Below are 144179 nucleotides of genomic sequence, written 5' to 3'. Positions count from 1 at the left end.
GTCTACATGCGCTTGTTAATGAATTAGAAGAGCAATTTAGGTCTTCTTGGCTCCCAAAGGAGTTGATTTCATCTGCTTAACGACTGGACCTCGTGAACCCAGCTCAGCATTGCAGCATTTCATTGTAAGTCATACTACCAGAGAAGCTTATTAAGAATGACTTGAGCTGAAAGGTGTTAGCAGGTGAAGAAGAAAATTCCTGAGGTTAGAATTAGCCTAATTGTTCAAAGGAAACTCCCGACTAATGTTTTAAAAGCAAATTGATATGTTGTCATTGACCTCTGCCCCTTTTTTTGCCTTTTTTATGTGCTACTGCAGAAGCTCTCGACAGCGCCTACACATGCACAGCAGTTGTGTTTATGATATAGAGCAATAGTGTGGGCACAAAGTGTAAATTAACTATCACTACATATATTTAGATCTTGTAATGATTGCTCAGTTCCGTTTTGGTCCATGTATGTTTCTCCCAAGCTTCCCCAGGTCTTTGCATTGTGGTTCAACTTCCCAGAAAATGGCCTTTTTCCAACCAGCTCCAGATGCCACTGGACTTTCCCATCAATCCCAGTCACCTGAGCTTCCCCACCCACTCATACACCTGTTCCCTGCTTCCCCACTTTACAAGTTCGTATTTAAAACTGCCCATCCCACCTGCTCCCTGCAAGATCAATGTGTGTCATTCATGCCAAACATGAAATTGACTCCAGTGCTTCTCTGTCTGGCTCTAGTTCCTGAACCAGAACATATATCCAAACCTGCCTTATTGTTTCTAAGTCTTTCTCACCATTTCATCAAAGTCTCTTCACTCTGTCTGCGTACTTGCTTTGTCATGTTGCCTACACCAATATCTATAGCTGATTCAGGTGCAAATATATGCTCGTGTTCAAAAAATACATTGCGGGAACCTAAAATTATCTTTAATAGAGATGAAAACACAACGCTTTGGAGCGGGTAATTGGATAAAACTTTGCTGCACATAGAGTTTCTCAGGCCTCACTTCATTTTATGATAATGATAATTGAAAGACGGGGGAGGAACAACTAAATTACAGAGCTGGATTAACAAAATGCCAACAGTGGGTGCTAAATTCACTCTCGTTACACTTACACGTCCGCAGCACCAGCCTCTGGTTCAAGCACACTGACTCAATTACCACCCTCTTAATCAAATTCTTCTTCCTCAATTGCATTTGTAGCAGTTTAAAATGTGTTTCTCTTCTCACACTATTAAAACTCTTCCCTTAGGTCAGGCTACGCTTCAGCTCCAGAACAAAGTACCTTTAGTGTTTGAGGCCAAAGGAAATTTCTAAATATCCTCATGTTTATGAGCTCAAAAAATGTCTTTTTCAGTATCATACCACATAAAGTTTTTTTCATTCATTTAAACTAATGGTATGTAGCTTTCACTCTGACTCCACTGTGAGGCTTCAGTGTGATAACTGGCACATGTTTAGACATTACAGTGATGGGGTTCAGCCTGAAAAGGTCACCAGTGTGAAATGTAACTTTGTACCAGTAATATGCTTATACAGGGATGCAGATGATAAAATATATTCTGTAGCAGTCATAGTAGAAGTCCTGAGTTCTGGGTAAATATCTGCTGAAAACAACAGACTGCATTATTCAGCCTGTTTATTTGATTTGTATCAAAATATTGATTTAGGTGAAATTAATCATCACATTTATTCTTTCATTATCAGCTTTTGTTGTTCAGATAACTGATCTGAGTCAGAGAGCAACTAGAGATAATGATAAATTAGTTTCCTGTGAACTAGGAGCCTCAATTAAAAAACAAATTTATCCTATCAAACACTGACATTTATCTGTACTGTTACTGGATCGATATAGAACCACAGTTTATGTTTTAAGAGTTAAAGTGATGTTCCATATACTGTATTTCAGTATTGTACATTTAAATAATTTCTTTTAAAAGGTCTTGTAGCCATTAAAATTAAGATCTTACCTAAATACTACTAGAGAGTCTAGTTGTCATAATTTGGTTTATCCCATATGAGTTTTAAGGGGATTCAGTATTGTCACTGCTCAGAAAATCAAATGTATTTAATAAATAATAATGACATTACTATATTTATCGGCAAACCAGTAGTAAGAAATCATCTTTATCCTGAGTTTTATTTTTAAAATCAATATTATGGAAAGAAATATAGGAACAAAGTGTGCCAGCAGCAGTGCTCAGAGAGTGTTGAACACAGTATACACAGTATACATTCAGCAAATGATCCAAGGCTAGGTAAATATACTGTATATGCAAAATGATGTCTATATCTGTGTAAGCTATCAGTTACGGCAGCTGACACTGACCACTGTTTCCCTGTCAGCTATCATCTCGGTACAAGAGGCTGTCTGTATACTGAGTTTGGATGTGTGCCATGTCATGCATGTGACAACATTAGGGCAACCCGCAGAGAGTTGCTCTTGCTAAGTGTTGCTGCTTTGTTGTGCTGCTTGTATGTTCACTGACCTGAACCAAAGGGTCTTGCTCAGAAGAAAGGGAATCCAGCATCAATCCTGATGGCAGACACCCACGGGTCTTCTGCAGTGATAGAAAACACATACAACTTTATCACATGGCCTTTACTGCACCACTCAAAACACTGGAATATGACTTACAATAAAAAATGACATTGGTGAGGTATAGTAAAAAAATGATTTACATCTGATTCATTATTTTACCCTTTAATAAGACTGTGCTCACTAAATGAATTGCTAAGATCTGGAAATATAGATTTTAAACAAACCACCAAGGCAGCCAAACTATTTTGTGAGTGAAAATGAAAGCCAGCAGAGACAGTATTAACTGTTTATAAAGTGATCATTGTTTACTAATTGACTTATTATTACAGTTGTCCATGCACAGTTGGCATATTTAAAAACGGCTTATGTGACCCGTGTTTCTTTACCTTTTGGACAGCACTGTACCAATGTTGCTGTGTTCCCAGATCAAATCAATTACTTTCCTCAATAAAATGCTATCACAACTAACAGAAATGACCCTGTGAGTTTAGTTGTGTGAATAAAAGTCGTTTTTGGCTCAGTGTAAAACCATTTAAAGCTAACAAAACTGTACAGCTCAATGCAAATGTTTTCTTAATATTTCATTTTGATGCCAAGATGCCACTTTGTTTCTTGATTGTCTCTTTTTATGACAGTACTCTTGACTATAGGTGGGACATGGACATATGGAGCCCAGTCTGCTGCTGTTTTTGTCAGCATTTCATTGAGACACCTTTACACCTGCCCATACCCCATACACACACATACACACTCACATACACACATGCCAATAGATGTGCACATAGGCTCCCACAGCCTTGAGACTCTCTGCAGAAGCCTTGTGTGAAATTAATAACACAAGTCCCTGCTCTAGACAGTAGATAGTGTGTCCACCTCTCTGTGTGTGATTTGGTGTTGTAAGAGAAGAGGGCTTGATTTATCAACAGCTAGGCCAGGAGTTTGCAGAGAACAAACTGACTGATTGGGCTCTTTCAATCTGACATGGCCTCAAAGACAAGAGCAAGTGAGACAGAGGGAAAGGAGTCAGGGACAGGAGTAGACAGAAAGGACTGGGCAGCTATAAGGTTTGAGAGCCAGATGATTTAGAGATCTAATATCAGCCATTATTGCTACTCCTATTCTTGAGTTTCCTAATTTCCCCCTAATGGAATCCTCACCCATCACTGAGCATACTGATCACCCGTTAAACAGAGCCTTTCTCAACCAATCTTTACAAGGCTCATAGCTGTCAACCGCCTATCAGATATGAGTAAAATTGGAATTTCTGAGAATGACAATTCAGATAGGGCTGTTTGAGAGAAGTACATACATTGAAATATGTCCTCTGAGGTACCACAGTTTAAGGGGAAAGGGGCAGAGGTGTACTTGGTTTATGTTGTTTTCATGATCATATTTGAAAACAGGAATAACAGTTAATATTTTTGCTCCAAACACTAAAAGGTATTTATGAGTCTCATGTGACAAACCGATGACCCTGAGCTGCCAAATTATTAGGCACACCCACAGTAGGCACAGGCGGTGCAATTCAATAGTGTGAAACCATTATTTTAAACTTTCATTGGCCATGTCAAAATGTTGTTGATCTGAATTTTAAACACTGTATTTTGTGCTGTTGAACTGTATTATGTCACATAGAAAGGTGGTATTAAAGTAAAATAAAAAAATTCTCATAAAATCATTACCTTTCAAGAGTTTTTGATACTCTGATATTCTTAACAAAAGAATCAATTAAATAGGCTCATCTACAGATACTGCACAGCTCTAGACAGACCTAAACCCTGACAACAATGTGTAAATACTGACATGTGATTCATGACTAACTATGTCATCATCTTGATTATTTATTCATTAAATCAGAGCTATTTAATCAACTCCCAGGATGAGGCCCTCGCAATGAAAGATGAGTTAACACAAGGTGCTTATTTACATAAAAGCTCCGCCTCTTTCTTCGATGTGACGGATCATCCCAGAAAGCTCTTAACATGATTATGAAGCCATGCTTAATGAGCACATAAAACACAGCAGGGATTATCAGCATGTAGCTAGAGCTCCTATTGTTGGCTGAGAAACACAGAACCACTTGTTTGTGAGTGGGTTGAGAGTTTTGGGCTGTGGCCACCTCACTTTCTGTCATTTTTCCTTTCTCCCCCTCAGTTTACAGGCAGCAGGCCAGGGCTCCTATGGTATAATATAATGTTAAATGAATTTGCCATGCTGTAAACCTGTTATGAAGTTTTAAAAGTCCCAAATGGGACCAGTAGGGTAGAACAGAGACAGAAGCAAGGATTAAAAATTAGAAGAAGCTGCCGACAGAAAAATAGACCCTTTCTTTTTTTTTTCTTCTTGCTGATGCCAGATCCATACCATCCAGCTGAGGCTTGTTATGGACTGTGGCTGTGTGTCTCACTGCTGTCAGCTTCACCTGGCAAGGGTCAGTGGCATTCACTGGGTTTTAGAAAGAGGAGGAGTGCATAAGAGAAAAGACAGAGAGTGGAAAATAGTGGGTTGGGAACAGAAATGGGGGGATGAACGAAATATGGTTAGATGGTAGTGCAAACTAGAGCAGGGCCCTCAGGCATTGTGCTAGTTCAGGTTGACCAAATGGCCCCTTTGTACACTGGTCACGGTCTTCTTTCACAGGCTTTATTCAGGTGTTTAGTTTCAGGTGAAGCTGAAGAGAAAGCTTGGTAGTCATAGTTACTAAGAAAAGCTTCAGCAATGGGTTGGATCCATTTAAATACCCAAATCACCAACTGTTGCTCAAAACTGTGGTTCACATCGAAGTATAGTGGATTTGCATATCTTTCTTAGGTGGCAATAAACTAACCTGAAAAAGCAGTTGGGGAAGGCCTTTAATTACCCCTATACAAATTGACTGTAAGTGTGGCAACCCGTTTTGTTTATATTGCTTTCTGCAAGTATTTGGATCCCCGCTGCAACTTATCTTCACTTCTTAATTGAGCAGTTGTTTGCTGGAGACTAATCTCTAAGGCTTGTGTACACAACAATTCTGAAAGATGCTGCAAATTAAAGACTTATCCTAATCCTCTCCTTCCCAAAACATTAACCTTTCAGTATTGGACAGTTCAAGCCAAATGTTTTTGTGTCAGTGTTGAGGAAGAATAAAAGGTGTGTATAAGAAAACTTGAATTGGCTTGTGTTAATATATTCCGGTAAAATAAAACCAGCCAACTCGCTGCAGGAATACAAGATGATACATGTGCAAGGATGCTTAAGCCATATAAGATGTCTCTAATACCTCTAATGCCAGATGCCTCTAAGTGCATTTGTGTAATGTAGCAATTTTATGCTATGGTAAAATGCCCATCAATACCTGTGTCTCAGGTGTAACTTGTTCCCTTGACAAGCCATGAACACCTGTCTCTCTAATCCTACCATTTAACCTGGAGACTAGCTACTATCTTGGGTTACACTGCACATGGCTTGCCCATCTTTTATCCCAGGGCGTCAGCCTGTGCAATCTTCTAATCAGAGTAACCCAATCCCCGACTTCTATCCCCTGCCCGAGCTGAAAAAGGGACAGGCGCGACTAGGAAGGAGACAGATCCTGCCTTTATGTCTGCCAGCACTAGTGTTTGGCCTCTCATCCAATGCTGCTGCCTCTCCACTACCATCACCAACATTTTCCACGTTCTCCTTTTTGAGATGCAGTACACATTCTGGTTTATCACTCGCCCAATCCCGTATTCAAGTCACATGTAATGGAGGAATTATATGAGACAGATATTAAGCTGTGATTTATTTATCTGAGATTGAAACCAGTCCAATGCCTGGAGCCTGTCATGTGATTTGACTACCTATAGTTCACCTCATAATCTTACACAGCAACACACTTGTTCCAAATAGGTCCATGTCCCCGATGATCATACTCGTTCATATCGATCTCTAGAATATCATCTTTAAAAGATACCCTCAGGTTCATATCAAGCACGGAAATGCTCCCTGAGGAGGGGCACAGAACAATAGGAGAACAATATAAGTACATACAAGGGCAGTGGCTACATGCCAGATTAAGTTTCATCCTATCTCTGTGCCTTCAGGCAGTAACAATTAGCTAAAAAAAAATGTAGCTGTCCTTTTCTTGATTCTACAGATGCCATGATAGCACCAGTGCCATTCTCAAACACAACGGAGAACAAATGAAGAAGGTGGCAAATGAAAAGCTCTTGTGGGAATGGCTATTACAGGATGTAACAGAGCAGCTTTGCTACAGGGACCATTGCTGGTAAGGCTTTATTGATCCATTTTTCTATTCTCTTATTCCCTTCAATTTACAAAATAGATTGTGAAGGAAAAATACTGGAGCAAGTAAAACTTTTTATATTATCTTGGCTTTGTTTCTTGATGCATTATATAAATTAAGAGGCTGAAGCAGAGAGAGAGGAACTATGGCAAAGTACAGGTTCACCCTGTGGCAAAATGGTAATCCCACATTCTTTTTTTTTTCAGTGGTCTAGCTCCTTCACATAAAACTACCATTTTGGGAGGAGCTTCCGGAGTTGTGACGATATGGTCAATCAGTTTAAAAGCTTATAAAAGCCCCTCTGGATTATGCCTTTCAACATATCAGGATGCTGGTAAAAACGTTTTGCTTTCTTGGTAATGTTAGCTAGCAAAACATAGCTCATAACACTTGAATGAGTTAAGGTTTTGAGCATGCACATAATGGCAAATGCAGCTTCTCTCCCACCACAGCCGCTAAAGCAGTTGTCCTCTGCTGAAATGAGTCTGCTCATAAATGCTCAGAATCCGGAAAGGGAAGTTTCCTGTTTTATATTAGTATATGCCGATTTTAAAGCTGTAGCAGCCCTTGTACTGTTTCAAACTACATGCATGCAATGTCATTCCAAGAAGATGATGAGAAAATATGAGCAGCATTCAGAGGGTTACAGTTCCCATGTGTACTGTTAAAGGCTGGAGACAGAGTACGTTGATGACGAGGGACAGGATTTTGGAAAAATGGTAAGATGAGCTGGACAGTCAGAGGCCTATGGTGCAGCGATCATTTGATATATAAGGGGTTAGGTGTCCCATATAAATGTTTAATCACTGTCTGGGCTCCTTGTCGTTAACCTCCTTGACAGTGGACTAGAGACGGAAGACCAATGATGCCTCTGTCTAAACATGGGGAATTACCTTATCACATCTTAAATCCTCAGCCCAGAGGCTACTCATTCTCCAAGAGGTTTGATGAGCATTGCACAAAGCCCTTCTTTGACAAATAGAGCAGCTGTTAGGGTCAATGACACACTTCAGATGCCACATCAGTAAACATAGATTTGTTTTCTTGGCTTTACATTACGTTTTTGTATGTGAATGCAAAGTATATCTTTTACTAAGTCAATATAGGAGGTTTCCAGGAGACTTTTGAAAATAATATCAAATTTGCAGAACGTTGTTTAGATGAAAAACATATTTTATCTCTGATCTTTAACTTGCCAGCCCAAAAATGCAATAAAAGTGCCCACTTTACATCTGCTTGATGACAAAGATAAAACTGACGCCAGGAGCTTTTAACAAAAATGCAAGGATCAAGTTTAATCAAGGCAACACTTCTACACCCATTGGAAAAGGTTTTGTGCATCTAATTTCGGGCTAATAAGTGTTATCCACTGGTTCAGGTAGAGGTCTCTAAAAACTGACATATGGTACTTCTTGTGGGGGTCAGTGTCCATGGCCTTTTTGCCAAGTATGCTACACTTACAGAACTTCCACTTCAATATTAATTGTTTAGAGATGTTCATTGTTTTTTTTTGTTTTTTTTTTTGTGTGTGTTTTGTGTCATTTTGTCCTAGTGTACTGCTGGTACCAGCTGTTTAAATATACCAAACTAGTTTAATTACTTTTGTACATCTGGGTTCATGTCACAGCAGCAGTGATCATATTCAGATGTCACTCTACTTTTAGATAAGATAAAGTGACTACAGTATATTGCACTGATGGTGATTCACCTTATAATACAGTATTGTACATGATTACAGGAGATGTATGACAAATGTACAGCTAGTAGTGTTCATTGTAGAGTTTGACAGCAGCAGGAAGGAAAGACCTGCAGAATCTCTCCTTCACACAGCGAGGGTGGATGAGTCTGTCATTGAAGCTGCTTTCCAGGGCAGACAGGGCGTCCTGCAGGGGGTGAGACTCATGGTCCAGCATAGATGTTAGTTTAGCCAGGACCCTTCTGTCCCCCACCTCCCTCACTGAATCGAGGACAGCCCAGGAAAGAGCTGGACTTCTTGATGACCTTGTCCAGCTTCTTCCTTTCCCTCTCTGTGATGCTGCTGCTCCAGCAGACTACGCCGTACAGGATGACTGATGCCACCAGAAAGAAGTTCCTCAGGAGTGCCCCCTTCACCCCAAAAGACCACAGTCTCATCAGGAGGTAGAGTCGGCTCTGGCCCTTCCAGTGCATCTGTGTTATGAGTCCAGTCCAGTTTGTTGTTCAGGTGAACACCCAGGTACTTATAAGAGTTCACTCTCTCAATGTTCATTCCCTGGATGTTCACTGACGAGGGGAGAGTAGACCGATGTCTACGGAAGTCCACCACTATCTACTTGGTCTTCCCCGCGTTGATGAGGAGGTGGTTCTGCTGACACCATTCAACAAAGTCCTGCGTCAGTCCTTTGTACTCTGCGTCATCATCGTCAGTGATGAGCCCGACAATCGCAGAGTCGTTGGAGAACTTCTGCAGAACACCCAGAACACAGCCGTTTGTGTTGTGTCTGAAGTCTGCAGTGTAGAGGGTGAAGAGGAAGGGGGCCAGGATGGTCCCCTGGGGGGCCCCCACAATGCAGGTCAGGATGTCAGACACACTGTCCTGGGTTCTCACAAACTGGGACCGGTTTGTGAGGTAGTCCAGGATCCACTCTGCCAGGTCAAAGTCCACGCCAGCCTTCTCAAGTTTGTCCCTTAAAAGCACTGGCTGTTTGGTGTTTAATGTGCTGAAGAAGTCAAAGAACAGAATTCTCACAGCGCTGCCAGGGTTCTCCAGGTGAGCCAGAGCATGGTGAAGCAGGAAGATGATGGCATCCTCCACTCCAATGCTGGGTTGGTAGGCGAACTGCAGCGGATCCATCGATGAGCTCACCACGGAGAGGAGGTGGCCCAGGATCAGTCTCTCCAGTGTCTTCATCAGATGGGACATGAGAGCCACCGGCCTGACGCAGTTAAGGTCTTTAGCATGCGGTATCTTGGGCACTGGTACCACACCGGACGTCTTCCAGAGCTGTGGTACCACCCTCAGCTTGAGGTGCAGATTGAAGACATGCTCCGTAACTCCATACAGTTCATCTGTGCAGGACTTAAGGAGCCTGGAGCTGATGCCATCTGGTCTAGCTGACAAGGGGGGGTAGGGGGGCAGTGTGCTGAGGGGGTGGGTGAGTCCATGGAGTTGTGAAGTGGTGGGGTGATGGGATGGGCCAGAGGTGTAAAAGGCTGAGGGAGTGGGTGTCGTGCCCAGGTGTCGTGCCCAGGTGTCGTGGAGAAGGCATGCAGCTGCGTGGGGGAAGGAGTGGGTGATTAATCAAACCTAAGGAAATGCAGATTTAGATCGTTAACCCATTGCAGATCCCCCTCAGCCTGGGCGTGGGATGCCTTGAAGCCTGAGATTGTCTTTAGGCTCCACCACACCCTACTGATGTTCTGCTGCTACAGCTGCTCCTCCATCTTCCTCCTGTAGTTGGCCTTCCCCTCTCTGATCTATCTCCTCAGCTCCTTTTGTACAGTCCTCAGCTCCTCCTGGTTCCTTGATCTGAAAGCCCTCTTCTTCTCCTTCAGGAGAGCTTTGATATCAGGGGTAATCCATGGCTTGCTGTTTGGAAAACACTGTACCATCCAGGAAGGTACAGTGTTTTCAAAGCAAAAGTTTTTATAGTCTGTGATTCAGTCTGTGATGGCGTTGACGTCTTCCCCATGTGGGTCGTAGAGCTCTGTCCACACAGTGGTGTTAAAGCAGTCCCTCAGAGCCTCCTCGCTCTCAACAGTCCACCTCTTCACCACACGTGGCACCACAGCCTGCCTGGTTTTAACAGGTTTATACACAGGCTGCACATGGACAATGTTGTGGTCAGCTCTCCCCAGGGGAGGGAGGGAGGATGAAGAATATGCCTCCTTGGTGTTGGCATAGAACAAGTCCAGTTTTTTATTGTCTCTGGTGGGGCAGATGACGTATTGTGTGTATGTTGGCAGAACAGATGAGGGAGACGCATTGTTGAAATCTCCAGAGATGAGGAAAAGGACCTGTGGGTGCTGTGTCTGCAGCCTGCTGGTGATGGAAAGCAGCGTGTCACAGGCTGTGTCTGCGTTAGCATAGGGGGGGCATGCACACTGCTACCACAATCTCCCGTGGCAGATAGTATGGCCGCATGCTAACTGCTAACAGTTCAATGTCTCTGTTGCACAGTTGCTCCCTCACTGTACAGTGTCCTGGTTTGCACCATCTCACATTCAGAAAGACAGCCAGACCTCCTCATTTCCTCTTACCACTGTCCTCCGTTCTGTCAGCATGCAACAGATAAAAATTATCCAAAGTCAGGGATGTGAGGGGTCAACCACGTCTCCGTGAACACAATGACGCTGCTCTCTCTGTATTCCCGAGTACTTTACTCTGTACTTTACTAGCTCCACTACTATTGTTGGTGTGTGCAACATTGGGTTTTTTCATTGAAGGAATGTATTTTGGATGAGTCTCCTATTTCTGTTTTTTTTTTTTTTTTTTTTTAAAGCCAGGAAATACTGGTTTCTTTTGCAACAATTCCTGAATCTTGCTTGAGAAAGTAATCGGCTCCATTGAGGAGGACACAATGATTTATTTGACAGCAGAATAATGAGATCGGACACGGCAAAACTGGGGATGTAGCCCAATAAATTATAATCTTTTGTACATTAACTTTTTTTTAAATGTCAACATGAGTAATGTAAATGTGCATACGCAAGTGAAATGCATGCCTAACCCTGGATCACCCATGCAACAACCCCACCACTACAACCATCGCTCTCATTTTCACATACACACAGACGCACACACTAGAGGCATGACTCACCCCCACCCCCACCACCCCAACACGTAGCTATTCCATTACAGCAATGTGATCCTAAACCCACAAAAAGGTCCCAGTGCTCTGGTAGAAAACATGGAAACACTACAGACAACACCCATCCACCCACCTACAGGAGCAACAGAGGCAACAGGCCAAAACACTAAATAACAATAAAGCAGTAGGTGTGCAAATACTGTCCACCCAGCAATCTCAGGTGGGGGGCTGTCAGGACACCAATCCTTAATCATCTGGTCATCGAAAATCCAAAAAATAATAATAAACTGGACCTGAATTTAGGTATTTGACATTTTTTGTCCCAAAAAAAAAATCATCATTGACTTTAACTTCCAGATACATTTTCATGGCATTTCAATGTGTGTGTGTGTCGGTTTGGTGAAAGGGAACACAAGAGTTCTAGGATCATGCTTTTTAATATTTTGACCCCTTAACACTCTCATGACATAGACCTGGAATGTATACACTAGGTACCTTTGGTATGACATGGGAAATCATGTACAGGTATGGTTTTCTTATGTGCAGTACATGCATTTACACATACCAACTTTCACACATGTGCAAGCATCAGTGCCAGATTAGCCCGTTTCAATTCACTGTGCATGGCACCATATGTAACGCTCCACTCGTTTCCCTCCATTTTATTAGATGACATCACTGTGTATAGCCTGCAGCGATCGGTAGGAGTGAAAGTTTATTTCTTGAAGAGTGTGAGAGAGTTTTATTTTTAAAAAATCCCCCACCTTTCCCATGGGTGATGTTTTCCAAAGTGGACTCGCTAAGGCGTAGCAAACAAGAGTGAATGCACAGGCTGGACTGTGAGCAAAGGCAGATCAATGAGACAGCTCACCATCTCATGCGTAGCAGCTTTGTGGAGATAGTCCTCTCTGGACAGTTCTGCTTTAGAGACCTGAAATCAGTTTTTGGTGGTGGTGTGGGGGGTGCTTATCAGCAGTGGATCCCTTGGCGCATGAAGCATGTCTCACAAGGAGCTGGTGTTGCTCTGAGGTGTGTGTATGACAGTGTGCTGAAGTGACAGACAGAGTAATGACAGTGAAGCTCTGAAGTCAAAGAGAGGTAGTGCTATGGTAGTTAGGGTAGAAGGAACTGAGCAAATACAATCAAAACTTATCGGGCTACAATCTAAAATCCTTGACTTTTGGTAAAAAAAAAAAAAACAACAGGTTTAGTATTTAGGAAACAATACCTAAACAATTCCATCAAATCATGTTTGATGGAATTGTCTTGTCTTCTTTTGCTGTCACATTTTGGGGGTAACAATTAAAATCATGTTTGCAAACAGCATATTTTTGCCATGAAACATTAATGGAACATTAAAAAAACTTGGCTATCAAAAGATCCACATTTCTGCCAAGTTTTAACAAATTGAAAGCAGATGGAGACACAGGTATTGCCAAAGCAATAGAAGATCCTTGGGAAACCCTGAAATAGAGTTCATTTTAATCTGGGGCTGTGCAGATGCAGTACAAGAGCTGGACAAGACAAATATATATGCGCAATGATATCAAACACATTGAAAAAGTTTGCAAAGGTTTTTTTATGGACAAAACAATGTTGTTATTACTTCATTCAAATTGAAGCACTTACAAACACAGAGGTTAAAGTGTCAGAAGTGCATTTTTTAACAAGTTTTATGACCCTATTTCACCATGCATCTGGGGCATTAAATTTAAATTAAGCTGAATGAAAAAATCAGAATACCCTTAAAAGAGCAGTCAATGAGAAAAGTTCTACTCACAAAAGGTAACAATTACCTGAGTCCATTTACATTTAGACTAGTGTTTTGCAGCAATTTTTCACGCATGTCCACCGGTACCAGACAGCTCAATGGGGTTGGTGAGATAATAGTAATATGCCATGAGTGGAGGCTTGGAAATTTAAAACTGAAGCGAAAAAAAGATTCTGCCAATAGCATTTAATCAGCCAAAGAAACTTTGAGCAGGCTGACATAAAGCATTTTTGAGACCCAGTCAATTCCAAAAATGTCTCCCGTTTACTCCCTTTGTCTTGCAGTAAATTGTCAGTTCAGGTTCTTTCAACATTAATATGCTACTAGTCACTGGTGACCTTCTATTACCCTGCACAATTGACAAATATTGACTCAGACCTCAGTACTTCATTTTATCTTAGTCATTGATTATTTTATAAAAGAGACAAATACCTCATTTTCAGTCTTTGTATTCTACTGAATTATACTGTGGCTAAATTAAAGTGGTAAAAAGGGGCATTTAGAGCACCAGTGAAAAATATACTGTGCACAAAGAGGGGGATAATGTGTTTATGCACTACAAAATAAGTATTCAAACTAGAAGCCTGCAGTAAATCCATCCATTATCTATACCACTTATTCCTATCAAGGGTCGCAGGGGGATTAGAGCCAATCCCAGCCAACTCGGGTAAGAAACACATTGCCAGTCCATCACCAGTCTGGCACACAGAGACAGTCACCCACTCATGCACACATTCACACCTAGCAATTAAGTGCTACCGATTAACCTAACCTGCATGTTTTTGGACTGTGAGAGGAAGCTGGAGAAAACCCATTGCAGAAAGGGGGAGAAAATACAAATGGCACAAAGAAAGGCCCAGGTTTTAATCTGGATTTCAACCTGGAACCTTCCTAGATCTCCTTCAGTATTACAGTCATTGCTGTGCTGCATCACACTACATCTACTGAGCTCCACCTGGAAGAGACCTTGATAAATTTGGGATTTTGTTTTTCTGTCTTTTTGTTTGAGTCATGATTAACAACAGCAGATGATTCTTGTGAGTAGAAAGCTGCAGACATTCAGTAAAAGATGATCATTCCAAAGGGTTCACTTACTTTTTCTTGCCACTGTAAATTCACAGAGACTGTCTAAACAATGACTTCATAACTCAAGACAACAACTAAATGAAGTTTCTTTTCAACAATTCTCAAAATAATCTGCTCCCAAAAACTTGCATCAACCTTAGCCCAATAAAACAGATCTTTTCTTCCATTATTTGCCATCATGTATGAACTTGTAGCCTGCATTTCTCAACACAGTTTCACAACATTTAGAATAGCTGTGACTGCTTTTCACTGTATCTCTACAACATCTGGAAAAGTGTTCACATATTTAAAAAACACATCAAGAAAAGAAGAAAAATAAAAATTGATGTTTTATACATCAGCAGTACATTTTTCACCCTCATGAATATTTCTCTGATGGAGATGTTACATTCAAGGAGACCTATGGCTGTATGTTAAGGGACCTGTAAATTATTACAGGAAGATGGAGATTTACCTTGTAGTTGTAGAGCACCTGCATCTCCTCTCATTTGTCTCCTCTGACATATTTCTGGTCACGCAAGAACATCCTCGACATAACTAACTGGACAATGTCTGGATGGGAAAGCTTTACCTCCCGTTATTGTTTACAGTGCCTTCCCTATAGAGGAAATAAGACTCGAATTCACTTTTATTTATTTGACAGTGGGTATCACAGCCTACTCCTGTGTTATGGAAAGCTTTATGTTTGCAAATGATGGATTCCACACAAACACACACACGCATACTGTCTCCCCTTGTGCCTTTATCTCTCTAGCCCTCTCATAATGAAACAAATAGGCCTGCAGTCAGTGAGATGCATTACTTCTGTGCTTATCTCAGTGCATTACAGTGAATCATGTTTTACTTTTATTCAGAACAATGTTGTGACATGGGACTATTTTGCAAATGAAACCCAGCCAGCTGTTTATGCAGCATGCAGTGATGATCTACAGTACAAGATAACTGAACTTTTTTTTGGAACAGATAGAAATGAGATATCTTGCTTCTCATGCATTACACTAAACAGGAGGCCCACCATGTAAAAAAAAAAACCTTTTATTCCACTCAGTTAAAGGAAAATCCTTTAAATCTATTATCTTGTCATAATGCAAATCAAACACCTTATTGAAAGAACATGGTTTGTGAACCACCAGTGAATTCCATCCACTTTTTCAGCTCACCCTTCATTTGGCCATTACACTATTATCTGTTCCCAGTATCTGACATCTTTTTGTAGCACAAATGTACCCTTCTTCTCTTTTCCCATCCTCTTCCTTGTACTGACCAGGTTGGATTAAATGATAATTTGCCCTTTATTCTCATTTGGAACACTTAAGGGCCCAATTCCACTTTGCATATCTGATCCTCTTATATCAGTGCACTTACTGACATGTGTTCAAAAGTCTTCCATTTATTTTCCATGCTGGTGCTACCAAAGCCAACAGAGCTTTCTGGGTGCCAACAAGTTGTAAACATGGTAATAGGAGTAGAAGCAAGACCAAGAGAACCAGAAGGAAAAAAAGAGATCCCTTATGTTATTAGACTTAAATATCTAGCAGTGTAGCGTGGAATTCACACTTGGAAAGGAAAGTGCTCTGCATTTTTAGTCTCCCTCTCCCCTCTTTCGCTTTTCTGTTCATGTACAGCGCCGATTGTGCTGAATGCACACGTACATTGTTATTGGTGAATAACAAATCAGCCTCTTTGGTAAAAACCAAGTTGTTACCACATACTGTAGCAAATAGGAGATGGTTGCATTCCAGTGCACACATCAAAAAATATGGCAAGGATACTGAAGCGCTCAGTAGAATTGAATCTCAGTTACAATATGAATAACTTTGTTGTTTATTTATTTACAAACATACCTATATATTTGAGTTTTCCAGTATTACTAATTTATTGTTTTTCCTGAGAGATACAAAATGTAAAAGGCATTGAATAATAAATATAGTCACACAGTGAAGATATTTTTCAAACTAAACTAAACTACACTAAACTAAGCATGAACTAAGGTTTTCTTGTGAGAGAAATACATTTGTTTTCCATTGGCTTCTGTTGTATTGCAATTGATGGTTGAATATTTTTTATTGCTTCTTCTAAATTTTGTCCACTTTTCCCATGCAAACTAATCTGTTAGGACATCAGGAAGATAAGCCCAATAGTAAAACATCACACCAAAAATTAACAACTGCTGTTGGCACTTTGAAGATTTTTTTTGATGAAGATGGCAGTTTGTATTATACTGCTGTATGATACAACCACTTTGACATGGAAAGCTTAATGGATGGTTTCTCTTTTGGGTTTCATATATTTTACAAGTGTCATTTTTGAGTACATGCTTCCTTTCACTTTTAAACCCCTATGGCCACAGGAGAACAAGAAGCTTAATGCAGTGGAAATTGATTCATGTTCCATCATAATTTGCCTTGTCTCTATGTGGCCTGGCCATTGGATGCTGTTGTTGGAGGAAGAGAAGCAGGAAAGGAGGGGGCGCAACACCACAAATCATGTGAGCATGTTGGAGCAGAGATCAATAGGAAGTGCTGCAGTCAATCTTGTTTATTACTCCCTTTGCAATTTCAGAATTCAGATTTTGTGGCAGGGATGGGAGATGAATGAGTGGGCGCAGCAGAGCGTACGCCACAGATTACCCACAGTGAAAGAGAGAAGGGAAGACGGAAAGAGCGGGAGGTGGAGAAGGCAGTCGCCATGGAGATGATGGTAATCCTGGACATGCTCAGATGGTGCTTTGTTCTCCCAAACATACAGGCTACAGAGAAACATACACAAACACAAACAGAACAATGTGAGATTATTCACCGTATGCCTGGCTGACTCCAGACAAACAGGTAGACATGGTGGCTTAAAGATCATGAGGAGCATAGGGGTGCTCATCTCAAAAGCAAAAGTGAGGTTAAGACTTTAAAAGAAAGTTAACACTGACAGACAAAAAAATGCTTTAGACATAACTTTAGACTTCATAGACTTCATAAGCATCACTGAGACTGTTCCGTCATCCGTTGCCAATTCGAACTACTGGAAAATGCCACTGAAGCTGTAGACAAAGGTGTATAGACATGATGTGCACAGAAGCAATCTTTACTCCACATAATCTCACTTCATTCTATGGCCACAGGTTGGTGACTCAAGTGTTAAGCCTTCCAGCGAAGTGTGCAATCAAAAGACACAGCAGAGCGATATTAAGCTTTAAAGGGAAGACAAAACAGCCAGACGGTGACAGAGCAGTCTCACAGAAACAGAGATACTGGAAAGGATGAGGCCAGTTTCAGGGCTTCACAAGTGACTGTGGTGCCTCAAATAGATGAAAGATCTGTGTAAAGGTTATTGATTTGATAATTCCACAGGAAATTGTACTCCTGCTGTCGGAATGGCCATATTTGTGCTTCAATACCTATTTTAATTATAATAACTATTTGTTGCCATTGAGTTTCAAGGTACAAGACATAAGAGGGAAAAACTGTTAAAAAATGTATAACAGGTGCCCATGGTTTTACTGTATATGGGAGTCTGTGTAATGCTGAGATTAAAGCAAATGACCAATGTCTTGAAATGCTGTGTAATCCACAAAAAGGGGTTATAGATGTTTGGCTCTCTGGGATAAGCAAGATTTTTGGCTAAAACCTTCAAGCAATGAGTCATTTAATTACATTTTACTATCAAAAGTACTTCTTGAGAGATTTTCAGTGTTAGTAGAACCCCAATTATGTCATTTGTTAAAACTTGCCATCAGTGCTGATTGCCATCTATTCTTTGTGTACCACTCTGTTGGTTTGAGCGAAGTGACGCCGTCCTGTATTTTGTTTGTATTCTGAGGCTTTAGGTTATTGTTATTTAATTCATTGTTTATATGAAACCCCTAATTGCATTAACTAGTCATAATTGGAGAGGTGCCTGAGTTTTAGCTGATGAGTTATCAAATCATGATTTTTTTTTAAAAACTCACTTATACCTTCTCTGATACACCTGGGTTGATGAGGACATCTTATGATGCCCACAATAGATGTCTTTTGTCCTCCAATAATAAGGGACAGAGCACATAATGTTACATATTCAGTAAACCTTCATTGATTTCACCTTCAACTAGACTAACTCATTTCACATCAAAAGCGCAAACCAAAGGCTTCTACTGTTTCACCAACTCCTCTGTTTTTCTTTCATTAGCCGTCCAGTACTATGTGTTGGGGGCTGTTCTAGAACTATAGTGGAGTGCAGTTTGACACTGTTGTCATGTCTTGAATTCCTCATGTGATCCACTGTGAAGTTCCAGACTGCAGTTCTTGTCTTTTTAAGACTTTCTACTGACTTGTACATTTAATTAGGTAAAGCTATTATAGAATATATGTTAAATTCAATGTTGACTTCAGTTAATTAATTACAAAAGTATTGGAATAGCATTGAGCGTCCGGGGTTGTTAACAACTCCTCTGAATACACATTTGTGTGTCTGTGTATGCTGTGCACAGAAACCTGAGTTCCTATGTACTCTGTAAGTTCCTATGTACTCTGTAAGTTCCTTTGTACTCTGTAAGTTCCTTTGTACTCTGTAAGTTCCTTTGTACTCTGTAAGTTCCTTTGTACTCTGTAAGTAAGTGTTCATTCCTGCATGTGGCCTGCTTTCATAACCATTTTGCCCACCTATGTTTTTCTTTACAGAAAGTCAGTTTCAGACAGAGCAGAACAACAGACACAGGATGAAAGCAAGAGAAGAGAAGAGAGAAAGTGAGAGACCCTGCTGCATCCCAATCAACCTGGCTCACTGATGCAGAACTGTGCCCAAAATACTGGGACTGAGGTGGCCTCAGCTTCGCCCTCCTATTTCCAATTCACAGGCACAGCAGGCACAGCAGGCAAATAATAATAACAAATGAAGTGACTGGATGGATATGTGCAGTAAGCTGAGATTTTTAATACATGACATGACTCCTGCACATTAAAGTAGTAAAGTCAGGGAACGTACAGAGGGTTGAGAGTGGGTTAAGATGAGCCAGAAGGATTTTTATGTAATAATACAGCAGTCTTATCAGTGTAATCATAAAATGGAACCGAGAGAAGAGTCCTGTCTTATCTCTTAATTGATATACTGCAGATTGGTCCTATCTTTCAAATTAAAATTTGGTGTTAGGAACAGTTAAATCTTCTGTGGAACATTAGCAGAAAATCTGAGCTCTTAAACAAAACCCTTTCATGGCCTTAAAAGAGAGCTATAAGAGCTGTGCTTGCTGATAATCAATAACATTGATAACAGACCCTGTCAGTGACATAATTTGTGAACATTCAATGATAATGTTTAGCAAATAATGTTAATGTACAATATCAATACAATGCATAACAACTACAGTATGGATAAAGCATGGTTAAAGCAACTATATGAAGAATTTTAAAATGTCTAATGTAGCAAACATAAAAAATGCTTAGAATGGTTTATGAATTATTAATATCATAAACAATCTTCATAATTTTAGGGCACCAGATCCTTTGATGGCGAATCAACCAGTCAGTCAGTAAACATTATTATAAGGTGGTCCATCTTCACATATACCCTATGGCAGAAACTACTGCTTTTCCGACGTGTGTACAGGACAGAATACATTATTTGAGCTTGTGTGTTGCTTGAAATGCTTTGTCTTCAACCACTGAAAACAGCCTCAGACTTAGCAATAAAAATACTTTATGTTCTCATTTGCAAACTCACTTCATTCCAGAATTGAAATGTCAAAGGTGGGGTTTGACTAATTGAACAGCTTTAAGAGACTTTAACTTCCCGTTATGATGTTGTTGTACAGAGGATGATGTAGCATGCTATTGAGGTCACCCTTCGTGTAAGCCATGTGCATCAGCAAAGGCTGCAAATTGTCATTGTTTGGTCCAGAACTTTTTCCTTACTTTCTTGCCTTGGTGCTGGAAAACTAAAATGATGCCACAGAATTCGACACTGCATCTTCAATTTGCTCTTTCTCCTGCATTCTTTGCAAAAAACACAATTCCTAAAATAGCTCCGGTGTGAAAGTCAGTTTTGCATCCATCCACCACCCCACTGGTTCACATTCACTTTGCCTCATAAAGAACACATCATTTCTTTCATTGGCAGTCACTATTACCCTTGCTAGTGCTACAGAAGGGAAACTGGGGTGATTAAAACTGCAGAATGGCAGATGAGCAGATTGATTAATATTGTATGAATGTGTTTTGTGCAGTTTATTGATACTTTCTCTATATTAAAGTGCAATTTTGTTTAGGCATTGGGTTGTGAAATCAGCTGTTCTTTTAAGAGTAAGCATGACCTTTGACCTTTAAGTCCTGTTAAGGACTAAATACTCCATCTCTTACTCTGGTTACCATCTTTCGTCATCAAAAGAAGCGCTACAAAAATACCCTGAAATTATTAACAATATGATTCAAAAGAATAAGTGTCCATAAATGTCTGCACATGCAGCATGTGTTATTAGAAGTCACAGTGTGTTGAAGTTGTATGTGCATGAAATTGGTCTCTAATTTGTGCATACAGTCTTTGGCAGTTGCAGAAGGAATTGGCAGTAAATAAGAATTGCTGCATTGACCTGTTCTCAGACTGTGTACAATCGATTCAGGATACACTTTGTACCTGAAAGTGTTTCGTGTTACAGCTGAGTCTTATGGAACTCATTTAGAATCCCTCGGTTGGAGTCAGCTTGCAAGCCCAGATTGTTGCAACACAGCAAATCTCGCTGTTTCATGTCAGGTTTTCAAATGAATACAGTTGATTTAGTGTCACAGGCAACACAATTATCTCAGGGAAACTGGTTAATCCTGTGAAATTGCAGAGTGCGGTACATTTTCTCCTCTCCACACCTCTCCTCTGTGTCACACACAGACACTCAGAAACAGGCATGCCCAAATGCAATTCAAGTGGTTGGCAAATTGAAAACAAATTTCTGTCCAATTTCCACACAATAAAACAGTGGCTGTGGTAATCTGGCCAAACGACAACACACAAAGCCTGGATCAATCTACTCCCTAATCCTATTGTATTTTGTGTACCTGCTTACAGTGGCTCAGGCTTGTATCCCCACTACTGCATTTCCCCTCTATTATTAAGCACCTGTTAGAACAAGCGCATTCACCTGAAAGGAAAGCACTCCAGGCTATTAGACCTTTGCCTACAGGAAAAGTCGAGTTCATGAATGTTTTTATTGAAGTGTATAAAAGCCTGGCGTTGGTTCCCAAACCTTTTCGATACAGTACCATTGGCTCTCTGCTGGGGTATTTGCAGGATAGTGCTTAGTTGTCCCTTGTCTTTCTCTATATTTATTACTATTACAAAGGGTTTTTTGGGTTTGTTTTTTATATCATCTTACAGTCACTAGAGGCAGATCTGTTTCATACAGTCTAAAAATAGATGCTTTAACTGGGAAACTGAGCTCACTGTCTATTCTACCATCTTTCTCTGCTGGTTTTCTTTCCTCTATCTAGCCTACAGGGAATGAATAGTGTAACCATGTGAAGCACAAGAATGAACACATGGCTTAAGGAAGTAACTGAAGCATACTGGCTGTTTTTTTTTTTTTACCCCAAACTATACTATAAAACAACTTTAGATATGTCCTTCTTCAGTAGAAACACTTTGAAAAATATGTGCGATACACGAGGACCATTGGTTTTAAAAATGATGGTTAAAAACAGTGAAATCTTTCTGTCATCTTCTGTTTTATAGCCTCTATAGTTCTTTTCATAAACTCAGGGGGGTCGTTTTGTATTGTCTTCCCATTTGTACTACTTCCCCTGCATTTCTGTCATTTTCATAAACACTGATTTGATGTCCACTAGCCTGGAAATAGGCAATGTGATCACCTGAATGTGAGCTTGGCTGTGACCTTGAGCTTAAATTGCTTCTTTGTCTGATCAATATGGAATATGTTGACTAATAGAATGAAATATGAAATAACACAATTCTCATCCAAGTAGGAGTATGTTTTGCTTCACATGGACCAACAACAGTGTTAACCTTATCCAGGGAGAGCAAGCAAATTAAATCAGGGCATGTCTAGCATGTCTGCTACAGCACCCCTGTGTCATCGATCCGTCTGGCAGGTGTTTTGCCAATGACTGACAAAGTGCTTTCACAGAAGTCATAAACAAACAAATATTTACCAGCCTATACAGCTGAACAGTAGGTAACTCCTGCTTTCCCCGCTGCTATCTGTTTCTATTTCTTGCCAGTGGTATCAAACCTATTTCTCAGTGTGCAGCTCTGTCCCGTGAAGTGGTACAGGAGCTTCACCTGGTTGCTATAGCTGCCTGGCAGAGATGAGGCCGGCACTGGCACAGCTGGGAACAGCATGTAAAGTACCCAACCACTGTGTTGGTCCTGATAATGCTGCGTAAGGCAGAGCTAAGCCATGCTCAGCGAGGCTGCCAGTGCCCTAACTGGCTGGCTTGCCTCAGCTTGTTGTTGTGTCCTCTAAGCCTTAGCTATTGCTTCCTGCTGAGAAGGAAAAGCAGGCTTGGATTTTGTTGATTAGAAAGAAATGCATTTGTGCCACACCAGGTTCATCACTTACTGTTGAACACTATATTATTAGCGAACTTTGTCATGAAAAAAAAAATAGCTCTTCTAAAATTGAAATGATTATTCATTCATTCAGTTATTCACTGCACACAAAAATCACCAACCTAAATATTAGGGTATTAGGTTTTACCCAGAAACCAATGTTAATTGTTTCATCTCTCAAACTTAAATAGATGGCAAACCAATATAGATTCCATCAACTAATCAATTTTGGCATTCCCCAGTGAACTGAAGTAATTTTCAAGGCCTGGTGATAATGTGGAGTTCAGGTTATTATAGTATGAACCTTCTGATATACAGGATCCACGCTGTATTCTCTAGGGAGATTACATGAATGACTAACACTGTCCACACGTTTGAAAATGTACAATGACAAAATAGGAATGTAAGAAGAAAACGACATAAAAATGTTTGCCATGCCTGCTACTCACTGCTTACTTAATTCAAAGAACACAAACAGACGCTGTTTTTAAATGTCCCAGTCCAGGGGCTTTCTGCTTTTATGTCTCAAGACTGAACATGTCACTTCAGCCTTGACAAGCCTGTCCTACTACAAGTGCTCCTCTTAATCCGTCAGAGAAATACTTCTCTCTCTCATATTGTTCTGTTCACAAAGTCCTGCTCAGAATGACTTTGCGAATCTGACTTTCATTTGTAGTCCAGTCCAGACTTTGATTCAGCCGAAATATCTGAATATCCACACACTGGACCAATGTGAACAACACCTCAAAATGTAAATAGGAAAGGAAATCAGGTATAAACTAATTTTCTGCATATGTTTTTAATAGCATACACCACATTAGATCGTGATAATTATTTACACTAGATATAACCCGAAGACAATTATAAGGAAATAGTTCCGGGACATGTCCAGGCATACTTTAAAGGATCATATTGGCTAAAATAAAGCAGATCAAACGTCAGTCATTTCCTTAGTAACTGTGTTTTGTCCACCTCAGACACTTCAATTTGATTAATTTAATAGTTTTAAAGGCAGATCCTTATTTATTCGGATTACAGATCTTATGAAAAGCAGTGTGTTTGCCTCTATTGCAAATATAAGTATTGTACTGGACTTGGTATTAGCAGAAACTTAATGTTAAGGCACTCGGATCAAGATTAGGATTTAAAGAATCTTGATTGGGACATCCCTAATTACACCCAGAGTGAAATGAAATTTATATATGTATGCAACATATAAGTATGTTTTATTGTTGCAAGTTGTCCAGTTTGTGTTTAATTGAAAGAGCACAGCAAATAATATTTCTTATGGTAAACTTGGAGATTTCTGACTTCAACTGCCTAACTGCTGAGCTGTGTCCTTCAAAGGAGGCAGTTCCTGAACTGGAATGCACCTTTATAACAAAGAGCAGATAATCCACAGTGTGGTGAAACTGGTTTAGACAAACAAGAGTTCTACTGGGTAAAAACATTTAAACATAGAACAATGTTTCTTCTACTCTGGTAGATTATTCCAAAATAGGTATATTTTAGAATTAGTGACACAAATAAAGGACTTTATCAACATATATTTTTTACCTTTCCTCGCGTTAGTTATGCCATCTTTTAAATGTTTGTCATATTTCACAGACAAATGATGACTGAATGCTGCACCATCCAAGTATGAGCCTGTTTGACCTAAGGTAAGTATTTGTTTAAGCTTACCAGATGTACATACCAAAAGCGAATGCTGCCCTTCGAGATAATAATACCTTCTTTAGACACAGTCTGTTTGTCAGTGTTATTTCCTATTTCCTTATTTATTTAGCAGAGGATCAAATCCTGTGCAACTTATATGATGAGAGAGCAGAGCGAGGTTCAAGAACTGCCAGGGGATATTTCATCAAGATACCTACTGGCCCCAAGCACAAATAAAACTTAGTCTATCTTTAAGGAGATAGGTGGTGATGGAGGTCATAAGGTTGCTGATAAGTACTCATTAAAAATTCTGAAATGTATCTTTTACAGAATAAGCATTTTTATAAGAATATCGCCACCTCACTCCCAGCCATATGCAAAGCTCATACTTATACTTTTATATACAGATGAGTCCTCTGAAGCAAGATCCCCTACTGAGCAGAAAGGACAGGAATAAGTCATCCAGTAGGCTTGAGTGAATCAGAGTTCAAAAACACAAGAAGCCAAGGAGAGTGCAACGTTGCTCTACACCAAAACAGCCTAAACAGGACAAAGGGGATTTAAGTCTGGACCTGGATGGAAGCAAACTACTGTAAACTTTGACCTCTCTACACTCATCCTATTCGTAACTGTGAGCACATTGAGCAGTAGTCTAAGTGAGGAGACCTTAGGGGTTGGGTTAAAGCTTTATATTCGGACACTCTGTTCTACAGAGGATGAGATCCTGCTGAGTGTGGTGACTGCATTCTACTTTTTTCACACTGAAAACAAACAATGTACATTTCAGTTACCACATCCTGATGATTTTTTCCATGACATGCAAGAGGCACACAAAAGACACTGCTGCTGTCTGGTCTTTGTCTGTATGCTTGCCTTAAGTTGGTGAGGGCATAAAAAGTGGTGTATTATTCTGTTACAGCATAATAGTAGTGCAGGAATCTAACTGGCAGCAAGATACCAGTAACCTTCAATTACTGAAGTAATTGTGTGGTGGAACTCTTTAACTGTGGTTAATAGACAGTTTAACTGTAATTCATCAAATAGTAGGCAAGCCATAGACTTGTTTGTTCCAATTTACTTACTGTTGAATGCCTGTTTCTACAGGTCTTTATCTTAGCCAGTTTAATGTGTGTTAGTCCAAATGTAATGGAGATTCATCATTTGGAAAACTAAAGTAATAATAGCAACACATTTCTGAAACAAATTTAATCCTCCTGAGATCTGTTTAACTACTCACAACTCCCATGCATTTTCATCGTCCCTCATTTAATTTTATTTTTTATACCCTTTGTTACTTATCATCAGGCTGTGGTGTTCTAAAGTTTGTGACAAAGACTGATAAAGACGTTTTTTATTTAACTGGGCAATTAGAACTTTAGTAAGGAGGTATGTCTAATTGCTGTCTTGTAAAGCATCTTTATAATATCTGAAATGATAGTGAATAAAGGACAGCTGGTATATTTTATAGTTGCTTTAAGTTTGGTGTATCCAAATAGAGTCTTTATTAATTGATTTTCTTTTGTTTTTTTGCTATACAATATGTGTTTAGAAGTGTGTGTGGGTGTGTGTGTGTGTGTGCGTGTGTGTGTGTGTGTACCTCTGTCTAAATCTTTTATGGTCTATTACATTTTTTTTTTGGACGTAATCATGGCATATCTGACCGATCCATGACCTTGTGTTACCACTGTGTGCTTGTGCAGCTGTGTGATCTGCCATACACTCTTAACCACAGTGTTGGAAATGAATTGCCTCCTGAGTACAAAGTGCAGGTGAATAAAAGATGGAGTGTAGCTTGGTTGAATGAAATGCACCTGGGATGCCTGCTCCCTGCTCCATATTTTGTGATTGAACTGATGGAGGTTGGCTGATCTGAGCAGGCTCTGACACTGCCAAGCACTGCCTACTATCATTTACTTCGAACGCTTTTGCTAATGGAGTCACAGCAGTGTCAGATGGAAGGAAGTCCATCGCTGTAGCAGCTTCCATGGATGAACTGTCAGATATTAGCTGGCCCAAATGATCATTACAGGACCTGCAACGAAGCCATGATTTCTATTTAATACACCTGGAACAGTGTAATGTGTTGCGGGGGCAGAGAATGGGTTTGAGTCAGGGTTGGGAATGTGAGATGAAAAGCTTATTACATAAGAATCTGCTGAATGCTTTTTCCACTGGGTTTCATTGAATTTCACTTTGTCGTCGAGAAGCTGCAGTGGCATCTCTAATGTGACCTCATTTTGAAGTGCTGGAATGGACTAAGTATTGAGGAAAATGGAGGAGGGGAAATGGCAATATGTGCAGGTGTGTCATTACAGGATGGAGCTTACTGCCCTTGGAAAAAGAGAGAGGAAGAGTAGAGATTTATCTATCTTTGATTATTATCACTGATTTGATGTTAATCACATTTCAATTCAGCTCAGGGATATTCTCATTAGATCAGTGTCCTCTCAGGTCAATTCAATCGGTGAAGACTGCAAACGGACCATTTTTCATCTCACAATTGCAGCAGAACTCCACTTTTAGATTAGGTTGAGGGTGTTAAAGGGCACTGAACAGGCTATAATTGTTTAAGACTCATACCATAAGTAAACCCTTGAGACATGGCCAAGGGGACAAGGACAGTGTTGCGTGTCATTGCATTTTTGGGTCAGTCACACATTTTCTGTTTTAAGTTACTGCTTATGTTAGGAAGAAAACTCAATCACTTACTTTTCTTAAATAAAAATCTTAAATTAGGTGAGTTTAGGGATATTTTTAAGTTACCTATCACCTATCCACTTTTGTTTTTACTCACTTAAGGCTGAGTCTGTGCAAACATGCAAGCCATGTCAAAGGAGACAGAGCATAACCCATTCCCTGATTGGATGAGACAAGGTGATGTCATCATAATCCAGGTCCAACAGACCCGTGAATCTGAAAGCTAGGGAAGGGTATTATATGGCTTGTGTTAGCAGGGTGACATTGGCCTGCTTTACTGCCTGGCCCTAAAAGGTGAGATTGAACAGTGCAGTAAAAGTGACAGTAAAATTGAAAAAAAAGAGGTTCATGAGTGACATGTTCAGTGTCAAAATGACGTCACCTAGAGTCAGGTGTGATTGATGTGATGCTTAACAGTTCATTAGCTGGGAATAGGCAATTATAAAACCTGATGCTTTTTATAAGACAACACCAACAACCCATCTAAAATGTCAGAACACGATGCACAGAAATCAGTGCTGCTATGGAGTTTTATTAGTGGAGAAATAAAATTCCTGGTGCAAAAATCTAAAAGCCAAAACAATCAAGAGCAAACAGAGACATTTGGATACTATACATGTCTACTCAGATGAAATGTACAGTAAAACACAATTCTGGGCCGTGTGCTGCAAATATTACTTCATACACAAGTGTTTGCAGATGGAAGTCAAGGCTTCTTCTCGTACATCTCGCAGCATGAACCCATCGAGTCGACATTCAGCAAGGTTATGATTTACACTACTTAGTGCCGTTTAAAAACTTGTCACCCTGCTGCAGAGCTTGGCATAAATCAGAGGTAGTAGATTGAGATATACCCAGCTGATTATTAGCACAGGGTCCATGAGCAGCGAAGCATGCCACCATAATCTGCTGATGCATAAAGAGGGAACTACATCATCACCTCCTCCACATGAAAACATGACAATTCTTCTCATTTCTAATCACTGCTTTGCTGAGACACAGGTGGAGGTTGACTTTATCACTAAAGGTGAGGGTGTGCTGTGGTCCAAACTGGTCTCTACCATTTGCATGTAAGTGGAAATATAGGCTGAGGTAGGTTCATGCTAAACATGTCACACAGATTTAAACCAGAGATCACTTACAGTTACTTAAACATTAAAAGAAAAAAAAAACATATACATACATCTAGCCAGCAATCTGTTAAGTGAATTGGATCCCACAAGATGTAATGATGAATTATGTTACTACACTATATTTGTATTCATATATTTGACCATTTTGTAGAAGAAACACCAAGTAGGCATATAGGAATGAAAATGTAGGAATTTTTTAAAGTATGAGGTGCGCTGAGAAACATGATCTTTCATTAAAATGACTTTTGTTTGCATTGTACTTCTTAATGTTGGTGTTTGAAGTACATACTAAATGATACTAAATCACTAAAGGCAGACATTTGTTAATGCCTTGGCTTGCATTTCTGTCTGAACCACCTTTGATTGCTCGTCTCACTGTTTCTACATTTTTGGTTGTGTGTGTTAATGATACTTAAACATTCTGCTACATGTTTTATTTTATTGTATTTTACTGGAACAGTTAGGATACTGATGTCGAGCTCTTTCTACTCTTGCATGCATGTTAATGGACCATTCAGACACAGAGATTCAAAGAGCTGGGACAAAAACAGCTGCTATTCATTATGAATGAGAAATAGCTTTGCAGCCCTATGCCTCCCACTGAGCTAAACAGATTCAAAAAGTGCCCAGGAAAAACCTCTACTTTATGCAAATATCCTCAGATGCAGTGCAAGCAACAGCCATGCAAGGTTCAATCCCATATATTGTAATTGCAGTGGAGCGCACAGAGCTGTTTATAAATCCCTGACATTTTTGGTGTCTCTGGGGGCATCAAATACGTCACAAAACAACTGTCCATTTGGAGCATGGGGCATGCATGCACCACAGAACACCCCTTCAGGACTACAGATTCATGACATGCCAGATACTGCAAATGAGATGAGAAACAGCCCCTAGTCTGCTGAAGTGAAAGAAACAAGTGTGCTGCCAGGACTAGAACCTGGCCTCTCTATGCTGATGTTTTCCCCCATCTGTGAAACAGAAGTGAAAAAGAGATGGAGTGCTTGGCTTACCAGGAGGAGAGCAAAAAGGGGGGAGGGAGTGGGGTCAATTACCTGAACACAATTACTGCATCTAACAACCGCCATCCATCACTTGCATCCTCCCCCTGCACCACGGCAATCGTCCCATCCCTGCATTTGGGTTGGCTTTCCCGCCAGATCCGCCAGACACTCTGTCATCCCAGATAGGCCCCTCCTCCCGCCAACTGAAAAACCTGAGCGGCATTCCTAAACAGCCTTCACTCTGCTCCCCCTCGTTCTCCTTGTCCTCTTTTCCCCTTCATGTGTCTCACTTCAGCCACCACTGGCTGGAGGTAAGTTGCCCTTGACAGTCAAGCCTCATGAGGGGTGAAAAGGCCAGACCTGCCAGGCAGACTGCTATCTAAATAGCAGTGAATAGGAGCCCTTCGACCCACTCACTGCCAGCATATCAAGTTTGGAATCATGCCAAGGCATATAGTGACCAATGGGATGACAGACCTAATGCCTCACAATGATAAAATAACCAGTTGGAGATTGCAGTTGGATGTTTGCCCACCCCAAGATTTAATACTTGTTACACATTACCTGGTTTTGTCAACTGTGGAGTATTCTACATTCTTTTGTTCAGTCCAGATGGCACAAATACACATTTCATTTTTAAACATATATTCATTTTTAAACATTTTAATATAGCATATTAATGATCAATTAACATTCACCTTTCCCTCCACTTTGGTTAGCAATAGGGCCTTTGTGGCATGTTTGAATGGCTGAAAAAACCTGCCATAAAAACACCCAAGGACAGGCTATTACAAGAGTCAGAGAAAAGGGACCCAGATTGCCTGATCAGTAATAAAACAATGAGAGTTCCCTTTGGGCCATATGGGCATTGCAGCTATGAAGGATTATGTAGGCGGGTGGCCACCCTCGCAATATTAGTTGGAGATTAGATTGGAGGCGAAACTCCTTTTTAAATGAGCCCAGAGGAAAGCTGTAAACATGGTTAGTCTTTTTTCTTTTGCCTATCTCTGCAGCACACATATATTCATACACATTCTCACAAGCACATCGTACAGGAAGTTGTGGGGGGATTTTGGAAAGAAAAGATGCATGATCAGAATAGTGATGAACACCCAGAATGGCAGAGTAGGTGCTGCTGGTAGACGGGTGAGGGGGTCGACAGGGAGGATGGCTGGAGTGCAAGGTTATGTGGCTGCATGCCTAATGTGGGGCTCTGTAGCTGGAGCCCTGGGGGTACTAAGGTTAGACCTTGGGTGCTCCAATTAATCATTACACTGCTGTGTGTGGGTGTGTGTGTGTGTGTGTGTGTGTGTGTGTGTGTGTGTGTGTGTGTGTGTGTGTGTGTGCGTGCGTGCATGTGCGTGTGCGTGGGTGTGTGTATGCACATGCATGCATTTGTGCAGTTCTAATATTTATTTTATGAGTCAGATTTAATTGTGATTGAGAATAGGTCTAGCTGAATTATTAATGTCATACATTGAAAGGTCTTTGGCTATTGCTTGATATACAGTATTGGTTCACTTTTTTTAGCCTACTTTTGATAAACTTAAACTAAAGCAATCTCTGAGTCTTCCTTTCTCAGTAAAACACACACAAATTAAGAAACTCACTCTTTCTCTCACCAACATAGTGGCACAAACAAGGGTTTAATACACACAGTAAACACATGCTTCGAGGCTTTTCATCCTCAGGCTCTATGAGAGATGAAGATCAACCTATCAAAGAAAAACCTGTCTGTCCAGTGTTTCTTGTCTTTTGACCTTCCTTGTCTTTTGACAACCTGCACCTTTTCTTCTTTCTTTACCTCTGCCTGCAACCCTGGAGCCTAATTACACACAGAGAACACAGAGATCCTATCACAAAGCCAGGTCACGCTCCAGTGTTCACCACGCTCACTGTGCAGGCCTGCAAAATTCCCGACATACCTACCGCTGCCTCGGGCGTGGAGTTGACGAAGCAGTGGCCAACCCACCTTTGATCTGGCGTCAAGTCCAAATTCACCCACCATTTGGATTTTAGACCTGTTCGCTTGAAGGGTATTTTGCTAATTGTGTCTCATATCTCCTCTACTAAAGCCTGGCGGCTTTCAGGTTGTTAGCTAAATCTCACTCAGCACCGGCGCAGGTGGAAGTGTGTTATCTGTGGACTGTGGAGAACACCACTGTGCAAACATTTACACAGTTGCCTTTAGTCCTGCAGTTACTATGGTCGTAGCCTAAGGGGCAACGGTTCTCCTTTTTTATTGACCTGAGGCAGGCAAAGGAATGAAACCGTTTGCAAGGTAAGGTCAATGATCACTCAGGCCCTAACCTAAGTGTTTATTAACCGCAAATGACTCATTGTCTGTGAGAACTTGTTTTAGAAACAGCTGCCCCCCAACCCCTTTGTTCTTTCCTGGGACCTAAACATGCCAAATTAGAATTCTGTCTGAGGGTAAATATGTTCATTGGGATGATTTGGCTGTAAAGGTCAGGCCTGAAGACCTCTAATGACACCAGGGCCTGGGGTGTCTGCCAGAGGATGTCACAATCAGCACATCCAGGAGTGTGTTGTACACTGATACGGGACCACTAAAACGTAACCAGACTTGACAGTTCAGTGCCTGCTAGAAAGGTCAAGCCCCTAGGCTATTCAGCATTAGCCCAGAAGACTGCCAGAAAGCCAATTCTGGGAGTTGAACCACAGTTCAGAGTCTAAAGTGTGAAGCATAATGAAAGCAACAGGAGCAAGCAGGGAGAGATTGCAGAGCTCACAGGACCCGAAAGTACCAGATTGCTCCTGCAGATGGAAGCTGCTCACTCACAGTTTACTGTATATAGGTCGACTGCATCTGTTCCAGGTCAGCGCGCTACAGTAAGGTTTAACGCAGCAAAAGTCATAGAATAGCCAGCAACAGGGGATGGTGCAGCACACATTCACCTGAATGGTTCTTTAGAATAGATAAAAAGTTGAGAAAATGAAAATGATTTCAAAATGGGAAGCTGAGGGACAGATGTGAGAAAAGGGCCACCAGTGCAACAGGCAATAATGAAAGAGTGAGTTAACTGGATTCATGATGATTTGAACATGAAGAGTAGAAATGAAAAACAAAGAGGGAAGAAATAGAAATGACAGAAATATTAGATATGCGACAATGTGATGTGCATTAAAGCGTTAAAGACAGTGATGATCTTAAAAGGACATTCATATCAGCACATTATTAGGCACCACACTAAAGTAATGAGACTTCCACTCATGTTTAACCCATTGCACAGTTTTTTCAGATCAGCACATAGAAAACGATAATAAAGAATTATTATTTTAGGGCGTATCACGTTTGTCATCTTTGCATTCATCGCAGAAAAAGATGCAATATCCTCTTAACTGTACGCAATAAATAAAAAATAACCCTGCAACACTTAGAGGATGAGTGGGTTTCAAAAATAAATGTTCTTTTTGTTTCAATGACATTTTGGGATAAATGTCTTACACTCTATACATCCAGCAAATGACATAGGGCAACGAAAAAGCAAATCACACTTGCCTTAATGTTTTCAACCACTTTGCTTTCACCTTTACTGTCTGCCTTCCCTCTCCAGCTGCTTTACTGATGAAATCACACACACAACTCGACTCTGCAAGATCAATCGTTTGTTTTTCCAAAGACATAAACCACTAACTCTGGTGACACTCCAGTGCAGCAGGGGAGGTGTGAATTTACAGTTGAAAAACTCACTTTGCACCACTGGTTGAGGATGGGACACAGCTGAGCAGTTATACACTGATTTAAGATTAGATTATTAGTCTTTAAAAAAAAAACAAAAACTCCAACACTTCCCCAAGGATGAAGAATTCCTCACCACTAATAAAAAGCCTAAATGAATTGTGATGTTGCCAAGAATAACTGCAGTCAAATACATTACCCAGAAACTATTAAAATTGCAGAGGTGTAATTAAGTGTTGTGCTTTTGGGATCAGAAAGCCAGGAGATGCGTTTGGTACCGCCTAAACACTGCTGCCAGGATGACTTCTAACAAGACTTGTTAGAAGTGGAGCCTGCAAGATGTCCATTTATGACTTCATATTTATGATGTTTTGAAACAAAGTTATCTCTATTTTCAATGCTGTGCCTAATATTGTGCTGATATCTCATGTCAAAGTGTGACACTGTCATACAGTTTCCACTGGCATGTTTCTCTTTGATTTATAACTCCATGCTGTGGTCATAATCTTAGAGTTTCCTTACTCCAATATAAACCCAGCTCCAGTATAGCCAAGCCACTTGCATCCATATTTTGGGCCCGTATCCCAACCTTTGCTGGGCAGACAGAGGAGATTCATCATTATTACTGCAGCGACAGGTCTATTACCTCCAGAGACTAAGAAAACAAGGGAAGAAACTTTGCAAAGGAGCCATTGTGGAAAACTCATTTAAGGACTGTGCCAAACTTTTTCACTTTCTTTCTTTTGCTGTGATGTAATTAAAATAATGCCTTGCTCAACACTGTGAGCTTTCTGAAGCGTCTCATGTGCTTTTCTCCTCTGATGGTTCAGTCCATTATAATTATAAATTGTAATGGGCTTGTGAGAACAATACCATTTATGTTTTTTTTTTTGTTTTTTTTTTAAGATTATCCTTTCATATGGATGATACACAAAAAAATGATGGTAACCCAAAGGTTGGAGGAGAAGGGTTTTCTATGTGAAACCACAGAACCACTGGGAAAATGTGAACTGGTAAAGAGGGAGAGACATGTTTTCTTTTCCCTGTACAAATAATTAAGGTGCCCTTGAGCAAGTCATTTACCCCACAATTACTCCAATGGAAATGTTCAGTATAGAGGACTGTGGTTTTTCTAGGATGATCAGATACATGTGTATCTGCATGAATGTGACAGAAAAACTGAAGATAAGCTACAGTAGTAACAGTGATAAAAGTGTGTAACTATTAAAACTGCTGAAGACCAAATATGATGCCATTTAAATATAAGAGCCAAGTAAACCATAGGGCAGATTCTCAAGACCATCCAATATATGTTGATTTTCTGTGGCATACTGCCCCTCCCTTTTCCAATTTCCTTTTGTCTATCTTTTTTTACCCTGTGAGTGTCATCGCTTCCTTATCTTCTGGAATGAATGTGGGGGAAGCAAGCAAGCATTCACACCATGTAGGACCTTGATATATTTCTTTTCCATTCTTGCAGGGTCACTATCAGATAGAGAAGTGCTTCTACCACAAAAGGGTTGTTTTCCATTGTCTCTAAGATTACATTTAACTGTATTGTTTTCAAATGATTCTGTCTGTGCTGTTTATTTGGTGGGGTTAGAGAAACTAAAAACCACAGGGAAAAAAAAAAACTTGAGGACATTTCTGGTATGAAACTTATATATTACAGTGATGACTGAATAATTTAGATTTGTGGCTGAATATGGGCACAAAATCAATACATTTTTAACATTTTACCATGCTCCGTCTTGTAAAAAAAAAAAGCTTTCTTCAGAAAGTTTTTAAAGTTTGAAAGAGCATGGGAGCAATCGTCTTTGATTTATCGTCAAACAGTATCGACAGAAATCTCTTAGTGTGCTGTTATTGTCAACATATACACTGCCCTGCTTGGAATGCTACTAAGACACCATGCTACCATATCAGCCTAAGTCCCAGCAGAGAGATGATACGTGGCGCACGGCTGCTCAAACAAACCTAGGTAGGATAGGATCGAACGGCATGTCCAGTAAACGGGAGAATCTTTCCGTGTAATGTCCTATCTTTGACAAGGCTGGGGATGCATGACACATACTGGCGCAGGAGATAAGTGCTCAAGATGGGAGAGAGGTGTGACTATAGATAAGCTGGGGCAGAGAGGCTGAGGGGAGGGGAGAAGAAATGGGATGGATAGGGGATGGGGGTGGGGGGAGGGGAAAGTGATAGAACAGACAGAATTTTGCTGCATAGTCATCTTTCTGCATAATCATCCGCCTGTACCGTCTGATTCAGCTTTGCCAGCTTCTTCTGATTAGAAGATGTTAAATTTGTTATCTGTGTCTGACAGCAACTTATCATAAACCCTCCTGACTGACCGTATCAGAGCTTTATGTGACTTTAAATCAGTCTGTGTCATAAGGGTCTTCATAGTCTTTCGACACGTGTTCTCTTGTAAAAACAATATTCAGACACATTAAATATATCTAACTGGCAATTAAGCATGGAATTATTCTACAACTGCACATCACACAGATTAAGCAAAACCCTTGTAGCATTGTAGTGTAGTTATAAAGTCACTGAAGATTTTGGTTTCAGCCAGATTGGAACAGGCCAGCGATATTGGATCCGGGACTCCGGTACCTTCAGGCCTTGATCTGAGAGCCATCTGTGCTATGCCACTCGTGAGGCAGTTGTGTGTTTCATAAGCTTTCCACAACCTAATAGCTTTATTAATGTGTCCCAGTGAGTGCTGAAAGAGGTGGCATGAAAACAGTACGCACCAAAACATAGTTCTACTTTGCAGGCCAAACTACAGACAAGAGGGAATGTGGTGAAATACAGAGCTGTGAAAACTTTCCATTTCATTTAAGTCTCTTACCAAGAGTTTCATATCAGGATTCTTGATGAGGTTTAAGGCCTAATAAGAATATCTACTATTAATATCTTCAGTGCAGTGATGAAATATAGATTAAGACAGTCATTTTCCAAATGAATGCCTGCCATCCGATATGAGCAAATTTACAGTAGCTATTAGGCTATGATAGGGCAGCAGATAAGTGTGCAGGAGAGATCTTCTCAGACAAATAGAATTTGACATGCAACAATTTAATGAATTTACTGTTTGTGGTTCTTGTCAAAGCCACGTCAAGTCTGCATTCACAATAGGTGGTTACTTAATATCAAGCCCGGGTCCTCACACTGTTTCACAAACACTGAATCCACTGTTTTATCACTATACATTAGTGCTTTAACTGCTGCTTTCTATTGCCTGATTAGTTCTGTGTCTTTGCACATTTCTCTGTGAAGCTCTTTGCAACTTTGCTGAAATAACACGCTCACTGGCTCAAGTAGCCAGATCCTCTGATTATGTACAAGTACTAATACAACACTTTAAAAGGCTCCATTACATACAGTACCAAAGCATATAGCATAAATGTAAGCAGCATAATATATAAAGTATCAAAAGAAACGTAATTCTGCAGAATGATACATTATTCTAGAAGTAAATCAACATATAGCTACTTATTTAAACAAACTAGTTAGCCCAACATGATATCATACAACATATATATATATAACATACAACATGATATCCAGGTCTGTCACAGCCAGGGGAGAATTTTGTATGGATGCCTGTTTATTAGAGTGGTGAATGTGTTTGTGTGAGTACAACATGAACAAGCACATCTTAATCCGAGACACCCACATTTTTACAATTTTAAGTGTCAGCAGTGAGGGTTAAGTGTCTGAGTATTTTTATCTCCTCATCCTGCACCTGAAGCTGCGAGGTGACAGCCGTAGTGGTGGCCTGTCATAGGCTTTCACCTAGCTGTAGCTTTAATCGATGTTGAGTGTTCTCCATTGTGGCAATGAGGGAGAATGTCTAGAGGGACAGCTTTAGCCAGCATTCAGACTAGAGCTAATGTCTTGAATGAAAACATGCATGTGGGTGGAATCAACAATCAACAGAGGGGGACCACACATTAAGACAAAAGTGCACAAGGATCAAATATAATGTAAGATGAATGAAATATTAACACAAATTATATCACAAAACACTATTTCAAATAAATGTTTAATTGACAAACGAAGGTAAGATGAACATTGTGTGACTAAATTAACCTAATGTTGTCATGATAATTTTGTTTTGCAAAATTCTTTTAGGTCACATTATCCAAAATTTTAGCATTACTATGAACTTGGAATAGAAACAGGATTACTGGGAGATTTCCCATTGACACAAGGAGGAAGCAAGTGCTGAAGTGATAAAATGGGTTACCCGAGTGTATCTGTTCCCTGTTTCTCTAACTGCACCCAGTCATGAGTGATACAAATTACTTTCTGCTACAAAATTATTCTGTTTGCACATCACACCATGACCATATCTTGTACTTCTATATTCTGTATATTTCTTTCTTCTGGTTTCGCTCTATTTTTCCCTGTCACCTGTTGCAGCCAATTATCGATATTGGCTGTGTTGTTGTCTACATCCCTGTCAGTTCCTCGACATGGTGTAGCAGTCGTATTACAAGAGAAGTCATTAATTAATAACTGCACACAGGAAAGAGGTGTGAACACTGATGAATTTTTGCTGGACTATCAAGGCTGCCTACTTTTTGCAGACTCAGCCAGTAAAGATTAACATTGAATTTCCCATCCATCATACATCTGTGAGGGAAGAGATGACTTCATCTTTGGTTGTAAAACACACATTGAATTTTTTGCAGTGAAATAATAGCAGTTACATATTCATGTACTTTGCAGCAGTAAAACTGCCAACAACCTAAAACAATCCATTTATCTACTTGGTTAGAGACGTCAACTTGTTTAGTCCAAGTTTATTCTATCCCATTTGTTCTCGTCTTTTTATATCTTGCATCACATTCATTTCATTCTTTTTAAGCAATGTTTGTGACAGTCGGGGTGGTCCTGCTAGTGGTGATAATCAAGATGATGAACTTACAATTACTTGTGTTATTTCCTACTTTTTTAAAGTAAATGTGAAGAAGCATAGCGTAAAAGTGGAAGAATGAAAGTTAATGGGGGAAAAAAAAAAATCACACAGTTGGGAAGACAAGAAATCTACAAATCAGAATGACGCCGATGACAAATAACATCAGTGAAGAGAATGAAGAGACAAATTGGAGTAGAAAAAGGAAAAATGAAAAACACCCAGGGTCACAGGGAGGTGGTGGTGGAAACGATGGAAAACAGAAGATGGAAATTGCAATGCAGAAAAGGAAAATAGAAATCATCAAACCAATGAAAGAAAAGCATACTGAATAAATAAAACATGACAAAAAGGAAAGAAGATGCTGGAAAACAGTAAGTTGATGTGAAAGTGAAAGGAAAAGTAGTAAAAAAAAAAACAGAATAACAGAGCACAAAAAAGTACATTAAATGAAAAGAAAAAGAGAGATGGAAGTATCATACATAGGATCAGTAGCAAGAGATGAAAATGAAAAAAGATAATAAGGAACAAGAGAGACACAGAAAGATGGAGGGGGTTTGTTCTGTTTGTCCTGACTCTGAGCCGCCTGCTAAGCAGATGATGATAAATGAGGCGGTGGGGAGGCCGGCTCCCCGCTCTGTTCACCGGATGGAGAGCTGCACACGAGCCTTTTCTCTCTAATTACCTCTCACTTACCATTAGTGCTGCCACAACCACTCAGTTCCACTATCAGTTTCCAGCCCCTCCTGGCACGCCATCCCCATTGGCCCCCAATAAGCAAGCATCTTTAAGTGACTCTGCTGATTGGTTGTCTCAAATTAGTTCCTACACATACACGCCCACGCTCGATGTGTGTATAAGCTTACACACACTAAAGGAGGCACATTTATAAGGCTGGAGGTCGCCTTCTAAAGGGTTTGTAGGGTTCACCAAAATAGCTACACATGTAACTCTATGTCCTTGCATGCTGGGAAGCCCTGATTTGAATCTAATGAATCTCGATGGCTACTTAAGCTTTGATTCATGATCCAGTGTTAGATGTCATTCAGCTGTTCTGTTCAAGGCTTGAGAGTTCAATATGGAGATTATTTCATTGTAATCCAATAAATCTGCCAGTTCTGCCAGTTCACTATTAACAGAATCCCAGCCGACTTGAGCAAGAAGCAGGGTACACCCTAGACAGATCACCAGTCCATAACTGGTCTTTTGACTGTGGGAGGAAGCCAAAGTACCCAGAAAAAACCCTCACCAGGCACAGAGGGAGGACATGCAAGTTTCACACAGAAGGGCCCCAGTCAAAAGGGTTTGAACCCAAAACCTTTTTGTTGTGTAGTGACAGCGTTAAACACTGTGCCACAGTGGTTAATGATATAACAATATTCCAAGCTTAAAAATGGCAATAATATAGTAGTGACATGTCAAGAGGTACAAATCACATTTATTCATACATCCATCAATTATCTACCACTTATCCTATGCAGATAGATAGATAGATAGATAGATAGATAGATAGATAGATAGATAGATAGATAGATAGATAGATAGATAGATAGATAGATAGATAGATAGATAGATATTGCATGTGAAATATGTTAAATAATCTCACTCTACTGACAGACTATAAATTATTTAAAGTAATTCTACACTGTCAAGGTTTATTAATGTCACAAACTGAAATGCTGAAGCATAGTGAGCGTTGGTAATATGTGATGCAGATGATACAGTGCACCAATGACACTGCACAAATCATCCTCTATGACCAATTAGCTACCTGCTTTTTGCTTCTGCTAATTCTCCTTCTTGTGACATGAAGAATCTTTTTTCCTCTTCCAAATCAACTGCCCCATGGACATTTCTTTTACCCAAAGCTTTTCTCCATCTTGGTACATTGTTATTGATTGAGCCAGAGGAGCCTGGACAGTCAGTAATTAAATGGAATGACTAGTGGGTGTAAAATTAGCTTTTGTGTCATTAGACTGGAACGACAGAGTGGGTAAAAGAACAAGTGTGGCTGCGATGACTGAAGGCCAATTAAAAGGCAGGGCAAAGAAGGGATGAGAAGAATGGCTGAAGATGTAGAAAAGAAGTATATGGATTTGTCTTGGATAATGAACTCTTCAACCACCATTGATCTGCTGGGAAAGAGATGGTGGATCAAGGATCCACTCTGAAGGAGCTCAGGGGAATCGGGTGATAGTTTGCTTTAGATCTCCAGATGAATTTGTCAACATGAAACAGGTGTTCTTTTAAAACTGGAAAGTTGTTCTTTTTAAATAATTCAAGGCACTCTATTAATCACAATAGACTTTTCTTGATGGCTCAGATACTTAAATGAACAGTCTCTGGAGTCAAGCTCATTAACATTCTCAAGGGCATTTATTTCCACACTTTAATGAATGGTGTGGGCTTCAAGTCCCTAAAACAGCATATTACCTTTTAGTATTAGTGTCACATTCACTTGACATGCTAATTCAAGTAATAGTAGTAAAGATTTGCAAGACACAATATATGTGTACAGCAGTTTCAGTTTGCTGAATTATGACCCGTTTAATATCATCATGTTATTGAGCATTTAAAGAAAAATTCCATTATTTGGCAATCTCATACTGTCAAATTTTTGTCTTAGTCCTAAAGCAGTTCTGATGACACCTTTTAGAAATTGGTAAATCCTAATTTTGTTTGGATTCTATGTTGTGCCTACCAGATGCCACCCCAAATCCTATTTACATATAAGTAATAATGACGAACACAGTGGTATGCTACACAATATCAATTTATCTGGTTAAAATTGTGACAAAAAGACCAGTATTGCAGGTCAAGTGAATGTTTCCTTATGCCAATAGCCAAAACATTTCTCTAGGTTAGAAAAAAATGCTTATAAATGATATGCACAATAATTGAGTTTTGTTGTGATTTTACAGTGTTGCTCAAAGTGCCCTAACCATGAAATAAATTTAATAAAACTGTGAAGACCTTAAATATGACAGCAAAAACATTCTATTTAGAGATCATCAAATAATAATATTTATCTTGTTTGTTTTCTTTGTTTGTGAAGTTTGTATATCTGCATATCTGCCATATCCAATAGGCTGTAAATTTAAAATCTAGCATATAATAGAGGAACAAATTCCTGCCCTGGATTTCATTTGTAAACCAGTAACACATGGGGTGCGTTTCTGTAATACCCATGGTTTGTAACATTTCGGTAAAGTCCCTTGTAAGCCTGTGTCCAACAAAAGGAGCTCTCTGAATGGAAAGGCCGAGACATCAGCTCTGTTCACAGGCTAATCTCTGGAACCAATACTTCTCCTTGGCACAACTGCTAACCTTGGCTAGTTTGAATTAAATCAAGATTTGAGTTAAGGGAAAGAAAAAGCAGAAAAAACAAAAAACTGAGTGAAAATGAATTGCAGACCTTTCAATACATACTCTCTCCGATTTCCCCATATAAGTGATCTGATTTGTTTTTGCAGTATTTTGCAGTTATTGGACTTGACCCACCATCTTGAGATTTAACAGCTGTGATTGTTTGAAAAGCAGAGAAAATGCTGATGTGCAAGTTTATGCATATTACAACAAAATCTGAATGCTGATAACAGAGCTTGATGGTGCAGTTAAGGGAGTCCAGGATGCCTTTTTGGGACATGACCTTAGGATTATATATACTGACCACTCACAGATAAATTATCACATTTGGCTAAATGCACTGGGTCAGTAACATTCTCAGTGCACTGCCTGGTTGGATCTGTGTAACATCTGCTTCATCAAAGCCAGTCAAAAGTCTTGCTCTGGAATTTTTTGAAGTAGGCCAACAGTTTCTGCTTCCTTCTTGGATTCAAACACACTCAATTATTAAATTCCAGTATAGAGGTTACCATCAAGGGTAGTATGTCCAATGCTGTGATTGTACATATACAGAAATAGGTAAAATCATTAAGAACACATACACCATGAGAATTAATACAGGGGCAATATCCATTAAATCCTGATATGCCCTTTTTTAGGCTTTGCTAATGAGCTAAATTTGCATATAGCTGACAAAGTGTACAGTAAGTAGAAGTATATTGGCTGTACAATATGGGATACTTTTGTTTGTCTAAGGATAAACTAATATGTTAATATCTATCCTTACAAATATTGTAAACCTGGAAAAGATAATGCCACTCAGACAGAAATGTGTTTGTGCTAATTATAGATACAGTACAAAAATAATTACACCCTGTTAATATATAAGGTAGGCTACACTTAAGTACAGAAAGTGTATATTGTGACTAAAGGTAAAATACCATCAGTTAAATTTTTTAGTGAATGGTACGTTGAATTGGACAGTAGCAATTTAGAGTATAGAAGCCAACCTTAAATAAGCTATTTCAAACTATGTATTTTTTATATATGTAATGTTAACTGCCAAACGATATGCTAATATATATTTTAAGTCATCCTATCACATATAAGCACATCCTATCTGCTCATTATGTAATTGTTTATCTTTTCTATAACATTATTTATTGAAGGTCTTTTTTACTTGTTCTAAGTTGTGCCTCTTCCTTGCATTATTTTTTTCTTAGGAGCTCTCTCAAAATAGTCACTTTAATTCAAATAAGACCAGGATATGGTGGGGTGGTGTGCGTGTGTGGGGGGAGGGGGTGGAGGGGGTACAATGGGAGGTACACTTCCACACATCAGTTGCATCAACTTCAATTTAATGCACTTTTTCACAGTCTGAACTGTCTTGGTGCTCTCAGAGGCCCCTATCTAATACGATTTATCAGCAATGCACCACATGTGGCTGACAAATTACAAGCTGGGAAGGCAGAAAATGTTTCTGATCAATCCTTTCAAGTCATTACTTGACTGACATTTTCAAGAAAAACCAACACTCTTGTGTCACTCCACAAAAGCTGCTTAAACACCAGTGTGGAGTAGCATATGGGGTGAAAATGTATAAATTGTGCCCCTACACATTGTGAATTCTGAAAGTATGGACTGAAAGCACTTAACGTTACCAGGAAAATAAAAAAAGTATCATGAGATGTTTTCAGGTGGTGTTTCTGTTTTGAAGAAATTTTTCATCATTTTTCATCCTCACAGTTTTAAGGTTTAAAATGTTTATTCATCCATGTCTTAAAGTAAATGCAGCGTTCCCGTAAGGTTTGTGAGTGACTCCCAGTGAGTGGCTGGGAGTGAATAAAAAAGCAGGTGTTTGGTATCTTGCCCATAGCCAATTAGCAGGACCATAGCAGTTAGGGTGTCAAACTTGTTACATTTTGCTTGCATTATAAAAAATAAATGTGAATGCAAACACAACCTCATCCTTGCACGCATGCACACACAGATCTTGTCACCTCCATTGTCCTCTTAATCTGAATTCTTAAATAAACCCAACGCCCCAGGCTCTGAGGCTTATTAATATTGCAGCTCCGTCGGTATTCATTATGAATGAGAACAAGTGTGAAGACTCAGAACAGGCTGCAAAACAGTACAAGGCTGTGGCTGTAACAATGCAGGTCTCACAGATAATCAGCATGGCCCAGCAACCTCAGCCTAACTGACAGGCTCACACTTGGCACTGCTTAGAAAAGCCTTGACAGGTTTTGCCATTCTTTACATGTGAGTAAAGGTCTTAGAGTAGCAGACAGAATCAGTGAGAATGTTATCACAATTTTGTGTCACCTTGTGCAATTTTGTGAATTTTGAAAAATAGAAATACAAGCCAGTAATATTTGTATAAAATATTATGTATGGACATTAGAAAGTACAATGGGTGTTCCTGTTTTGACGTTAAAGGAGAAACATTTCTCAATTAGGAGGTTTCTAAATGGGATTAAATGTCAAGGTCTCTATCTACCATTACCTTGCGCTATAACAATGGGCACTTACATAACGGGTAGGTGGGTGGGCTGTCATTGCTTCAGGGATTTCTGTTTATGAATAATTTACCTTTTTCCATTAAAATGTCCTGTGACATCTATCATGCCTGACCTGGCACTGCAACTAAGGCCAATGGAGTGCCACAAGGTGCAGAACCTGGCCCAACGCATTTGCCCTATGTTGATCTCAACTTTAAATTTGACAACTACACTACAGTTAAGTGCTTCCTGATTTAGATCTGCCTGAAGAGGGCATCAAAACCACTTACTTGCCTTTCTGCCAAGTATAGAGCTAGAGCCCAGTTACAATTAGCTTAGCTTGCCATAAAGACTATCAAAAAAAGTCTTAAAATCCACTTTCCAGAAACATTCTTATCATAATGTAATTACATTCAAAATGCAAAAACTGATCTGTCATGCTAATATGTCTAATATTTCAAAATGTATAAACTGCAAGCTAAATATAGTAAATAAAATGGTGTAATATAATTAAAAGAAAATGACATGCCACTTTTCTGCTGCTTTTTTTTATTGTCACACCCCAAACACACACATACACACACTTATATGTGTACACAAGCATTTTCTGAGACACTGCTTGCCTTGCATTTGAATATTCAACAACCAGGTAAGCACATGCATATACACAATCTTTTCCACTCTATCCTTTTCTCTCACCTTCTTCCAACACTGACACACATAACTTCTGTTTCTCTGTCACAATCTCTGTCCAGCTCCGGCACACACACACTCAACTCTATTCTCTGGTGGAGAAATGACTGTATCTGTGCTGCCAGGTGTGCTCTCAGCGGTGGCTGTGACACCAGACAGAGATCTGCTGTCTGCAGCACCACAGGAGATACAGCGACAAAGCTGCTCCAAACATGTATTTTCTCATCTGTCCTCTTGACTGCAACTGTTATCACCTTTGTCAACTATCACATATAGGAACACTGTACTGTTGACATGCATTTTTTTGTTGTTGTTTTAGCACTTTAGCTTCACAGACTTTCTCAAGTTATCAGCTTTTCTTGCATACCTGTCAGTTCCCTTGATCACAACGTGACAATGTGAAAAGGGGGTCATCTATAATGATCAGCCTAGAGAGAATTATCACCTCAATCTGGAGCCTGCCACCTCTTCTTTAGGGAGCTTTAAAACCAGTTTCAGCTCATTATTTAGCTCCAGCCATAGCAATTTAAAAGGTAATATTAAAATTGGGTGCGTAGGTTGTTTTCTCTGCTCATCAGTGGGCAACAAAAGCAAGTAAATCAAGAGAAATTTAATGTTTTACATTGGTGAAACAGAAGGGCATATTTTCATTTTATGCCCTGTGGATTAGACTACTTGTAGGAATAAAACAAACCTGGCATTATTTTTATAAAAGCTGGACAAGTAATATATATTTTTTATTAAACTAAACTTTATTTGCTAGCTACATTAATACATAGAAATTTGTCAGTGTGACTTGATGGCAATGCTGCCTATAGATTTGTATGTATTTTTAAAAAAGCAGGAAAAGTGACAGGAAAGTGCCCACTGTAGTGTCCACACAGATGCCAGGTGTACCAGTGCTGTTCTGGGTGATCTCTCTCTATGCAACAGGTGTCTTTTACTACAGATTTGCCTACTGAATTATTCACAGGGCTCTTCCACCTCTAAAAGATGCCGTATCACATTCATTATTTAAGTGCCTTTTCACTATGGTTGGAGGCACCTTCAATTATTCAACAACAATATACAGCATAGCAAGGGGTTAATAGGGCTTTTTCTGGCAGTCGGTAGTAGGGGAGATAAAATGGGTGGTGGAGGTGAATATGTGGGGGGTGGGAAAGATTTATGATACAGGTTTGGTGGCAACGTGAGAGATGGCGGCAGTGGGGGAATAGAGCTGTGAGGGAGAGAGATCAGTGCAGAAAACAGGAGATAGAGAATCATCAGGGGAACCCCTCATACCCTTACCAATATTAGATATAGGTGTGAGTGCTTTTACTGAGAAAAATGGCCATTACTATATGTATGACTCTGTGGCTTTAAGTTTAATGTTCCAAAATACAGTACATGCTGAGTTGTACTAGTGGGGAATACCTCTATAAACACCACCACCATTAGGTTCCTTCCATTCATAGTTTAGTTTGTCCAAAGATTTTCTTGTGTGTAACACTGTTTCTAGGTAGCATCAAAATCACAGGTATGTTATGTCTCCTTCTATTCTGCCTTGTAATTTTTTGCTTTTATTTTGTACTTTTTCTTTTTTTTTTCTTTATTAATACTAATAGCCTACTAAGTTATATTGTTTGACTGATGGTTGATTTCTGAGTAAGAGTTAACATTTCACAACTCCTTAATCAACTGAAATAATTTTCATCTTTTCAAGTATTTTTCTTGTAATGCAAGTAAATTACCTCTCAGAACATAATTGTTCAGTAGCTGAATAATTTGTTTAATTTAATGCATTCACATGCTAATATGATCATTCAAAACTTACAATGAGGTGTAATTAATGTTAGCAGCAAAGAATCAAATCAAAACAAAAAGGCAAAAAGACTTGATTTGTGTTGAATAATGCTAAAATCTTCTCCCCTGTTAAAAGGTCTTTTCTAACAAGTTGGCCATATAATATTCAAAAGAACAAGGTGTTTCCAAAATAAATCCTACAGAAAGATGAAAGAATAAGAACTGGTGGTTTTAATTTGTATTACAAAATGTCCAAAAAAAAAAAAAAATACCAACTTAAATGCAAGAAACAAGTTGTTTATGTGTCAGGTTGATCAGGAACACAGAAGACTTTCTTTACTACAACAAAAACCTTACTTGTAGTTGAAAAAGTTGTCTCAAGGTACTCCCTTTAGGTTTAAAATAACTTGGCTACCGATAAGAAAATGTTCTAGTTTCAAAACAGTTTTTGTCATGTGCCCTTCAGCTCTGGTTTACTCTGTTGTCTCTGTTATCTCCTCTTTCGTGACACTCCGCACCCTCTTCTTTCCTACACAGCCAGGAAGTGAGAAAGGTGTTCTTGCCCAGGGCTCAGGATCTACATTTACCTGACAATATCGACTGACGTGGGTTATCCAGTACACGTAAACTAGACATAAAATGTGCATTCCTGGGCTTTAATTTCATCTGGTGTCTTTGGATATTTTGAAAACATTGTTTCAGTTTTGAAAGAAAATAATATAGGCTCATGTTTTATTTTTGTTTCCACCTCTTTAGCATTTACAAACAGTATATAAACATTTAATAAATGGTGTGAAACCCTATAACCTATTTTAATTGTAATCAAATGTTCACTAATGTATTTGGGCTGCTGAACAAACAGGTAAAAATTACAGTATAGTAAAACACATTATCGACATAAATATATTAAATGTCTGTGCATAGGTTGTAAATGTTAAATATGGCTTTACAGGAAAGTGTTAACATGCATAATGTGGTGATTATGAGAGGCAGAGGGTTGCATATTTGTTATGAACAGTAGATTTTTATGTGAGGTAGTACATGATGAACTGTCCTACAAAGTAGATTCATTAAAAGTGGGATAATCCAACTTTATTGGTATTGCACCTTTATAAAGGTTTGAGTAAGTGATAGTAATTTAAATGTGACACTAAAGATAATAAAACAGAATTAACATTGAGGTCGTTTTTATGGGTCATATGGCCGATGACAGGCACATGTTCACTATTTCTAGTTTTCCACTTGTGACCATTCTGCAGTGGGATGGTCTTACTTTTCATAACAACAACCTAAACATTTTTTACAGTATCCCATTTTGTCCCTCTTAGTTACCTTTCTGCAAAATTTGACTAATGGAAGCAGCCATCATATCCAGCTGCTCTGACCATTAATCCATTACATTAATCTGCATAGTTCACCCTGTAATTGATCAAAAGCTATCATTTTGCAATGTTATCGTTATCATCACTAATTGATTTGATGATCCATGAGTCCAATTAATAATGTAATAGATGAGAGATTAAGAATTTAACTGTCCATAGCCATTAATGTGATCAAGATGTAATAAATGAATGAGCTACATTTCATTTAATTTAATCAAACTCAATTTTATGCAGTCCAGTTTCAGTCCATATATCCTGCCAGCACACAGATATTAAATGCTTAAACTTGAATGATGTGGAAAGTTTTTAAATATCTTTTTGATAGACTTAAGTTTTGGGCATTACATGGTCCCCAGTGTAAAATTTGATTTGATCTTAGTGGGTTTCGAAATAAATGAATACCTTATGAAATACAAAGGTTGTGCAGCATTATTCTTTTAGTGAGTTGGATATATTTATTCTAATATGATACTAAGATTGTATTTAGAAAAAACCTGAGGCAGTGATCACATATTGCCTTTTTACTTATAATAATTTACCTACAATAATAATATAATATAATATATTAACATGATGAAGGGGTCAACCTCATTTCATTTTCATCATCTCTCTCTGTTAGTTATGCAATTAGAAATGCTGCAGCTCCCCCTATTGGCATGAATCAGGTGGGAGCTTATTGGAGAGAAATGAAATCAAAGTCTGCCAGTTTTATCAAATGCAGCTCTGTAGTGTACTGGATAGTGATGGCAGGAAACCCACTCTTGACCAATATTCAACACATGTGAAGTGCTAATCTTTACCCCGGAGCTACGTGGTTTGCCTTAATGGTACAGTCAACAGAGTTGTGTTGGACGTGTCATTAAAGCATTTATAAGTGTAATTAACCAACTCCAGTGGCATCAATAACTGCCTCATTCTGTAGTACATCTGAGCTTATTCACTTTTTTCTACACAAGAAAATTATATCAATTTCTCAAAATCACACAGCAACGGAAATGTTTCAGTCTTGAGTGTAATTACTGGTTTGTTGAGACAAAAGCACCCTTTATGCCTTAACAGTTGAATCTAGAGTGCTTCGCTCTTGAGCTCCCTTTGTCCGCTGATGCCTGTGACGTGCATTCAAGATGTTCAGCGTGTTTCTTCCTTGTGAAAACTGAAAGGTTGTGCCTCTTGCTTGACAGCTGGAGAGCAGTAGACAAGAGTATGAGTGGTTCTCTGCATTTGGGCTCTTCCTCCTGATTTTGAAAAGCCCAGATGAAAACCACTCTTCATCTCAAGCTACATTCACAGTGAAACTCACAACTCTCCCTATTTTTCACTCACATGTCATCAGGGTCTGATCATCAGTATGAACAGGATAAATGTGGAGGGGGGGTTACATTCTTTTCAGTTCACTTCTGAACTGCAACAACATAAAAAGAGATATCAGTCCTGTGACATACAGCTAAGCTTGAAATGTCACTCTGTGTTACCATAAAAATAAATAGGCCGGTTGTAAATTTTATTTCCTAAAAATGGCTGTCAGAACTTTTGTACAAAGGCAGCATGCCTGAGCAGCGTTAACATAAAGGACAATGAGGTGGAAAGAAAGCAAACAACCAACTCAGTTGGTATCTGGGCAGACAAAATTTAAAGGCGAATAGCATAAGAAAAACTTATGCTGGTACGAGTGTTCATAGGGGCATTGAGTAGAAGGCATATTTGAAAATAGGAAAATAAGAAAGCAGCAGCTTGGAGTTGAGCATAATGTGTGTGAATGCAGCCTAAAACAATCAAAACTCAGAACTGATTTCCTCTGATTCCCCCTCCCTTTGCTGCTCCTCGATGCTGACAACGCACATTGAAGCCATTAATACTGTGAAACATCTGTCTGTCTGAATGTGTATCTGTCAGCGAGGAGAAACAAGAAGAAGTGGAAATATGTCTGTGTAGAGTGGAGGAGGATGGGGGATGTGCCAGTAAGTAAAGTTTGCCCCAGGTGACAGTTTGAACAAACTCCCATGAAGCGCTCTGCCGAGAGAGTTGCATGCTGAGCTGCGCAGAAACAATGGACTAATTAAGCCAAGGCTCTCCACGCAGTCTTCACTGCAAGTCCTTGGATGTGGACAGTAGAATGAGCAGTGAGGGAGAGTGTGTTTTTTTCCTGATTAAATTCAGATCAAGGAAGCTGCCATAATCTGGCTTTAGTTCTGGTTTAATGAATGGCTCCAATTATTTTAGATGCAGGTTTTCTCTGCTCTGACTGCAGTATGCACACGCACACGCACACATGAACACACACACACACCAAATCTCACTATGCCAACCCATATCTATCTATGATTATTGTCTTTTTTCCATATTATATTAGCTCAGCTATACTATATTGAGACAAAATACCTGTGTGCATTTGTGAAATGTCACATGGAGATTGCTAAATTGTGAAAATAAATCCCTAGTTTCAATCCAACCATATCAAAAAGAAAGTTGGATTTGGTGAGTAAATAGGGGCATATGGTAAGACTTAAGGGAGATTAAGCTTTCTTATGTGTAGGTGTATAGAAGGAAAAAGACAGAGCATAGGGAATTAATTTAACCAGGGTCTGAATAAGAAAGGAAGGAAGAAAACGTTTTACCACTGAAGTCTCCCAGTATATTTTGTGAGCCTATTTTAATATCAAATTTATACTGGGAGTCACAAATATGAACAAATGAATATACCCTACAACCCAACAATGGCCATACTCACACACAAAGTATTTGTGTGTTTGTAATTTATATTCATTTTTAAAAGCAAAATTTATAATTGGGACTTAGTGACTTAGTGTTCCAAATATCAATAAGAAGTAACCAGTCCTGGAAAGCCTTAATTGTCTGAAATCAAGATAAATCAAATGACATGAAATCTAAAGGAATGACATTCAACACTGGGCTCAGACTTACTCCTGACTTTGGCGCTCTGACCTTGCCAACATGGACATATTTATGTAGGTACTCTTAAAAAGCTGTGTACAATTTGGAGTAAAAATGAGGATGACAACAAGAAACCACAATGAACAGAGGGAATTCACCGATTCACCACTGACACACTAGTATTATACTGTCAAAATCAATAGCTGAAATTTCTTGTGGGCTATTCAGCAGGATACGGTGATGTAAAAATAACAAAAATCAGTTTGCTTTTAAAGGATTGCACAAGGTCTTGTTTTTCTTTTTTGGATTTCTTCCAGTATCATGACCTTTATAGATGAGAACAGATGAGAATCATACCTCCTCAGTTGCAAGCAACGAAACAGGTTTGCTCTGCATTTAGTGAAGTGGAAGCATGTGCACTCATCATGTTTAAGGTCAGTCAACTTTAAATGGAAAGGAAATGCATTTCAGTGCTTAATATTTTCTTTAGAAAAGAAAAAAAAAGATACCTTTCCATGGCCCATAGATCAATATTTGCTGTAAAGATAGTTGTAATTATTTGGCCTAACGTTAGACTTTCTAAAATCAATTTTGTTTGTGTTTTTATTTTAGATGTGACATACAAAAATTATATGTATGGTGAAAGCAGGATTGAAAACAACAAACACATATATATATTGCAGTGTAAATGTAAACAACTGGAAATGCTGAGTTAAAACCATCTAAAGGTAAGATGAAAGGCAGGTATCAGTATTTTCAGCAAATTTTCTTGTTTTTGAAATCTATCTGTTATTAAAAGGCATGGGTATGTCTGCTATTTTATTTTATTTTGGGGTTAGCAATGCATATCTCATGGCTGAATTCCAATGTTAAAGCAATTAAAATGTCTGAAATACACACAGAAAATAAAAGTTGTTTATCATCTCTGTAGTGGAGTTTAAGGGTTTACTGTTGATTGCAGCTTTAACCTTCAGTTAGAATTTCTGCAGTAGCCTACTACAGTAGCCGATGATTCAACAGCCACATAAAGGTCTAGTTAAAAGGAAATTACTAATAACAGTTCAACATTTATACTTTTTTGACAATGCTGAAATAAAAGCTAAAATAAAATTTTCCATGAGTTAGAGTTGCCAAGATTTCAAATAATACAGCTTAAATCACAAAGTTTGAGGCAGATGAGCTTACCCTGCCTTAAGTGTTATTGCAAGTGTCAAATCTTCTCTACAGACAATACAACAAAATAATTTTCTAAAAAAAAGGGCTTATCAACATAGAAAGCTGGACTCAAACCTAACATTTTTTCCATTTTGCTATCCTATGATAGGATACACAAGACTCACATTCAATGCTGATGTAATTTGGAGCCAACAACACAAATGCTTGGCCTTAAATTAATTTACTTTTCTTTCATATGATGTAATACAAGTAGTCAAATGAACTGTGGTTCTTGCAGACAAGTACAAATGTGCAGTAACTATCCAATCAATATGTAAGTGAGGAAACCTCATTCTAAATTATGGTGAGTGTGGCCATAGAGTGTGGCTGTTAAATGTAGATGTTATTATGATTAACAGTTTTTTATTTGTTTGTCTTCCACGTTTTAATGATAGCTATTATTTTCTGTACCATCCCCAGCTCCAAACAGACACTCACTCTAAAACTCCATCCATCACTTTTGTTTACTGACAGTTCATTTGTGGGTTTTAAAATCATTTGTTCCAACTTGGCAGTGACAGCTATATGGCTTGTTGAAGTCTGGGAAACGAACACATGCTGTCATCTGTCCGCCTGTCTCTCTGTCTCTATCTGTCTGGACTGTGATGTTCCTCACAAGTGACAGATTCCCATTCAGCAATCTGTCTTGTCTGCTGATTTGAATCAGGCTGTTGCTCTGCATGTGTGTGTGAGCGCTGCAAGTTTGTGTGCGCATGTACGTGCATGGCAATTTCTTCTTGTATTTACGTGTAATGTGTGTGTCATATGTCCAGCAGATTGAGTTAAATGGTTTCAGATGCAGGGCTTTAGCTGGCAACAGAAATAAGACTGTGTCTTTTATAGCCAAATATAACACATCTTAGCCTACTTAAAAAAAGAAGAAGAAAAACATTAAAAAACATTATTTTATGGGCAGAAAAGAAGGTGTCCCCCCTAACAGTTTCATACACTGTAAATAATTTGTCCCTCTTGATTAAGTCTATCAACTGTCCATGACAATCTCAACACTCCTCAAATGTATGAACAGGACACAGATCTGAGAGACTCCAGAGACTCTTGCGTCTTATACACCACATTGATTCACGTTTGATAAACAGTGGACACAACTGCACAGTAAATCATTCAGTTAACTGTGGAGAAACTTTCACTTGGCTAGTTAATTGTCAGGTCAGCCAACTGCCACATTGCTCTGTGATGCACTGTGTAATGCTAGTCAAACTAGTCAAACAGAAAACATGAATTGTTTGTTTTTATTGTGCTGAGTGCAGTAGTACTCAGCACAACTGATATTTAAGTGATATGATATTTAATTGATATTTAAATTTTTTTTTATAAAAAGAGTCACAGAGTCACTGGGTCTTGCACTGCTCAAAAAAAAAAAAAAAAAAACATTTGATACTTGATGCACGAATTAGAAGAGCTTTGGTACAGAGCTGGAAAATGTGGTGCTCCATGGCTCTGCCCACTGATTCAACCCATGAGGTTATTCTTTGCTTTCAGAGCAAAGTGTGTTTGTGGGCGAGTGTACTGTATGTGTCCATGGGTGTTAAGATAGAGTCATCCATACGAAGTGAAACTGCTGCATAAGGACCACAGCTCAGAGATGACAACCACAATGGAGAAGAATCTGAGACCTCTCTGACTTTTCTGTATCAAAAATAGTTTTGGAGGAGAACAGCTGTCTCCTCTGATCTGACGCTGCAACATGAATAACAAACATTATCATTCCCGCGTGTCACCAGATAGCTTTGTTAGGAGTGGTGTGTAGCTGGGCGGTGATAGCATATGCATGTGTGTATTCCTTTATGTGTTTGAATTTTCTTGTTTTCCTTCTTTCCCCCAGACAAAACAATTGAAAGGTTGTTCTCATCGCCACATATTCTTTGCATTATGAGTAAGATGATACAAACTGCAAACTGTTCAAAACCAGGAGGAGCTGCACTGGCGCTGTCATCCAAAACTAAATGAAACATTTAGCCATGGGACATGGACTCTTATAAAGCAGCAAAGCAGACAGCCTATGAAATGCTGCTGAGGGAAATGGAGGAAGGGGGGAAAAACACTCAACATTTTATATTGTAAGTGGTGCCATCGTCTATGGCCAAACAACTCAATCAGCAATCTGTCGAAACATTTAGAAAATGGGATTCTCCTTCACTGATGACTGCAGGCCTTCACTTCCTCGGTGATGGAATGATATCAAGCAATCCCTGGTTTTTATTTTCCTTTGGCACTCCATCTGAAATTTAATATTACAACATGTATTTCCACATCTGTCCTGGCTAGTTGTTATAAGAGTTCAAAATGTTTCCAAAACTGCAGCATGCTATCATTAGAAGTCTATCATGAAAGAAACATTAAATAAAAACATCTTGGCTTTGCTATGTTGGTGCTGCAGTCTCTACTATTGAGGAGTCTAAATGGGGGAGCAGTGCACTGTGGGAGCTGCTGCCATACAGATAGATTATGCTTGTCACTGCTGATCTACGTGAAATGGCTGGCCATTACAGAAATGATCTCAGGCCGCATACAAATGCACATTATATAAGCAGAGCACAGGTGGACAATCGACATGAGACAGATATTTGATGGAGACAAGTAATGCGCATTGTAGGCTGCATGATGAAAGATAGATGGCAATAGACTGCAGTAAAGTGCTTGCAAACACACACACACACACACACACACACACACGCACACACACACAGACACTCACAAACCGAGACACATGTAAGACACACCCATGTGCATCCACTCACACACACGGTACACACATGGAGTCCCAAAGCAGATAAAGCCTTCAGTGGAATTAATATCTGTGTGCTGCAGTGCTTTGGGCCTAAGCCCTTACCGTAAACACATCACTCACTCTGCAGCCAACTGGCCAAGGGATCAACTCAAGAGTTGGGAAGGAAGAGAAACGATTAAAGTCTGTGGGTATGTTGCAGCTGAGTATAGCACTAAAACAGTAAGGCAGTAAACTTTGAGATACAGAGGTGTAGTTGACATTTTCTATAGAAATAGAAAAAAAAAGCATTACCCTAGAGGACTGGTAGTAATATATTTCTGTTAGTGGCAACAATGAAAAGTCAAACGCTCAATTAATAGATCCTACTAACAAGTCTTGTCTGTGCCAACACTGCTAGATTATTCCTCCATGCCACAGACCTCTATTTAAAACTATTAAAAACACATTAGTGACTGAGTGCGCAGAGTGACGTGTTCCTTTGTGATCATCATACAGAGAGCACAGTAGCTTATTTTCAGTCAATCCAAAAGACCATCCTGCTGCCAGTTCATTAGCATATAATGTACAATCCATAAATGAAAGTAGTTCATAAAAATGATTTACAGTAGTCATGGAAATGTAATGTTTGTCAAAAGCTGCAGTGGTCAACTGTTTGTATGTTTATGACCTGTCTTACATATTTAGTAAAAAAAAAAAAAAAAGTAATTAAATCAGTAAAAAATAGTACAGATTTTATTTATTTATTTATTTATTTTCATTTTTTCTGTCCAAAAGCATTCGAAAACTGCAACAGGATGTTTCAGAATTTTTGTGTTTTGAGATTCCAGTAAGTGGGAAAGTGTTTCCTCAGTTGATGGCTTAATGATGGCAGAGGGTCACAGGCTAGGAAAGATGGTGACAGTGGATTGTGAGAACGGACGGAGGCACAGAGGATGGGTGGGAGAACAAAGGAGTTTGGAAGTGCTTGGGTAGTAGAAAGCGGCCCTTATCAATCACACGGCCCTGGGCCTTTGCTGAGTGGGAGGTGGTGATGGACCAGAGCAGGCCCACGAAAAAGGGCAGAGAGGGGATCAGCTTAGACTGGCAGGTGATGAGTGAACCTCGGCTAGACAGAAATAAATAAATAAAGCAGGTGAATTTTTTTTTTTTTTTAAGGGGGAATAAAGAGAGCGACAGAAAGAGAGAGGGGGGACATGGTTATTTGGGGTACTACATCAAACGTGACCTGGGCTGAGGAGACCTTTTGTGTAGGGAGAAGGAGCAAGAATGCAAGAGAGTTTGAACGTGTGAGAGATTGTGGATTTAGTGTACAGAGCAAGAGAGATGTAGGATCTCACAATCGTTTTAAGGGATACACAGAGACAAGATGGGGGTGAAAGATAATTGAATAGAACAGGGCCAGTCTTTGTTGTCTCATTCTTCATGGCTGCTTTGTAACCAAAGGGAATAAGTTTGCTGGGGCTTCTGTAGAGCTAAGTACACACAGGTCTGCCATATGTCCTAAAGTAATATAGAAAGCTGGGATCAAACCACAATACAACTGAGACAGAAGACACATTTTACAGCTAATACATGGATCGAATCTAGGTCTTGCAGAAAAAAAAAAAGATCAATGAAGTGATTTGAGGCTGAACTGTGGCTCAATCTCATTCAACTTTTATCAAGCAAAGAAAATCAGAAACAGTTTTTTCATCCCTTTAAGTGTTAAGAGCTTTAAACTAGACTTTTGAGTACATGCGTGATGAGGCATCCTGCCTTCACGATGTTGAAACTATAGGAGGGAAAAGTGGAGGATGAAGTGCAAGAGAATGAAAGCTGCGGTGATGAGGGCATACACAAGAGAGGGTGCTATCCTACATAGTCACAAGTTTAAGAAGCATTTAATATGCTCTTTTTTTTACATAACCAATTCATGCATGTCTTAATATATATCAGCAGAGATCCAAAAACACCATAAATAACAAATATTACCCTTGAACAATTCTACAGCTGCCGATGATGGAAAACTATTATTACTAAATGTCAAAACTCTCAATTTACTGTTCATGTCTGAGTAAACTATTGAGTGTCAATTATGTACAAAGTAGTAATTGAGCGAATGAGTGATTTCAGGATCAGCCCATCAGTTGCTTTCAGCTGTGATTCTCCTGCTAATAGCTGCCCCTTCTGGCTCAGATCCATAGCAGCTACAGTTCAACTGGCATCCAGGATTTTGTCAGATCTGTACCAAGCAAACACTCACAGGCACCCCTTATCTTTCTCTCCAAATGCCCTTGTTTCAGCATTATCTGTAAGAAGTTATTAGTTAGACAGCCATTATACTACAATTGGATTACATCACATCAGCAGTGTTCAACTCATTTTAGCTTTACACTGTATGTTTATCTGATTTTCGACAGTGTTACCTCCTATCAAATAGTCTTTCATTTTTGCTCCTGGTACTGTATAAAACACAATCCGACAGGTTTTCTATACTTTTATGAATCCGTTTTCCATTTTGATGTGCAATATATTTGGTCTATTTGTTTTTATTTTATTGAATTTTTCCAGTAATAATGTCAGTTTCATTGTTTCCAGTAAGAAAGGCCAACTGCTGTCTTTACCCTTTAATGGAAGTGTGTTTCGTTCACTGCATCTACACACACACAATGAAGAGTTCAATGTTTTTTTTAAGGACAAAAACTATTTTGCCTCACTAAATAAAATACAACTACAAATGGCTGAATTTAAATTGAATTTAAAACAAACCTGACCTCCAGCATTCAACACCAACCTTCAGGACACTTTCGATATACAACCCTGCAGACACATTGCTGTGTGTGAGCACAAAATTTAACTGCTTGTGTTCACTGATGTGTTCATCTTTCCTGTTCCAGAGGTTAAGAGTAAATAGTGACAACCACCATGTCTCAAACAAGGTGTAACAATAACATAAAATAAATGTGTCAACTACTGCACAAACTGGTTTTCTCTATTTGTAGCAGTTTCAAAATGTGAAGCATCTATACTAGCATGAACATATGGTGAGGTGTCGTGTAGGCTGATGACTGACTCACAAATACACAGCAGTTCTGAGAGAGATAGAGACAGAGAGAGGGAAGTGTGAGTTAATTATACTCAGAAACCAAAACAAAAAACTCATTGAGATTGATGGAGAATTGCTTTTGAATCAGCTCTCAGTGGATCAAAAAAAAAAACATTTTCTTGTCAAACAATAAAAGATCTTTCAGCGTGTTACATTTTGACAAGTCTCTGGCACTCACCCTCCACTTACTTGCCTTCTAAAAAAAAATGTGTGTGAGCCGAATCACTGAGAAAAAGCATGTGAAAGTTGAAATCACAACCCATGCACGACCTGATGACACAGCCAGAATCTCAGTAAAAGTGTTGTGCATCATATCCACATGTCCAGAAACATTAAAAGCAACACATTTTAATGTGTTTCATATCTAATCTTGGAAATATTCTACAGAGACAGGCTATCACTTCAACTTTCCTGGCAGCCTTTGGATGAAACCTGCTGATGGCAAGTTTGCTTAATGTTCCAACTTCTGCTTCCCAAGACTCATCTGTAAACAAAAAGATTGCCTCGCACAAACGTTCTCATACTTGAGCAACCGCTCCATGCATGTGCACACTTCAGAAAACACACAAAAACGTTTCCATTGAAACGCACACACATTTCAAGAACCCTGCACTCAAAACACACACTCTTCATCCCTCTCTCTCTCTCTGTCTGTGTCCCTGAATCTTGTGGTCTCTCTTTCTCTGTTTCTCATGCTTCACCCAGGACGTCCGGATGAGCCTCTCTAACTCTTCAATACAGAAATGTCCCCTTCTCCCTTCCCTTCTTTTCATCTCTCTGTTTGCCTGCTGCAGAGGGGTGGGAGCTGACAGCCAATAAAAAAGAGCAGCCTGTTTCTAGTTCGCCAAAAAATAGAAAAGGGGACTGATCCATTCTGTGTTGAGTGGTTTGTTTTTCCTCCTCTCTGTGTACTTTGCTGCAGATTTTGGCCTCTTTTAATGTGATCTTAATAAGAGAGGGGGAATGATTTAATAGAATTCATTACCCTTAGCTGACAGTTGCAGCTTGGCTGTCCGGCCAAAATGTTTTCTGTGCACACAGAGGCAGGATGTTGAAGTCTATAAAGGTCTATAAAAGCCTAAACAGAGATATAGTGTTTGAGTTGGGGGAGGGGTTAATGACTACAGTCAAGTCAACATGTTCATTCAATTAGAAAGATTAATTTTCTCCTGCACACAGCTGACGGCCTTGATTTGTAGCGTTGATTTAAACAAGCATGGACCAGAGATAACAGTGGTCACAGATGGGAATGAACCATTCTAAATCTGTGCCGCTCAACAATGCAGATACTAGTATTGGTAAAAAATATTTTTATTGTTTTTTGTTTTTTTTTACATAAAGGTGCACTGAAGAAGAAATAGTCTCTAAGAATTATTAAAACTCTCCATCTAAAGTAGTTCATACAGAAAAGAGAAAATAACTACCAACAGTTAACTCAACAGTCTGCAAAGTTCTGTGAAAAGTTGATAAACAACCAGCACATAATTTCAATGTTAAATATCTATCTATTTATCTATCTATCTATCTATCTATCTATCTATCTATCTATCTATCTATCTATCCATCCATCCGTCCATTGTCACATGGGGTCATAAATAATTCAGGTAGAAGAAGACTCTCAGGGGCTGTGGTTGTTATTGTTACTCTTTTGTTTGCCATTATGGCATTCTTCTTGGCCCCAAGATTAAAGCAATCCACTTCATAACTGGCTTGTTTTGTTCAGAGGAAATCGCTTTAGGCGCTTTTGTTTTCTTGTGATGAGTTTGTGTTCATTTTGTGTTTGCTGAGATCAGTACAGACAGCAGCAGGAATTACTGTGTAGCTGGCTGCAAACATCGATCCATCCACCCATTAGCTGTAGCCGCTTACCATTCAGGGGGTTGCAGGGGCATGGAGCTGGTCCCAGCTGACATTGGGAGAACATCAACATATATTGTGGACATTTCCCCAGTTTATCACTGAAGTGATTACATTATCACACTTTGTCTTTAGCACACATAGAATGTTCATATTATTTTGCTATGGGTTGCTGTTTCTGGCAAATTCAGCAAAGAGTTGACAGTGATGGTAGTGAGGCAGTATTTAGGGTTTGAGCAAAATGCTAACATCAGCGTAATAACATGTTCACAATGACAGCGTTAACATACTGACAGTAATATTCACCATATGTTACTGATTAGCAAGAAGTACTGGAGAAATGAAACATTTGGGGCCATGAACGTCTGTATCCTAACATGTGTCATGGAAATGTAGCTAATTGGTGAGACATTTCAGCTAGAACAAATGTCAACTGTCTAATAGTGGTGCTTGAACACACTGGATAAAAAGCAGTGTTAATAATGAATAACAGTCACAGTGACACAGTGTGGACCATAGTGGTAGACAAACAGACATTACCCTTCATAGGCCAATGCACTGAGCAAGGCTAAAATCATCATAAAAGTCAGGTTTCTCCCAGGGGGAAAAAGTTCCACATAAGCCATTTTAAATTCATTACACTCTGCTGATCGCAGGTTTCTATTTACAATTCATACAGGGCTTATGAGTTTGACCTCTCAGCCCCCCCCCCATTACACCACGAGAACTCAAACAATTGGCCAGATAAGCAATGCAACAAATACACAACAGTGGTAAAAAGCTGTGTAAGGAAAAGCTCCATCAGATTAAGGTTAAGACGTCAGAGTTTCCCCTGCCTCTTGTCCTTGGCCTCTCGCAGCTCAAATGCAGGTGGTGGAGAGACAGCGGGGCTGCTAGGTCAGCACTCAGCACTTGATGGTAAACAAACGCAGGAGGAGAGGTGAAGAGACAGAGCACTGATGACGAGAAGGAGCAAAGGTAAATTTTGAGAATTGAGGAGTGAGTGGTAGGGAGGAGGAGAAGGACAAGAGAGGTGGGAAACAGTGGGAGAAAACAGACAGACAGACAGACAAAGAGAGGGTGAACTCAAGGAGAGAGGAAAAGGGAAAGGAGAAAGTGAGGAGGAAAATCCTCAAGCATAAAAATTATTTGAGTGACTAGATTAGGGTGTGTGAATAGGACTAATGTCTCACATGGAGGAACATGTCTGCCACCTTTATTTTTATAATTAGCCACCTTTACCTAAGGGTCTAACAGAAACTGGAGGTCTAAATACATTTTGAGGTCAGTCCAGGTTTATTATGCCATACACTCCTGCAGTGTGTGTGTGTCGCTTGTTAGCTCCAATCAGTGTCTTCTCTTGCACTGGCTGATCGTGGTAAAAAATTAACTACAAAATGAAGGTTTTACTCATACTAAATTTGTCAGAAATAAAATAAATTAATTACCTAAAGTTCCACCACCAAGACATTACAGTTTTTCTATTTATGTGTAATTATGCAGTGTGTAAAATGTGAAATCATCTAATGGTGAGATTCAAGAAAGATTAAGAAAATGCAGCAGTTGGTACTTTGTGGTGATTACGCACTAATGGCAACATATTTATGAGTCCTATATTCCATTTCAGCTAATAGATCATTCCAAATATTACACTGAACCTTTAAATCCAGTGATAAGTATAGAAATGGGGGCTACAGTAATATCATAAAGCCATGCACTCTTACTGTTACTGTACCTGGAACACCACTGGATAAAGTTTATTACTGTAACTTAGCTACCTGAGGCTCTAGGTTAAAGATAGCAGACTTGAGCTCGTCTCTGCCTTCACCTCTGACAACTCAAAATTATATTTCCAATCCACATTACATTCCTAGCCCTGTCACTGTATTGGCAGTAGAAATGTCAGCCTGTTTCCACCAGTCTGCCCTCTCAGTTGGCCTCTCCGACTGCACCATAAAGACCGGACCTCAAGGGTAGGAAGGTGTGGTGTTCATCTGTCAGTCAACATCAAAATATAGATCTTCACATCTTAAATTCTCCCAAAGGCATCACCACTGGCAAACATGCTCTGTCAGTCATTGCTCAAAAGTCTGAGTCAAGTTAATGAAACCATACAACTTCCTTTCATCTTTGACTGCTTATTGGGTCTATTCTTTTATTTCATCTCTAAATAAAGATGAAGAACCTACCTCCGTGGAATCATCAAGACATATGCCAATAGTGGTTACCTCACTTCAAATGAATCATACACGTACTGTAGGTATGCTTGCATCAGGCTGATATGCGTAATAGAGAAGAGAGGTTTGGCAGCTATATCTAAACACTAATCTAAGCAGAAATTCCTTATTAATTCAAAAAAGTTAGATGACTAATACAGATTTTAGACATTTTGCATTTCATTTGAAAAATAAACCTTCACAGACTTTGTGTAAATTACTTTTGTACTTTTGATTACCCACACTGGTATGGCATAATCAATAGCATGAATAAAGCTCCTGCTGTGAGGTTTTGTTTTCTACAAGGAAGAAGATTCAGTGTTCCTTAATGTCTGTGAGGTCTGTGAAGCCAGACCACCTAGAACTGCCACAGTGCATGCAGACCACTTTAATCTTTTACTACTGCCAACACATAAAGATAAAGAATCTATCTGCAGTCTAAAATGGAGTGTTCAGGACAGAAGATTTAAGGTGTTTTAACCTCCCTGCTGAGTCTTAGAGTCAAATGTCTCTTCCCTTGATCTCTCTCAACTGCTTTATAGGCCCTTTTTTTATTGCTTCCACGAATTGTTTCCCATAGGTTATCCGGTCAAAGATGTTCATGCATAAAACTGTCCTCTCTTCATCTTTATTCATTGGCTGTTTCGCTGTTTGGTTGCCCTATGAAGGCAGTAAATGCTTCTTGAAAGAAGTTATATTTTCTTGAAAGAAGATGCCACTAACCGATAGACTGGGAACCAGTGGCAACTTAAGGTTCACAGAAAGATGCTCTTCCCTAAAAAAAAAAAAAAAAAGATGTCAGATTATATTTCAAGGAAACTTTTGGATAGGAATGTAAAAGAGAAGCACTCCTCTCTGCCCAGATGATCTGCACTGTAGCATTAGTTAGCAAGAAACTTCAATCCCACACTTGGAAGCTCTGCAAATGTGCCATGACAACCTTCCTGGATAATTAACCCTTTTTTATTCTGCTCCTGTGGCGGACAGGAAGAGATAAAATGAAATTAATCCACCAAAATATTTTTCAAACACAAAGATGAATTCAGAGTAAAAAAAATTAATCAAATATATGCTCAAAGACTCTCCATTTTCATGCCTTGTATCATTTCCGGTCAAACATACCTACTTAATCGCTATAGCCTTACTCTGTGTCCTGAATGCCAGTCTGTACAGGAGGTCACCACCCCTTTAACAATTCATGTTATGAGACTAAAGGTCATAGGCCTGAGCCACATCCAGGCTGACATATAGAAGTGGTGGTCACTTCCTCAGAGCAAAGCTTCGAGATATGAAGTGTTTTTGTAATTCACCACAGACACACAGGAATACACTCCACATAGATCTCATTCAGCCGTCAAACTGCTGTCTCCTGGCCATATTTACGCTTGTGTAATTACTAAAGCCAGATGACAAGTCGCTGAGAGATGGCAGATAGATGGGCTGTGCCCTTGAGTTTGGACTATGCCTGCATGGCCTGTTCATCAAAAATATAATAATACTGTAGGTGAATTGTGCAGAGTCACACATACAAATTCCAAGCCCAAGGACACAAGAGTGTTGGAGGTCTCTTCAGAAACTAGACTATTATACCCTCAACACTAAAGAAAAATGTAAGTTTGAATGCTCAAACAATTTTTTCCCCTGGAGAAATATACTGCCATAAATGCCATAAATATAATGGCACATAAGTATTTCTGACAGCAAGTCTGCTCTTCAGGGAGCAGTTCAGTTAATGCTTGTTGGGTGAGAAAATGGAGGATTTTTCAGATGTTGCTGCCATCAATCAACAGCATAGTTTTTATCTGAGAGAGGAGATGGGGTGAGCCATAATATTATATCAGTCAATAAAGTACTTTCTTGCAGCACCATCCAGTTTGAGCAGATTGAAATGTGTAATCATTTTAAACAAAATGCAAACATAAGAGTATGTTGTAATAAATGTGCTCTTTCTATATTTTGAACAAAACAAAAGATAGAAACCAGTGGCTCCTAAACCCTTCAGATTTTGGTCACTGCATTATTATTACAGCTGCTGTGCCCAGTCACACCACAGTCAGGAAGACATTTGACGTCGGTGTTCAAGAACAACAAAAGAGCACATCAAAACTGCGAAGCACTGTGCCAAAAACCATCACCATCTGTTTTGGCTCTGCATAACTTTCATTCCCAAGGCTGGGCATTCTGACTTTCACTTGCGGTTGTCTAGCTGCTGCCACTTTGTATGCGATAAGCAAAATGAAAGTATCCTCTAAGATATGCCTGTAACTCATATTCAGCTGCCAACACTTTGTCAACAGCCAGTGGAGAAACACTGCACAAATCACAACACAGCAACTGGGTGAATTTAAGTGCTCAGCTACCCAGATCACCTAACAATACTGCTGCTACATTGGATCACAGCTTTCATGGTTTCAAATTGATTTTCACCACATGTAGGTATAATGAAGTTTAAGAGGGTGGAAAAATATAGAGAAATTGCTTTACCTAATGTCAATATATCATTAACTGGGAATTTGAAGGGGTCTTTCAAGCATGGGAGCGCACAACACTGAGCCACTAATTTGTGATTTGTTATATTACACAGATAAAGACTAAATCAGACATTTGGTTGTATTACCCCTGGAGGCCAAGGCAATGAAATGTTTATGACCACACATTATTTTGTCTCCAATTATTTGCAGGCAATCATAACAAAATATTTACTGGTGGGCTTTTAATTTCCTGCCCGATTTCAGTAACAGTAAAATAAAAGTTTAAACATTCTAGTTTAGTATATTCATGTTACAGCTCAAGGAATTAATCAGGATATGACAGTTAAAATATTTCTATTGTATGAGCTGAGCTATAGGAAGGATAGGTTTTTCATATAAATGGAAAAAGAAAAGACAAGTGAGTTTCATCATGTAAAGATAGTTAGTAAAAGACATGTCGTCATTCACTCTCTGTGTGCGTGTGTTCAGCACAGGCCTCTCTACCCCGTCATCCTGTCTCCAGAAGGATTTAATCTACTCCCTCAGGCCTTGTGTGCTCAAAGGCAGTGACTGACAACTGGCAGGGGGTGAGAGAGATATGTGTCTCTCTGTATACTGTAAGTGTGTATGCGTGTTGCTGTCTACATGTACCTACTCCACAATTTTGTGTGTGGTTCTGCATAGTTTTAAATACTACTTGATTTACTGCCTTTTTCTATTGAGCTAATATGTTTATGTATTCATACTGTATAGATACATGAATGTGGGTTACATGAGCACATGTATGATGTGTGTGTTTGACATCCAGCAGCAGTGCATTTTTTCTTCCCTTCAAGCATGCCTGCACGGCTACGCTATTATTCTTGAGTGCAAGTTCCCCCTTGCACATGACATGTGTTTTACAGCTGTGCAAAAATGTCTGGAAATTCAACTGATATAGAAAGTTCAGTTTCTTCTTTTAGAATGGTTAGAAAAAAGTGGTGACCTCAATTTTAGTGTAATATCACTAATATAATAACAATTACAGGTTGTAAAATGCCAGTTTATTGTTGGATATTCTATTTTTCTGTCATTTGCAATAACGTAATTAGATCTATCCTCATACATTGTTTGATAAAAATACATTTGCACATATGGCAAGTAAAAGACTGAACTTTAAACATGGCTGCTACATGCCAGAATCAAACAGATTTTTTTCTATCACGTTAGAATATATCCTCATGCACTATGCTGCAGTACAGTTTACATTAGTTGGATACGTTGGTCACTAAAAGCCTGAATGTAGGTTGACATTTTATGTAAAGGCCTCATATTTAATTATATCAGTGCACAGCTGCAGGTTAGTGTTGGCTAAAAGAGAGTCATCAAGCTCTGAGGCTGTGAATGGTTGCACTGTATGAACAGTAGTCCCATATGTCAAACTATTGGGGGGGGGGGCTCTGTTGCACCACTAAGCTTTGTCACTGTTACAGTTACTAATGTTGAACAGGGGACACACTTTCAATACAGGAAGCTGGTGGGCCTGTGTGTGCACGAAGTCAATGTGTCTGTGTGCTCATACAAGCACACTGTACAGCGTGCACTTTGTGCATATGTTACCACCACCAGTATGTCTGTCTCTTCCTTGTGCATGTGTTCATATCAGTATGTCCTCAGTCATTTTTGTGTGTTCTATTGTAAGAGTGTGTCAATGTGTTTTGGCATATGATCAGATCCTGTGCCGGCAACAGCAGGACCCCCAGTTTTACTGCCAAGTCACACAGTGCCCCCTAATTCCCTATAATCTACCCTGTCTCCAGGCAGGTGATCCTTGTGGGTGTTTGTATGTGCATGTGTATGTGTATGTCTTTGTGCCAAGCCCTGCTCTGGTGACATCAGCAAACTGTGGCTACTCCCAAAATGCTTTGGAAACTCATTTCCCATCAGCCTGTCACTCCTCACAGTAACCAGTAGACTAAGCCTGTCACAGCCTGGTTAAGCCTTATCATGTGCTTAGTCTCTCATTGGGGGGTAGTAGGGCTATTAAATATCAAAACAAGGCCATTTTGGTACGGCCATCAGTCAATGTGTCAGCTACTAGAGTATTACTAGTGCAGCAGTGCTATACAGAGGCTTTACAATTACTTTACAAATCTCTTACTGTGTTCTGGTATAGTTCAGATGGTGGCAAAAAAAAAAAAAAAAAAAAAAAAAAAAAAACAGGCTCCTCATTCATTTCAGTATTTCTACTGTAATAACAAAGCAGACTATAGCAAACACTCAACAAAAAGTTTCAAGCTGGCCGAAGTTTTGCGGTAGCACCATGTAGAACAATCTAGTGCTACACTGGCCAGTCAAACCTGCGGGGGCATTCCTTGTTAATTACTCTACGGTATTATAGACTATTTAATCTTTTAAAAGTATATATAAATAACTCAAACAGGACCTCCGCAATCACATTCTATTGTTGGTCTAGAGTTCTAATACCTGAACACACTTCAGACATAAAAAAAAAACACGCATGAGGTGTTATTTAGTGATGTTTAAAGTTGCAGTGTGTAATATTTAGAGGGTTCTATTAGCAGAAAAGGAATATAGTATTCATATGTTCATATGTTGTCCTTAGTGGGTAATTACCAGAAATTACCAACCACTGCATTTTCTTAATGTCAGAATATGCATTGTTGCCCCACGACATTTCTACATTAGCCCAGAATGGACAAACCAAACAGTAACTCATTTTTAATGGTGACTAACAGAACCTGATAAATCTTTCACATTTTAGACATTTCACCTTTAAAAAGTTTTTTGCTAACCTGCCTCTTGGTTCTAACTTTATTTTCAGTATACAGATGTAACAGTGGTAACAACCTTCTCAACTAATTCTCAGCAAGAAAGAAAATAAGTGTAAATCTCAAAATGTTGTCATGGTTTTGAAACAACTATGTTCAATTCTTAACAGACATCAAACTTTCAATATCAGTACTATAAGAAGCAGAACTCCAGTATGGTTGCCAGAGGATGTGTTACATTACCTGAAAATTCTTTCTTAGTAAAATAATTCCTGATGTGTATGGAAGAAACTGAACCACATAGAGGAAAGCCTTCATGAATGCACCCAGACAAAAACATGTATAAAAAACATATGTTCATACCCTTGGAACCTCATATAGACATCTGTTAAGTTACACACACTTGCAGTCACACAAATGTGCAACACATCACCACCATCATCGTTCTAACCATAGACTTTAACATGCCCACTGCATTTGTCAGTCATCCAGTTTGTTATACCAGGTGTCAATCATCTTCCTCGCTGACCAGCTATCACAGCAGGCAGCTGGAGTGAACACCAAGCCCCCTGCTGCACTGCAGCATGAACTCCTCACCCCAACTATAATGCACTTGGCCTCTCTCCAGCCTTTCTTCAGCCTCCCAGCTTTTACCTTTCTCTCTCTATTCACAACACCAGCATTTATGGACTCAAACAGATCCATCACTCAGAGTACTGTGTGTGCCCTCTCCCCTCTTTTGGCTCCCCCATCCTTGTTTAGGCCCTTATCCAACTATTCCTGGTATTTAGGCTGAGTGACAGTGTTTAATAATGTGTTCAAGAATAAAAGGGCATTATTAAAAGGGTGACGGGGGGGAGGGCAGCTGCTAAAAGGCCAGTATTTAGGACAGCCAGGTGAGGAGGCAGGTTTGTATGATGGGCACTTGTTCGCGGGTGCAAAAGGGTCATGCTGCTAGTAACGTATGGTGGCACGGACATGTGGATGTATAATTAAAAAGAAAGCACACAGGAGAGCGTAATGGTTTGTCCAATCATTACACAACAATTATCTCAACAAGCGTCCCCCAGTGGACTCTGTCTGCAGAGTTTAAACGCTAATAATGTACAGAGTAATCAGCGGGTTCTGACGGCAATTTGGTATGTAATTCTACATGAAGTTGGCATTAACAAAAAGCATTACTGGCATGTCTAGGAATGTGTACTGCTCAGCCGATCCTGGCCAATGATAAGACACCATCTGTTACCCATGAGTGGAACTGGCTGTCCACGCACACAGATGCATACACACACCATTCATGTCACTTGTTCCAAAGGCCTTGCTCTGTAGCCTAGATTACGGAAGGGTTTTGGTGTATCGCGTTGGTTGGTTTTCTTTTTGTTATTGTAACATCTTTGGGCAGCACACACTGCCCTTTCTTCCACTCTTCGGTTACTGGAGGATTACGAGAAGCAAAGGGAGAGAAGAAGTGACTATAATCTCCTTTCTCCGGTCTCTCTCTCCTGTGAATTTAACGAACACAGGGCTCCATAATAGTAATTCCCTTCCATTCCATCCAGTTTTAATTTGATTGGATATGCCAGCAGGGGGGAGAGACACTTACAATGGGAGTGAAAAAGTGACAAGAGAAAAAAAAGAGAGATCACAGTATATCAGTTTTTTCCTTGTGCTGTGTACAGCCATTGGTTGTTGTGTTTGGAAGAAGTTCAGAGTGAGAGATGGCTGCCATGGGGCACAGAGTGAGGATAAGGTGACTCCAGTTAAGCAAAATGGTCACAGGATTGTATTTCCACAGAAAGCTTTTAAAAGGTGACATAACAATCTTTCTAACCTCACTTTGGTTTAATTAAAGAGCAAGCAAGTTGAATGTCAGTCAAAACAAATGGAAACTCGCCTGCCCTGCAATGTCGCACGAAAGTGCAGAAGGGAAATTGTCCTTTCCAATCAAAGTTCAACATGTGTATTGTTCTTTTATCTGATCAGGGGACAGAATGAAACACAGTCTAGAAAAACCTAAGCAAAACTGGACCGGGGTGAGTCGTTGGAAGTAACCATATGCCTCATATCTGTACTCGCTGCTGCTATTTTAAGCTGTCTGCTTGCCAAAATATGAGGATGGAAATGAAAAATGAAAACAAATTAGGTTGCTTTGATTCAGCAAGAGTGTTCTATATGATTTCCAGTACAGTATGTATTGAAATATGTAATGCTACAGGGCACAGACATTATGCTTTTTTGACTAGAAAGGCTTAGCACAAAACTTCAACTTTTGTGTAATGATGAAAACGTGTTCTCACAAATCTCACAAACTATTTGTGATCACTGTGTTCAACATCACTTTGTTGATAGGTCCTAAGAGATTAATAGAGCAACATTTCAATCTAACAAAGATCTTTGTCTGACTCTGACCTAAATACAAACACAGATCTTTTGTCTGATTTTGAATTTTTGATCCAAAAGTTTTTGGATGTGTGAGCCCTCCAATCTGGATGTCCAAAACATTTTCTCCTCATCAGATTTTAAATCCCGTCATAAGTATATGTCAGTCCATATCAGCCCTCCAAAACCTGAGTACCCAATCTTCCTAAAGGTTATTCCCAAGCTTTCTCCCATCCCATGCAACTTCCAATTCCCAACTTCTGCTCCCTGAGTTGGCGGCTGCCATAACTTACTGACAAGGAAGCGATAACTAGGTGGTAAAGGAGCAACAGGAAGCCTGCTGAAAAACATGTCAGGAGGTTAGTAGAGAAGCAGCAAGGGGATGACACTGACAATGCCAGTGGGAAACACAAAGAAGCAGAAAGAGGATGTCAGATTGGTGGGAAGACACCAGGAGAACACCAGCAGACCAGTGAAATGGTATGAGACAAGTCTAAGATGATTTAGGGATGGTGGGTTTGTAACTGGAAAATTGTCAGTTCCAATCATCCAATCAAGTCAGAAGAGTTTCAGAATAAATAAGTAAAACAGTGCACTGTCATGTGAAAATGATTATTATTATTTTATTATTATCTATGACTAACCACAACTTTTTTCCTCTCCATTGTCACATAGTGCTTGCTCATAAGGGATTTGTTGTTTTTTTTTTTTTGTGAAGTGCCTTGAGATGATTGTGTTGTGATTTGGTGCTGTACAAATAAAACTGAATCGAATTGAACTTGACCTGTCTTATAATAAATCCAACTGGCCTCATCAATAGTTAAATCACAAATCTCTAATCAATATGCTGTAAGTATTGAAGGCCTATATCCTGTGTGACAAATGCATTACAGAGAACCAAGGATCTTTAGTAAACAAACATGATTTTGCTGCACTTGTCATGTTAAATAAGGAGTTAACTAAAACAGGGGTGGTGCTGAAGCTGCCAAGTGTCTGACATTGGAACCCTGACTATTGGCAGGAAAACCCTTGTGGCTGCTGTCTCATACCCAGTGGCAGTCTCCCAAGTGTTTGCTGCTGGCGAAGTCTGTGTACTGTGGTGGACATGCTATCTTTTCACTAGCTAAATGATCACAAACCATCCTTTAGCCACTGACAAGCTGCTAGGTGCTTTTCTGGGTCAGGGGTGCCCCGTGGGGAAGAAGCACATGTTACATGAGCGTGCAGGTGTCCTCACACTTCTCTTGTTCCATTTGTGTTTTTTTTTTTTTCACCCCAACCCCAACCCCAGTCTGCCAAATCATGTCACACCAATAAATTTGAAACAAACCGGGGTGCCTTGCCAAAACAAATTCAGTGGTGTAGCCAATCATAAAATTCCTTCTTCATTTAACAAAGGCACACAGAAAACATGCTGCTTACTGACAGAGTGCATTAGCACTGACAAGCATGAATGTGCATCTGCATTTTATGTTTTTATTTGTTGTGTGAGTCTCTGCATGTGAGTCTCAGTGTCTAGGAGCCCACGAATGCAGGAAATATGACATGCAGACCCCACTCCCTAATCCCTATGTCCACCCCATCTCCCTTAACCTCAGCCTTCTCTCTGTGTCAGCCGGTTCTTTCTGTCACACTGCAGACATGTCAGCTGTCCTGGTTCTTCACTGTCAAGGTGCTAACAAACCATGAAAGGTGTCAATGTGGAGGTCCTCTGATCAGAGTTTGGCTTGCACATGAAAGCTCCCATACATGTGTGTGCTCGGAGTTTGCCTGGCTCTAAAGCACTGTGCATGATGGCAGGCCTACGACTCTGTGAGGGAAAACCGATGATGGGCCAAACTTCTCGACACACATGAGTTCTAAGCGACCCACTCTTTGTGCAGATGTGAGCAACACTTTGGCTCCAGCCAGCACAGTGCTGATCCAAACCTGTGAATCTGATACCAATTAGTGGTGGCCTAATCATGTGCCTCCTGGTCCTGGCTTTTGTTAAGAAACGAAATAAAGAGACAGTAAAAAGAAAGGCAAAGAGCTGAAAAGGGGGAGTTAAAAAATGGAGCAAGAAAGGGGCCCACGGACTGTTTAGAGAAATGATCTAGTCGCAAAAGTTTCAAATAGTTCTAACTTAACTAATGAGGGAAATGTACACTGGGTTTAATTGGTAGGAATGAGTCGAGGTGCAACAGAAAGCGGACAAAACTGAAACGCAAGATGTTTGAGACTTTGTGTTTGCTGCACTGCTGGCCACATATCAGCACAATTAACCACACCCAAAAACTCACCAGACACTCATGTAAGCACTTACAGACAATTGCAAATACAAGCACATGGACAAAAAACTCACAGACGCTCACATGCATACAGATGCATCATTGTCAGTGCTCTGCTCTCACAGGTGGAGCATTGGCATTTAACCAGTCAGCAATGCCCTGCTGAGCTCCCAGCAGATTTGCAGTTCATCAGAGGGTCATATCTCTCTCACTCTCTCCCTCTATTCATTCATTACTCTTCCCTTAACAGCAGCATCGCCAGAAATGAGGTGACATACTGCCTCCTAGTGGAGCATATCTATCATGTAACAAATATCCTCAGTCTCCCTGTAGATCTTTCAGCTAATTTGAACCAATAACCTCTCTGTGAACCCTGTGTCATTCAGAGTTCATGGTGTCTGAATTAAAACCTAAGCTTCTTTTTATTCTCGAATAAAACAGCTCAGACACATGTCTGATACACTACATCAGTTGAGAGCTTTTGTTTGTTACACTGGAACATCCATTTGGTGCTTATGTCAGTGGATAGTGTTTTCAAGCTTCCATTCAGGCTCAAGTGCTACCGAGAATCTGTACGGAAAACATGCAGAGCTCAAAAAGAAATATGTGTATTTTTAATATCGATATTTTTCTGTCTTCTATCCTCACCAGTCAAAATGTATAATTTCTGTAAACAACTGAACTTTCTGATTATTTGTGAGCACAGCCTGGTTTATAGTCTCTACCATCTAAGTTAGTACCCTTTTTAAATATGTTCAATCTACCATTATAACCAGATAATTTTAGGAAAGCAGATTTGTAAAGTTGCTTTAGAAACATTATTAGAGATAAAAAAAAAGACTCATCAGAATAATTAATGTATAACAGAGAAACTAAACTCTAGAAAGAAAAAGAATTTAATTTAATTGTAATGTCTTTTTGATGATAGGTGGTCACTTATTGCTGTAAGCATGTTAATGTAAGGCACACTGATTTCCACTGTAAATACATTTACTATATAAATAAAACTGCTTTGCCACAAATATACAGTGATAATCTTCTCATCTTTGCATTATGTCTTTGCTGTGTGCAATGTTGTAGTAAAACTGTACTTTATTAAGTATTAATTAATTTTAGGAAACTGAAATACATAAACTTCAAATGAAATATAGAGAAAAAACATTTTCATTCATGTACATTGGTTGTTTTTTTTTGCAATAGTTATTTATATTTGTATCTTAATACTGAAAATAATAATGATGGTGATTTTGTGTAATTTTATAAATATAGTATTTCTAGAAAATTGTATTTCTGGTAACTTTTAAATGCAAGACAAGAGATATCACTGGAGACAAAAACAATTTGATTTGATCCAAATAATCAATTAGTAAAAAGAGTAAAAAATAGTAAAATAATGAGCAAACTAAAGTATGTTGATGCTTTGAAAATCATCCAAATTGCTTTCTGGGGCATTATTTTCTTACACTGTTGTTATGAGACAGCTGACACAGAAAAAAAGTTTTTATTTCTGAATTAGCAGGAACAACTGTTATTTTGGAAAAGCTTGTCCTTCCTGGCCTCCTAGCATTACTTCTGCTCTGTGGCATATCAAAAAATCAGCCAGGCTTGTTTGTCAATGTTTGTCATTGTTTTCCTACTCCTGACATACACACATGACCGGCAGCAACATGGATGTGATGAAGGAGAATGAAGGCGAGACGGTGATGAGCAAGCTCTGTACTAGCAAACATACATACGATGCACTGGAAAGGCACATAGCTATTTAGGGAGAGAGAAAAAGAAATGGGCCATTGCTTCTTGGCGGCCTCCCTGACAGCATGTTCACATAACAACTGGTCTGCATTCGTGGACACTCTTATTTTAATGAGGCCCAATCCTTTGTTTAGCCCACAGTGAATCCACAGATAGGATTGTTTTTAATCTCCCCCACCACGTTCTTGATGTACCTCAGTTGGCTTGCTGCCTGCGCTGCATCAAGCCCTGGCAGGCCGCCTTCCACATTTGAACTACTGAGACATGATAAATCAGTGTCAAAGTTGTCATCTATTCTGGGACTATGAGCCTGTTAGGAAAGATCTTTCTACTCAATAGATTTGGCTTAACTGTCCCTCTCAGCCATCTTGATACACATTTGGGGAAAAAAGGGAGGACAGTATGAAGAATACGCCGTTGAACCTCATTGAGCCAACTCTCTCAATCGTTTGAGATGTTACACATAAATGAACTTTTGTCAGTTGTTATGTCTCTGTTTTCTGGGCTGGAAAACGTTAGAGAGAACAGGGCTGAAGATCAAGAGCCCAGTGAACAGTGGGCTCGGGAGTACAGAATGGCAGAGGTCAAGAAAAGGTTATGGTGGCTCTGCTGCCTTTTATTGTGACTCCAAAGGCCTGGAGGACTTCCTCAGCGGGGACACAAAGAAGCTTATACCAATGTAACTAGGGCACAGAGTCATCCGTTAAAGGCACAGCGAGCTCAGCCTTGATCCTTGTGCATACACTATATGCACTTTGAACCTGCTGCCTACTGATCCCAGACCTCAGAGACCAGAGATCACCTTTGTCACATTTCTAAATGTTGGCAGCCTACATGTAAATGCTGTTGAAAAAAAAAAAAGAAAAAAAAAAGTAGGGTGAAGAGTTTATTTGGTGTGCTGCACTTTCGGTCTTTGTTTCCTGTTTTTGCACTAAACTTTGTGATGGGAAGCAGCATGCGAAATGTTCATCTAGTATGAAACGGCAGGAAAGACTACATACACTTGTGAGGAGTCTCTCACTTTTCCACCACCCTGTAAGATTAGAGTGGAGACACATTGTCTTGTTTCGGGCTGTTTGCCTAAGGGTGGGAACACTTTTTGGCTGCAAAAGCTAGTTTTCAAAAAAGTGCAGTTAAATGGTAAGGTACCACATGCAGTCTCAGACAGAGCACAGCATTAGAGACTGGATTGTTCTGACTTAACTGTGTGAGCCAATATCTGAGTGATGTTTACTGGTGCAATAATAACACAACATTAGAAGAAATTACAGTATATTTAAAGCATAATAGGTGATTACATGGTATAGTCACTGCCACTACACAAGACTGTGCTGGTAAGAGACTATTGGCGTTGTGTATATACATTTAATATAGAAAAAAATACAGTGTGGTAAGGAAACTCCTAAAACTTTTAATTCTAGTTTTATTCCTATTCTTATAAAAACCACAAAATAAAGTATGACAAAGTAAAATGCATTCCAACACAAAGCACTCTATCGTACTGACAATAACTGACATACTCTGCATTAATGTTTTTAACTGAAATCAAATTTTTATCCTTTATCATTTTTATATACTTATATATGATATACTAACTACTAAAAAAATAAAAAATATAGCTAAACATATCAAAGCCTCAGACCATTAAATTATTGCAGAGTGCCTCAGAAAACAATATCCCCATTAAATCAGCAGGATCGTATAGGCCAAAGGTAGTTAAATTCTTAATTTAAAAAAAAAAGTCATTAAAAATATTGACTTTGTCATTATATCTTTCAATGTCAGTTTAAATCTATCAAGAGACACCTGGACTGTGTTTTATATCATTTTTCTGTGGCTCCATTAAGAGGAAAGAAAACCTAAAAGCATTTCTACTTGCAGTTAACTCAGTCTGACCTATGGACAGATAACTAAAGAAGCTTCTGAAGCCATAAAAAGACATTTCAACCAAGGCTAAAAGAGCCTTATAATCCGTATACTCCAAGACTCCAAGAACCGGTAAATGTCAACACACAAAATTACAAGATACATTAGAACATGTGGCAAAACCAAGAGTAATTGTTTTACAGTCTGTGATAAACATACTCGGTGATGTGCGTGTAAAGGAACACCATGATCCGAACGCAGATAATACAGAATTAACCACAGTCAATTTACAGCTAATATTTGATTTAAAGCAAATAAAAGCAAATTTGTTGAATGGAAACCAGACTCAACATGGTCAGCATTTAAGATTCACATAATGTTGAGGCTAATACTGTCTTAAACATTTGGATGCTAGATTAGCATAAGAAAAAAATATAATTATTAATGAACATGATCAAGATGCAAAGCACATATTTTAAAGACAAAAACATGTTGCAAGATAACAGTCAACAATAAAAACAGCTTTAAATTAATCTGTGAATTGATAGTTCTTTATGATCTAACTACAATTTCACTTGGATTTTTCAGATACAATGTGTACACATTGTCCGTAGCTTCATAGATAGATAGATACTTTATTCATCCCCCATAGGGAAATCCTTGGGTAATTCCGGCTGCTGCTTCTTACTTCGCTTCCAAAATATAATTCACTTACTTTGCTTATGCATGCAGACAACTGGAGTTAACCTTTCTTCAGCCTCCCTTTGTGTATAAAAATAAGAACAAATCTGCCATTAAATATTTACTCAAGTGCTCAAGAAAAAAAAAAGTGTTACATGTGTCTGCTTTTACACAGAAATGGCTGGAAAATGTTCACTGGGAAGCCTGGCTATATTGGGGATATTATAAATGCATTTTTAATTAAAATGCCTCTTCAGAGAATATGTTGCTCAAAGCTCCACTCCTAGCTCTCTGCACTTGCAAAACTGTATTTTGTAAAGTTGCAATTTGGTTTAGATGCATTTCTGTAATCTAATGATCTGATTAGAACATGACAGTAGCAACAATAGTGACTACTTGTTTAAAACGGCAAACAAATAGCAGTCTTCGATGCCAAATTCCTGTTTGACACAACACTTTGATGACAATACAGCTGTAACTCTATACAGATTTATTATGTGTCCAAGACAATTTATATCTTTTAAAAATAGTTACCACAATTATACAGTAAAAGGATTGGGTTCGCTCAGAAAGAAAGTATTTTTGATAAGTTGAGGATAAAATACCTAAACAAAAAAGGCAGACGCTTTAGATTAGAAAGGACAGCCAACAAAGAGACGTGACACATGAGTCACAGATAAGGGGCAAACAGTAGAACAAGAGCTGGAAAAAAACAAAAAAAACAATGTGCATTAGAAAAGCAGTGTTGTGACAGTCTGGGAATGAAAACGGGAATGAACTCACAGATCATCAAACCAAACGAGGCTTCATGAGAAGAATGACTCAGTTGTCACAGTCTCTCATAATCCATCCTTGTTTGTTTGTGCCTCAAACCATGCACTCAATTTCTGAGACAAAAACATCATAAACCATGAAAACTGGAGAAAAAAAGATTAAGTGGGGAAGAAAGTGAAATGGAGAGAGGGGGGGAAACTGCGAATGGATTGTTAAATCCGGGAGGGTTAGGATTTAATATTTGTCCACGGTTAATTTTTTTGTTGACAAAGTTTTAAAAGAGGTTATTGAGAGGCCACAGCAGGGTGGTGTAATGCTGTGTAATTGCAAGGCATTTCTCATGGCACCGCTGTGGTGTGACTGCAGCGTCTCGGCACCACATGAGAGCAACACCTGGGCTGTAGCTTTCTTTAATATGAAAAGACATTAATTGGCTTGACAGTGTGTTTTGCATGTAAGCTTGGGTCAGAGTGATTGTTCTTTGACATGATGTGAGCCCTGTCACAGGATGTCCAGCACCCTCACACCTTGCTGTAGCATTACAAAGACACAGAGGTCGCAGGTGAAAGCTGTGAGTGGGCAACTGACAAAGAACAAAATGAGGAGAGGGGTGGAAAGGAGTGAAAAAGAGGAGAGTCCCATGGCTAGGTCAGGAGTTCAGAGTTGGAGTTTGTCACCTGCTCAACTTGGCACGCAATCTTCCTTAGGAGCAGCAGCAAGACCAAAGCTCTGCCGCCCCATACACACCATCCATTCTGTCTCCCTCCACCTTCCCGTAATTAGATTTAATGAGTGATTTAACAACAGAGCACTGCTCGATCAAATCAAACTGCTACCGTCCACCGCACTTAATCCTGGGTCACTGCTTTGTAATGCTAGTTTCCCCCAGGACCCTCCTTTCTCCAAGGCTGCCACAGCGTCCTACCTGGCCCCTGCCTCACGCATTCTTTTCCTTCTTCCTCACCCCACTTGTCTGTTTCTTTTACTGTATGCCCTGTCTCACGCAGGACAGGCTGAGAAACCCTGTGTGCAAAAACTGCACCAACACAGTTCTTACAAACTTGGCTGTGTTTGGAAGAGGATCTACTTTAGTGTTTGTTGTTGCGCTCAGGGTGGGATCACACCTACAGGTCAAAAGGAATCTGAACCCTGGCACTGCAACTTCAGCTCAGGAGGTTTGGAGTTATAGTTGGATTGATCATTTCTGTAACTAAACTTTTTTATGATGTTCTACACAGAATATAAAACAGGTTAGTACAAGCAAAATCCTAACTTTCATTTTCATTTTAATTGTAATATACTATTTGAGCCCACCAACGGCTCCCTGGAAAACAAAATGCACATGTACAAAATCTGATCGTACTCCACCTGCGAGTCAGCTCAATAGATGCTTATCACATGCCGTGCCTAAATCAAAAAGGTCAGCTTATAAAACATCCATAGCACTGGGCTGGGCATGATGTATTTTTGAAATCACTAGGATGATAAATGATTTGGGAGTTAAATGAGAGAGCTAAGACACATACATACATTGCAAGATAGATAGTGGCGGCATCTACAAAGGAGTAGGTCAGTCAAGAGAGATTTGTCAGGGCAGGTTACCAAAACTGCTTCTCAAAATTATAATTCCAAAAGCAGCTTAATTATTGGGTCAAAGAAAAAAGGACCAGTAGCTGAACAAGGGAGGGGCCTTTCAGGGATGTTACAAGGTTCACCGTGTTATTATCTTCCATTTGTTCGGGGATGTCATCGCAAATGCACAAAGGTATTATCATTATTATTGAAAGCAACATATCCACTGCACCACAAAGGCAGGTATGTTAACCACAGTGGAATTCTTTACCCTCTTCTTCTATACAATAAAAATAACTTAGAAATATTTGAAGCATATGTGATAGTCCTTTTACATATATTATTTAAAAATAGCTTTTATATAAATTTTCTAGTGTAGTAATGAAAACATTTCTTATATAGTTTCAGCAGTTTTAATATCAGTGCAAATGCATCATGATTTAATGTAATACAGATAAAAATGGAAAAGCTGTACTCTTTATCTTAGGTGTCATTACAAAAACTTTACATTTATTCCTAACGAAATGTAAATAGATTGACAAAATATTGCTTGGTCCTTTTTTGTATATTTGTTAAAAATACACATGCACACAATTAAATACACAGGAAAAAATGCCACCACCACTAATTTCCATAATAATTTGTCCCCCTCAATTAGCTCGCCTTGGTTCAAATGCGTAAGATACAACAACCGACAGAGATAGAGACCCTGCAGTCCGTGGTCACATTCTTTCACATCACATTTGTTCATACTCCTGACAAGCAAAGACGTGCAGACAATCAGTGGGTTAGTCAGGGCGAAACTTCATCTTTCAGTTGATGGTGGATATAAAATACATAACTACACAGTTTTGTTCAGCACCACACTTACATCTATGAACATTTATTTGTTTAGTCATTCCTTACAATTGAACAGCTTAGGCAGTTCCGATTTATTTTCCCCTAAACATTCAAAAGTAGTATACATTTAATAAATCTCTTTCTCCTAGGTTTGACTTTGCAATAAAAATAACTCTACTGACATGCCAAAAAAATCTTCACTGGAACATTTCTCCATCAGCTACAACAGAATTGGCAGATTATTTGTCTTTATGTAAAACCACACTGGGCAATATTCTGTTTTCACATCATATTTTTACATTATGATGGAAACTGGAACACACAAGCTAAAATCCTGCGAGGCAACATCCCTGATGGGTTCCTGTCAAGTTGGTCTAACAATATGTCATACGTGAAAATTTCAAAGCTGGCATTACTGTTGACTTGACCTTTCAAAGTCAGTGATGCATTGCTAGGTACAAAAAAAAATGAGATTTTCAAATATATCGTAACAAACAGTAATATTTTAGGCTCATAAGTGGGGATTCCTCTAACATCGATCAAACTGAAAAGCATTAAAAGACTGTTATCCAGGGCACAGCATTGATTTAATAAGAAATGTTATATTGTAAGTCAATGAAACAATAATAAAACAGCTGAAATGTTATCTGACAAGGAATTTTATTATTTGAAATTATTTAACACTCCATTAACAAATATGCCAGCATAAATAAGGAATGACCATAATACTACTTTAAAAAGAAAGTATCATGTCTTTGTCTTCATGCTAAACGTCCAAGCAAAACCACAGTATTGGTCTGCTGTGCCTTGGGGACGAAACATTAATGATGATAGAATTCTTCATTCCCATATGTTCTCATCTTTAAACTATGCTCCAGTTCATAAAGTGCATATACTGTCTTCTCTATGTGAGGATAAATCCACCACTGCAGTTACAACTACACTAAATCTTTAATGTTCTCTGTTGTACTCAGCACCTCCACAGAAGATCAACACACGGGTATTGAAAGTAATCACAATTTAGGTTTTACTGCAGCTGCCAGAGAGCTAAAACATATATTTATGTGCATATGTCTATTTGATTTTTTGAACTATTTGGTAGATGCCTCAAGCAGCCTCAATTTCAGTGCCACCGCTCTCTGGCTTTTTTGTATTCTGTTTTTACTTTTCCTGTCTCTCATTTCCATCCACCCTCCCTGTAAGTTTGCCCAATTCCCCTTCGGTTCAGTGGCAGGGCACTGGGTCACGGCACTGGCTTGATTTTCACACTGTTCTCTCCACTGAATGCTACATCAAGTTAATCAAGGTTAACAATTGCCAGGGTTTCTCACTGAGCAGGGCTCCCATCGGCTTAGTCTGGCCTGGCTCTGATGATACAGATGGGCTAGTAATCTCTGTTCTGGGAGCAGAGAGGATGGATGAGGGTGAGGGTACACTGCGGCTGCTTGGGTGGATGTGGGTGTAGGACAGTGTTGATCAGAATACTAAGCAATGATACTGGAATCACACAATGGTCCTCATAAAAACTGGTGTGATGGAAATTATATACTGATATGTACTGCAACTGGAATGGAGTTACAATGCAATTGTCGATAACCTGTTTTTCAAGAAATACTACAACTTTTGCAACACTGATATTAACACTATTTCTCTCATGTTCAGCTATGCAATTCCCCCTTTACCCTTCTCTGCCTTTGTGGATGTCGGTGCTGCCTTAAAAATAAGCTTATTCAATGAGGTAAAATTTTATATTTCCTTCAGAGCAGAAATGTATTTAAAACATATGACTATAATTTTTGGAATTGAGGAGTCGTTGAGAAGCACTGAAGGAATGAAAGAAGGAAAGAATATTCTGTACTAACTGGCAAAGATTAGTATTCTTTTCATGTAGTTGAAAATGAGCCAAATTAAAGAGATTGAAAAGGTGTAAAATGTGACATAAGTACCGTTAATCCCTTATGTGCTACTCACATCTCTTCGACCACAGGTCAAAACTTGAAAAGGAACAGGTGCAATGTCACGGGTCAAAAAGACCATCAGAATTACAAATGTACGGTAAGTGCACAATGTTTCAGATCAAAGAGACAGGGGAGAATGTGGCTAGAGGATAACGTGCAGCACTAAAAACGGCTGGAGTGTGACCCATTTGGCAAAATAGAACTCTCCGTGCAATAACAGCTGGCTAGCTTGCACAACACAGCCCGTTGTGCTCCAGCTATAGGCTTTACAGACTTAATTATTCATTCATTCAGAAGAAGCATTACACAACCCTGCTTTCCAGATAGGACCAATGAAGAAGAAACAAAACTCTCTGCATGCCACACAGCCCTGGGTAACAGAAATGGAGCTCAAATTTCTGTTGGAGTATTTCTTACAGCAACCAAACAAAACCAGACTCCTTAGTTGACCTTTTAAGCTAAAGGAAATAGGTTAAAGTCTAACGTTGGCATAAAAATATCTTATACTTACACTTTGTTGTTGCAGGCACTGTCGAGGTGCATCCTTTCCCCCCCTCATTCTAACTCAAGCACTCTGCTTTTTCCATTTTTTCATAACTGTCTTGCTTTCAGGATGTCGCACCTCTTAGGAGTGGCACATGTATTTTTAATATGGGATTCAAGTGCTATCCATGCGGGGACACTCACAGACTTTCACAGGTTTCAGTCAGTGCCACCATTTTGATTTGACTATGGGTCATGCAGTTTTTGCAAAAAACATTAAGAATCTGTGACACCAGTGCAGAACTAAATATTTCATATGCTTGATCATTCCAAAGCTCACAAGTTCAGGCTTAAGAGCACTTCTATCCACTTATTACCCTTGCATCTCAAATATCTTCATGAAAATCTTATAATGACCAAGCTGAAGGTATTATTCTTGAACTGCTGTGTTGTCAAATAAACAGGGAAAGGGTCTTGTAAAGTGCAAGTGAAAGGCCAAGTAAATGGAGAGTTGTGAAAAAGTGGTGGCGGATGCTGCAGTGTGGCTCTGTCCACACTCCCATGTGCAAAAAATGTATGTTAGACTAAGCACCAATGTCCCACAAGCCCCAGTGTCAGGTGCATCATCCAAATTCTTCCCTACTCTATCCCAACCAGTTTGTGAGGATCAATCAGTGATAAAGTCCAGGGAAGGAGACTGGACAAATAAAACAGCATTAGACCCCCTAGACTACACCTACCCCTCGTTACCCTCTGCCATCGAGGAAAGCAGGTCACCAAAGGTTTACGTCACTTATCATTCCCAGTGCCCATCAATTTGGCCATATATACATCATAACCTACCCCTGTGATTGGCAAAAATGGAGGCAGAATGAACTCAACCCAACAACACATGGCTTGTCCTACAATTCTAACTATAACATGCAGGGTCACTGTTCGGTCAGACCGCCGCTCTAGGTCAAGTGTCTGAAGGGTTGGTAGGTGGGGAGAAATCCAGTAAGTAAAAAAAAAAAAAAAATCAAAATCCCAAAATATCTCTGTTACTGGGACTGTGTGGCAACATTTCTGAGTCTGCCCCGCCCAACATGAAAACAGGTTCAACTAAAGGTCACAGTGGAGGACCCGCCCCCTCGCCACCACGTCACCAGAAAGACAATGCGTCATCATGAGCAGGAAAGATCTTAACTGTGCCCTGTTTTTGGTTCTGTTGGCGAGGTGAGAGCGACCCCATGTGGGTCCATGTTCAGAGACGTGCTTCTGTGACTCTAAAAATAAAGTAGTCTTTAGTCTAGAACATAAAAAAGGCCCGTTGGCACTTCATTTCAATGAAATCTTTATTAGTTAACATTCAATAACATTTACTATAAATTGTTATTTTATGAACAATTAATATTTTTTATCATCAGAAATGTAGATTTTTGTTTTGAAACACCCATCTAAAATGTACATGGCTAAAACTTCACTAACATTCATTAAATGAATTGCCGCCTTCCAACAATACTGTGAGGAAAAATATATAAATGTGTATTTCACATTTTTTACTTCACATTTTCATTTAATTTTATAGTATTTTACATTTTATATTAAATATATATATATAGATATATATATTTTTTAATATCTGTATTAAAGTTCTAAAAAAATATCTGCATTGGTGAAACCTATTCCACTCAGTTGCACATAAAATAACATGATACTAAAATTTAAATGTAGTTTAATATTATATTTACATACAATAGAATTTATTCCTACTTCCACATGGGAGAAAATTAGTAGCCTATTATCTGAAAAATGAAACAAACATTGAGGTGGATTTTAACTGGAGTATCAAAAAATATTTAATTATAATAATTTTTTAAAAAGCTAATTCTGCCCATCAATCTACACTTAGTCGCCCATGACAAATTCATAAGATTTTTTGACATTTTATAAATTTATTAAAAATCAAAAACTACAATTTCAGTATACTAAACTAAGCTCTGAACTATTGCTGACACAATTCATATATTAAATTCATATTTAACATTTAGGTTAATGCCCCCCCCCATTAATATATATATATATATATTTAAAAAATAGCCTACCAAAATAAATCATAAACACAATTTTTAAAAAAGTTTTGTTACTATTTTAAAAACTGACATTTTCTATAGTTGATTTATAAAATCTACTTAATCTATAATAAAGGATTTAACACAACTAAGTATTACTGATATAAATTGTAAACATTTTAAAAAATAATGTATGGATTGTCATGTATTGCACTAAAAATGGGGTGGGGGATCTTTTTTGTTTGTCTTTATAGTACTTAGTGAAGTATAAAATTAATACATTTCACACATTATTTTAATACATAACAAGACAAGAATTAATAGTATTTTTATTCTGCTCTCAGAAATATTGTGCTCATTATTTCCCAAGAATAACAAAACATAAGCCAGCAAGGTATGGTGAAAGTTTATCTTTTATAATGAGACAAGGAATACAGAAAATAATGTATGCGTTAGGTGCCTACAGAAGATATAATAAATATAAAACATAATAAATAGTCTCAGGTCATAACACATTTTTGGTGTTTTGGTGTGAACGGAATTATTAAGGTGTAGAAAACAAACTAAAAACTAAAAAAGTGCAGATTTCCAGTAAACAAGCTTTTCCCCAAACGTATTTCCTGTTACAGTGCACTTGACATCATGAAGTTTTCTGGCTGATGTAGCTCACACATTTCAATAAAATATTTGGCTCATCAGTTATGGGAACACACACACTTTGCAACAAGGACTTAGAGCGCCCACCCGTGGTAAAAACATGTACTACATCAGCAACAAACACTAAAAAGTTGTTTTGCTCGCCTCTTTTCTAAGAAAGAAAAGAAACCTTATTTCATTACTAAACAGCCTTAATGCCAGGCAGATTTTAAATTTAAATAGTATCCATCAATTAGGTTTTCACAGATCTGCAGGGTTTTTTTTTTTTATAGGTCTGAAGAATTACTTTTCCGGTAAGTCGTAATAACCCAGAATACATCTAACTAAAGACTGCACTACCAAAGGCGAAGTATTTAATGTGTCCCTGAGTATTTTATTAGTGTTAGAATTTTGAATAGATTTGAAACAGTGTCATAACAAAGAATTAATAGTGACAGCAATTACATTTTTCCTGTTAGTGTTAGTTTTACAGAGAGTGACCCAGCACACTGCCTCAATGAGAAAGGCCACTGATGATTTTTAACAAATAAATAGAACTCTCAAAGAAAATCAAAGAGCTGTTGCATAAGCATATGAAGATGATAAGCATATGAATAAAGAAGTGAGGGGAATAACTCTTCATCAAGCTTGAAATCCTTCTTGTGTATTGGACAAACCTTTGAGGACATTTAGAAGGTAAGAAATCCTTATTTTATACCTACCAAAACTTTTACAGATACAATGATGCTTTTGTTAATTTTACCAACCCCGTCCTGATAAATATTTTTCAATGCCTGTTTTTACAGAAAATTATGTATGATGATAATTTATTGCCCAACAGCACAAGGACAAAAGTCAGCTAAATCAACAACCATCTGCCATAATTTAACAGTAAGTGTTACACTATAAGTGCTGACACACAAGCAGAACATGTGATGGCAACTAGTACTCAGTGGAGAACACGAACACAATTTTTATCCAATGCTAGCACATGTGGTGCTATGAGGATTATATATTTCCATGGGAAATATGTATATAAATCAAAACAGTGCTTTGATCAGCCTATGCACAGAAAGGCCAACAAGTCTGAGCATAAGGGAAGCACTCAGGATATGGTGAGGGGTGTTCCATCACCCTGCATGCTGGTCCCAAGCCAGACACTGAGACTGTGGAAGGACTGCTAAGTGTAGCACAGGGAACATCCCACTTTGCTCTGGTATAGAAAGAAGAAACAATACAAGATGAGAATGAGGGAGCAAGCATATCACTGCAATTTACTTTTTGGCCCACATGCCGAAAGCTACAAAACTAGCCATGAAATAACAATTGTCTTGTATGAATATGGCACAGGTCTGAGCACTGCATGCATTGTATTTGCAAACGGCTACCTTGAATGTCCACTTGGATTAGCCACAGCTGTCTGGGCTGTCTGCTTGTTCCTCAGCAGCAGGCTCAACCAAACGGTCATAAGAAAAAGCCAGCATCGTCTGTATCAGAAAATATTAATACAAATGCGGTAAGGAGTTCAGTAAGAAAGGTAAGAGAAAACTGAAATGAATGCTTTGTTCTCGTCTACATTCCTTCTATTTTCTCAATACTCTTCATGTTTTTTTTTCCAAAGTTTTTGACTTCTGTTAATAAAAATAAATCACATGCTAAATGAAAGCGTGCTATTAATAGCACCTAAGAACCTGTTTTTCTATGTAACACACTGTAGCTCAGACTGTGTTCAGGATGAAGAAATGGAAAAAAGAAAGAATGAGGTACAAACCAAAGAAGAACAGCTGCTTCCGAGTTGTTGTTTTTTTTGTACAACATGTAATTCTACAACAAAAAGAAACTTTCCTGGTAGAACCAGTTAGGAATTTAATGTGTTTCCTGTGAGTCTTTCTCTCACACCCAGGTTTTGTTTTCCTTTGTCAGACATAGTGAAGATATTTGGCTGTTGAGCTGTAGTTTACCCAGCTTTATTACAAGCATTTTATGTCCATATTTTTGCCCTTTTTTTTAAACTTACCTTACGATAAATGCAACTCAGTGTTAAACAACTTCGGTCAGGAAAAATATATTAAACATAAAAAGTTCTACTCAGTTAGATTTGCCACAGTTGGGTGGGACAATGCAACAGCCTGTTTAAGCCTATACATGACAGCATAAGATGAAAATCCTCCAGAACAGTTACAACCATAATTCCATCACAAATATGGGTTGGACACATTTTTTTCCCCACTTACATTTACCTTCACTTACCGTTAGCAGTGCCAGCAGTGCCATCATCACACCCATCATGATGTACATGTTCTCAGTAAGGCCTCCGGCCCAAAGAGGGCCCAGGATGGTAGCTAGACCTCCCACTGAGCGACGCACTCCCTGACTGAAACCTGAAATAACATGTCAAGAGACATACACACAAGAGCTTACACACACAAAAATACAATTTAGAGGACCTATTACATGTACATGCAATACATTCCAACATGCAGTGCTTTGCCATGGTCCAAAGATTGTACAGTATCGAAGTATATCGAAGCCAAAAGTGTTGTCGACGAGTGCACAAACCTAACTTCGGGAGCTACTCAGTTTGCAGGACAGCATTTGAGAGCGAGTAGGGACAGATTTGTAAGAGCAGAGTCACATTTGTGTGCAAGGCAGAACATAATCACGAGCGAAACAGATGATCTGAGCGAGCTGCACGCTCACAGAATTCAAAGCCGCTTGTGGTTACTTTTGTCCATCTGACACCCCGACCACAAAGTCAAAGTGAGAGCAGAACGTTACATGTTCGATTTGACCTGGAAATGACAAGTCATCCTGTTAAAACACCTATTTCTACTTTCAAATTCAAAGAATAAACAGCGCTGTTTTTTTTTTTTGTTTTTTTTCCAAAATCACCAGATGGAAACAAAGAGTACCACTGATCAGAAAACGAAGCAGACATGAAGTCCAGATGTGCGTGTGTCCTGTTGCTGTTTTTTGGTCATAAATGTGTGACACTGAGCTCTTTGTGCTCCCTCGCAAAACATTTGGCTATAAATTACTTCCATAGTACAGGTTCTCACCTTGTGTTCTCTCAGCAGTAACTTTGGAGAAGAGGGAAACCTGGGCCACAGCTACAAATGGCAAACCCAAAACCTGCAGAAACACTCCAATGATGAACTCCGTCAGCTCCCAAGGAAATCCACCTACAGGAAACACAAACAGAAAACATCAAAACACTTAATATTTATATAGGAGTCAGACATGTTATTGAACATGTATATTTTTTTAACTATAATTCTCACATCCATTTGCTTGCTAGTAATAACTTGGATTTTTCTGTATGTAGTGAGTGTGTCTACCCAGATTTTGGAGTGTTGAAAACATAGCACAGCTATTCACATGGAACAGATTCAGAACACAATCATATAATCAGTCAATAATTAACATACTACAATGAAAATGAGACAGGGAAGGATGCCTTGATGTGGCAGCATCATTTACTACTAAAGAGCAGGGTGTGCGATAACAACAGTGAGAACTTAAATGCAGTCCTGACGGACCTAGGGGGTTAGCCACGAAGATCAGACACCAGACACCAGAAATGTTGCAGATGGTCAAACCAATGGCCAGGACCACACGCTCAGCAACGCGCTGGCTAAGCCAACGCACAAACAGGAAGCCAGCGATCACCTCTACACCACAGAGACAGTACATGATGCTGTTCTCCAGCTCTCCATAGCCAAAATACTTCTGGGTCAGTGGAGTCACCATTGTCTGAGGAGGGAAAGGTGAACATGTTCTTGCATAATTGACATTTTTGTCCTAGTCTTATACTAACCTTAAAAATATTTTCTTGGTCATAAATATAATTTCATTTTATTATCTCATCTGATCCAATAGTTAATAGTGTGAGTAGTATGTCAAAAAAAACAGGTATCACTGCCCTAGATTTACAAAAAGAGAAACCTGGCTAAGGAAATATAAAGAGAACATAAATTATATTTATGCCTGTGTGGCTGTGTGCCTTTACTACACCTCCAGTGCTGTCTGGTTGAAGAGAGTGATAAACTGAGCAGCCAGCAGTACAACCACCTCTTCTCTCAGGAACTCTAAAGGGCCAAAGAGAAGGTCAGAGAGAGAGACATACAAAGGCGGAAGACAGATGAGTTGACAACCAACAGCAAGGTAAGGTGGAGTCAAAGAGAAAAAGACAGCATTAGGAGAAACACATTGAGTTTTGTACTGCAATGCACAACATTTTCAGTTTCCAAAAGCTACTAGTATCCCTTATTAATGTACAACAATGATCAGAATCCAACAGCTGGCATAGCAGGAAAATACAACCTGAAGACTAAAAATGCACAGCACGCATTTGATCTGTAAAATTAAGTGTTAAATGTGTAGTCGGAAGTAAATTATAATTGCTGAAGTTTGTAAACAGGTTTTATTCTTTTAATATGGAAAAAGTATATATTTAGTTCATTAGAGAACTAAATGTACAGTACGCCCACACCCATCAACCATCAATCTCCTACCTCGGGATATACTGAAATTTTTAAAGGGTCTGGGCGACTCAAGGGACTCTGATGGCAGAGGCGAGGCAGGTGGGGAGATATGATTGAGCATGGCATTGGAGGCTGCACAGTTGTGGTTTGTTGCGGGGTAAGGTGTCACCACTGAACTGTAGGACCCTGCTTGCTCCGCAGACCCCATCAATGGCTTTTCCTCGTCATCGTCCTCCCCCTGATCATTCCTAAGGCCTTGCTCGTTCTCCTCTTCAGTGTTCTTGCTTGGTGAGCTCTTCTGTGCCTTGACCCGCTCAAGACATGGGAGGTCCCAATACAAGAAGACCACAGCCAGCTGAAGGAGAATCCATAGCAAGCACATAAACAACTGCAGGAGAAGGAGAAAGGGTGTTAGAGCTTTCTTTTTGATTGGAAGTTGACCAGATTGGAAGTTGAAAACTACCACATTTTGGTCCTTACCCCAGGTGCAGTATATTTATTAACAACAAATGGACCCAGGTGGAAATCACAAAGCCTGAGGAAGATGTTGAATGCTGGACCTATGGTTAATGCAAAGATGAAACATGTTTTAAATGTACAATATGCCCCACCCTCCAAACCTTGTGAAATCATCATGCATAACTTTGGTAAGGCAAATATCAATTTATAATTATATATCATTTGTTTGATTCATCATGTGCAATTATCTAGACCCTATCATTTAGCATTTGTGTGTGAGCCATAAGCAATTATTATGTGAAATGTATCAGAAAGGGGGAAAAAAAAAAAAAGACCAGTAATTTCTACTCAAACCTGGAAAAGAACAGTAACATTGCCATGGTTTCTGTGTAACGGACACAACCACAAACTGTTCATTCACAACAACTAAACTCAAATGATGAAAAGGCAGCCTATTTGCCATCCAAAAACAGGAGTACTCACCAATCAGTAAGCCAGCTTGTCGACATGCCATGACTGCAGCAAATACTGTGGCACGGTCCTCTGGAGCAGTGCTTCTGGTCAGGAAGCCAAAGATAGATGAGCCAGCACCTGCGCCAATGCCTGAAAAATATATATATATTTAATTTAAAAAAACGGAGCACTGAAACATTGAGACTGAACTTTGAGCTCTGTGTGTGTAGAAGAGAGGATGTAGAGCATCATTTTACTAAAATACAGAAGACCAGAGTTAAAGTGGGGCTAAGTGGGCAGCATTGTTGACTTCAGTGCTTTACAGCTATCAAGATGTTTAGTTCAGTTTTTTAGTTGTTTTAAAGGTGTCTGTACTGTTTTAAAAAGCAAGCAGGGTTAGTTTAAAAAGTTGTTGCAAATAGAAGATATTCAGACTCACCTGCAACCAACCTGCTTGACAGTAGGAGCCACTTGGAGAAGCCCATGAAGTACATGAAATTACCTGATGAGAAAAAGGTATAGAAAAATAAGGTGAGGAGTGGAACACATGACACTCAAATAGAAACTACAAGTTGGATCTGGGGTTTTTATATGGAAGTAGAGCACATGCTTTGGTTGGAGCCTTGAAAGCAGCATTACCAGGTTAAACTGAGTGATACTTACAATAAGCAGTGTGAATAAAGAAAATGTGAGTGGAGAAAAAGAACAAACTCACCCGCAATCTCAAAAAGGTTGGCAAACAGGATGATCTTCTTAGTGGTTCGCGTTCTGTCAGACCAGTGGCCAAATAGTGGTCCTGACAGGAGGCCACTCAAGCTGAATGCCGAGAGGGCCAAACCCAGGAAATAAGGCGCTGCATCTAAAGTCTGCAAGTACCTCCATACTGTGGGTAATATTACAGCTGGGGAGAGACGAGCAAGGTGAATTAGCTTTTTTTTGTTTCTTACATTCTCTTCTTTAGTAATGTTACACTCCGGAGTCAACATGGAAAGCACAGACTGCCTACCTCAGTGATGCTGAGTCACCTGTGTTACAAACTCTATATGGAGCCAGTGTAGCCCTGCCTATATGTAAGTATGACCACCTAGAACACATAATCAAGGCATCTTACAGATGTTTATTGCAAACTTGAAAACTCCCTTGTGCCCTTCAGTAAAATGTATTAGAAAGCAGCGAAATATCACTAATGGTTATCACTAAAATTGTACATATATTTTCCTCTAGATCTGTGAATTCATAAAAAAAAATAATAACACACAGTATAGATTTTTACTGCAACTGAGTTTCCTGAAAACTAACTCAGCAGACAGATGGTGGTTTAATTCAAAAAGTTAAATGGTTACTGGATTAGCGCTGATGTTGCATACAGCTTTGGAGAAAGCCCAAGAAACAAGTTTGCATGTTGTAATTGTAGGAGCAACTTTAAATCGTTTCCAAGTCAAAGACAGTAATATCAAGAGAGCTGTCTGACCATGTAGTTGAACTTTGGCTGCATTGGCAGCATAGCTCTTTCTCCTGGCCATTGCTCCCAGGTTTACCATCGCACTGACAAAGGATAGTGCTTACTCAATACAATGCAAATTCAATTTCTGGGTCAGAAGACATGCAGTAAAGTGTGCTCTTAGAAAATTCCAGAGAATAAAGTATTGCTCAAATGTTCTCGTCATCTGGTAAAATATCCCCCTGATAAGAGACAACAACATGTGGAAGTTAGAAAACTACAGAATTATTTTTTTTTTTTTGTCACAGAGACAAACACACAGGGCTGAGTATAAAAATAAAACCTATACATTGTAAAATAATTGAACAGTCCCATGTCTGTCAGAATCTTATTGAGATAACTTGAAGATTTAAAGAAAAATTTGTTGTACTGAGTTTTTCCCTTACTTCCATAGCATTGTGTCTAAGTATTCTTTCCCAGATTGTGCTTTTGAGTGAAACGTCTCATCAGAGGTAGAAATACCAGATGACCAGAAGAACTGACTAGTCATACACTAATCATCTTGTCAGACAAGTAAGTTGTAGTGTATTATGGTCCATATTCCCCCAATTTTATGGGTGAGACAATGAAGTACAAAAAAGTTACCCAGCATGAGAATAACCATCACCCTAATTACTAATCCTGAGTGTTTTTCATTACCTTTTAGTGATGAAATATGTCTATATTTGCATTAATCAAAACACATTTAAAGGGTAATTACAGATTCATCATTCACAGTTTTTGTGTGTGTGTGTGTGTGTCCCGTTCCAATAGTTTAGTTCATCACAGTTTTGCAACACAAAACAGCATTTTACCATATTCCACGCCGCTAAGAAGAAAAATGAGTCCAATGGTGAGGAATGTCAGCTTCTTTTTCCGTCGAATATCCATCGTGTTCGGCGGCTATCTTTCTATGCTTCGACAAATCGCGTTCATTCTTCCTCCAGATACATTTTCATTTCCCTTAATCTCTCTACAAACACCACAGCTGACTTAACATCGAGTGCGGTGCTGCCAATTAAAGCCGACCGCACTGACATATTACCATGATAGTGTGTAACTAGCTGGGGAAGAAAAATAAGGTTGGAAAATATTGTACTTGTCCCAACTGAGAGTGTACACAACGCCAGTTTAAACCCCACAAGCCACCAGAGTCCCTGAGCAGGTGATCGTTGACGTCCCAACCCTTACCTCTCACAAGCAAACCCGCCCCAGCTCGCACCTGCGCAGTTTAATGCAGCTGCATCACTTCCGCAGCACTAACTATACCTTGGCTCGGTTCCAAGCTCTTTAAATATGTACACTGAAAGTAGTATGAACCACAGTCCATTACAGGTTAGACAGGATATAATATGATTATTATTATTATCATATTATTGCGTGGCCACGGGATACTGTGTTGCTTACAGTTACTATGGTTACAGATGTTGTGACACAGTGGTACTCTGCAGAGCAGCAAAAGATTTCATCTGGATTCATTCATTTTCACTCGAATCCAGGCAACATGACGGCGGGTGTCTGTACCTGACTGACATGATCATAATAATAATGAAAAGGGAAAATAGTGACCCATTATTTACCAGGTTTGATTAACATTAATTGAATGGCTAAAGGGGAGAGAGGGCATGTTACAAAGCCTAACAAAAAGTATGATGATACGCTTTAGAAAATGTAAAGTAAATCTGGATTTTTAAATATATATATATATGTTATTGCAGTACTATTTCATTCTTACACATTATAACGTAGGCTATAACCATTCTTTTTCTAAGGCCTCAAGCTTATATCTACAGCAGCACTATCTCAAAATGTATTTAAGGATTTCCATGTACGTATCAGGGGCATGTGTGAGTCATCAGCAGTGCCACTCATCATCCTGTGACATCCATTACCACTGGCACTGAGAAGTCTTGTTTTGCACACAAAAACTGTCTCTTCATTCTTAATTCAATTTGTTACCCTGAGAGTCCACATTTTAGTTTACTGCCATCCAAGCAAATATAGAACAGTTGCCTATAGTACACTGGTTAATAAAGTCCCATGTCTTAGCTGCATGTAAAACATTTTAAAATCCTAAAATACTTCCTAACATTCAGTCAATATCTCAATATCAAATGTTTTATGTCCTCAGAGCTGCTTAATAAATCCTTCACCTGTCTACTTTTCTACTAAGACACACAGTTTGCACAGAGTCCAAATATTAAGAAAGTTTAAAAAAAAGACTCTCCATTCTTGTTAATATCAAGTAAAATAAAACTTAATTCACCAAAGCAGACACAAAACCTAAAGAAAAAATACACCAAAGGTTGTGTCGCCTCACAAGAGGGTTCTGGGTCTGAATTCTGTTTGAACGTGGGACCTTTCTGTGTGGAGTTTATGCAGTATGTTCTTTTCGTGCCTGCGTGTCTTTTTTCTGGGTCCATAGATATGCAATTTGGTGTTAGGTTAATTAGGTGACTTTAAATTGCCACTAGGTTGTGAGTGTGTGTGTCAATGCCGTGAGAGTGTATCCTGCCTTTTGACTGGCTCCAGCCCACTGTTACCCCGAATTGGACTGAGAAGTATAAAGAACGGGTGGATAAACATGCCAAAACAAAACAAATAATCCAAATGTGATCCATTGTAACCAATACTTTTGTATAAAAGAAATATTTATTTACAGTTGGAGGTTGAAACACTTCTTGACTGTTGCAGTCTTTAATCCATCTCCTGAGAGGAAACATTTTGTAACTACAAAAATAAAATGAAAAATGTCTTCTACAGCCATGATGTGTTTGTTGTGTGAACTGCTCAAGTGCTCCAGACCTGGGAATATGAATTTTCAGTTCAGTATGCCTTTAAGGTTGACTGTGGCACTGGAACAAAGCGTGGCACTGGAACAAAGTGAATGAATGAACAGAGCTTGGGTTTAGAAGGCTAGTTTCTTCATGAGGAGGTAAACCCTGGAGTCCACCTCAAAGCCGTGAAGGTTGTTGGCATCTCCCTGCAGCCTCATAAGGAGGCCACCATAAGACACATAGGCAGATCTGAAAGAAGGAGGACATCCATGCAACTGGATTAAAACTTGGAAATGGCAGATTACAATGTTTTCATTGCAACGATTTTCAACAAATGTTGCAACTGTGCTGTTAAACTGCTATGCTAGTGTTTTTGTCCACCCCATTTATACCACCGAGGCTAGGCTAAATAAACACTCTTCTGTATGATGCAACAAAAATGTAGAACTAACTACACTCTATAATGATTACAGATATGACTCAAACAGTCCGAACAAAAGCATAAAGTGAGGATTTATTGCAGGACTGTGTTATTTCTAGCTAAGTGCACCTGAAAAGCTGCCAACTGACTATATGTGTAACATTACTCACAGACGTGTAGCTGCTTCTGTAGAAGTCTCATCGCCTTCAATCTTGTAAACCTTCCCATACATGACATAATCAAACTGGTCTGCTCTGGAAATTCAAACAAAATGAAACAAAAACACAAATTTAACCCTGCAAAAAAATACTGCATATCTGCAATCCTCACAGGACAGTCACACTAAATATGTAAACCCCAAATGGAATTAAGTCTTTTAGTAAACATGTCACCAAACAGCATGGTTGGAAATATTACATTCATAAATACATGATAATGTTCTACCTAGACGGCCGGTCATCCTGGGGGTTATACTCTCCGTCATCGGGTGTTCCATCCTCATATAATGTGTTGGCAATAACCAGTCTGAACTTATCACCTTAATGAAATGGACAGATTACGTTTTTATTACATTACTGAAAAAAGCAATAATTTAACGGCTTTCAATCTTTAACTTCATCTAAACAAATATACACAAGAATATAAAAAAATACTTTCTTACCAAGATCAACTGGATAAATCTGAATGTTCACATCCAAGATGAGGTCCATCTTGAAAGATTCACTTTCACAATGTAAACGAGACACTGTAACAAATAATCAATCATGATTGATGAAGAACAGTCATTGAAAATCAAACAAGGTATTTGATACAATAACTGAATATGAAGGAAATTTAATATTTAATGTAAGTGAAATAAACATAGGCTCTGTGAGCCTGGTTAAGGAGTAAGCAGGTATAGATAATAGAGGGATGGATGGATGAAATAAACATAACTCAATATCAATGTCAGACAATATGGAGAACTGAAGCTGCAATAATTAATGAGCAAGCAATATTCTGATTTATTTAGCAGTGTGTACTTGGACACCTGAGAAAAATAAGTGCAATATTCATTAGTTTTTTACCACGGTTTCAGTTTCTAGCAAAGATAAACTGGACTGACAGATTTTTAAGACATGAGATGCTTCATGGTTGATTAGCTGTAGAAATCCTTAGTAGTAGAAACCAAAAACCTTCAAAATACACAGGCATTTGGGTGTTGGCTGGTGTTATAATTTCTCACATTTTCCAGCTCTTATAAAAAACAAAAACTCACAAACCTCTGTCAAACTTCTTGCCATCTGGATCGATGTCTTTTACATCAAAGATATCCTCAAAAAGAATTCCAGCCATGACTGTTCAACACTGTGAACACAGAACAGAAAAATGTTTGTTTATGAAGTCAAATGAAACTGACATACCTATATAGCTTTCCATTTCAATGACGAGTGCTTATCTTGTGAACAGAAAGTATAACTTTACAATCAAGATGTCTGCAGGATTCATTAACACTGTAATAAATCCCTGTCATATTTATATTAGTATACCACAACAAGAAATCCAAAAAGTAGTTAATAGATTTAATTACTCACAGCATTGCAAAAACACTACGCTACACAGCAAATAAATCATAGACCTGCAGTATGCTGGCAACTTTAACAATATAAACAGAGAAACATAATCCTGTAATTACAGATTTTATGTCTACAAGTGCATTTTGTAGTGGTTTATACAACTACTTATTATTGTACAACCTGTAACCTGTATCACTTACATTAAACAGAATGTTGAGGTTAAGACTATAATCAGCAGAATAAAAGGATAGTTTGACTTATCACTGAATCTTTTGGATCATTCTGTCAAAAATATCATACAGGTGAATCTATATTAAAACAGCTGACTAACGTTACCTGACCTGACTTATCACAACCTTGATTTAGTTTCTTAAACTTTATTACAATTCGTCAGAAATAGTGCAGTCAGTACAGTTCAACTTGTTTTTGAACTGGATTTAAAATGAAAGTCGAAATCACCTTTATACATTTAACCACAGGCTGCTAAACACTATTACTCGAAGATAATCTAACAGTGTTACTGTGTGACATCACCGAGTTAACGTTAAGTTTTGTCCAAAAAGTTAACAAATATTGCAAATTAAGGGGTGTTCTAATGAAGGTTAGCTGTTAGCTTTAGCATGTCAGTCACACAATCCCCACAAGCTCACCTTAAATAAGCTGAAGTTCTTAATGTTATGTTATGTTCTGCACACACTGACGTCTCTATTGCTCAGTTTTCTGCGTGGTAGTGTGTGTTGAAAGTATGCGCTGAATCCAGATGTCTTATTCAAGCAACGTTTCATTCATCAGCTACAGGAATCACACTACCGCGCAGGAACAATGTGCCAGACCTTTGACACACAAAGTGCTTCCGGTTGACAATACGGAACAAATAACACAGACCATGTTATGAGGAAATGCTATTATCTAACTTACGCCTAGCAACAGTTACTAACTAACTATTCATTTCACACAATTGCCTCTCACTAGTAGAACCTAACGAGATGCCTTCACAAATTATAGCTGAATTTCTACGAAGCGTTTACAATGTTATCGTTAATTGCGACATTTTCCCCTACTTTCCGTCATGTACTTCCGAACCATTTGGTTGCTAGGTGTTTTAGCGTCATATGTGTTTACGGTTGCTAGCTAACGACTAGCTAATGATTAGCTAGCTTAGTGTAGCTCTAAGTCAGACACATAAGCCTCGCCGAAAATGGATGACAAAAGTTTTAATTGTGGATGAATGCGTTAAAAGCTGTATGAGACTATATTTACCCAGTGAGTGATGTGTGTATAAGGTGAGGATCATGCCCCCTTTAGTCTCGTTGATGTTGTCGCTTAGCGTCTTTGCTTGCACTGGCTGCTGGAGATCATGATGAAGTCAAAAAGCAGAGACGAAATCAGACTTCTATGGTCTGTGCTGTGTTTAGTTAGCTAAGTGCCAGAATAAATATGTGTTTAAGGAATATTGCTATTAAATTATAAAACCTTGCGATCACGAAACTGTTTGTTATCATCAGGTTATATGCGTAATGTTTCTAACTAGCTATACCTTCCAGTATTAATGTTACCATGAACTCTTCTGCTCTTACAGGCTCTGCAGTATGCTCGATGAAATTCACACTACTAGTTAACGTAATTTAATGAGAACGGACTTCTTTGTTGTCGGTCTGTATTTTAAAGGTTTGGGGCACTCACATGAGTTCCAGGGAGGCAGCCAAGATGGGCGACATCTTGGCAACTGAAGCCGATCTTCTTGGAATTATAAAAGAGGTAACAAAAAAAAAAAAAAAAATCAGTTTTTACAACTCAAGCAAAAAACACAAACCTCCGTGTTATAGCATGGTATTTATAAAGACCAGAGTTGTGCAGCTCGTGTAATAACAGCTCCATTCTGCACTGATTCATCTTGTTGTGTGTCTTTTGTAGTACCTTACATTTGAGGAATTTGAAGAGACTGTGCACAGTTTCGAAAAGGAGTGCAAAAGCAAAGGCAAGCTAATTTCCAAGCCTCAAGGAAATACTCTTAGAGACTCAAAGACTCATGTCATTCAGGTAAACCATACAGTTCTTAGAATTTGTTTTTCCTCCAGATGGGTTGATCATTTGCAAAGGGGGTAGCTAGGAATGGGTAATGGATTTTTATAGTCAGCTCTTTTAAAAAAAGGTTATCTGTTATTGACTGTCACATTATCACTGAGACATGTAAATAATAAACAGTGAACTGTCCCTGTTCGTAGATGATAACTTTCCAGTCCTTTCCCCCCCCTAACCCTCTTTTATTAATTTAATTTTTTTTTAATTTTTTATTTCTAGGAAGACCTTTTTAGGTCTTTTGATGATGGAGACTACAAGGTGTTCTTTGAACTATGGACAGAGAATATTCCCTCTGAGGTAAAAACCAAAGAGGCAGAGGCCCAGAGCTTGGAGTTCTACCTTCACATCCATTTCACCATCTATCCACTGAGGAGGCATCCAAGTAGACAGGTATGTACCTCAAAGTTAAACTTCTGCAATTTTTAGGTTATTTGCAAACAAAATCCAACTGTGTGTGCCCTATAGTTGAAGATCAGCAAGTGCTATTTTTCAAGATGTCCACTAAGCTGTGCTACAGGCCATTTTCTCATTGATCTGTCTATAAAGTCATTGCACTATACGAACCATTATTTCAAACTTGAGCATTATAGTGTTTACTGTGTAGGTGAGTGTAGTTGAAGTTTATATACTGTGGATATGCATTTATTTAAAAAAAACAGCACCTTTTTTAGTTTGGTTGCTGTTAGAAGGCCAAGAGGAGGAGCCAATTAATTGAAGACAATGTGTTTATGCAACGGAACAGTGTTTTCAAATACGTCGTAGGCAAAACTGACATTGCAAACAAAATTGAATATTGAATATTGAATTGACAAGTTAATTGGAAAACCTGATCTGTCTGCAGGATCGAACTGAGTTTGAGGAGAGGATTTCCCACTTCAAGCAGTACCTGGAGACCCGAGGAGCAACACTGAGCCAGACCACAGAGTTTCTGCCTTACTATGCCTTGCCTTTTGTTCCTAACCCTTCTGTCCATCCCTCCTTTAAAGGTCTTTTTCAGGTGCCCAGCTAACTATGGAATATTTTCAAGTTGGCTGTTGTCAACTAGTTACATTACATACGCAATATTATTTCCCAGTGCCACATTTAGAATGAACATATTTTCATACCGACATAATTTATGTAAATTTAGGATTCTTGGGTACCACAATTGAAGGATAAGCTGGAGCAGTTTCTGTCAGTGACACTGAAGCTTTCCAACAGTCCAAGGCTGCTCAGTTTGTATGTATCCTTTATCATGGTACGCTCATATTTCCTAGCTGAAAACAGATGGGTAATTTTCTGTAATTGTTTCACAAGCAAGTGATTATATAATATAGGTCTTTGCTGTTATGACAAAAACTTTCATTATAGCTAAGTAAAAATGTTCAATTCAACCTTTTACACTGCTAGTGAAATGGGTCCTTGGCAGCAGAATCCTACTAAACAACCCATGGTTATCTCTCTAAAACAGCACCTCATAACTGTCATGGAGTTGGCTTACATAGCTGCACAATATTTAGTGAAGGTTCTGTGTAGACACATCAAAGAACACAAGTGTCACAGGACTTAGAAATTTAGCACAGGCCAAGCAGAGGGTAGTTTCCATTTATTCTTCTAATTAAGCTGCAATTTCAAATCTCCAGCCTCTTTGTAAGTGACCAAAGGATCCATTAAAAGTCGGACTGTTGCCCAGTCCTGGTTGTTTCATATCCTGCAACCAACCAATATCTGGTTTGCATTTATAAGTCCATAAATGTTTGAGTATGGCAGAATCTAATTAGACACTAACACACCCGAACCCATTCAAAGTAAAAGGGCAAATGAAGGACAACAAGAATTGTTGCTTTTACTGGAAAACCAGTGGATCAACTTTCATCCTAGCATGTTCACAAAACTAAACCCTATGCCTACTGGCTGACAATCAATACAGATTGTCAGCAACTATATCTCAATGGCTGACCAAAGAAAATCTGTACTACGTGTACATATAAAATAAGAATGAGGTTATTAAACATACATTGTGCAAACATGTGAACAGGTAGCTGACAACATCATCATGAAAATTAACTGTTGGTTGGTTGGACACCCCCGCAAACATTCAGTTCAGTTGAGCTAGTGTGTATTCTTTAACAGACTTCATGCAGAAGGAAGGTGGAAGGAGTACAAAAGGTAAATGTCCCTCTAAAATAATCTGGCTTTTGCAGTGTATTGAAAATGTTACATTTATCCCGCTATCATATTATAATTATCATGTCAAAAATAACAAAAACTGCTAGAGGTCTGCTAGCTGGCAATATCAAAGATTATCAGTGATTTACAGTATCTTCAGGTTGTTATTACATAATTAAAGCTTGTGCCAGAAATGGCATGAGTCACATTGTTACACATTTTATCTTACACACTTAATCTAAATTAGTAGTATCATTCATATGACTATTTTGTAGTAAAGCTTCCTGTAAGTAGGTGACAGGCCTTGGTAATTCAAAGGAACAGAAGCAATTCCGGAAACCCTATCAGTGTTGCAGTAGGTTGCAGAGATTGATAAAGATTAATAATTAGTAAAATCATCTAAAGATAAACCGAACATCTGAAAAAAACAGACTTACAGTCTTCATGTTTTTAATAAGATAATATTATCAGAATTAATTTGCATAGTTCATTATATACAGAGAATGTCAATCATGATTTGAATTTAGTTTATTTCTTTATGTCTGTTTTTGGCAACCTTTGTCTGTGGCTGCATAGAGGCCATGCAGCAGCTACAGCTCCAACTGGTTGAATCAGACCGGCGCATTGTCAGCTACATACGGAAGTTCAACAAGCTGCAGGTCGACTACCACAACCTAATAGGAATCACTGCTGAACTGGTCGACTCGTTGGAGGCCACCGTCAGTGGGAAAATGGTAAGTCAGCTTCACTGTGGTCCAACAAACACACATTCTAACATTGAAGCTACAGCCCCCAACTACATAAATACACAGAAAGACTAACACTAATGTGCTAATGAATGATACACAGAAACACAGGACAGACACACAATGGCTTTAATTTGATTATTTTCCCCATATACACTATGCAAATTAAACACCTTTTATACATATGTATTTTTAAAACCTAGCAAAAGTCTTTTGTTATTTAGTCACATAACTGTTAAACAGGAGCACAAGAATTAAAACATTGCTCTTTTCCATATATCCACACACACTATCTTTAAGGTCAAGGGGTGTGCTCTGTTTTTGCAGATCTCCCCTGAGTACCTACAGAGTGTATGTGTTCGCCTGTTCAGCAACCAGATGAGGCAAAGCGTGGTGCAGAGCACTGACTTCACCAGACCTGGCACTGTGAGTGAGACCACAGTCTTCTTCTTTCTTCTTCTTCTTCTTTTCCCTTCAAACTTCACTGGTAGAGGAACAACAAAATACAAGACCTCGAGACAAGATGATTCCAATAAAAGCATGTAAGAAGTCACATTCTTACACCTAAATACTAGTAGAGAAAAGTAGGGTACGTCTCTCGTAAAGTGTCACACCGGCAGCCTGCACATTGTGTAGTCACTTTTAAGCCATGTAATAGTACTGCATATTGCATTCTGGACAAAAGTAACTGTAGTGCGATAAAACACACTTCAAATGAAGACTTAGAAGGTTAATTTGGCTTAAAAAATCTGAAGTTTATCAACAGCTTTAGAAAAGTACCTTTAAATATAATGTGACTGTCACACACAAACACATCACCCTTACTGCTGGCAGCCTTCATTGTGGTGTTGAACTCTGGCATGTGAAATTTGGTTTCTTTCTGTTTTGAACTGAACAACTTCTTTCTATATTTGTGCTTGTGATGCTTTTGTCTACAAAGGGATATTACTCTCTGAGTCCCTATGATGATGGCTATGTAAGTTTTATGTTTTCATCTTTACTTCCTGTCATCGCACAGATCCTCATCTCTCATTTTGCTTGTGCCTCGCCGTGTCTTCTCCATCTCCTCCTTTCCTTGACTTTATGTCTGCCTTCCCTACTTTTACTAAAGTTATACACTTCTTGGCCCTGTCTCTGTATCCTGGTTGTATTCCCTGCCATTTTGCTACTAGATTGCCTTACACTAAAATATTAGTTCTTTCTCTCAGCTCTCCATATAGGGTTAACATTCCAGTTTTAGTTTTCATTCCATTACCATTAATTTAATGGTACAGTTTTTGAAAATATTTAGACAGACAGTGTGACAGGACAAGAATAAGCAGCACAAGGTGCTTTGATGTGTGTCTCACACACTCAGGTTATCAAACAGGCCTGGTTAATTACAGTTATTTGAAAAGGTGTAACCAGAACGCTTTATATAATTGTAATAGTTTTTAAGGCCATTAATAACACACACACAGGTTGAACATGCAATGTAACATGTAAATATAAATACAAGTATGTTAATTTATTTATTTATCTTCCTTGGAACATCAGGTCAATCCTTTAACTGGTGATGGGGAAAAAGTAAATAAGTAAATAAAGAAAATAAGAAAAATAAATAGCCACAGCATTTGTAGCTAATATTAATTTGTCACTAGAGCCAGCAAGGGCTAGCGGACCATGGTCAACCTTTAGCAGTAGCTGAGAGCTCAGTCAGGAAAGCATTCGTACCACTTATCGCAACATTACGCCATAATCGATCATTATTATCAGATTCTTTATGCCTTCATAAAATTAAGATGGCTCTTACAGATTTTTCTGTATTACTCTGCTATGGCTTACCTTGCCACAGGGGTAAAACCTAGATAAGACCAGAGCTGTCTACTTAGACAATGACATCAACAATAAGAATGACTTTCAGTTGTCCCCACAACCATAAAGGAGTAAATAGTGAGAAGAAATGAGAAGACACTCTAAAGAGGGGATGATACTAGTTGACGTGGTCAGCACTGTTGCCTCGCAGCAAGAAGGTTCTTGGTTCGAAATGTGGCAGGGGCCTTTCTATGTGGAGTTTACATGTTCTCTACATGCGTGCGTGAGTTTTCTCTGGGTACTCCAGTTTCCTCCCACAGTCCAAAAACATGTATGTCAGGTTGATTGGTGACTCTAAATTGCCCATAGGAGTGAGTGTGAGTGTGTGTGGTTGTTTGTCTCTATGTGGCCCTGTGATGGACTGGTGACCTGTGTCCAGGGTGTACCCCTGCCTTTCACCCAAAGAGAACTGGGACAGACTCCAGCAGATCCCTGTGACCCTAATTAAGAATAAGCAGGTATAGATAATGGATGAATAAATGAATTATTGAATTGTCAGAGATTTCAGGTCAAGCTTTTGCTTTGTGTAAGAGGTAAAATCTGAGAACAAATATAACCCTAGAATCAAAGTTTTAATTAATAATTAAAGTAATAAAATTACAATGTTGGCTATTGTAATTTGGTCCCACTTTTTATGTATTCAGCATAGGTTTATGGTTTTTCTGTTGTCAGGTGGCAGTAAAAACTGGTATATGTGTGATAATCCTTTATTGGATGCTATTCTTAATCAGGCCTGAGGACCCAGGGGCCCCATTGTTAGCTGGTCTTGAGCCTCCCTTCAGGGAAGCAGAAATGTTGAGAAAGCAAGAATGTTGTGAAATAACCACGGTAGCGGTGTTCTTCCATTTCCCTATTACATACTGCACATCGAAGCAAAAAAGCAGCCAGATCACCTGATACCACAGGCAATACAGATCACTCCCCTGACCTTATACTGCTGTTGTCATGGATCTTGATTTGCATTTCAATTTCAGATCTCAAACTCCCAGTAGTAAAAAATAACTAACTAAATAAATAAATAAGCCAATAACTATCCTTCGCACACACACACACACACACACACCACAATGCTCTACTTCTACTTTACTCCATAGCACGTATATGCACGCCTTCCGTACAAGTGAATTGAGGTGTGACAAATGAAGGGATGGCGGTTTCACACTAACCCGTACTCTATGGTACTCCTCACTGACTGCATGGGCGATGTTGTCTCACAGTACTATACTGTATGCCCAAGGATTCAGCATGTAATCACAAGCATGATGTATGCATGTCCTAAAAACATGTTTTTAGTCACTAGCTTCCTTAATTGTTTTAGCTGAGTTACTAATAGGTAAGTAGACTATTCAAATAATAAGAACATTTACAAGGATTAGTTTGAACATTTGCATGGGTTATGTTTTCCACATTAAGAATGTAGTTCGAAATAGTCAAATACTAAAATACACTCTACTCCTTGTCTTCTGTATTGATTTTGGTCTTACTTGCAGGCCTCCTCAATGCTACGAGCATCAATTGCACCACAGTGAGTGTTACTTCTGAAGACGTTTTCTGCTAATTGTGCGGTTTATTAAACACCTTGATAAAACATGGCTGTTGACATTGTTTATTAATCTCCAGGAGATCCAAGGAGGTGCCAATGCTCCCCTCATTGGACTATGAGAAGCTAAAGAAAGACCTGGTTGAAGGGTCAGACAGACTCAGGTCCCTGCTGCTTCAGGCACTGCGCTGGGTGAGTATTTATATGATTATTGATACATATTATATATGTTATTTAGAAGATCCTATGCTACATTGCTTATTTTGAGTTGTAGAGCATTAAAGAGAGAAGAGCACCATTCTTTCAGTTTTCATGTTTAATCTTTTAGTCTTCATTGTTGGGCCTGTTTCTTACTTTTTTAGAGACTGACCCGTTCATTTCCTGGTGAACAGAGAGACACAGTGCTTCAGGCCTACATCAGCAATGATCTGCTGGAACGCTATAGCACTAAAAAGGTGTGGTCTCAATGTTTATCTTATTCATGCTGTGTTGTTCATATTGTTAATTGCAATGACTTTAAGGCGATACCAAAGCAGAGACTTCCCAGCATAGTCTTTTTTATAGAATGAAAATGGAGTAACTGCCAAACCTACAGACAATCGCTTTACAAACAATACAATGATCCTCACCTTACAGCTATGCTCTTTGTCTATGCATTTACTATGGTGTTCCAAGCCATTTACTGCAGAGAAACACAATGAGAGTGGTAGGGTGTCAATTTCTTGTAATCACACCTCAAACATAAATGTTCTGTGTTTGACAATGAAGCGAAGTGACCTTTCTTAGTGCACTGATCAGCTTGAGGCTCAACGGTGGTTCTAACAACATACAAACATACATGTAGATATTGTGCCCATTCAGTTTGATCAGTTCAGCATTGTAAAGCTGTGTTCCCTTGCCAACTTTACTTTGGAACACGAATGTGAAAAAATTGTTTTCCTTGCAAATTAATATTATACTGCCTTTTGTAAAAAAAAGTGAGAATAGGAAAAATGCTTAATTCAAAGGCTCATATATGTATATTTATTCCTGTATAAAGTGATCTGTGTTGTGCTGGTGTCGCAGTCCGAAGCAATAGTAAGACAATCTCTCTGTTAGCACTAAAGTACCCCATATTTTGTACTCTCATAGAGAACCGTGCTTCATTTAATGAGGTCAAAGAACGATATTGTCCGCCAATACGTGGCTCGTCTCATCAATGCATTCGCATCCCTTGCAGAGGGTAAGTGCTTAGCTTCCATTAGATTTGGTTAAACATTATTTCTTTGCATGATGAGTCATTGCCTAACTGGATACATTCAGAGACATATAGATTCATTGAAGACCTAAGTGGCTTTTATCATATCATAAAAATCGCTAATGATTTGCTACAGCAGCGTGCCAGGAACTATGGAGGGGATTGTGTATGGAAGGAGACAGTATTGTTAAAGACAAATATCGTTTTGCTGACACAGACAGATTGCTATTGTGCTGTTAGTGATTCTTATAAGAATACCTTGTAAGACAGTAATTATTTAACTCTTATTATTTTCAACAGTAAGGAAAAGTTTAAGTTTAAGTAATTTGGAACAGTAAGTAATTCAGCATGTCTGGTCAGAACAAGCCTGAACTGGAAGAGGGAAGCAGCTAATTGAGTTTCTCAAAGGTCTGAGGAACTCAAATACTCAGACCAGATGCAACGTGACATTATTAAGTTATAAACACATCAAAACTAAATGTCTTATCACTAAATTCTAGGGGTTAATATTGTATAACCATTTTCGTGTGTTTTACCCATCTCTGGTGAGTCTAGTCTGCATTCAGGGTTTTTTTTTAAGAAAAAGTCTGGTTTTGTTTTCATGAGTCTTGTAACTGAAATGAATTGGTAAATTTCTGTTTTTTACATTGTTTGATTGGTTTAAAATGTCATTAGGTCATTAGGTCATTGCTTTACCTTTTTAATGTTAATGCCATGTTGTGTTATGATCACAGGTCGGGTTTACCTCTCCCAGATCCCCATTCTTCTGAAGCTTTTGACAGAGGCTCTTAGGAAGGAGGACAGAGACTCCTTGACAAGAGAGAATGTGTTAGTGGCATTGCAGAAACTCAGCCTCAGGTACATTTAAAACAGCCATTTTTATTATATTTATAAACCCTTGCTTATCCACCTTTTTTAGAGCAGCCAGCCATCACCTCCAAAAAAAAAACAAAACAAATCCACCTTCTGTGGAGTTTTTTTTGTGTACACATTGGGGAAACTACAGTACTAGTCAAAACTGTAGGCACAATTTCCCATTCAGTAGAGCAGGAGAGTGTGCCCACACTTTTGACAGGTACAAATATTTGCATTTTCCTGCATGTCATGGTTTTTATGTAAAAAAAAAAAAAGAAATATGCCTTAAAAATTGGGATTTCTCATTATGTTGTCATGTAGATGTTTCACATAATTTTATTATGTTTGCCTAGGAGGAGTCAACAGACAGCAATGATAGCAGATGATCTGATTGGCTGGCTAGTCGATGAGCTGCAGGACTCGGACTGCCTGAGTGACTACGTTTTGGAGTATTCTGCAGCTCTGCTAATGAATCTGTGTCTGCGAACGAAAGGTACAGTAAAGGCATGGTACAGGTATATACAGAACCCAGACACATTTTAATTTTCAGTTGTAGGAATACCCCAACACCTTGGACATGTTTTATTGTCCTACAGCATTGAATCAGAGTACATTTTACATTTTCGAAGGTCTAAACCCCCTCCTTATTCGGCCAACATCTGTGGTGTGGACATTGAAGTGGTGCCGGGCTGCAAATATCTAGGGATACACCTTGACGATAAGTTAGACTGGTCTAACTGTTGTATAGTTAGACCTAACTGTTGTATAGCACCGCTGTTAGACACAGCGGTACTATATAAAAAAGGCCAACGACAACTTTTACTCTTAAGGCGATTTAGGTCCTTTGACGTCTGCAAGAAGATGCTGCACATGTTTTACCAAACTATGGTAGCAAGTCTGCTGTTTTATGCTACAGTATGCTGGGAAGGCAGCATGAAGCAGAACGATGCAAGGTGGCTGAACAAACTGGTGCAAAAAGCCTGTTTACTGACTTGAATGAGGCTGGACTCCCTGGAGGATGTGGTGGAGAGATGCACACAGAAAAGGATCGAGGCCTTCCTGGAATACACTGACCATCCCCTTCACAACATCCTGATGTATCAGAGAATCAGCTGAAAGATTCACCTCACTGCACTGCAGGACTGACCGATACCTTCATTTCCACTGCCATCAGGCTCTACAACACCTTAGCCAATGGCAGATGACTACTGACTACTCTCTCTACTGACTGACTGATTCACTACAAGACTACCTGAATTTTCCTTTGGGGATGAATAAAGTTTATCTTATCTTATTTAACTTGGTTTTGTTGACACTGTTCTACTCCTCCTCCATAAAACCTCAAAGTATCATTTTTTACATTTTGTTTTTTGTACAGATTAAACAAATAAGATATATAGTGTTAATTAGTAACCTTTAAAGGCAGTGTTGGAGAGAGCCTGTTTCCTTTTGTTTACAGTTTTTTTGGGGCTAGGCTAAGCTAATATCAACTGGCTAATATTTGGTATACATGAGAGAATGCATATTTCGCAAAATTCCTTTGGATAAGTTGCACATCTTTTGTCTAACATACTCTTCCAAAATGATTTTGAACTGAGTGGAAGCAAGGTAAAATGTCCTTCAGTATTGGGATAGCCCTGCGACATTATAGCAAGAGTTTCATGAATTTGAACTAAGAAAAATATGGAGGAAACTGAGCCTTTTAATAGCGAATGATGGCAACACAAACTAATTTTATCTTTAAGCCATACTGGCTCTCTATCAAAATTTGTTCCTTTTAGATGAACCTTTTACAGCTTCTTCTGAACACAACGCTTGTCAATGCACACTCACTTATTTTCTCTGCCATCAGAGCTAGAGGGTATTATTTACGTCAACCCCTTTACTGCACGCAAACCACAGACAAAGATATGCTCTGTTTGTTTTCTCAATGCTTCAGTTCTTTGCTCCATTTTTTACAGTTTGATGAGCAGAAAAGAGTTTTGGATTACTGTACTGAAACGTCTGTGTCTGTGTCTGTGTCTCTGTGTCTCTATATGTTGTCTTTCTACAGGAAAAAGGAAGTGTGCAGAGAACGCCAAGCATGTACTAAAGGTTCTAACTGACCTCCTTGGACATGAGAACCATGAGGTGATACAGACATCCTTAAATACTTTCACATATATGTTGCACACCCAATGTAATGCAACTGGCACATGCTCACATATGCACACAACAACGAATGCAGAGAATTAATGTTAATATAGGAAACAGTAGTACAGCACAGAATATTTATTTTTTTATAAAAGGAGGAAATAAAACTTACAGCAAAGGAAGTTGACAAAATAGGCTATAAAAAAAAAATACTGACATAAAATACTGACATTCATTTATTTCTATAAAAAGTTGTTAACAACTACTGTGGTCTATTACTTTTTATCTTTATAGCTAGTGCTATGGTATTCTGTAGATCTATGTTAGCATCTACATCGATTGTATTGTACAAACATTCTCTTTGTGTCCACATTTCATAGTTGCTGCAAGTCCAAACAAGCTGTTACCATGTGGCCTGAGAGCATAGAAACAGAGGTTGTGTGTCTGTTTGTGTCTGTGTCATTCTTCTTTCCTCAGATTCGACCATATGTGAATGGAGCCCTGTATAGTATCCTGTCTATTCCCTCTGTGAGACAGGAAGCCAAAGAGATGGTGAGATAGCAATAATGTCTTCACCTGCTTAGGGGAAACAGACAAAGTTTGTGTTTTGCTCTTCATTTGTCTTCCAACATGTCACCGCACAGCCGGTGTTTGGAAGGGAAACAACACATCATACGTTCACAGTCATATTGTGAGAAAGAGAACTCAGATACCAGTGAGCCAGTGGGCTATATTTGTGTCAGGGTTTCATAATGACTCAAAATGAAATGTTATTCTCCTTTATTCAGTGAAATATGAATCTGCATGGATGAGAATGGGTTCCTCTTGTTCAACAAATACTTACATAAGCAGATGACTCAGACATTACGATTTTATTGAAGGCCCAGTCAGCACAGTTAAAATAAATTCAAATTAACTTTCTTGCATGGTTTAGAATTAGCACAGGAAAAAACCCTTGCATTTCTCTTGCTGCTGTGAAGTTATGTGCATACACTTGTGTGACACATGTTTTTCTTACATTTAGAGTGTAGAGGAGATTCTCCACTGCTACAGAAAAGAAGCGAGCCCAGACCTCAATAGACAAATTGAGTTTATCGTTAAACAGCTGAATTCAGGTTAGTTTCATCATATTTACTGAAATAATAAATGTATTATGATTTATAGTTGGGTATGTATACTGTATGTACTGACTTTGTATGCACATATTTTGGTAGTCAAAACAGTATAGTATTTGATTACTGGCTACTTTTGTTTTTTGGAAAATATACTCACTTGTTCAATCCTTGGGATGTTACTGTTTTGCACTCAGATGAGGAAGAGGGGCTCGAATCAGATGATGAAGAAGAAGAGGATGACAATGATGTAAGTCCTTCTTTTGACCCATTAGATGTTGATAAGGTGATACTTTTCATTCTTGTACTATATGTGCATCTTTAAATCAAGTCTAGACAGCCATAGGAATATACTGTATTATTGTAGTATTAAAATAACATATCAACAGACCAAAGAAAGAGAAGAGGAGACAAAAAATGAGATTGTAATCACAGCATGGCACAAATATTAGGTCTCTCCCACATATGTTTTAGTGTGTGTGTGTGTGTGTATGTGTGTACGGGGGGGTGATGGGGCTGGCAGATTGGATTCTGTTGGAAAGTTGGTTATCAAGATAAGGTATATATTTATAAGTTAAAACATGAATGGATGGAATTGTTTCTCAGGTGTGTGTCTGTGAGTATGTGTCCCCCCTAGTCCACCTTATTATCACATAGGAATTGCTGAAGTGCAAGTCCCCTTATTCCTTTGCCTGTGAACATCATCACAGCTGTCTAACACTTGAGGATGGGAGGCCTCTCAAAGCTCTGCCTTTTTCATGATATGATTGCTTGCTGTCACTAAAACAGGGAGTTAAACATTGACAACTACTGACACTCCACTCCAATGTCCCCCAACACATAGACAACGTAATCATTATCTGATTTGCTATTATTATCTTGTGACAGGAAGATTTAATGGAGGCTGACCTTGACAAAGAGGAAGTTCTCCAGCCGCAGCCCAGAGAATTGTCTGGGGAGAGTCTCCTCACAACTGAGTACCTGGGAGTAAGACACTATACACTCACCATGCACATAGTAACAAAACGTGTTGATGGCAGCATAAAGACCTAGTTGAAAATGCTGAAGCTAAATGACATAAGACATGAGCGAAGCTGTAATTGTAACTGTAACATTGTAACGGGGGGGGGGGGGGGGGGGGGGGGGGGGCACACTAAGGGGACATTAGACACTGTTTGAGCCTCTCGGGGATTGCAAGATTTTGTGTCATTGTGCTGCAAGATTTTGTGTCATTGTGCTGCTAAATGCCTGGCATGGTGGATATCATCAACAGATGGTTAAAGAAGAGAAAGCATATATTTCTGTCCCCAGGGACAAGCAAATATGGTTATTTTTTTAATTATGTAATGGAAGCAATATTGTCCCTAAAACAGAATTAACATTATACATAATTTACAGACAATTTAATTTACAGACACAGATGGCTATATCCCCAAACTGGATATCAGAACATGTCCTTCTCAGAGTTGGTCTTGTGATGCTGATTTACAGTCAACTCTCTTTCTGTTCATTACATCACGACAGTCTGTCTCTCTGCTCTTTACAAGTGGCTACAGGTTCACAACAGTTTTGTAAAAAATACAAAACATGGATGAATCTGCTATTAATGTTGTGTGTGTGCCTGTGTAGATCATGACCAACATGGCAAAAGTGAAGCGGAAGTCTACCCATCTGCCCCAAACAGGTGTTGATGAGCCTTTACAACGGCCAGTCACGCCAAGTTCTCACCATAATGCGAACACAGTGTAAGTTGAACACACAAGCCCCCCTATCCTCAGTGTCTGCGAGTTCAATTTTTTGGTCGAGATCACTATAGGTCACAATAGTCACAATAGTACACGTCAATGGTAAAAGAAAGTGTTATTTATAAGTAAGGGAAATGACAGCAGTGGGTTCCTACACTTGATGTCACCCCAAAGATAATAGAAACATCAACTCACAACAAGTAATTGATAAACTGAAAGTATAACTTCCTAACTAAAAGCTAAAAGGTAAAGCTGGTAATGCTATTTATAAGATCTGGCATTCTATAAAAAAAAAAAAGTATATCACCTCCTAGTAAGAAAATCTTAATGCAAACACCTACAAAATCCTGAAGTGTGTTGTTTGTTTGTGTGTGTGTGTGTTTGTGTGTGTGTGTGTGTGTGTGTCGTGTAGTGGTTATCGAGTCGGGAGTCAAGGAGGTGAGGGAGATAGCCTGCCTCCTTCCCAATACAACTCTCGGCCTCCTACACGTTCTGGGAGTCGTCCCAGCACTGCTGACTCCTTTCGTCACAGCATCGGTGGGTAGATCTGTGATTTTATGCATTAGCTATGTCATGTCTCAGTGAGTAATATTTTGTGAACATTTGGTCAAACTAACAATTCACAATATACTGAATCTTTGACCAAATTTCCAGAATACTGTAGCTGCCCATCAGATGTTTGCTGTTAGATTATTCATACTTAATACACTTTATGTGTATTGAAATTCAGCTGCATATTTGTGGGACAGTTTCATTTCCCTTCCACCTGCTTCTCTTTATTTGGTTTATCCTCGATTTATTTGATGTGATGCCCAGCGTCCACCATGAACGCAATGCACTTCCAGGCAAGGAGACTACAAGACTCCAAATGCATCATTTTGGCTTTCCGTTAAAGAAATATTAGAGTGACATAAAGTTGCACAATGTTTTTGTTAGTGACAATAAGCAGCACACAATATACAGCATACAATAAGCAGCACTACTGTTGTATTATTTTATTGAAGCTGTGGATATAGGTTAAATTTGAAAGCCGGATGCAGACAGACACAAATTCACAATTAGTGTAATGAAGCACTAATAACATTTCCTTCCTTTCTGTCCCACACACACTCAGACTCAGAGTGTGGACAGTTGTGCCAGGAGTCAGAGTTGGACAGGCCATATGAAGGGCGAGCCACAAAAGGACATTCAGAGGAGGAGCACAATGGAGACTCTGCAAGGTAAACTGGCAAACAAGGAGACTGCACACACGCACACACACACACACACACACGTACAGCCTGTGTATGTTAATATCAGAAACATCAACAGTGTCTTGAAGAGCTCCTTCTACACACTGACTGTCATCTCAAAACTAATGAATTCACGCAGGCTGAGCTTAAAAAACACAAGATAAAAAAAAGAAAAGAGTATAACATTGGAGGAGGATGCACCTAAAAAAAAAAAAACTATTTAGGTGGCCAGTTTTTTTTTTTGTTGTTTTTTTTTTTTTTTTTTTGGGTCACCCTTAACATCACATTAATCCATTTGTTTTTCTTTTTGTCATTTCCCACTGTTATGCAAGTCATTGGCTGTACAGTTTCCTCAGGTCTAAGGTGGACTTTCCAGGTCTGCTGTAGAGTATATCTGTATTGGTGTTAAGTACAGCATTTTTCTTGAAGAAAAAACTATCTATACACCATCTTCACTTCCTTCTGAGCTACGTTACCACTGTTCTGTCATTCTTGAGTAACCACGTCTTGATTTCAGTGTTACATTGGTGTATTGAAACATGTCAGTCTGAGACAATCGGGGACAAAGACCTGGCCATACTACTTACTGGGGGGAAAAACGTAATGTTACAGTCATACACACAGAGCTGTGAAATGTCACGCCCACCACTGCGACCAAGAAAAATAAATTAGGTACACTCTGGCGTGCTGCCTTCATGTTTTAGTTGGACTCATTCCCAGTCTTCAGGTGGTGTTTTTGTGTTTACCCTGGTTTTTCTCTGTTTTCACTTCCCTGTTGTGTTAATAAAATCCCGGTCCCTTGTGTTCCGCCTGCACTTGAGTTTTTGCCTGAGTGTATTCTGACAGCATTAATAAGTGAAAACGACAATTAGAAAGAAAAAAATATATATATATTGATACACAATCAAATGTATTTAATTTGAGAGAGTGGAGACAAAATCCTTATCATACACAAGTCGGTAAATTGTAGCACTAATAAATGGTAGCAGCTACCATTTATCTTCCTGTTACCATCATTCCCTGCAACTCAGCTGCGGTTTTTGTAAAACAAAATATGTGTCAATGTATTTCATTGTCTGTGAAAAGAGTCGGCAAGAGTGTTACTTCACACCGACTGATGACTTCACATTGCCAAGCTGGTCGGTGGGACTGTGACATGCGTTTAAACAAGATGTGCCCTCAAAAAGACCAATTTAATTGAACCTCCCCTGCTTCTCGTCTCCTTTAAATCCCTGAGGAGCTTGACTCCTGAGTCCCACCAACAGTAATGAGCCCCAGGAAATTGGTTAAGTTATCCCTCCCTGTATCCCCAAGAAACTTCTGTAGCCTCATTTCACATCAGTTTGGATGACAAGACTTGGTGAGAACATTTTTTTAGGACACAGTACACAGTCTTTTGGTGTTCTTGTTCGTAGAATCTTTGTAACACAGCATTTTGTTGCACACTATCAAATAAGAAGTTGTATATTTTAATTGCTTTTTTTTAACACATTTTTTAGCAAAGCTCTGCTTTCAGTTACAAGAGGTAACACCTGGCTGGAGGCCAGTCGGTCTGTATTCCATTCAGACATCAAAGACTGAAGTCTTGTGACCCTGATATTCAATCATTTGCTTACTCCGCCTGTTACATGCTTACAAGATGCATTATGATGATTCAGAAATATGCGTGCCAACTTGTAAAATCATAAAGCCTTTCTTTTTTGCAGTTGCAACACATATCAAATCTTTACGTAAAGAATCTGTGTGACCCTGCTGTTTGCTCTCCCTATTGGGTATCTTAGACATCAATAATAGTCGGGCATATTATCATCAGAAATGGAAACAATCAATGGAAACAACTGAAATGGATGCTATATCAAGCACAGTGGGCTTGTGTAATGTTGGCATTGTGCCCAAGACAGCCACGACTTCATTCTCTTATGAAACCTTTTGCGAAATGAGATTTACTACTAAGCAGCTCAACAGAAAGAGCCATCTAGCTTCACGCAAGTGAGAAATAATAGTTTAATAATAAAAATAAAGAGAATAAAAATCTTGCTTGCCAGGTACAGTCGCCATAACATAAATTACATAGATATTCTGTACCCAGTTTAATATAACTTGTCTATTTTTATCTTAAATGTTTTGCTTTTGAGATTTTGTTTTTCCGGTTGCTTTTCCTTTCGGTGTGCCATTGTGTTTATATTTATAATTGTGAGTTAGTGTAAGTATTTTTTGTTTGTTAAAATTTATTGCTGTGAATTAAACCCACCGTGTATTTCTTTCTCTTGTTTTCCTGTCAACAGTGGTGATTATGTCCCTGCATTTGTGAGCCAGCCCAGGATTCCTCGTACACCTGACACAGAAGCCAGCCAGACCAACACTCACAGAGGACGAAGCCTGGCCCTGACACCTCAGCGTTCCCAGTCAGAGCCACAGCAGAGCAGCAGGCCAGGCTCTGCCAGCTCCGCGGGAGGAGGGGGACGACAGAGTGGAAGTAAGCATATGTTAAGGAAGGGAGAGCTACACTGGCCACCAGTCAGTGTTGGCAAATATTGGTTCCAGCTAGTTACTTTATCTGCTGTGCCAGCCTTCTCTGGAAGACAACCAGATTTTAGGTTCCAGTGTTTTTCAAAACATCAAATTGGTGTCAAAACGCTCTATTCAAGGCAAATAAACACCTTTAGTAGATATAAAAACTTTTTTATAACAGTATGGGCCTTGTCCCATTTTCTATCATGCAGTTTGAACTCCACAGTCAGCAGAGGACTATATGGATAACATTGTGGATAATAGTAGAAACAGTATAAAAATATAGTTTTTTATGTTAATATTCTGAAAATATTATTTTAAAAATAAACCAAAAGAAACTGGTAAATGTTGGCTAATCTAATGCATCTAATACCTGTCAAAGCAAGGTACTTCATCTCATTAATGCAAGAGAGAGTCCTCTAATTGATTTATTACCATAAAGCAGTCATGCTCATTGATTTAAAGCTTTGCTTGCAATGACCTATCTGTAGGTAGTGAAGGGATAGCAACCTCAGCAGAAATAGTATAGTAAAATCTAATTGTGTATTATTACATCATCTAATCCTAGCCATCACCTTAAATAAAATGTCGACATGGAACAATAGCTTTGGAGCAGCTAGCAGCATACAAAATGTTTCTACCCGGCAATAACATAGTGAACATAGTGGATTTGGCTGTAAGATGACAAATCAAGTATCAGTTCCCCTCAAGCTCACGACTTAAGTTACACATAAGGATTTCAGCATGCTTAACTGGAAGTGTAACAAAATCTTTTGAATAACTGCCAGTGTTTTGCCAGTGACAGCACTCACTTATAAGGTCAGAAGAATAAAAGCGCCTAATGAATCCTTATGAGAATTTCTCACATTTTCATTCATTTTTGATTGGCTGTTGTTTTTTTTTTTTTAATTGTTTTGGCCACAGGACTATGTCAGATTTCTTTGAATGAAGGAGACCAAAAATATTAAGCTACAGCTTTTTTCTGATCATATTCAACTGAAGTTTTACAGTAAACCTGTTAAAGTGATTCAGTGTTATATTTTTGTAGATAGATAGATAGATACTTAATTCATCCCCCATGGGGGAAATTCAGTTAGCAGTACCCATATGGCTGTAGAAGTATAGTGAGGCTAAAGTCAGCTCAAGACACATTACACACATATTCTGCAAAAAGAACAATATAGCCATTCATTATTTCTATAGGACAATATTTTAAAATACATATAAAATAATATAATTTGTATAAAATAAATTGTGTTACTTTTTGTTGGCACCAGTCAGCCTAACCCAACCATGTCCCCATATTTATTTGCTGTCAACTTTAAATCTTAAACATAGAACTTGAGTCCCTGCAGGGAATATTGCCTTATTGGTTGCTCTGGTGCTCTTAGTTGGGTGATAACATCTCCTGATGCTCTTGTGCTTCTCAAATGCATTTGATGAACGATTACCTCCGGCTCTTGCACTGGGTGCCGCTACCATAATGTCCATAATAGCACCTAATGGTCACTCCAAGCCTCCACATCCTACTCTGTGTTTGTGTTGTACTTCTGAGGTCTGGCAAGTGTCATCTATTGATTCGTAAGGAAGTCACTTAATCGTTGCTCTGCTTAAAGGGTAATAAGCAGACGCAAATGACATAGCAAACACAGCCTCTGTAGGTTTTATTGGCATGTTTACCGCCAGCTCTCGCTTTTTTTTTTTTTTTTTTTTTTTCCGTAAACCATTTTTCAATTTATTTTCACTTGAATTCAGCTGCTGCTGATTGTCTAGTCTTATTATGCCTAATATTTGATGCTTGGTGGGGTCTATCAACAAAAAGGGTAACACCATCTACACAGTGAGGCAACAGCCGCTTTGAGCCCCTTTTTGGTAAATACATTCACTGATGCTCCTTTGGTTGAGGAGAGGTAGATGAGGTGTTTGTGTAGCTGACTGGGCCACCCACTCAGTCTAGCACAACACAAACAAGGAAGTAAGCCATTGCTGCCCCACTATGATGGGAGTATGGAAAAAAAACCTGTATTATCCTACCTTGTCAACACCTTGACCTTACGTGATGACACACCCCCATTATGTTGCCATGCAACTAAAGAAGGTCGAGGGAGTGCAGCAGCAGAGGAGGTGTACTTTGAGTTATACTAGAGAAGGAAGAATATAATACATTTAAAGAGTTTATTCAAACTTGCACAACTATAAAAGACTTCATAGTCAGTCTGCATACACTGGTAGTCACTGGAAATCAACACATTTTGCAAGATTCACAAATTCTGTCTGATGAACTTTTAAAAATGTAATTGAACATCAGATGCTAGTTATCATTTAGAGTTGAGTATTTTCTCAGTTTTGAAACATGTTTGGAGCAGAACGTTGTTCCAATTCATTGATAAGTTGAAATCTGCCTGTCCTGTACCTTTGCTTCTCCACAATACACCCTTCAATCACACAACCAACTCACCCCACATCCCCCTCCCATGTATCTTACTCTTCTCTCTCCATCTTCAGGCAGCCAGTCAAAGAGAAGGTGAAGAGCGAGCTGTCACCATGGAGTAGCTCTATCTTCCCGGGAGCAGCAGGCTTCCTGTAACATCATCCCCCCAGGTTGTGATTAGGGTCAGGGCAACAGAGATTTTCGTGGATCCGCAGCAAGAGGAGGAGGAGGAGGAAGGGCTGGAACAATATGAAGGATTGTGGCTCCACATTTTTTCACCCTTCGGCTTCAGCACAGACTTGTTCTGTAACATAATATGAGGTTAGACAATAATCACAACTCCCACACAACCCAGTGCACCTGTAGACTTAGTTGGCACACCTAGCGTCATGGCATAATATTTCAAATATTTGATCACCTTTCCATTTGCCCCACTGATATTGAGGATTAATCTATATTTGTAACTACAGGTAAAGGTGGAATTAAGAGTTTATTAAACCTGGTATGATGAGGGATGGAGATAGAACATTTGATAATCTTACTGTGATTATCACAAATTTGAATTAATTTAATTTTAGCACAGAAACTGCTTTTTTTTCTCTTTGGATTGTATATATATTTAAAAGGAAAAAAAAGCCTTTCCCAGAAGCTCATTTGCAAGGCTCTCATCTTTATTCTACAAATCTTATCCTAGCTATTTGCTGAATTTCATGACATACAGTACTGTATATATAGATCTTTGGCTGTGGTTTCCAGATGAATACATTTGTGCAAGCTTTACTTCTAATGTAAAACATCTCATACCAGAGTAGCTGCTTTTATTTATCTTGCTGTACAGAAATGTTTACAAGAATGACACAGGTCTTGACCTGACTTGTCAGGATAGTGCATGCTTTTAAATATTATTAAAAACACTTCAGTACTGTTAATAGACAGTACACCACCATCTGTGCAACATCTGACAAAAAACTTGAATATGTGTGAATAAATACAGCATTTTTTTTTTTGCATTGTACTATACATTTGCACTGTGTTCTAGTGTTGTGACATGTACAACTACATTTTTGCTGTAATGCATTTTGAAAGTGACTGATTTTGCTACCTTTCAGTGGTTTTAAATAAATATGTGATATGTCACGTGCTTTTTGTTTTTACTCAGTTACTGTCACAGAATGTAACTACATGTTCCGTGTATGGGATCAAGACATTGCACCCAAAACAATTCATCAACAACTCGCCAGGATGTTACTTAATAACAGATGGTCAGTCAACTTCCCCTTGATACATACATGCTGCAGGAATGATGCAGCTACTTTTGGCTTGGCATGTCCACAATGAGAGATGACATACTCTCATTGTGGACAGTACCAGTGAGCACCAGGACAATGTGAGGAAACAGGGCGCACATGACATACTGACGCACTTAAAACCAGGTGGCTGTATAACCCTGAGCTCGAGCCGCTATGTGACAGAGAGGAAGCCACTGCTCTCTATCAAAACAAAACTGGGGATAAAGATTAAGGGATGGAACCTAAACAACAAAGAGTTACTATGGCTTTTATCAAACTCCAGACTAGTTTTACCCTCACCATGGTTAACAGATTTACCATTTTGGTTTTTAAAACTGTATCAACACAAACTGTAAAATAGTTTTATTATAATAACTCATACCTCAAGGGTCCTGGAAGCTCTGGATTATGTTTCTCCATTTGTCTTGTGTAACCGAAAGTTGACATGATAGTGGTCTTATGGTAGTTCTGAATGACCTGATACTGAGATCTTGTAAAAGCACTAAAACAGTAACTTCAGTTTTCTGTACAGCAATTGCATAATCCTGAAGGTTTCTGTGACTACTACAAGGTACAAAATCTGTACAAATTGTGAATTGACTGAGAGTGCTGACTGCTTAAACAAGTTATTTCCTCTTACAAGTTAATTCAGGCCTGGTCAGTCATAAACACAATGAAGACATTTTCTTTATTGGTATTGAACATCACATTCATAGGTCATCACAACAGTTTACTCAGTTATTTAACAGAATCATAGCTTTACAACTGTTAAATAGAATAAACAGACCTGTTTAAAAATCCTAAGTTAAACTATATAAATACTCACACACCATTGAATTAAATAAGTAAACGTGTCCAAACCTTTGACTGGTAGTGTCAAGTATAAGGAAGTGGCACAAAAATGAACTAGGAAACAGGTTTTGAATTAGGCGAAAGAATGTTTGTGTAATAACAACCTTCACCTTTGATTTCGATACCCGCTTATTCCTTAACCAGGGTCACGGGGATCTGCTGGAGCCTATCCCAGCTCTCTTTCAGGTGGAAGGCAGGGGTACACCCTGGACAGGTCACCTTTGATTTTACTTATAAATAAAAGATTGGGTTAATATAGTTAGCCTGAGGACTTAACAACTTACTTATGAACTTACAACTGACTATTTTCTCATAAAGTTCTCCTGACTTACCACATACTTCTACAATTAATCTGCTGTGAAAGTTGTCAGCCAGAATAATGGCCAAAACAAAAAAAAAGTAATACCCGTGCTATGAAAACTGTAGAAACAGGAGCGTTCTCTACAGAAGAGTACATGCCATCAGGATCACTAGCACCATTTTAAGATGTATTATCAGTGGACAGCCATGTGGCCTACTGATAAAGGGGGACGCCAACGAAGAAGAGGCAAAATTTCATTCTTTGTCTGCTGAACCTCCTGTTTCCTCCTGACCAGTCCTTTTGAACACATATATCCGCGCAACCCCCACAACTGCACTTTTGTTGTAAACACTTTAAGCTGCATGTCTTTTATTTTCAAGCGATGTTTGATTAATTTCGGTGCATGCAGCATGTTAATGGAAAGGACACACTCATTATCAAAACATCATATTGACTGAAGCATTCTTTATAAAGCTTTGGATAGACTAAAAAGTGAAAGTGCTTTGATAATTGACTTTTTACAATTTTGACCTCAGGAATGTCACCACAAAATAGCTTTGAGGTGACTGTGGCTTAGCATCTTTTATGAGACAAGGTGAACGCCTGTTTGAAGCTAGTGATTATTCAACAAGAAGGGGATAAAAGATTAAACACTGTCACAGATGATGGTTGCATCAGTTTAACAGCAATTCATGCTTTGTGCTTATCTGCATGCACTGTGGGTGACTTATTGGTTGATAACACCAGCATTTCTGGAAGTGTGCATGACTGCTGATGTTTGGAATTGTTTTATCAGCAACTTTTTCAGGCTGTACCGCGCCACGCACCCACTGTCAGTTGGCGGTTGGCTGTTCTAACTGGCTTCCAGTTGTGGTTTAATATGCTAATCAAACCCCAGGTTTTCCAAATCAACATAATATTATCATGACATTGCCTGTGGCACACTTAAATAGACCAAACTCAGTAATGTATTTTAATTAAAACTGGAAGTCGTGTCCAGTATTCTAAATTAGCAATGCATGAAGAAAATGTATTTATTTATTTTTTTTGCTGCATACTATTCAATTCAATTCAATTCAATTCAATTTTATTTGTATAGCGCCAAATCACAATACAATCATCTCACGGCACTTTACAACTTTACTGTGTTTTCTAAACCTGTAAGGGGTTTCTGCAAGGTTAAAATGGACGTAGGTGTGTTTACATATAACCACTGCTGACAGGGGCATTCATAACAGCCTGTTCAAGTCCCCTTTGCTCTATCTGCCTTTTCAGAGAGAAATGTCCTCAGTTCACAGCTGAGTGAAAAAGAGGGTGGGGGAAGAAAAAGATCAAGTCATCTTTTCTTCCCCAGCACCAAATTCCTTCATGACAGAGGAGCCAGCAGCCAGAGCCCCTTATTTATCCAAAGGAGGAAGAACACTTCTTCATTCCTGGTGTGACAAACAATAGGTAAACCTCTCTCAAGTGTCTCACGCTTTGCTGGTTTTAATACACCTGAGACAAAAGTAGCCACAGGGTTTTAAATTTCTTATTAAGTCTGTTTTTCTTATTGCTTTCTACCCCCCAGCTCATGTTGACTTCCTCATTCCGGAATAAACTACAACAAAACGATAAAAGGAGCCATTGAGGTGAAATTAGCAGTAATCAAGTGACAGTGGGAGGGACAAGTGTGATAAAATTGGATCAAAGGCGTCATAACACTTCTTGAGAAAAAATATTTCTCTACTCTACTACCTACATACAGGTGCTTATTTGGCCAATAGACTGAAATTTTTTTATAAGGAAGTGAAATATCTGTGTACACTTCTGTAATTATTAAACATTTAACACTTTGGTCTTGATCTTTGGGCTTCGAACAATCTGAATTTCCCTGCCAAATTTTTGGTTATGAAAAAGACATGGTGAAAACAAAAAACAAATTATTATTATCTTTTTATATGATACTGATTTAGTTTATATAAAATATATAAGGACAGTAGACTGGTGACCTGTCCAGGGTGTACCCCTGCCTTTCACCCAAAGAGAGCTGGGATAGGCTCCAGCAGATCCCTGTGACCCTAATTAGGAATTAGCAGGTATATATAATGGATGGATGGATGAGGACAGTATTCAAGGGCCAGTGTTTATGGCTAAGGTGATTGTGTACGAGGAAAAAAAAAACACTTTGTGAATATCTTAGCAATCAGTTTTCACCTGACAACTACCTGACAACTATGTGCCAGATATTCATGCTAACTTTAGTTCTCTTTTATCTCCACCAACTCCTGAGGGAAATCCTGACTCTTTAGCTGCTAAATGTTCACCTGATAACAGTTAACTTTGTCTGTCTGATGCTTGCTAGACAGCAAAAAGTGATATTTAGAGCCATTTAGCTGGAAACAGATACCTCCATCCATCCATCCATCCATTATCTATACCCACTTATTCCTATCCAGGGTCACGGGGATCTGTTGGAGCCTATCCCAGCTCTCTTTGGGTGAAAGGCAGGGGTACACCCTGGACAGGTCACCAGTCCATCGCAGGGAAACAGATACCTGAGCAAAAATGAACCAAAAACAGTAAATCTGTGGGCCATAAAACCAAAACAATTAGCTTAAAGAGGCTAAAAGGAGCTGAGGACAACTGCAAGTCATTATAATATTCTGTGGATTTATCATTATAAGCAACACCAATCACATACCATTGTCATCCATTGTAGCTTTTATTCCTGTTAGGTGAAACTCTTCTAATTTCTTTTATTTTTCCATTTTCAGAAAACTAAGCACAAAGAAGATGGATTTTAAGGTTAACATGAAAATCAATAAAACTGCAGTACCATAGGTCATATCCTGTCACAATTCATATGGTACAATGAGTCACTGTGCTTGTAGAGCTTGGTTTTTCTTGCTTGTTGTTGCCTCTCTCACTGACAGCCAGGGGAAAGATGAGGGGCTGTGGTGTCCATCAACACTTCACTCCCATACAGCACTTGCAGAGCCCAAGCCCACAGAAAGGAAAAAAAAAGAAAAAACAAAACGGGAAAAACATAGCCAGCAGGCAACAGGATGCACATGGCCCTGAGAAGGATGGCTGGTTGGATCCAGGAAACAGAGAGGAAAGGAGAGGAAGGAGAGATTTTGGATCACAGCTGTGTTCGGATTGAAAAACGCACGTTTTGAAGCACAGAGAGACACTTTGTTGTTCTTTCCCCCAGACCATAAAGAGACGGAAGAGCACAGTTTGTCACAGCAAAGTTTCAGTGCGTTTGCATTAGTGACCGCTGTGAAATCAGCATTTAAGCAATCAGCAGTCCTTACTGTGTGCACAGTTGACAGACATTAAACTTCATTGAGCGAATAACAAGTCAAATTCTTTCTTATCAATAACATTCCTTTTATGTCCAAACTTATCAGTTGATGATACTGCTCCACAGTGTCTTTGTGGTTAATGAAACTGTATCATGTAAGAAAAAACTATGACTTTGTTTCAATTTCCAGTAACTGCAGTTAGGATATGTGAGTCATATTGTGGGACCGCATTCATCAAACATGTTAACTTTCCTTGGCCATTCTTTCAAACAGTCACTGGCCCATAAAAATGAGATCATTGTCACTTTTACAAGCCATCAAACATCAGTTATAAAAAACTATCAGGCTGATAAAAACCTTTGGAGTTTGCTCTGTGACAGCTCATTAACACCAGTAGCTTTTGCTAACGTCAGTAGCATGTCGGAAAGTCTGTTTTATGGACTGAATGAAATTACTAATAGTTTAGTAAATAACTGGAGCAGTTAGTTATTAAAGCTGTTCCGTGAAGACCAACATTAAAAACCAAAGGTTTATATAAACCTAAGAAATTCACAGCCTAATTTCAACTGTGTGTAGAGAAGTGATACACTAGAATTTCAACCTCAGTGTTCTGCTTTTGCAATTCCTGCTTAATTAATAGTTGAAGACCTTTTTATTTGAGGTGGATTGGTCGTTTAATATATTAATATATTTTCCTTTACTTGAAGCTGTAGTTATCAAATAGTGGCCACTGTAGGGCAGAAAATGATGTTCTATAGTGTAGTCATCACCATATTCCTGGTTTTTATGGCAAATATGTTAGAATAACAATTGCCTACACACACATCAGAAAGACAGGAACCAATATTAGTATTCATGTACAAAAAAAAAAAGTTTAAAGATGCTACTTTTTATGGGGAATTTTTTTTTTTCATAGACTAAAGGACCCAGCAGTGGGGTATATATACTCCACCTTAGTACAGCAGTAAAAGACTGATGCTTACACACTGATCTATCTATTGCAGTAATACAGGATGTAAACTATGTGGAAATCTGCAAAGGAGACTGTGGCTCCACAGGCTGTGCAGAACTTCAGAATAGTTTACATATGTAAATAGAATATTACAGACAGAGTTACTGGATATTGTTTTATGCAATTTTGTGACGATAAAGATCTAGGACTTTGTATTTTACAATATTTACACAGGATGAGTTTAAAGCCTTATTTTATAATAAAGATGCTACTTTTTATGGGGAATTTTTTTTTTTTCATAGACTAAAGGACCCAGCAGTGGGGTATATATACTCCACCTTAGTACAGCAGTAAAAGACTGATGCTTACACACTGATCTATCTATTGCAGTAATACAGGATGTAAACTATGTGGAAATCTGCAAAGGAGACTGTGGCTCCACAGGCTGTGCAGAACTTCGGAATAGTTTACATATGTAAATAGAATATTACAGACAGAGTTACTGGATATTGTTTTATGCAATTTTGTGACGATAAAGATCTAGGACTTTGTATTTTACAATATTTACACAGGATGAGTTTAAAGCCTTATTTTATAATAAGTCAGTGTGAGAGACTGAGCTGGTAAATGGTAGCCTGGCCAGCCAGACCTACCCCTTTCTTAGCGAAAGAATGTGGGTCTGAAACTCCTCCCATAGAGAGTCTCTTCCTCTGGCCTCAACTGAACCGGGCCAATCACAGCCAAAATCTGCAATGGGGCGGGCTCTATGCTCCAGTCGTCCAACCAGATTTAAACAAAGCTTGCACAAATGCACTTGTTCGTAACGTTGTTCAATGCCAGTCCCAAGTCTGAAAATCTTTCTACAACTAGCTTTTGCTGTTTACTGAATTTAAAAAATATGTATACACAGAACTGGTGATAATACTGAGTTTTCTCATGTTTTCACAACAAAAACAACAACAGTCATTCACTAGTGTCTCTACTGCACATATATCCTGTCATATACTTAGTTTCTTTGATTGGTTTATTCTGCATCTATTGGCCCACCCCCTGGAAATCAATCTCAACCAAAGTGATTCCAGACAAATACTTTGTATAGAATAGAAAAGGTTTAACAAAAATAAGGGTTTATTTACCCAAAATGCAAAAAGATAACAAGTTGGAAAAATATGATGATGTTCTGGGCCCTTAAAAAGGTCAACTAAACATAATTCCACTCAATTTCAGGCAGGGTCAGGCAAAACTTCAACTAAACCAAATAAAACAAAGACAAAATGACCTCCAAACTAAATGCACAATGGAGCTTAAGTACTTGCAGATCAGGCCATTTGAAACAAGAGGGCAAAAAAATAACATACATAACTAACTAAATAACACATACAGATAAATTAAACACCCCGTCTGTCAGCTTAGAACAACTTAAAGTGAAGACAAATGCATCATAAATACAATTTAGACTAAACAAAATACAGAAAATCTTTGAATCGAGAGATCCCAGTTCCCCCTTCATCTTTCAGCCAATCGAATGGTCCTCAACCTCCAACCTCAGGCACCTCTTTTGCCACACCTGGAAGAGGTGACAGGTAACTCAAAACAAATAAAGGTAAATTAATAACACAAATGACAGAACAATGTTAACTAAATCAAAAAAAACATCAGAAAACCATGGTGTTTCAAAACTACAAATAAATTAAATCCTATAAACAAACCGACTGTATTATTTAACCAGGAAATAAAATGTCTGTACATGAATATAACTAAATGTGAAAATGCTGTGAGTGTGCAGAACATAGACCTCTGATGTGTGTCTGTGTCAATCACAATCAGAATCAAGATTTAGGCCTATATTACTGCTATTGTGAGAAAAGATGTTTCAAAGCCATTCCTGATAGGACATAACATTTTTAGATGTTTTGTATTGGCTACTCATTACACTCTATTACTTACTTATTACTATTTAAATAAATATGCCAGGCTTCAAATAACATTATTGATGTTACAGTAATTTTGCACATGCTGGTGAGCTGGCATCTGCAAAAACAAACAAAGATAATTATTTCACCAAATAAAAGAAATCCAATGTTCACATGGTCTTAGATGTTACTTTTGGTGAACTAGTCCCAGGCTTTGCTTAGGTACACCTCTCTATGTTTAGTCATCAGCGTTTTGCGTGTGCGTGTGTGTGTGTGTGTGCACGCGTGTGTGTTTCGTCCTGCAGCAGAGCCTTTAAAAGAGGAACTCTGTCAGGCAGACCACACAGCTCACATCTGCATCGCCAGGCTCACTAACATCTCATCTCTGCTGGTTTCTACGAACACTCTTTGCAACGACTCTTTCAGTGGAAAATGATCGTTTTATCAATTTATCCAAAAAGCCGAAGAGACACGATATATCAGTTCAAACTACTTTTTTTTTTTTTTTTTTTGTCTCCGCAAGTCACCTCTTCATTGATTGATTTCCTCAAAGCAACCAGCTGAGATCGACTAACCAACAAGAGAAGACGTAAGTGGCATATTTGAACGTTTCATCATCGTATATTATTTATTTCATAGGATCCTTGACTGACAGGATTATACTGTTTGACGCGCTGTCGCGCAAAAACCGTCCGAATCTGCTCTAAAGTCACTCATCAAGACTTTAACTTGCAAAGACTCTAGGAATGCTTCTTAGAATTAAGTACAAATTGCGCAATAATTTTCAAATAGCTCGTTTTAGGGAGCACAAGAACAGCACCAAGTACAAATTCTAAGGGTAATAAGCCATCGAAGTGTGCGACTAATTCTGAAGGTAAGCCGAAATTTCAAAGTGACGTTGTAGATCTTATTTTGGTATTTTATAACGGTGTGTTGGCTTAGGCTGGTTCCATAGGATGTTCTTATTATTAAATTATGGAGGGCAGTTATTGTGGGTGTGTCTCCTTTTGGTAGAGGGGCCCACATGGGAGAGGCCCTAATTGTAAAGAGCCCCAGCATGGTAGAAATTCAAAAGACCGTTAAGTGCAGGGACTTCACTTCCTACTTCACGTTTCACATGTTCTTTGACGGGTGACACTTTAAATAAAAATTGACAACTGCTGCTTTATCCAGTTATGACCAGGTAAAAATAAATAAATAAATAAAAAGTGTTTTTAAAGCAAAAAAAGTATAATAGTAAAGGCACAACATTCATTGTTGTCTTTCTTTTTGTGTAACTCTGCAAAAACTATATTAAATTAAGGAAAAATATAACTTTTGCTGTTCTTTGCTTTGCTGGCTATGCATAAAAAAACCAAAAGATCCATATGTAGTTGATGTAAACATGTTTAACCTTGGGATTTCTAATTTTGTGCATTTTTGCCAATATGTTTTCATATTTTTTAATATTATATTAATCCAAAATGCAAGTGTATGGTATCATTGAAAAATACCATTCAATATTTAGCTTTCCCCTCTATTATAAGGTGTTTGATATTTTGCCTCATCTGACTGGCATCTGTGATCTGTGTCTTTATGCAGGATGAATACCAGAGATCGGTGGAAGGTGTACAAGACGATGAGTGTCATGTTTTTTCTGGCTGTGGTGACGTTGACCGTAGTCCAAAGAGGGAGCGTCAATATAGGGGCTCCCTTCGAACTGGAGACGCAGGCTCGCGTGGATGCCTCTGTGGGCCTGGAGCCGGGAGTTGCACTGGAAAACAAAGTCGGCTCCTACCGGGGTATAAAAGACTTCTGGAAGATTAGTAAACACAAACAGCAACTTAAAGCCTGGGTGTCCACACATGAGGGCAGAATCGCTGAAGACAGAACCAGAACCCATCCCAGAACCTGGGATGTAACCAGTTCAAACTGTAGTGCAAACCACAACCTCTCTAACCAGGACTGGTTCAGGAGCCTGGAGGACAATTTCAAGCAGTTTATGCTTTATCGCCACTGCCGTTACTTCCCCATGATCCTAAACCACGCAGAGAAGTGCACAGAAGAGACATATTTGCTCATGGCAATTAAGTCAGTGGCAACCCATCATGATCGCAGGGATGTCATCCGAAAAACCTGGGGTAAAGAACAAGTGGTGGATGGAAAGAGGATAAAAACCATTTTCCTTCTTGGTAAACCCGCCAATGAGGCAGAGAGAGCAAACCATCAGAAGCTTGTGGAGTACGAGAACTACATCTATGGGGATATTCTCCAGTGGGATTTCTTGGATAGCTTCTTCAACCTCACACTTAAGGAAACCCACTTCCTCAAGTGGTTCCATACTTATTGTCCCAGTGTACACTACATCTTCAAGGGAGACGATGACGTCTTTGTCAGTGTGGAGAACATATTTGAGTTCCTACAAACCAGCAACCATGAAGAAAACTTGTTTGTGGGGGATGTGATTTTCAAGGCCAAGCCCATTCGTAAAAGAGAAAACAAATACTATATCCCCCAAGCTCTGTATAATAAAACCCTCTACCCTCCTTATGCAGGTGGAGGGGGGTTTCTGATGGATGGGAAACTGGCAAGGAGGCTTCACTGGGTCGCAGACACCCTGGAGCTCTACCCTATCGATGATGTCTTCTTGGGTATGTGTCTGGAAGTGCTTCAGGTCACTCCTGTTAAACACAATGCCTTTAAGACGTTTGGCTTAGTGAAAAATAAGAGCAGCAAGTTGAACCGAGAACCTTGTTTCTTTAAGAGCATGATTGTGGTACACAAACTGCTCCCATCAGAACTCATGCACATGTGGAATTTGGTCAACAGGGATCTAGTCTGTGCTCAGAAGGTAACGATCCTATAGCTTGATGAGATCAGCTGGCAACAGCACCAAAAAGCTGAGCTGAATGTTGGTGGATACCAACACAAACTGCAGTACAATTCTCACATTGAACTCTTTATGTGGAGAGAGGCCATGGGCAACATTTGAATTTACCGCTTCTTTGCAGTAATGGAAACTTGATTAAAAAGTCAAATAAATCTACGACAATGAACTACAACTAAAGTTGAGCTACTGTATAAATGGTCATACTAAGGAGGGTAGCTATTTTCTCTACAATTATCGGCCTTTCATTCTATTGCATAATATTCCATTGTGCACCCAGGACTTAACTTTTTGAGGGGACACTCATCACCCTGTCTGCTGTGACCTGCATCTATCCTTGCTTCTGCCTTGATGTGCTTTTTCACTGGCCAGGAATCTGGTGGCAATGAGCTGTCACAAACTCACTGATGGTAGCAAATCCATTAATGTGACACCCAATTGGAATGTTATCATTTATTCAGTGGCCCATTTGAGCTTCTTATCAGACCATAGTTATGGTTCAGTAGGTCCCTACATATCTAATGAAACTTTCAGTAGGTCAGTAGATCTTTGTCTCACGATAATAAAGAGGGAGCATTCCTGCTTTATGTATGTCCTTTACCTTCAAGCATGGCAACTTCTTGGATATGTTTAGGCATTAAAATGACTTGGTTTGGTTTAGGAAAACACTGTGATCTAAGTTACATCTGTTTATAACCATACAGGTCATTATGTACCACGGATGCATATTAATGATGATACAGCCTTTTCAACTACATTTATGCCACTGCTAATGCTGCCAGTTTCAATTTAGTACATATAGTAGGCCCCTACTGACCTACAGATATTGAACTGATATATGTGGATAACACATATTCGATGGCATGACAACAGTCAATTTGACTGAATGTGAGCACACCTTTACAAGTTTAAGTAATGTTTATAGCAAGTACAACTGGTAAACAAAACATGAATATTGCTATAGCACACTGTGCATTCAGATTGGTCAGAGGGAAATAACGTTTGGTTTAGTTTGATCCTGAAAATGTGTAGGATGGAATTTGGCAGTGGCTGCAAAAGCTGAAGCCATTTGGGGTCATTAATGTTACATATCCTGTTCACTTGGACCAATATGGCTGGAGTGGGTTCAAATGGCTTCAAGACAGAGAAATAAACTATTTTCTCTACCTCAATGATTTGACCAAAATGCTTTTAATTTTTGTCATGAGACACTTTTTTTCTACTTTTAAGTGAAGCAGTGATACCATTGCCTCCCTATACAGCATATGCTCTTAAAATAAGATTTTATTCACTATTGGTAGACTTTTTTTTTTTTTTTTTTTTTTTTTTTTGGAATGTGACCTATTGATCTGGACATCTACCACTCCTGTACTACTGGAAACCTTTTTAAAAATGGCTCAACTTGTTACATGTATGCACAATTTGAATTTGCTGATATACTTGACATAAAGTTTGTGGAGGGTTTACAACGACACTGTGAAGTAAATCTATTACTGGTACGACCATATGACGTTAATTTAATCACCCCCAATAAAAGGGGGCAAATTTGGGGTTATATTTATTTCAAGACATTGGATGAGTATATTATAAGCATCTTTATAAATTAAAAAGTGAATTATTGAGATGATGATAATGTGCAAGTGATGTATATGTATATAAAAATAAAAATGTACATTAAAATGCCTTTTGTAAATAAACATCTTGACAAGACAGTGGTCTTTGAAAGTGTGTTCATAAAAACACCGCTACATCGGAGCATTAGCAAGACAATGGTAAAATGGCCAAATCTGAGAAAGAATCTAAAAATGTCATAACTTTTGTGTTCTTATACTTGTTAATTCGTATGGGTGGTACGCAAATATATCTATATATGCACTACCGATAACACTCATTTGCATGTGATTTTCTTATAAGGATGTTAGTGTCTGCCACAAAAAAAGTACATAAACGTACTTGTTGCTTGTCATGATTTAAATTACCATACTTACCAATTTGTGTGACGCTTGAGTTAAATTGTGGAGACTTGTGGTGAGTGTGACGGCAACGATGCAGCTGTGTGTACTGAAGGGACTTCACCAGATGTTACTCTTGACATGGTCATGGCTTCTACATCCCACCCTGAAGTCTGTGATATTACCAAGAACACAATCCTATAAGTCTAACAGATACACACAAAACAGTTCACCATAGTGAAAAACAATGAAATGCAAAATAAAGCTAGACAAAAAGGCCAGGTAACTCAAAACAAAAATAAGGGTTTTATTTAGTAACCGTACAGTTACTGGGTCCCTCTGGGGGTGTAATTTAATGCATTGTGAAAAAAAGCACTTTTCAAAACATTGTCCTCTGATTTTTCCTTTATGTCTTATAACCCCTAAAAAAATATTTGCATTTACTTTTCAAGTGATCATTTGCAAGAAATGTACAGTAATGAATGTACAGTAAGAAAAGCTCATCCAACTATAAAGAGGGCATAGCAGAACAAAACAAATACCCTCCTGGTATTTCTCACCATCTTTTTCATGAAAAAGACAAGAAACTGAACCTTCTCTACTCTGTACTAAATGAAGGGTACACTTATGACTTATGCAAGGCTTATGCAATATGGCCTGACAGAGAATGTACCCATAAACTGTTAAATGTTTTGAGGTCTAACACCACAGAGACAAGTGATCACCACACCGACAGTAAGAAATTATGTGCTAAAAAGATCTTTTATTTGCAGCTTCAACTGCACTGTTCCGCTATTGGCTTTGAGTTGGTGGTTGAGGAGCATATACTGTGACCACAGAAGTGTGAATGGGAGTTGGCAAGTGAGTTACTGGAGGAAGTGAATTCTTCTATTACAGCCCCAAGAAACGCAAACTACATAACAAGCTTTCCTGTGTAAGAAAGAACCAAATTTTACTTTCATTTTTAAATTGGGTCACTATCCATCCCAGATATCATTTAATATATACATCAGTAATCAGTGAGTGTAGTACCAGTGAAGTTAAAAAAGCACAGAGAAAAATCCATCTCCTAAACTGTAAATAAAATAAAAATATTTGTATTAATTTAAATCCATAAAAATAACCATAGACATGTGACTATAAAATGACTAGCAAGGCAATCATTATTTTTTGAAGTGACTCTTCTCAAAGTTCTGCATGCACACTGGTGAGTACAGAGGAGGCACAATTTTTGCTCTAACTACACGTTAACAGGTGAACTTTGAACACTTTCTGAGTTTTTCCTAGCCAAAGTGGCTGAAAAACAAAATTAGTTTTGTGGCTGGGACATAAGCTATCAACAAGCACACATAGTGTAGATGTTCCACTTCAGTGATTATGTTTGATTTTACACACCCAGACTTCCAATGTACCTGCAGACCAGTCGCTGCATATTTGCTGACACTAATTGGAGGAAGCTTTTGATGTCAGCAAGGTCAATGGGTCAGTGGGAAGGGGCTGCAAGCTTTCACACTAGACCTCTATTTTCTTCAAAGGTCTCCGGAGCACTATCATTGGCATTGTTAAGGATGGGAATGTCGCTTGTACTAAAATTGAAAATAACATTCCTAAGCCAACAGGCTCCTGAGTCCGACTACAGCATTTCTATTAGCTCAGGCATCACAGAACATTGGATAAGTAGGAATCGAGGTCATTCATTGCAAGTCAATAACAACATACACAGTATAATGCTAAAAAATAAATTAATATTACCAGCCTGTTACAGTTAAAGGGTTTGATATTTTGAAAATGCATCTATTCACCTTGATGACAGACAGATAAGAATCTCAATGCAACTCTCACTCAATACAGAGTTTGAGCCGGCAGCCGTTTAGCTTAGGTTAGTCCAAAGACTGGAAATGGGTAAACAACTAGCATTGATTCATTTGAAAGTAATAAAATCTGCAAATTTAATACTCATGATTTCACATACAATATTTTTTGTTTTATTTTGTAATTGTTCACAGTCAAGAAATTGTCTTACGATTGTCTGTAAAACCTAAATCATAATCTGTCATTTATAGTTTGTTTTATACAGACTGTAAATAAGCATAATAATGAGGGACCTTTAAATATGCAACCAGGTGGATTTTCTTGTCTCAGGACAGGGTAGCTATTTACCCATTTTGAGTATTTTCAATATTGTGTTACTCTGTGAACTGTGGTCACAAAAGTGTCAGCATCACAAATTAAAAACCTAAGACAAAGCCAAGATAACATAAGCTGTCCTTGTTTTCATTCATTTTGCTAAGCTACACTAAATGACTTCCTGCTCCAGCTATATATTTACTTTACATACATAAAACTGATACCAACTTTTTAGAATTTAAATGAGAGTTACCCAAAATGTCAAACCTTGATAAAGAGATATTGGTCAAAGTGACAGACGCAGCAGTGTTAATGACAAAACACAGCATCAAAACCCCAGACATGAATTCTCATGTGTAATGCGTGAGGGTAACCTAGACGAGACTTCTTCAAATATGAAACATACTCACCATAGATAAAAAAAAAGAGACCTTATTACTGGCACCAACCTCATGCAAAGGTGAATATCAGTGGACATAACAAATTCCATATTATTCCACAGCAGTGGCCTATAAATACTTTGCAAACAATCTAATTTTAAATTGTAATGCTCTTTATCAGTTTGAAATAATGGCACAAAATAAGGCCAAACAAAGGGCTAAAAGGTCTCTCTTTGTTCAAACATGAGTTTCATGTAGACCAGCCATTTAAACAAATTTGCCCAAGTATCATTCTGCATCCCCTCTGCTCTTCACAGTGTTTATGGTTTCACATGTATAAATCAAATTTCACATCTCAGGACCATTTCCTCAATCTTTACTTCACTCAATCATAGTTTCCAATCTTGGATTAATAAGGAGAAATTGCTTCTTTCTGGATTGACTCAACTGGATGTCAAATCAATATTGCATGTCCTTGTGAATGGGTGTGTTTAATAAGGAAAAGAGAAAAAACAGCAGGATTATAGGGCAATATCAGATGGAGCTGAATTAGAAACAGCACTCAAAGAACTCAAAGAAAGCAAAGAGGTCATTCTAGACAGTTAACACAATGCCATAGAAAAAACCTATATCGCCATCCACTGTGAGGGGCAACAAATCTTTAAATGGAGGTATTCAGAGGTGCCATCATCAGTGCTTTCCACACAGGTACCTTCAGTAATAAAGATCCCTGTTCAGCTAGCAGGGCCCTGGGATGACAGTAAACTGCTGTCTTCTGTGTGGTAGTGTCATTGATGAGTGAGCCCAGCAGCTCAGGGTCACCGTATATCAAGTCACACTAAATCCAACCTGAAAGCAGAAGCGGTTTGGGGTGGCAGTACAAAGATTTTGTGCACAGAGGGCTCAGAAAGAATACACTTTCTTCACTGTTTAGAGTATTGCTCTACAAATTCAATTTTAAACCTATAAATTGCAGGTTCCATGTGCTCTGGATTTTCTTCAAGGGTCTATCAGCACACATCCTTCCCTCAATTCTGACCAGTGTCCCTATTCTTGCAACTGAGGTTCTAAACTTTCACACATTCAAACTCTTTGTGTGCCACTGGACCCATTAACTAAAGGGCAAGAACATGTAACTTACACAGCTACTACAGTTTCAGCTGAACTTTATGAATGATGTGGTTGGAACCATTGCCTTTCTGTATGTTCCAAGATTTGATTAGGCAAAATTCCTCAGATCTACAAACGAGTTCAAACCTAATTCACATCACTTGTATACAAGATCAGCACATACACTTAGAAATTGAGAAAACCTGGTGTGAGGTCTCCTTCCACAAGTAAGTTCCTGATGAAGACTGCCACCTAGTGGACAAATGATTATTCAGCTAGGATATAGGATCCAGGATGTTACCAGTATATATATATATATATATATATATATATATATACACACATATACATATACATATATACATATACATATATGGTAACATCCTTAACAACTTTTAAAAAATAAAAGTGTGGAAGCTTATCTAACTCACTGCTTCATTTGAGAGCGCAACAAGGACACACATTTAAAAATCACCACTGACAAGGTTTTATTTAATCACCTGAAAATTGTGAGATTCTCAGCTGGCAAAAAAATTAAACACTACAAATATGTTACATAGATAACCGGCCATTTATCCTCAGTCACTCAGACACTGAACATGAACATCTCTGCCATGTCTTTAACATCCAACTTTTCACCCACATTTTCTAACAAAATATGCTTTGCACATTACAGTAAAACTCTGAAACTAAAGCAAACAATGACAAAATAAAAACAAAAACATGGATACAAGTGTTATGTTTTTTCTTTTTTTTTTTTACAAAAGGTAAAATGAAATCATACAAACTGTTTAAATTTACACAATGTATGACGCATATTTTTCACAGCAAACTTGTTTGCCAGACCCATTTCATTTTACTCCTTTGGACAGGCAAGTAAGCTAATAAAGGAAGGAGATGAACGTTTGCATTCAGGACATTCAGTACTCACACAGAACTTAGGCAGGGAAGGTCGAAAGTACCATAATGGCACACAAGGGTGGGCAAGGCTGAGTGATCTAAATAAAGGGCTAAAATGCCCATGAACAGTTAATATATATATTTATCAATGATGCTTTCTGGAATGTCCAAAAGCTCTGAAAACTGATGAAACCAGAGTTCATTCAAAAAGTAAAATAGACTAAGGATTTAGTCATCAAACTTGATTCTCTTCCCCTGGGGTTTGGCTCCAAATCCACCACCACCTCGTCCTCCTGAAATGACAAAGGAATCTTAGTTCACAATCTAGCAGCACCAAGAACACTAAAAGCCTCCAGAATATTCAGATATAACTCTAAGGCAAGAGTGGCTGTGCAATAATAGGATACTATTAAAGTGCATTAAGTTTTGATGCCAGCCCTTTAACTACTGCCTGCATATTGATGGCTAAAAGTTTCATCTAGTCAACTACACAAAAGGTCTTATTGGGTCTTCCTCCACAGCTTACAACTCTAACCTTGTACTTAGGCTTTTCATCCATTACATATATGCCCTTTCTGCCTCACATCCTTCAGTTTCCATTACCTCCAAAGCCGCCACGTCCACCTCCACGATGGCCTCCTCTTCCTCCTCTGCCACCCCCGCGCCCACCAAAACCACCACGACCTCCTCTGCCGCCACCACCACCTCCACGTCCTCCACGGAAACCACCGTCGCTGCGTCCTCCACGGAATCCACCGTCACGCCCTCCACGGAAGCCACCGTCGCCCTTGGGCTTAGCATAGTCCAGGGTCACCTTGCTGCCATCGATCTCACCATCCTCCATTGCCTCCTTTGCTGCCTTGCAATCCTCTTCGTTGTCAAAGTCCACAAAGCCAAAGCTGCAGGACAAGACCCAGGGCTAGGTTATATTTCATGTAATGCATTGTGAAAACATTCAAAAATGTTTAGTAGAAGTAACTGGATCAAATTGGAAAACCGGTTAAGTATTTGATCTAAGTTTGGCTCCATTTCAAAACATTTTAAGTTTCAATCAATATGATTGTTTGTTTCACATCAGACATGGGCAACTACCACTAAGACAGTTGCCTGTTTAACTGTGAGTTTCCTCTACTTCTCATGCGAATCCGTTTACTGTCATTGTCTGACAGAGCGGTGCTCACGAGAAGAGTCAGTCCAAAGGTCAACTGTTTAGACTTACCCTTTAGATGACCCTGTGTCTCTGTCTGTGACTATCCTGGCTGCCACAGCACTTTCAAACGCATCCTTAAGGGTATAATCTGTTGTGTCCTCAGACAGACCCTTGACAAAGAGGGTTTTTGTTGGACCTGATAAACATGAAAAGAAAGGTTTTACAATGAGTTTGGATATTATCCACCAAAAAGTGTCATGCGCAGACCAGATCAGGACTTGACTATCTTTGAATCTTCACAGAGTTTCAGGAGGTCAGGTTTTCATCAAATCTGGCCAAGTCAAATTGGGACACTATCCAAACACAGATTCCTGTTCAGTTTCATATCTGATCAGTTTGTAGACCTACCTGAGTTTCCTCTGCCTCCGTCTCTGCTACCACTATTCTGGCTGTACTCCAGTCGGATCGACCTCCCTTCAATTTCTGTGTTGTTGAGATTTTCCAAAGCGTCTTTAGCATCATCTGAGCTCTCAAACTCTATAAAAGCAAAACTAAGAAGAGAAGCATACCATTAGAAATTGGTGAATATATTTGTATTAAACCATCACTTGACATTTTTATTTGTTGCACAGCTGACATATGCAACACCCGCATAAAACCTGGGTGAGCTCATTCTAACTGTGCATTAGCTCTGCTTCTCGTGCGAATCCACACAGAATCATGGGTAAGATTAAGAGGAGCTCATGAGAAGGTGCACTATTAAAACTTAATGCTAGAGTTTTACATGTAAAAAATTAAATGAACAATTATTCAAAACTGAAAAACATATTTGACCTTAAAACTGATTTCCCTTAAGTACAGTTGACAGCATATTTACCCTCTGGCTCTGCCTCCTTTCTGTGGAATCCTTATAGAGACTGCCTTCTCGAATGTGGACTGTAAGACTTCCTCTGTGGCTGTGAAGGCGAGATTATTCACTACCAGCGTTTTACTGGCTGCTCCTATTGCTAGAAGAAGAGAAGGAAGGAGAAGAGTGAGCCGAATACATAGAATATTTATGGCTGTTCCTAGACCAGAACTATAACAAAATATGTTAAAAACTAAACTAGAAAAATCAAGAAGTAATGAGTACATCATGTTTTTTATGCATAAGTTGAAAAACTTTAAAAGTGAAACACCAAAAATAGCATTAGCATTCAGAGTAGGAGTTTCACTGGAAATGAAACAGCATCTTATTGCATAAAATACAGTAACAATTACTATTAAACATCCAAATCCCAACAGTAAAATTACACTACAAACTTTTACTCAAGGTGATATACCAATAGAGCGTCACAAAATGTCTGAAGAGTTACCTGCCACCTTGGCTCCTTTCTGGCTTTTTTCTCCTACATAGTCTACAATGATGGACCTCCCCTGTACATCAGCTCCCTGTGCCTCTTCCAGCATCTTCTCCGCTTCAGCCTCAGTTTTGAACTCTATGTAGGCAATGCTGTCAAAGGAGCAGGAAAATTACTGAGAATACTAAAATAATCACAATCAAAATGCTGCTTAGCTAGCAGGCTCGAGTACTAGGCAACAGGAACCAGATACACTTGGAGTCTACGAAATGGCAACAGCAGATAGAAACAACTGATGTTCAATAAATTTAGGCTATAGGTAGGCATAAGTCAGTTTATTACACTATCAAAATTCTCATCTGTTAGTTTGAAGGATTTCTATGTAGTTTTCCTGTGTTATTGGTATAATTCAGTTGAGTGATGTCTGTTCTTACCCTCTGTTTGAACCGTTCTGGCCTGGAGGTAACCTGACCTCAACGGCATCTTCGAAGACTTCCTTCAGGTCATCAACCGTTGCAGAAAAGGGAAGGTTTTTTACAAACAGTGTCCGTGCATCCCTCTCTGTGGGACAAACATGAGCATGAGTATTGTACTGGTTACTTTACAATCCTCAGGGCGGGAGGAGAAAAAAAAAAAAAAAAAAAAAAGAACTGCCAAAGTGTTTTTAAGCTTTCCCCAGATGTGCACAGAAATTTTGATCAAAGCATCTTTACCTTTCTTGCCCTCCTGTGAGCTGTCTTTGCTTCGGGCCTTGTCTAACTTCACCTCCTGACCCATGACCTTCTTTCCATTGAGCTCCAGTGCCTTCTGCATATCTTCCTCAGATGCAAAATCCACATAACCAAATTTTCTGTTGAGGTAAGTCATGTGAGAACATTACAGATCCCTGCTTCAGTTTCAACATGCTTCATGAGCTGCCTCTAAATATAATTTAGAATCTGCCACATGGCTACAATCAATTGATTCTTTAGGCTTTACTATGAGAATGTATATCAGCAGTCAATTAACAGGAAATTTTAAATGAACACCAACAAAATCCTATGAAGTAACAGATTTCTAAACTAATGGTAAATGAGAACCAAAGCAAAAGTTTGCATTGCTAGAGAGCTAAAATTGTTTTGTAATTAAATAAATAAATAAATTGATTGCTTACTTGGATCCTCCTAACCGAACATCAACAACTTCAAGGTCGTTCTTCGAAAAGAATTTCCTCAAGGAAGATTTGATTTCATCAAAGTCTTTGTTAGAATTCAAGTTTCCAACAAATAGACAGAAACCTGACAAAAGCAACAATATTTTTTTATATTAGTTTTTTGTGTAAAGCACTAGTAATTATACTAATTGTTGCAAATAGAATCAGAATAATAAAGGTGACATCACACATCAGTATTAAGTCCCTTATTGATCATCATAACAGGCTAAAATTTGTTTGAATCACTAATTATTCTTACCTTCGCTTTCTGACTTTGCCTTTTTGGCAGGGGGTGTGTCCTTCTTGTTCTCTGCCTTCCTCTTCCCAGGAGTCACTGGGGCATCTGTTGAGACAGCAGCATTGCATTTTAAGTGATAGCCAAGCACCAAATAGGAAAAATATCAAATAGTTTTCATATTGAAGGATTTACTGTAGAATGTATCATTATTGACTGGATATGGAAATTCTATATTAAAACTTAACACAGCACATTTTTTTCCAGACAGAGTTCCATGCATGGGCAGTGAAGTTGAAATATTTACATATATAACAAACTCTACTGACACTATGGACCATAACCAATTGATGAAAAAAAATTAGCTGGTCTGACATAACTATCACCCATCACAAAAACTCACCATCATCTCCCTCCTCTTCATCATCATCATCATCATCTTCGTCATCGTCGTCCTCCTCCTCCTCAGACTCCTCCTTGGCTTTAACCATACCTGCTTTTTTTGCCTTGGCAGCTGCTGGAGCAGGAGTGGTGTCCATCTCCTCTTCTGATTCTGAAAAAGCAAAAACTGTGTTACATCCGATGGACATTATGACCATATTCAAACCTATGCCATGCTGCCATTAAACGGTATCAGGAACATAAAAAGGTGACATCATACATCATCAGTATTAAGTCCCTTGTTTATCATCACACAGTTCTGACTGGAGTTTCCGATTCAGCACACCCAGACTTTCTATCAGCAATAAAAAGTAAAAATGGGAAATTAAAAAGGGTTACCCTCTTCATCTTCATCATCATCTTCATCAGATGACTCTTTCGCAGGCTGGGCCTTTGCAACTTGTTTGGCTGGTTTAGCCGGGGTAGCCTTCTTGGGAGGTGGGGCCTCTTCCTCTGACTCGTCATCATTGTCATCAGAGGATTCCTCTGCAGTTTTAGCCTTCACTGGTGGCTTGGCAGCAGCCTTGGCAGCAGTTTTGGCGGCCGGTTTTGCAGCAGGCTTGGCTGCCTTCTTGGGTGCTGGGGTCTCTTCTTCAGACTCATCTAGTGGACAATACATACTAATTGTGAATTTCCCAAAACAGTAGCATGGCAAGTCATTTTTGGTTAAAATCTGCATCAGCAAGGCATCCTAATACCTCCAAAAGCCACTAAAGGCAAGAATGTCACAGCGATTGAGGATAGAACCGGCAGACGATAAAATACACACCGGTACCGAAGACATAGCGCTGCACTTACTTTTCCTCCGTACATAACACACATGAGTACTTAACAACCACATGTATGCCAAGAAATGGAGGGTACATGTGAATTTCACTTAAGATGCAAAAATGGGGTAAGCTGAAAATATCTATTTTACTGCAGTTACTGGTTATTAGCAAATACGAACAACCAAACATGGAACACAAAAAATGTATTTTCCTGCTGTCAACACCACAATACTGCTGTCTTACCATCATCGTCATCATCGTCATCGGACTCCTCAGCCTTTGTAGGTGCTGGTTTGGCTGGTGTTGCTTTTGCATGAGCCTTTTTTGGTGGGGCAGCCTCCTCTTCAGACTCCTCTGTAAATAAAGTATAAAGCTCAATTTAAAAGACAGTGGAGGATGAAACCAGTGGTCAACACAGTGGCCTACTACCCTACTCAGTCAATATTTTCTGTCAACTAAAATTCATTTTCTCAACCAGAGTTTTTTTTTATGTTTTTGTTTCAAATGTCTGGCAAAGTAAACAGTAAGTCTAGATACTTTTCTCTTACATATTTCAAGTGCGTCAATTTCCATTACTTACCAGAATCATCATCATCATCGTCGTCTTCACTTTCTGCTTTTTTTGCAGTGGTGCCATTTTTGACAACAGGAGTAGCTTTAGCTGGAGTGGTTTTCTTCACCACTTTGGGTGGAGGAGCCTGCAAAGAGAAAAATCAACTTTTAAAGTATATTTTAAATTTGTTTGGATTCTTAAGAATCTACAGTTTCCAAACACACACACAGACAGTCAAAAACATACCTCCTCCTCTTCATCACTGCTGTCCTCTTCACTAGATTCCTCCTCCACTTCTTTGGGAGGTGGAGGGGCCTTCTTCTTTAGAGTTGCTTGCTTATTTGCTGCCTGAGAAAATAAGGATAAAACAAATACAATAAAATATAACTTTGTTCACCCTATTCAACTAGTGGACGGGTACAGAATAAAATTTACAGTATAGCCAATATCTTTTCGGGACATGGGGGGGGGGGGGTTGTACCATGTGATAGCTACTTCAAAGATAAAAACACTAGGACCCCTTTGTTAATCAACTGAAATTTTAATATTCAACAGTTAGAGCAAAGATTTTAAGTGTTACACGTGGCCCACGTTTAATAATTACTTTGTCTATATGCTCAGCCGATCTTACAGTTTCGGGTTTTCACCTCGTGTGCAACTCTGAGCAGACAACCCACGTGGAGCTCAGGAGGTCGGGCAGTTAGCACGTCAGCTAATTGTAGCATCTGAAGACACGCTGTTTAACCGCACGCTAATCAGCTACCAACAACGACGATTATATGAAGGAGGACAGCAAGGCAGCCCTGATCCGACGTGTTAGCGCAGGCTGAGCCAGTATTATTACGCTAGAAACAAAGTGAAACTAGAAGAAAATTAACTCAGGCTCTGCTTGGGGACTGCTGATGCTAACACATACTAACCTAACTAACGATACATATGAACTAAGTTAACGCAGTTAATACGTACATATCAGATACTCCAATAGTTTTCTAAATGCTCTTAATGGTTACCGTGGCATTTGGTTTATCGTCGCTTGTGTGTGTTTCCACACTCCCAGCCTAAGTCGAGAGCGCGCACGTTGCCATCTTGAGTGGTCGTTTAGCGTTAGCAGGCCAAAGCACAAACATGGCTGACGACGCACAAGAAACGTAACATTACAGCGCGAGTCTACTTTCACGATAACATTTTCATCAATCGAGCGTAGCAATTAACAGAAATCATTCGCTGCTGGGACATTAGCACGGACTATCTGCGTTATCAAATTCTTTCTGAATCACAGTCGCAGTTAACTTCTCCCGTAAAAGGCCTCACGCGTTTGCATGGCGTAATTTTTAGCATAAACGCGCAGAAACAGCGAAAATGGCGTCATTAGATCTTACCTTTGCTAACTTCACCATGGTGCTGTCGTGTGTTTCAGGGAAACACAAAAAACTGGATACTTGAACAGAATAAACGAAGCAACTACCGCATGCACGTGGCTCTGCCTGCTCCGTGGGACATTGAACAGGAAAGACAGAAGCCGGAGCCGCGCTCGTTACTCTCCTGCTTAGCGCGTGCACGACCCCCGCCCACGTGATTGTGTCCACCAATGACAAGTTACGACATTTGCATCGTGTCCGCGCAACGCCTACATGACCTATACAGGCGACAGGGAATATCATACAACCGCATGAAATAAACGACAATTGATTGCACATATAAGATAAATACACGAAATAATTAAATACAGACATTTTTTATTGTGGAAGCTCCTGTGAAATAACGTTTTGCGTCTGAAGACAATGACGAGCTTAATTTAAGCAGAGAAGGTTTGAAGTTTATTTTCTACGTGATAGGCTACTCATTTAAATGTTTAGAGGGTGAGTATTGTCAATTTTTGACAATTTAATATGTGCTACATTTACGTGTTGTATGGCCACTCAGGCTAATGCAGCTGTTTATACGAGCCACATGGTCTGAGACAGCTGCCATCAAACACGTGTGTAGCCTGCCATGTCGAACACTGGCTAACACCACGAAAATAACAGATAAACGCGGTAGAGTAGTGGTACATAGTAGCTGGCTACCTATTTTACCTAAGTAAAACAGCAATTCAAATATAAATTAGGCTACATAATGCCTAATTTATATTTGAATTGCTGTTTTACTTTAGTGCTTTCATTCGATATTGCTGTGTACTTCCCCACTTTTTTTTTAAACTTTTTTTCTCCACTGCGCCTACATTTATTTGGCATTAGTTACCAATAAAGCTTTAAGAATAATAGTTAACATATAATCATAAAAATGTAATTTTTTTTAAAGGTTAGCCAGAATTGCTTAGCAGTTCGAAATAGTTCCACAGTTCTATAAAAAAAATATGCTTTCACGTTACATGTCTGTTTTACACTTTGGATCAGTAAAATGCAGAAATAATAAAGATGTAACACTGTGTGTATTAGTATTTAATATGTTCACTTATCATAGCAAAAAACAAATACTGAGAAGACTATCTGTCAATAGTAAGTGTGATCTATCATGTATTTCATCCAGTGGTCAGCCAGTTGATTCCCAAGGGACATGAACAGCACACTTGAGTAATTAACCCTCAACACCACACAGAGGCAGCATTGCATTTTCCATCCCTCACTTATTTCACTGAGCACTGGGTAAAGAAAGTCATCACACCACAAACAGCATATAAGTGACATAAGAATACCAACACTTTATAATCTGGCATAATAATAATAATAATAGATAAACATTGTAGATAAAGTGTATTGTGCCATATAAACAAATTCAAATTACTGGTCACAAACTGATGTGTAACTTGCATTAGTCAACTAAATAGTGTTAAGAATATCTATTGAAATGTACCTTCTTTAAAGTAAACGCAAGAAAAATATCCAATCTACTTTCCCTTTATCCATTTAACTTTACAGTCATAAAAACTCTGTTGGACAGGACTTTTGTTATTGTCTACCTGGGATAGAATGTGCACGTGTAATTTAAACAA

General features: G+C 38.8%; 5 protein-coding genes and 3 non-coding genes across 11 annotated transcripts; 2 read left to right on the top strand and 6 right to left on the bottom strand.

Moving 5' to 3' along the window:
- Positions 1 to 84148: 84148 nt before the first annotated feature.
- On the bottom strand, positions 84149 to 92371 carry mfsd8l1 (major facilitator superfamily domain containing 8-like 1). Its single transcript, XM_026323181.1, has 12 exons — positions 92010 to 92371; positions 90430 to 90615; positions 90154 to 90216; positions 89745 to 89864; positions 89283 to 89362; positions 88833 to 89190; positions 88333 to 88406; positions 87858 to 88071; positions 87378 to 87500; positions 86569 to 86699; positions 85707 to 85805; positions 84149 to 85531 (listed from the first exon to the last, which is right to left on the bottom strand). The coding sequence occupies exons 1-11, from the start codon at positions 92083 to 92085 to the stop codon at positions 85725 to 85727; spliced, it is 1506 nt and encodes a 501-aa protein (XP_026178966.1). The 5' UTR covers positions 92086 to 92371; the 3' UTR covers positions 84149 to 85531; positions 85707 to 85724.
- A 1456-nt stretch (positions 92372 to 93827) lies between these two features.
- On the bottom strand, positions 93828 to 97685 carry polr2h (RNA polymerase II, I and III subunit H). 2 transcript variants are annotated; one of them, XM_033325146.1, is made up of 6 exons: positions 97632 to 97685; positions 95655 to 95739; positions 95054 to 95137; positions 94837 to 94930; positions 94563 to 94646; positions 93828 to 94220 (listed from the first exon to the last, which is right to left on the bottom strand). In XM_033325146.1, exons 2-6 carry the CDS (start codon positions 95725 to 95727, stop codon positions 94103 to 94105), a joined length of 453 nt encoding a protein of 150 aa, XP_033181037.1. In that variant the 5' UTR covers positions 95728 to 95739; positions 97632 to 97685; the 3' UTR covers positions 93828 to 94102. The 2 variants fall into 2 exon arrangements, with proteins under 2 accessions (XP_033181037.1, XP_026178968.1); XM_026323183.2 differs by lacking the exon at positions 97632 to 97685 and adding an exon at positions 96599 to 96804.
- Positions 96839 to 118711, top strand: armc9 (armadillo repeat containing 9). Of its 2 annotated transcripts, XM_026323179.2 has the most exons (26): positions 96839 to 97231; positions 97617 to 97706; positions 97863 to 97988; positions 98250 to 98420; positions 98872 to 99027; positions 99160 to 99252; positions 100154 to 100178; positions 100755 to 100912; positions 101252 to 101350; positions 101865 to 101900; positions 104269 to 104303; positions 104399 to 104510; positions 104681 to 104773; positions 105450 to 105540; positions 106290 to 106413; positions 106764 to 106903; positions 108464 to 108540; positions 109021 to 109095; positions 109568 to 109658; positions 109853 to 109905; positions 110544 to 110642; positions 111285 to 111400; positions 111813 to 111937; positions 112515 to 112620; positions 114918 to 115108; positions 117649 to 118711. In XM_026323179.2, the coding sequence occupies exons 2-26, from the start codon at positions 97632 to 97634 to the stop codon at positions 117669 to 117671; spliced, it is 2490 nt and encodes an 829-aa protein (XP_026178964.1). In that variant the 5' UTR covers positions 96839 to 97231; positions 97617 to 97631; the 3' UTR covers positions 117672 to 118711. The 2 variants fall into 2 exon arrangements, with proteins under 2 accessions (XP_026178964.1, XP_026178965.1); XM_026323180.2 differs by lacking the exon at positions 101865 to 101900 and having other exon boundaries at positions 96840 to 97231.
- A 7813-nt stretch (positions 118712 to 126524) lies between these two features.
- Positions 126525 to 130749, top strand: b3gnt7 (UDP-GlcNAc:betaGal beta-1,3-N-acetylglucosaminyltransferase 7). Of its 2 annotated transcripts, XM_026323806.1 has the most exons (3): positions 126525 to 126760; positions 127303 to 127354; positions 127753 to 130749. In XM_026323806.1, exons 2-3 carry the CDS (start codon positions 127347 to 127349, stop codon positions 129014 to 129016), a joined length of 1272 nt encoding a protein of 423 aa, XP_026179591.1. In that variant the 5' UTR covers positions 126525 to 126760; positions 127303 to 127346; the 3' UTR covers positions 129017 to 130749. The 2 variants fall into 2 exon arrangements, with proteins under 2 accessions (XP_026179591.1, XP_026179592.1); XM_026323807.1 differs by lacking the exon at positions 127303 to 127354.
- A 4320-nt stretch (positions 130750 to 135069) lies between these two features.
- LOC113139793 (nucleolin) lies at positions 135070 to 142723 on the bottom strand. Its single transcript, XM_026323320.1, has 16 exons — positions 142567 to 142723; positions 141434 to 141535; positions 141215 to 141332; positions 140878 to 140988; positions 140204 to 140467; positions 139827 to 139976; positions 139448 to 139531; positions 139150 to 139273; positions 138710 to 138846; positions 138431 to 138557; positions 138012 to 138148; positions 137534 to 137663; positions 137065 to 137207; positions 136726 to 136852; positions 136110 to 136405; positions 135070 to 135799 (listed from the first exon to the last, which is right to left on the bottom strand). Exons 1-16 carry the CDS (start codon positions 142582 to 142584, stop codon positions 135735 to 135737), a joined length of 2133 nt encoding a protein of 710 aa, XP_026179105.1. The 5' UTR covers positions 142585 to 142723; the 3' UTR covers positions 135070 to 135734.
- Positions 136569 to 136695, bottom strand: LOC113140100 (small nucleolar RNA SNORA75). Its single transcript, XR_003296622.1, has one exon. It is a non-coding gene; the product is annotated as a small nucleolar RNA SNORA75 (small nucleolar RNA).
- Positions 137276 to 137409, bottom strand: LOC113140099 (small nucleolar RNA SNORA75). Its single transcript, XR_003296621.1, has one exon. It is a non-coding gene; the product is annotated as a small nucleolar RNA SNORA75 (small nucleolar RNA).
- LOC113140098 (small nucleolar RNA SNORA57) lies at positions 140585 to 140724 on the bottom strand. Its single transcript, XR_003296620.1, has one exon. It is a non-coding gene; the product is annotated as a small nucleolar RNA SNORA57 (small nucleolar RNA).
- Positions 142724 to 144179: the final 1456 nt, after the last annotated feature.

The sequence above is a fragment of the Mastacembelus armatus genome, chromosome 4 (assembly GCF_900324485.2).
Source record: "Mastacembelus armatus chromosome 4, fMasArm1.2, whole genome shotgun sequence".
NCBI classification, from domain to species: domain Eukaryota; kingdom Metazoa; phylum Chordata; class Actinopteri; order Synbranchiformes; family Mastacembelidae; genus Mastacembelus; species Mastacembelus armatus.
The sequence above is the reverse complement of the archived record's forward strand: the minus strand, read 5'-3'. Positions and strand labels throughout refer to the sequence as shown.

What these genes read in the sequence shown, in the direction of transcription:
- LOC113139793 (XM_026323320.1), bottom strand. An exon ending in TGACGATGATGACGATGATG is followed by an intron (nt 140,468 to 140,877) that starts GTAAGACAGCAG and finishes ATTGTCCACTAG; the next exon opens with ATGAGTCTGAAGAAGAGACC. An exon ending in GAAAGGAGCCAAGGTGGCAG is followed by an intron (nt 137,664 to 138,011) that starts GTAACTCTTCAG and finishes CTCTTCTTCTAG; the next exon opens with CAATAGGAGCAGCCAGTAAA.
- mfsd8l1 (XM_026323181.1), bottom strand. Translation starts at nt 92,085, where the DNA reads ATGGATATTCGACGGAAAAAGAAGCTGACATTCCTCACCATTGGACTC. An exon ending in TCTTAGCGGCGTGGAATATG is followed by an intron (nt 90,616 to 92,009) that starts GTAAAATGCTGT and finishes GTCTCTCCCCAG; the next exon opens with CTGTAATATTACCCACAGTA. An exon ending in CAACCTTTTTGAGATTGCGG is followed by an intron (nt 90,217 to 90,429) that starts GTGAGTTTGTTC and finishes TTTTCTCATCAG; the next exon opens with GTAATTTCATGTACTTCATG.
- polr2h (XM_033325146.1), bottom strand. Translation starts at nt 95,727, where the DNA reads ATGGCTGGAATTCTTTTTGAGGATATCTTTGATGTAAAAGACATCGAT. An exon ending in TGGCAAGAAGTTTGACAGAG is followed by an intron (nt 95,138 to 95,654) that starts GTTTGTGAGTTT and finishes TATTTGTTACAG; the next exon opens with TGTCTCGTTTACATTGTGAA. An exon ending in GATTTATCCAGTTGATCTTG is followed by an intron (nt 94,931 to 95,053) that starts GTAAGAAAGTAT and finishes CATTTCATTAAG; the next exon opens with GTGATAAGTTCAGACTGGTT.
- armc9 (XM_026323179.2), top strand. Translation starts at nt 97,632, where the DNA reads ATGAGTTCCAGGGAGGCAGCCAAGATGGGCGACATCTTGGCAACTGAA. An exon ending in CGTTAAACAGCTGAATTCAG is followed by an intron (nt 109,659 to 109,852) that starts GTTAGTTTCATC and finishes TTTTGCACTCAG; the next exon opens with ATGAGGAAGAGGGGCTCGAA. An exon ending in AAGAAGAGGATGACAATGAT is followed by an intron (nt 109,906 to 110,543) that starts GTAAGTCCTTCT and finishes ATCTTGTGACAG; the next exon opens with GAAGATTTAATGGAGGCTGA.